The sequence below is a fragment of the Pteronotus mesoamericanus genome, unplaced genomic scaffold, assembly GCF_021234165.1.
Source record: "Pteronotus mesoamericanus isolate MK-2021 breed Mesoamerican mustached bat unplaced genomic scaffold, CSHL_Meso_final scaffold_85, whole genome shotgun sequence".
Lineage (NCBI taxonomy): Eukaryota > Metazoa > Chordata > Mammalia > Chiroptera > Mormoopidae > Pteronotus > Pteronotus mesoamericanus.
Window position 1 is genome coordinate 74,161,952 of NW_026555329.1, and position 120,016 is coordinate 74,281,967.

Below are 120,016 nucleotides of genomic sequence, written 5' to 3' on the forward strand. Positions count from 1 at the left end.
TGTTTCGTTCAGATTGTGGACTAAAAAGGACTTGTGTGGAAAGCAACCTCACAGGGTTACCTGGGGGATCCTGGTGGGGAGTCACGCCCTGGCCCCCAACTGCAGTAGCAGAAAGGTTGCTAAACCAGGCCTTCCATTGTTCTTGTGCATCTAAGTTAACACACCTTTGAATTACTGGAAGTAGTAATACCCCTGAAGGTGTAACCACCCTCGAGAGAGCACATAATATTGTTAACTCCTGTAATCCAATCCCGTGTTGCTTTCTCCCATCTTCACGTAATGTTCCTTTTGTTCGCTCCTTAATTTCACACGCATAAACTGCAAAACTCTTATTCTCCAGGGCATCTGAGATCCACGCTTCCCGGCAGCTGTTGTCAAGTTGCCTCAAATAAAACCTTGTGAAAATTCTCTCCAGATTTCAACGTTTTCTGTCGACAAGATGTATCCCCAGCCCCTAGAAGACTGTCTGGTGCACAGTCTGTGCCCAATAACATTTGAGCAATGAATGAAAAGAATTATCTGATGTTAAAAAATGTACTAGGCCTTGGCTGACCATCCGTACCAGCGGGAATAATGGCGTGTTGTATTATAGGGAAACAAACTAAACTAAGAATCATCTCTGTTTTAGGTGACTTCAAGAGAAGTTCAGCACAAGGGCCATCCTCACATTTCTTCACTCACAAACATGCGTGGACAGGAAGGGGCCACATATGAACCCCCGCCAGGCCCTGGGGAGGCCTGCGTGGCAGCCGTACAAACTCAGAGACCTCAGGCCACCACAGAGGACGGTCTGCAACGAAAACTTCCTAAGTAAAAGCAGTTCACGGCAGGCAGTCCTGCCCTAGGCCCCTGTTTTTCCCTAACAAAAGTCCGTCTTAACCGTCATTAAAGCTGTCTACCCTCTTTCTGCATCTAAGAAAACGTGCCTTTGGAATGTCAAGGGAACGTCCCTTTCTCCGGACCCCTCGGGGCACGACCACCTACAGCAGAGCGGAGACCACCAGTTCTCTCATTGTTATTATAATCATAGTAATTGTTGACTGTTAACTGCCTTATAGTCACCTGTGTAAAAGTAAGTGTCCCTCATTTTACTTCTTATCCAGTCCCAGAGGTCTCCCTGCTTTGCTTTCGCCCACCTCCCTAAGGCATCACCAATGGATTTCAGGTAAGCCTCCCCAGGCCCTCTCCTTTGATTGTCAGGTATAAGATAAGGTGCAAAACCGCCATTTTCCTGCGCATTTCTCCATCCTTTGAGATTTGGTTTCCCAGCAGTTGTACTCAGTTTGGTTCAAATAAACTAAAAAAAAAAATTCTCTACAGGTTTGTATGTTTCCTGCGTTGACGCTCTGAAAACCTTCCATTTTGTACAACTTGAATATCCTTCTAATTGCTAAATGGGATGCTGCCCTATTCATGAATTGGCTAGAGGCCTACCACATCTTCTTAACAAACAATGTACTTGTTTTTCAACAGGTATGACCATCCTGATGTCCCCAGACGGTGCCCAGTTGTCCCAGCACCATCTATGGAATAGCTTATCTCTTCTCTGGTTTGAGAGGCCATCCTTTGGGCACTTTACATTCTTTGACTTGAGTCTGTCGGTGAACATTCCATTTTCTTCTCTTTCCTTAAATCCTAGTAACCGTGCTATTATTGAAAGTATACAATATCTGTTAGGACTATATTACTTTTCTTTTTCAGGGATGTTCTCATTTATTTACTTTTACATAAGAACTTTAGAATGTGGTCATCTAACTTTTAAAATCCTGTTACTTCTATTTTTATCATGAAACATTTTTGGAAGGAACTCTACCCTCCAGCCCACCCCAGCTCTGGGTGGATAATTAATGTGTCAAGTAAATAAATGATGAGATAAACCAATGGACAGATGCAGGAATGACAATCACACAAAGGGCCTTACCCTCGCTCCCAGCTCCCCACCCACTCAAAAGGACAGGAACTGAGGTTTTAGGGAAAGCATTAGGAAAACACAGAGCAAGCCCAGTGCCTCAGCCTTTCCACCCCCAAAGCCTCTGTGCTGACCCAGAGCGTCCACTGCTTGAGGGCACTCTCCGCAGGAGGGGCAAAAATGTCAATGACGTTTCCAGCTGCCATTCCAGTCCTGCTGCCTGCATGAGCTGACAGCAACAGGTAAATCTTCAAAAGGACAGAAGGAGCCTGGGGCCACCTGGGCTGAGGAAAAAGATAAACTAGATTCTTAGAAAAGGACCGATAGTAATCCCATATGATACTGAGAAGTCATAGAAAAAAAGTTTATGTTTTAACTTTTACTTTGTTGATGTTTTTGTGGTTTAGAAGTTGCAAAAAAAATGTACCCTTGTTTATACCCTTCTGTGTCTGTTGGGCTACATGATAGAAGGCTGGCCTGCCCTATGCAGTGAGGTGTACGTGCCTGGGTGCGTGTAGTGTGGCTTGAGCGTGCGTGGTGAGGGTGTGTGTGTGTGTGTGTGTGTGTGTGTGTGTGTGTGTGGTGGTCATTGGAGCAAATGCTGCTCCAGCTCTTCTGCGTCCCAGGCCTCGGAGCGCGGAGCGGGCCGCCGCATCCCCACAGCAATTACCCACTTCAGTAGAGTTCTTGAGCGCTGACTGAGAAGTGGACGTTGGGAACAGATTAAGAACCCCCAGCCTTATTTGGTTAAAATACAGGTTTTGGTGGTGTTTGTCTTTTTAAGAAAAAGCCTTTTCCAGGGATAGTCTTATCGGGCTACAGTCTAGGGGGATGGTGGCATCAGTGAATACATTCATTTATTCATTTAGATACAGTTGGCAGGAAGGCCTTTCTAAAATGACATTTGAACAGAGACCTGAAGGAGTCCAAAGAATACGCCATGTGAAAACCTAGGGGAGCCCTGGCCTGGCTGGGTGGCTCGGCTGCCTGGAGTGTCATCTTGTCCTCTAAAAGGCTGGGGGTTTGATTCCCGGTCACCACATATACCTCGGTTGTGGGTTCAACCCCTGGTTGGGGTGCGTATGGGAGGCAACCGATCCATCGATGTTTCTCACGTTGATGTTTCCCTCTCTCTCCCAGATCAATGGAAACACCCTCAGGGAAGGGAGGAGTGTACAGGAGGCAGGAACAGCAGGTGGAGAAGCCCTTAGATGGGGCCCTGCGTGGGGTGAGCCAGGAACCACGGACTCCAGTGCGGCTGCCGCCCGGTGAGCGCGGCTGAGCAGGGCAGGGGCAGGCTGGCTCGGGAGCAGTGGGGAAAGATGCCACAGCACCGCTCCCAGCATGCTTTGGGGGTTTACTGCATCTGCCTGCCAGCCAGGCCAAACTTGTCAAACCCAGCGCGACACAGAGAACACCCTGGGTGGCTACTGGAAGGGGAGAGGCAAGGGGTGTTGTGAGTGATGTGGGGGGACACTATTAGACAGCACTTTCACTCTGGGACAATCACAAGTGCGGCCTGTCTAACCTGGTGCTTCTGCTCCTGGCTTCACGCCACTCAGGGGGCTGGAATCGGAAGGATGGCAGCAGCGCCTTCTAGACCTGATCGCTTTTAGAGGGGAGAAAAAACACTTTCCCTCTCCTTGCTTGGGTGGAGTAACCAAGGCCTGCGAATTAAATGACAAAAGACAGATTAACAGGAGAAAAAGTTTTACTTCATATGCATAAGAGGAGTAGGCAATAGAAGCAGCTGGCCTTTAAGAGGGTAAAGTTAAAGGTTGACAGACTTATCTTTGCAGGAAAAAGGGTGGGGGGCACGGGGGGGGGGAAATGGCTTCTATAGGAAAAACAAATAGGTTTCTTTAGGGGAAAAAATGGGTTTTCAGTGTTCATCTATATGTACAAGGGGTCTTCCCTGAGGGCCTCAATGGGACCCTCATTTTCCTGTTGTGGCTTTTAGTCTCATAACGGAAGCACTGAAAAGGCTTTTTTTCTGCATCTGTTGAATCTCAAAAGTTGCCAGCCTAAAATAGTCTTTTTGTCAATTCTGGGGTTCCAAGGGAGTTCCCACATTCTCTAACATATATCCCAAATCTTGGGCTTCCTCTCCAAAAAATAAAACTGCACGTGTTCCGTATTTTGCTGTGTATAATGCGCTCCTGTGTGTAATGCGCACCCACGTTTTTGGCCCAAACTTTCAGGAAAGAAAATCTTTCATTTTAATGTTTTAATTCAACTTCTTATTTATTAATATTTGGAAACAAAACCGATTCTCGTATTCCAAGGTATTATTTTGCATATGGACATCATTATTACTTTCTGGAGTTACACTTTTAATGCATAAGCATAAAGAAAAGAATTTAAAACCTATAGATATGGAATTAGTACTGCCCATGTATAATGCGCACCCTTATTTTTCCCTCAAAAATTTGGGCAAAAAGTGCACATTATACATGACAAATATGCTAATTGAGGATGAAACCAGTGCCCCTGGGTCAGGCTGGGCTGCGGGGGGTCGGGGGGAGCGGGGTAATACGTGCATTTATATGTCCTAATAAAGCTGTGGTTTGAGCTCCCAGAACTCACCACCGAGGGGCGCTGCCAAACCCTCTGCCCCTCAGCCGGCGCCTCCCCGCCCTCCCCGCCACCCCCACTGGCTCTCACAGCTCGAGCGCAGCTCCCTGATCGCTAGTTCGCGCACGGGAAGCACCAGCAAGGCCCGGAGTTCCCAGTGACTCCCCGGCCCACTGTCGCCCCGCCCCCCGGCCCCCCTCCGCCCCGCCCACCGGGGTGCGAGTCCTGGCCTTTTTGCTTCTGAAATCCATCTCACATCCGCCAGCCAAGATAGGGTCACTTCTACCTGGACTATCTCAGCGGCCTCATGACTGGCCTGGGGGCATCCACTCTGGCCCCTTCCTTTCTGTTCTTTGCGCTGTGGCCAGTTATCTCCTGAATCTGCTTATGTCATTCTCTTGCTTAATTAAGACTTTTTCATAGTCGTTGCTTTCTTATAGAAAATAAGTTCTTAACGTGTTCTACAGAGCCTTACGAAATTTGACCCCGTTCTGAACAGAACTGCGCCCCCCACTCCCCGCCAGTTCCCAATTCATATGTTAAAGCCCTAACCGCAGTACCTCCGAACGTGACTGCGCTTGGATACGAGCCTTTAACGAGGCAATTCAGAGTAAAAGAGGCCATTGGAGGTGGCCCCTAATCCAATATGACTGGCATCCTTAGAAGAAAAGATTAAGCCCTGACCAGATGGCTCAGTTAGCTGGAGCGTCGTCCCTACACCAAAAGGTTGTGGGTTTGATTTGCAGTCAGAGCACCTACCCGGACTGCAGGTTCAATGCCCTGTGGGGGCGGGTACCCGAGGCAACCAATCGATATTTTTCACATCGATGTTTTGAAACCGGAAAAGCCAGTGTTCATGCTGCCAGGCCCAATAAGCAGAGACAGGGATTGAATCTTTACGGGGGCTTTCTTCAGATGGCCGACGATCTGAGAAGACCGCAGGTTTGTACCCTAACAGAGCATCTTAAATCCCGTTTTCAACCGACCCTTTTTATGAGGGGAAGAAAAGTGTAGGTAAGGGTTGGCATTCAGGGAAAAAGTTAATCATGGAAAAGCTGCAGCCTCCTTTCATCTGTGCCCTGGGCTGTGGGCGTCTCATCCTGGAACACAGCAGATCAAACACCACCTTGGTTGCCTGAGGCCTCTTCAGGCACAAAGGTGGAACTGCTTGTGGTCTCCTAGAGTCAAGGTCGGTCTTGCCTTCTGTTCCTGAAACAACAGCTTTTTCCGTGCATTGATTACTAAGCCTATTAGCTATTACCTGAAACTAAAATTTTTCCAACATTTGGGCCCCTGTCAGTTTCTCTTTGTCTCTCTCTAAAAGCAATAAAAAAAAAATGTCCTCAGATGAGGGTTACAAAAAGGAGAGGCGGAGATTAGGAAACAGGCAGGCACAGAGGGAAGACCTGAAGACACAGGGAGAAGACAGCCGTCTACAAGCCAAGAAGGCAGGGCCTCTGGACAAACCAGCGCATAGGCTGCCAGCCGCCAGAACCGTGAGGCAATACCTGACTTTGTTTCAGCTACCTAGTCCGCTACACTTTGCTATGGCGCTATGGCAGCCCTCGCAAACTCAAGCTGGCCCCTACTTATGCCTCCAACTCCGTGTCTTGACAAAGTCCCCTTTTCTCAGTTTCTAGAACTTGCATTGTTCCCTCCCACCATGTGACTACCCCAAGCCATTCCCAACCTTCTCTCCTTTGTCCATTCCTGCTGCAGAAGCCAAACACAGCTGACCTTCCCAGCATCCCAAGCAGCAAAACATGGCCACGTGACCAGCTCTGGCTAATGAGCTGTGAGGGGAAGGCCCCAGAGAGGCTTGGGGAGAGGTAGCCTGGATTTCCTGGATAAGAGACAGACTGCTGCTTGGTGCCTCCTGCCTCTTGCCTCTGGAAACCACCCTGCTGTCTGGAGCCAGACTGATAAGAGTTTAAGCCTGAGAAGAAGTAACGTCCAGAAGAGGGAGGAGCAGAGAAGGCAAGAGGGCGGAAGGAGCCTGTTTTCTTCGTGACATTGTGAAGCAGTCCAACCAGCAGCCACCACCTGCATCCTTCTTGTTGTATGAAAAAAAAACAAGCAAAAAAACAGCCAATTGGTTTAAGCCACTGACAGTGGGATTTTCTGTTTCTTGGAGCCAAAAGCATTTTGACCAATATACAACTCAAGGCTTTGCACATGCTGTTCCCTCTTCCTGAAATGCTCTCCCGCCCCACCCCCCTCTCTTCAGATCTCAGCTCAAGCGTCACTTTCTTGGGGAAGCCTTCCCTAGGCTCCTGGCTAAGTCCAACCCCTTTGGATCCACTCTCACACTCCAGTTCCCTGTCCTTCGTGACACCTGTCATGACGACAGCATTGCGTTCTTTCGTATGCGATGACGTGACTGTCTTTCCTCCCCACCCGCCGTAAGCTCTTGAGAGCAGGGGCCATATTTATATTTGTTCACTGTTGTACCTCCAGTATCGATCGCACTCAATGGATGTAGAATGGGTGAATGTCAAAAAGGCCCAGTTCCGAGGCACGCATGCATTCAGGGTAGAACAGAACAGTGCCTGGCACATCACTGCAGTTCAGTAAACACAGGTCCAAGGAGTGAATGCAGGGGGCGGGGGGCAGTGCAAGATGGAAAGGAGCAGGATCTGCGCTCAAGGAGCTTAGCGCCTAAGGGAAGAAGCAGACCCCAAGCGGAGCATTCCACTGGGGAACATGCAGTGGCCCAGGCATCCGCTAGGTGCAATGGGAGCTCAGAGAGGCCTAAAGCCTGGACTGATTGGGGGGAGGGTAGCAGGGAAGGTGTAACAGGAGCTGAGTTTTAAGTGAGCTGGTCTAGTGGCTGTGCCGGCATCACAGATTGCGGAACACAGGTGTCTCACTGAGGGTCAGGCTGATGGAGGAGGGAAGGCGGTGGCAGCTCCATTCACTGTTGGAGCATGAAGTCCCAAGCAGCAGGGGGCAGGGGGCAGCCGTGGAGCGGGGAGGGAGCGGAAGGAAGGAGGGGTCCAACTAGTCCTGCAGGCCACGGGGAGCCCCTGGCAGGTCTGGGGCCGGTGGGGGACAGGCTCAGTAGGTCAGATCACATTCTAGCCGTGGAAGGAGGTTAGCTCTGCGTCCTGAAGCTGCCAGCGCTGCCATTGTTACTACCCTTCCCACGGGGGTGCTTCCAGGTCCCTGGCAGAGTGTCAACACAGAAGCTGCTCTGAAAAACAAATCAGCCCTGTTAACGAAGGTAAACAGGTCCTGACCGTTGACCAGGGACTTTGGCACCTTCCCTGCAGTTCCTCTCTTCCAAGCCAGATCATAATGCCAGGTGTCTTTCAAATCAAAAACAAAGATGATGATAATAATAATAAATACTAAATAAAAACAAAATAAAATGCAGAAGGACTCTCCTGTCCTCTGGTGTTCACAGCCTGTACCCTCAGGGCCTTTTCCTACTTTCTTTGTTTTCAACCCCAGATGCCTTCTCCAGTTTTTACTCTGAGGTCTTCTCAGCCCCCATAAGAGCTCTGTCTCCATCCGCACGGTTAGGTCCTGTCACCTGACCACAGATGACACCTTTTCTTTGGAGCTCTTACTCTAATAGGGGTGTCAGGGACAATAGTCTCGTGAGCCCAGGACTCCCCAAGAAAATGCCATTTGCCACCAGAACCTCCCCCAAACCCGTGACAGGTGGGAGGCTTTGAATAGAAAGCTAGTCAATTCCACCTGATTTTAATGGAATTAGGTCAGTGAGGGGGTTCTGGTTCCAACACTGCTTTTGAAATGTAAAAATACATGCTGTGACCCATATGCCGGGGACAGACAAATGGATAAACAAAATGTGGCGTCTACATGCAATGAACGAATATTATTCGGCCTTAAAACGGAACGAAATGCTGACACCCGCCCGGTCAGGGCGAAGCCTCGAGGATGCTGCGCTAAGTGGAAGAAGCCAGACGCAAAAGGACGCACGGCCTGATCCCACGTGGATGATCCAGACTGGCCAAGTCCGTCGAGAGAGAAGGTAGAATAGAGGTTGTTGGGGCTGAGGTAGAGGAGAACGAGGCCTGGTTTAATGGGCACAGAGGGTCCGTTGGGGACGGTGAGAAGCTCGGGAGGATGGTGGTGATGGTCGCACAAGTGTGAACGCACTTGAAGCTAACTGTACGCTCAGAAATGGTGAAGATGGGAAATTTTACGTTGCGTGTATTTTAACGCAGTCAGACACAGGGGATCTAGGAGCACTGGGAATGCAGACGGCACACGGTGGAGGCTCATGGTGAAGTGCCGGCTGCAGGGAGCCCTGTCCGGCCAGAGCTGCCCCTGCAGGGCCGGGTTGGGGGGGGCTGAGAGTCTGTCAGGAAGGCAGACCTCACCTCCGGGACAAGACCCAGCCCCCGGCAGGCATTCAGCTACCAAATAAGGAGGTGTATGAGCTATAAATAGCTGTTCAGGCGAGCTGGGACATGCCCTGACCTTAGGAGCCACGGGGACAGTTACTCACTCGTCTCCCCCGCCACCCGTCTGTCCTACCCAGGCTCCAGCTACCCCTCCCTCTCACATCTGCCCAATGGCACCAGCAGCTGAAGGCCCTGGGATTGGGCCCTGAGCAGGCTTCTAGGGCACACTCCCTAGGTCAGAGGAGACCTCTCCCTATTTTATGGATGGGGACAGAGGGCAGGAGGCGAGGAGGGGTGCCCTGGGTTCCACAGTGACGTGCAGCAGGGCTGGGCGAGGATGCGCTGTGCCTGCCTCTCCCCTACTCCACTGCCGCCTTGGTGCCAGCACCTCTGTGGGGACAGGCAAGAAGCCGGTGACTGAAATAAGTGTCTTCCCCTAGGGCTGGCTGGATACCATCAGCTTGCCAGTGAGATGCCAATCTGCTAGGCTCAGCACGGAGCACACAGAGGAGATGATGGCTTTGTCTCTTCTTTCTTAAAAAAGATTGCATTTGTTTACTTTTAGAGAGAGGGGAAGGGAGGGAGAAAGAGGAAGAGAAACAGCAACGTGTGATTTCCTCTCACATGTCCCTATCTGGGGACCTGGCCCACAACCCAGGCATGGGCCCTGACTGGGAATCAAACCAGCGAGCTTTTGTTTTACAGGCAGGTGCTCAGTCCACTGAGCCACACCAGCCAGGGCTCTCCTTTCTTTTCTTGGTGTGTGTGTGTGTATAAACAGAGAAACAGAAGAGCATGCAAAACCAGTGGGCACAGTCCAAATTGAAGGGGGTCAAGCTATGCCGCCCCCAAATCCCCAAAATATGCCAGTTAGGCATAAAGGTTATTTTGAGCTGAAGGCAGCTGAGAATGAGCAGGGGCCACGGCGAGGGCTCTCCGGCCCCTCCCCTCCCGCCTCTGAGAAGCGGGGCAGCCGGTGCCCCTGTGAAGGCGGGCCCTCCCTCCCACACCCCGCATGCGGCGGAGAGCAGCTCATCTGTGGAGGCGGAGTGGCTGCGTCCGGGTGAGTCTGCACAGCCTGCTCCTCCCAGCACAGCCCTCCCTCTCAGACGGCTCCCTCGTGCGTTTCCTACTCACTTCCCCACCACGCCGTTGCTCCTCGGTGCCCAAACCCCCTATGCTTTGTTCAAATCATATAGGAGCCCTTGTACTCTTCCCGACATTTTAAAAGTTGAGATATTATTTGCATACAATAATATGCACAGAGCTTAAGCGGTGCTCGGTGAATTTTGGCAATCCTATACACCCATGGGATCGCCATCCAAACCAAGATCGAGAAGAGCCCCATCACCCCCAGCACGTCCCTTCCTGCTCCCTTGGAGTCATTTCTCTCATTCCAATACCATAGTCGCTCTCTGACGTCTACTACTATACATCAGTTTTGTCCCTTTGCGGGGGCGGGGAGGGTGGATTTTTACATACAATGTATTGTGCGGTCTGGATTGTTTTGTGTCTGGCTGTTTCCACTCATTAGCGAGGTTCTCGGGAGATAGTATTCCATCGTGTGAAGAGGCCACGATTTGCTTCTCCATTCTTCCTGGATGAAGTTCTTATTTTCACTCTTTTCAAATGTACTTTGGCTTTGTAGTTTGTCCTTTTTATTTTTTAAAGAGTTTATTTATTTATTTTGAGAGAGAGGGGAAGGGAGGGAGAGGAACATTGATGTGTGGGAGAAACTCTGATTATTGTTCACTTGCCTCTCACTCATGCCTCAACCAGGAACTGAACCCACAACCCAGGTATGTACCCTGATCGGGAATCGAACCGGCAGCCGTTTGGTTTGCGGGATGACACCCAATCCACTGAGCCACACTGGTCAGTACACCCTTTTACTGTCTTGTTAGAGGACTCCTTCCCAACCTTGAAGTCAAAAGATGTTCTCCCATTTTTGTCTTCTAAAGTGTTGAACTTATTTACTTTTTACTTTTACTTTAAAAAAAAAATTGTATTAAGAGTTTATTTGTGCCAAACTGACAACATATGCTGGGGAGCAAGATCTCAAGCATTGAATTTAGCTTTTTACACTTTGATTTGTTTTAACAAGCAGTTAAATAGTGCTGGCCAAGTTCTGACCTCTTAAAAATATTAACTAATTTAAACCTCATAAAAGCTCCATTTATTACTTCAATTTTATAGATGAGGAAACCAAGGCAGAGGCGGTTAGGAGCTTGCTGAGAGTCCCACAGCCAGCAAGAGGGTCCAGACCTAGGCGGACGCAGGCCGACCAGCTGCCATATTTTGCTGGCTCTTTGGAACTGGTGGTTGGCCAAAAAGCCCATTACAGTTTTCTTCCATAAAATAAAAGACACATTTTTCATTTTCTCCAATAACTTTATTGATTTGGATATTTTGAGAATGTCGGTTACCTCCAGCTATTGGCTCCTAGTGGGTAGAGGCCAGGGGGCTGCTAAACATCTTCCAATGCGTAAAGCGGCCCCACAGCAGAGAATTATTTGGCCAAAATGTCAATAGAACTAAGAAACTTCTCAAACCACTCTTGACACCTTTGGTCAGTCACAGCACCTTCTCCACACCCTGCACAAATCTTTTTTTGACTTGCGTTTTTATCTTTCTTGAAATAAAGCATAATATGACAGAAATGTTGTGTATCTTCTTCCATCTTTAGTACTTAAATGACTGCACAAAAATTCACCACTTTTGAAGTTTTTTTATAAATGCATGCTGATATGACAGCTGTCGCAACACAACTGAACGAAGTTGTTTCGAATGAAGTTACAGACAACTGAGCACTCATAGAGCCATTGCACAGAAAAAACATAACGGACTTTTTGGCCGACCCAATAACCTGCATGACTGGGTCTGAGGCTGGGGACCCCGTTTCTTCCTTTTCCATATGGGAAACTCCGCTTCCCAGGTGACAGTGTGACTCAGGGACACTCCGAAGCAGCTTCAGAACAGATCACTGTTCTTTCAACATTAAAAACATAACCAAGCGCCCGAGCCTCCAGTCCTTGGCCCTGCAGGTCTTCAAGGCTGGTGGGAGCCTCTCCCCTGCCCCCCGTGGGTCCCGCTCTTCCCTTCCCGATAGGGCGCAGAAACACCCACAACGCCCTCCCCCAGCCACACGGGGGCCAGCGTGCGTTTGAACTGGGAAACGCGTGACCGAGTACTCGGGCTTGCTCATTCATCTTTCAGAGGAATGAGGCTGATTGCCGTGTTGGTCTTCGTAGAGGACACTGTCCGTGGTCGTGAGACTAGCAGGGGCTGAAGCACAGCCCTGTTCTCCGAGGCAGAGACCTCAGAGCCCGGAGGCAGGGACGGTTGAGTTCTGGGGGAGGGTCGGGGGCGGAGTCGGAGGGCAGGCCCGGAGCCCATAGAGTAAGAGCAGAGAGAGGGAAGGCCAGGCTGAAGCCAAGTCCTGTCCGGCCACACCGCACGGTCCTGAGCGTCCATTTGTCACTTCTAAACCTCAGAGGAAGTGCACTAAAGAATTCCTTCACAATGTTCTGGACTAACCCTGAAATGGTGAGAAAACACAGTTTTGGAGGAATGTATGTAACTGTCAGCTTAGTAGGAAGTGCTTTAAGGATTGATACATGTGGAGTGGAAGAAGTTGGCATTTATCCTATAGAAATACACGTGTGAATCACTTTGTAAATTACATAAATGTCTCGCCACTATGCTGAACACCTGAAACTAATATAAAATAATACTGAATATCAACTGTAATTGGGAAAAAAAAATCTCTATGAAAAGAGCTATATTTCAACAGTATTTAAAGGACCACTTTAGTTTTTAATACTTAATATAAAGTCATATTAAACTTAAAAAAAAAAAAAAGTAGCCCTGGCTGGTATGGCTCAGTGGATTGAGTGCAGACCTGCAAATTGAAAAGTCACCAGTTCAATTCCCAGTCAGGGCACAAGCCTGGGTTGTGGGCCAGGTCCCCAGTTGGGGGTGCGTGAGAGGCAACCAATCAATGTCTCTCTCGCACATTGATATTTATCTCCCTCTCATTCTCCCTTTCTTTCCTTCTCTCAATGTAAATAAATAAAATCTTTTAAAAAATATGTGTGTGAATGATATATGCCCAACGTTAACACCATTGCACTAAACTAGAAATGCACTGCAATGTTATTGCTGTGGGGGGGGTGGGGTGGTAACATACATAACATCAAGTGTGTCATTTAAACCATTTTTAAGGATGTGCGTTTGATGGCAATAAGTATATTCACGTAGATGTGCAAACAGCACTGAATTTTGTTTTTATTTTTTATTTTACTTCATCTTTTCCGTCTTTTTTTTAAGAGCAGTGTTTTGACATGGCCAGAAGTGCAGGGTGGTGAGGGGCTGGCTTGGCGCAGCGTGGCCCTTTCCACGCCGGACCCCCCGGGAGTGACTCTCCCCATCTCGTGATCGGGGCAGCTTTTGGCTTCGTTCTGCTCCCTCAGCCCCGTCTCCCCACAGAGCAGGGGCTCTGCTGGCCTCAAGGGGCCTTCCGTGGCCGGAACCGCGAGCGTGGGGCCGACAGACCCACGCTGCTGCCACGTGCACTGCCGCGCCTCACTCTGGGGGCCTCTAGTGGCCGCCCTGGCTTGGGCACAGGGCTGCTTTGCCCTCTCGGTTCCTGCCCAGAACTTACCAGCTCTTCCCAGAGACCGGACAGGCCAGGGCAGGGAGGGGAGGGAGCAGCTCTGCCAGGGAACAGCTGAACTCCGGGCGCTGGGGCTCTGGGCTCGGTCAGCTGGCCCGGCCCTGCCAGCTGGTCTCCTGGCCACCTGCCTGGGGGCCTGTCCCATCCTGCCGCCACCCAAAACTCCACTGGGAAGCCCTTTCACACCCGTCCAGGGACCTGGTGAGATGCTGAAGCTTGGGTTAGTGTGACTCTGGAGCCCTGCCAGAAAAACAGCTTGGTCCACATTCTGCCCCTGTGGGTAAGGCAATTAGTTGTATTGTAGAAGGACAACCTGTCGTGAGGCTTGGTGGCAGGATTTAACTGTGTGCTTTTAGAATCACAGCGGGGGTGGGGAGGAGTGGTGGCTGTCTGCAGAGGCAGCAAGGGGCAGGTGAGGAGCCCGGGGCTGATCAAAGGTGAGCCTGTTTGCTCCCTGGCCTGGGGCCAGGGAAGCTGGCGCCAGGCCTCAGTGATTGCAGCCAAAATGTTAGAGGTTGGCAGTGAGCCCCACCCAAGAGCGGGGTGAGGATGAGGTGTGGTCGCGGGACAAGCCACATGGAGTGAAGTTAATTGGCCTCGACAGGTGCCAGCAGTTAAATGGCCCATCTCATTTGCCTTTTGCTTTCCTTACCAACCTTCGGTCAGCTCGTCCCACCCCCCCAAGACTGGCTCTGAACTCTGGTCACACCAGCGCGCCCTGAAGTCTGAGCTGAGCCCGCCAGACCTGCCCTCCTCTGAGTTCACCCCTCTATCAATCTCTCCTCAGGACTTTTGGGGGCCTGACCTGTACTGCTTTGGGTTTGCTTTCAAACATATGCCAAGTAACTAGAGTAATGAGACCTTACAAACAAGCAAACAAAAAACAACTGAATTCACTAGGTTTGATCTACTTAAATGACAGCAGCCTTTTGGTGGCCCCTTGCAAGCTTAAACCCATTTCATTGATGTTTTCATTCTTCAACTCATGTGAGAAGTTCCTAGGTAATGGGAAGTCAGCACTTAGGTACAAAAATCTAGTATCTAAAACTTGGCCCTGACATTACTCTGTATTGATTCAACTGAAGGCGGAATTTGCATCTAAGAGAGAAAGGAGGTCAGCCTAGGACAGAGTCCTACAAATGTTTGGGGACAATTAGGGAACTTCCAGCCAACCCAGGATTCTAGTGCCAGAAAAGTCAGGGGAGATCCCAGGAACCGCCTTTCACACCAGCGTCCCAGGCCAGGCTGATCACCAGCAGGAACGCGGGGTCCTCTCTGGGAGGCGTGGCTGGAGGGCGGCGGGTAGAGCGAAGAAGGGCAGCGTCTGTCCTTGGGACGCTGTGGGCGGGAACGTGAAATTGTGCAGCCACTGGGAAAAACACTTGAATGGTCCCGCGGACTCTCAAATCTGGAAATTATCGCATGACCCAGCAGTTCCTCTCCTAAGCATAGACACAGGGGAGCGGAAAGCAGGCGCTCCAGGAAATGGGCACCTGGGACGACCTTCGTGCTTCGCCGGGAGTCGGAACACAGCGAGGGGCGCCTCCGCGCGCGGGCGCGTTCTCCGCGGGAGGCGTGCGCTCTCCCTGGAGCCGGAGGGCGCGGTCCTGGGACCGCGGCTGCCGCGAGGCCGTACGAGCGCTGATGGGCAGGACTCGGTCGGACGCCGTGGCGAGCAGCCGCGACCGCGCCCGGGGTTCACAACCCCAGCACCTCACCCTCCAGGACCTGCCCTGGACGGCGAGCGGGCATCGCCACGTGCTTTTCCCCTCTCTGACCCTCCCCAGCCGACGTGCCCACTTTGCACTTGTGGACGACTTGTTAGTTGACCTAAACATCCTCAGGGTGGGCGGGAGGGCTGTGGAGAAGGCGGCAGGTGAGGCCTCTGGGTCCCACGGCGATTGGCTTCCGGGCGGAGGCTCTGGTTACAGGGACGGCCCCTTGTGCAAGTCAGTCGCCTCTGGACTCTTGACCTGTCTTCTGTAGGATGTTTTGCTTCCCACAAGCATTAAAGAGAAACAGAGCCAAGGACTGAGGTACCTGTACAAAGGTGCTTTGCCCCGTGCTCTTTCTGAGGTTAAAAGCTGGGAATGCCCTGCGCACACTAGAGGATTGGTAAAGTAACTTTTAGTGTATCTATAAATAAAGTATTATACAACCATTAGAAATACTGATAAACCGTATATTTATTCACTTGGAGGTGTTAAGTAAACAATATAACATAAAATAAGTTAGAAAAGAAAGTATATTCCAAAATATTAAAAGTGATCATCTCTGGGCAGAATATTGGTATTGACAGAATTAACTAATCTGAGGAGTGGGTGAGGTGCAGGGTCCTGAGCCCCACACTCAGAGGCCCTCGCCCCGTCTGCCCCAAGCCCCAGGCTGGCCCTCACCCACCGCGTCACTCCTGCCGGTCTGGGGGCCCTTGGGCCCCTCCGTGAAGCTGACGGACACGATGCGTCCTGTCCCCGGGAAAGCACCTGGGTGCAGCAAACCTGGGTGCAGTCTGAAGAGATGGCCTGTGACTCCAGGCAAGAGCCCCCGATGGGGAACGAGAAGTCAGCCTCCTATTTTTTTCTTGTTCTTTTCTGTCCTCAGAAGACCCCTTGCTCCCGACTCCCTGAAGGCTGAGGACCTCAGCCAGGCAGCATGGGCTGGGCCACTGCCTGGTCAGAGAACATCCCTTTCGTGCGTCTCTGTCACGATGCGGTTGCCAGTGCCATTGAAAGGGGCACATAGCAGTGGGCAGGCCACAGCGGTGGCCCTGGGGCTTGTGCCACTCGCAGTCCCTTCTTGCCTCCCCACTGGGTCCCTGGCAGGACAAGCTGCCTGGATGGCCGCACAAGGCCAGGGAAGCTGTCCCCAAATTTTGATGCTCGTTTACACTGGTAACAAAAGTCCCTCCATTTACCCACATACCATTTCATTTCTGCTGATCAGGACCCCTACAGCAAGATGGGAATATTTCCCACAGGATGAGTGGGGTTAGGGGCAAAGGTGATACTTTATGGTCATAAACTTTGGGACCCTAAGAACATTTTATTAACAGACCTTACGATTTCCTCTTTTTGTGTGTGCCTCAAAAGTCGTGGATGGCTCGGGCAGTGGACAGTCAAGGCTTCCAAGAGAAAAGAGGACGCTCAGAAGTCAGGTCCGACGGGAGGAGTCGGTGTCGCGGCAGTGGCCTTCGCCACCAGGTGGCAGCACTGGCCACTGTGATCGCGCAGGGTGTCCAGGAAGCCCAAGAACTGGGAGAGCCCCATCTGGCTGCTCCACGGGAGGGCCGTCCTTTCCCCACAGGCTCTGCCCTGGAACCCGTGGGTCCAGGGCCTGTAGGGGTCTCCACAGCCCTCGGCCTAACACCCGCATCTGTCCCTGGTTCGGCCCAGGGGAGTGCTGCCCGGCAGGAGCCAGGGAAAGATGGCCTAGGGCAGGTAGAGCTTTCTTAGCCCTGGCATTTAAAAAAAGGAAAAAAAACCCAAACATTTTTCTTTTATTTAATATCTAATATTAAAAAAAAAATAAAAATCCGAAAAACAACAACCCAAACAATCCATCTGACTGTTGACGGCACGCCTGGTCTCAGTCCCCTATCCGGAGCTGCGCTGAAGGTGCGGCCCCACCAGGCCACTCGGAGGCCGGGGGGCGGGGGGCCCGGGGCCCGGGGCCCGGGGGGCAACCCAGCAGCGGCCGGAGTCCCAGCCTCGACCCAGCTCGCCTGGGACCACCGAGGACCCGGCGTTTCCGAAAGGCTGCCAGGACTGTTTTTAAAACGTGCGGTTGCTCTGGGAGGAAATTTTCCTTCGAGTCTGGGCTGAGGGTTATTTCTTGTGGAGAAACTTCATTTTATTGCCTAAAAAAAGAAAACGAGAACATTGCACCAGGCAGATGAAGGAGGCCGAGGGATTAAATCCTGCCCGTTTCCCCCCACTGCCATGTGCACAGCGGTGGCCCTGCGCCAGCCAGTGTCCCCCCAGGGAAAGGGCTCGTCCTCGGGCTCGGGGAGTTTCGCAAGGAAGGCCATCAGGGCTGCAGGCACTGCTTCTGAAATGGTGACACAGGCATCTCTGAACGTAACGTCCCAAGGAGCCAAGTGAGGAGCGAGCTCCTGGCGGCGTGGCGGGCAGGCGGTCCATCCCAGGTGACCATCTGCTCATCCGTGTGAGGGACAAGCAGGCGCCTCACAGGCCCTCACCGCCTCAGCTCCTCCTCACTGGGCTGCGCCCTCGGTCCGCTGGTTTCATTTCTCCTTTTCATCCTCCCCTTCCCGGCAAGGGCCCCGTCACCGTTACACGGCAGCCCTATCGTTCTCGGGCTTCCCCTCTGGGGGCCACTGGGAGGCCGGGCCAGCGCTCTGCTGCAGGTGCCCGCGCCCAAAGACGCAGGAGTGCGGAGCCGGCAGAGACGGGGCAGCAGCCCCGCCGGGCCCAGGGGGGCTGGAGGGGCCTCAGCCGCCTTTGAGGACACTCGCGGGTCAGGTCGGAACGGGAGGTTACACGCCCAGCCTGCTGCCCGGCACAGGCCGCGGCGCGCCGCCTTGTTTAGGTCCGGCTCTGGCACACGAACCAGCGGCCGGTCAGTGATGGGCGCCGAGACCCGCCGCCTTACCTAGTCCCTTCAGGAACTTGTTGACACCGCTGTGCTCTCCGCTGGGGAGTGTCTCCAGGTACTCCTGGGCTCGGACCTCAAACAGACCTGCGGGCGAGAGCAACCCCGGCCGTCAGGGGCCGTTCCCTCGGCCCTCCTGACCCGTCCGCTTCCCTTCTGCTCCGGGCGGGAGGACGCCTGCCTCTGAGGTGGGCTGCTCCAATAAACAGGCGCTGAGCCTAAGGCTGATACGGGTTTTTATGACCCTTATAATTGCCCAGCTTTGTGGAATAAACTTGTCTTTGGAAAACTGTAAAGCCAGCTCCTACATGAAATACTATTTTTATTCAACAAACACCTTTCGAGTGCCTGCGCTGTGCCAGGCACGCGGTTTGCAAGGTGAACCGGACGGTGCTGGCTCTTGGGAACTCCTGCACTTCGCCTTCTCCTCGTGTTCTCCCATAAGAGGGACCCCGGCCTGGGGGGCAGCTTCCCGGGAACCGCTGCCGCCTGTGGGCGGCGGAAGGCTGCCCCCCCCAACCCCCCTCTCCCACGGGGGTGTGCCCCTCAGGGCTCTGCCCTCCTCCGCTCTGATCTCCAAGGACAGAGGGTGCCGTCCATGCCAGATTAAGCTTTTATGTCTGGTCCCCTCTATCAAACAGCATTCTGTAAGCAGACATGGATGCGTACCCAGCAGGCCGTCTGTCTAGAAGGACCCTTTGATCGGATGCTGCATGGCTCATGTTCTGTGACCAATTTTCTTTTGTCTCTGCAGATGCCAGTCAACAGAAGTGCCTGAAGTGTGGCGGGCACCTCCTGCCGTCCCTGCCCAGCGGGGAAGGTGCCCCTCACCTTTGGCATCCTGCCGACGCAGCTCCCGCTCCTGGATGAAGCCGCGGAACATCTGGGTCTCCATGAACACCTCCAGGAAGCGGCGGAGGCTCTTGGAGGAGACGGCCTTGCGGAAGGCCTCGCGCTGCAGGGCTCTCTCCTCGCCCACCGTCAGGAACAGGGAGTAGTGGCCCACGACCTCCACGAAGAAGCGGACGAAGGCTTCGGACACCACCTCGTTGAAGGGGCTGGACTCGGGGCCTAAGCACAGGGGGCAGGGGCCCGGGCGGGGGGGCGGTTAGAGCCTCTGAGACAAGTGGATTGGCAATACAAGAACTCCTAGCTCCGTTGATGAAAAATTGTAATGATCCATAAAAAGGTTACCTGAACTTATTAAGTCATTTCTTTCCTCCCTTATTTAAACAGATATTTTAGGGCCAAAATGGGGAAGGCGGGAGAACTTCCCCACAGTTCACTGCTACAGTGGGATCCGGATGAATGGGGCGAGCGCCCAGTCTCTCCTTGCACATCCCTCCCGCCCACTGCCCCACGAAGCCCACTGCCCAGTGGGGCCACGGCCTTGGCCATCTGCTCCCTGACTAGCAATGAGGGGGAGACGCAGTCTGGGTGGCAGCTGAGCATTTACCGCGCTTGCAGTCAGGGGGCCCTTCATCCGGGTCACTGGCCAGCTCATTCCTTTGGTCCAGAACGTGTTCCAGGGCTACCTGAAGCTTCCGGGGCAGAATGGAATCCTCGTCGTCCATCTGTAAAGCAGAAAAAACAGGGAGGCCATGGCCCCCGTGCCTATGGAGACGGTGGCCACATCTCGTCCGGCAGGACACACTAGATACCCCACAGGGCAGTCCTGCACAGGTCTCAGGTTAGTGGAAGGAACATGACTTAAGAGCCAGAGGTCTCAGGTTTGAATCTCAATTCTTATTATAAACTGCATGAGCCTCCATTTTCCCTTTGTAAAACGAGTTCCCAATCAATATCTACCTCATTGTTAGGATTAAATGCAATATGCAAGACACTGAAGAAAGAAACTGAAGACATAAATAAGTGAAAAGATATCCTGTGTTCATGGGTAGAAAGAATTAATGTTGTTAAAATGTCCATACTACCCAAAGTGAGCTGGAGTCAATGCAACCCCTATCAAAAGTCCAATGGTGTTCTTCACAGAAATAGAAAAACAATCCTAAAATTCATGTGGAACTACAAGAGATCCCAAATAGACAAAGCAATCCTGAGAAAGAAGAACAAAGCTAGAGGCATCGCAAGTCTTGATTTCAAACTTAATTACAAAGGAAAGTCATCAAACACAGTATGGTACTGGCATGAAACCAGACACAAAAACCAGTGAAAACAGAATCAACAGTCCAGAAATCAATCCACACATATCTGGTCAACTAACAGTTCACAAGGGAGCCAAGGATACTCAATGACAAAATCACAATCTCTTTAATAAGTGGCCCTGGGGTAACTGGATATTCACATGTAAAGGAATGAACTTGGACCCCACCTTACACCACTCACAAAAATTAACTCAAAATGCATGAAGACTTAAATGTAAGACCAGAAACTATAAAACTACTAGAAGAAAACATAGGGAAAAAGCACTATGGCATTAGTCTTGGCAGCGACTTTTAAAAACTGAGTGAAGGACGTGAACAGACATTTTTCCAAAGAAGACATCTGAGTGGCCAAGAGGTACAGGAAAAGATGCTCAGCATCACTAATCATCAGGGAAATGCTAATCAACATCACAATGACATTATCACTTCACACCTGTTACAACAGCTACCATCAACAAGACTAGAGGTAACAAGTGTTGGTGGGAATGTAAATTGGTGTAGCTAGTAAGGAAACTATGCAGGTTCCTCAAAAAATTAAGGACAGAACTACCAGATGATCCAGCAATCCCACTCCTGGATGTCTACCCAAAGGAAATCGAATCGCTGCCTTGAAGAGAAATCTGCACTCCATGTTCACTGCAGCATTATTCCCAGCAGCCAAGACATAGAAACAACCTAAGTGTCCACCAACAGATGAGTGGATGAAGAAAGGGTCACACACAGAGACAGACTCATACGTGCACACACAGAGGAATATTATTTAGCCATAAAAAAGAAAATCCTACCTTTTGCGACAACATGGATGAAACTGGAGGGCATTATGCTAAGAGAAATAAATCAGACAGAGAAAGACAAATACTGTATGTTCTCACTTACATTTGGAATCTAAAAAACCAAACTCATTAGAAATAGAAGAGTGGAAGGGTGATTGCCAGAGGCCAGGACTGAGGGAGATGTTGGGCAAAGGGCACAAACTCCCAGCTCTGGGACAAGTAAGTTCCGGGGAATCTAACACACAGCGCGGTGACTGGGGTTAACAGTACTGCATTTCTCCTTGAAAGCTATTAGGAGGGTAGCTCTTAAGTGTTATCACCACACACACAAAAAAGGTAGTTATGTGAGGCAATGGCTGTTACCTAAACTTTTTGTGGTCATCACTGCACAACAGACACACGTATCAAACCATCATGTTGTATACCTTGAGCTTATGTGCATTGTATGCCAATAATAAATATCTCGATGAAGCTGGGGAACAACATTAAATGCTAGACAATTACTTCGTGAAAGTGCTTGGAACTTAGTGGCTACTCAAGAAATGTTTCCCACTGCCCCTACCCTGCGGGGGGCTCGTGCTGATCCGGGGCCTCTGGCCAGGGGATCGAAGTGGGCTTTCTGACCCGGGCCTCCGAGCAGGGGGGGATCCAGGAAGGGCCTGCCTGGGGGGGCCTCTGGAAAGTGAAAGTGAGCGGAACTAATAATAGAAAACGGCATTAACACGACAGAACTTTCCAGCAGTGTCAAGACTCCAGGTTTAAAAGCAATTCAATAGAAAGTCCCTAAAGCCTTTTGGTAACACTTCTTCACAAGATCCAATGGGAACCTGACCTCCATGGCAAATGATAACAAGAAAATAGTTGTGTATTACTTTCTCTAATAATGAAAGTAGTTTATAATCATTATGGAAAATACATGAAAGTTTGAAAACAATTTAACATCACTCATAATCTGTCTCCCTTTCCATCTTCCATAACCGGCATTAATGTTTTGGTGAGTTTTCATTTCCAACTTTTTAAAAAAACAAGGTCATCAAAAAATGTATATAGTTTTGCATCCTGATTTTCCCCCACTTAATATTTTATCATAAACTTTGTTCTCAAATGTTCTTTAAAAGCATACTGAAAAACACAAGAGTCTCTAGTTAGAACCTATACCAAGATTCTAATTGCCAGAAACCATTTGGTGACAGAACACGCAGGGGCCAATCCTTTGCCAAGCCGTCCTCTTTGGCCCCTGCCTGCCACCTTATCCTGGGTCCAGCCCTGGCCGGGGATCAGGCAGCCCCACCTGCCAGTGTGCAGCCCCAGGCCCACCAACGAGGCTTTCCAGAGCTGGAAGGCTAAGCCCCGAACACCAAAGAGGAAAAAACAGAGGAAGCAGCAGGTTGAAGCTGGCCTTCTCACTCACCTGTCTGAGAAACCTGTTGTTGACGAGATCAACCACAAGGACCTGCAAGACGAGGAACAGGGACTGTTACTGTCACCAGTTTCTGGGATGTGGCGATGGGCTCTTAGCCTTCTTGGCACCCAGAGAGGCGGTAGGGGTGGGGGTGAAGCGGGCCATTTGTGGTTTCCTGACATTGCCACTGTAGCCACAAGTGATGGAAAGGGGAGGTGGGGGCAAGGGCTTTCCTGCATCGCATGCTTCCAGTGCTGAAACCGCAGGCTGGGACACATATACCACGGGCTGGACGCCCTGCCCTGCTTCCCACGGGCTAAGGCAGGGCCTCTCAGACGGTGCATGCATTTCAGGGCACGTGTTTACCGGGGCGGGCGAAACAGACTAGTGGCCCCGACTTATCCTTCCTCCACTGGACTCTGCTTCTCTACATCCAGGGGTTCTCTCTCCTTCCTCCCAGATGCCCACGTGGCCTTGTCATTTCTCTTCATGGGAGAGGAGGGGAAAAAGGGAAGGATCCAACTGGAGAGCAGATCAAGCTGCAGGTGCTGGGCTTTCCTTAGCTAAGGCTTTCAGATACAGCACCTTACCCTCCCAGGGCCAGCACCAGGCGACCAAGTGCCTTTGCCTGCAGGACTCCAAGACAGAGACCCTCCCTCAGGCCTCAGCAGAGGGCACTGGCTGTGAGGGAGGAGGAGCAGAGGACCTGGATGGCCACCAGGTTTCCACAAATGTGGTTCTAACATATCCCAGGGCCCCTTCCTCCTTCCTTCTCAAACATGCTCTGGGATGGAACTGAGCCACATTAGCGACCACAGCGTATCCGAGCTTCTTGCAGCTCACAAACCCACACTCAAAGACCCGAGTCTCCTGGTTAATATTAACGAGATGTGAGGACCACCTGGGCAATGAGAGGAGCCACACCCGGGGACCTGGGGTGAATTCTGGGGCCATGTGTCCCCTGGGGGTGCAGAACTGGGTGGCATCATTAGTCCCAGTGGCGTCCTCTCTGCTAGACTTCTCAGCACACGGGACAGAGGCTCCTTGGAGGAAGCTGCCAGAGCTAAATAAACACAGAGATGCCAAGCAGGGCCTTCTCCACCGGGATGCAAACCCGAACACCTGGAACCTGATCATTAATCACATTTTGGTGGTCACCGTTTCACTGACATGAAAAAGGACCTAGATGCAGACTTGGGGGGCAGCTATCTTACAGGCAAAGCTGTGGGGTCCCCGACTCCCGTTTGTTGCACAGCCTTAGCCAGGACCTCCCCTCTGCACCCCCACCCACCCCCCAAGGGAGCAGGGCCTCCCGAGAGCTCACCTCTTCCAGGGGCAGCTCCCGGAGCAGCGGCAGCGAGCTGGTGAGCAGCCCGACGAGGAAGGGCGTCGGCGAGCACACGATGTCGACCATGGCGGGCGGCAGCACGGGGATGTAGGTGTGCTGCCAGGTGAAGGGGTAGGTGATGGCCACCATTGCGTGGCAGCATTTGGACAGCGTGCTGCAGCGAGGAGAGAAGGGCTGAGTCAGGGAGGGTCAGGAGGGAGATGTTCACCCACCACCCCAAACGCATGTTGGTGAGAAGAGGCGTCGTGCACGTATTGGGTGTCATGCAGCAGAGCCCTGACGTGGTTACTTCAGGCACACGTAGCCTCCAAGAGGCTTTGGGACGTGGCCAAAGGGACAAATCTAATGCCCTTGCTAATTTTTCCAAGCGTGCCTGCGTGCAGGACAGCCCCATTCTTGTACCGTGTGGACAAAATCGTTCACTGCCGCCCCTCTCCCTACACCCCTTCCAAACCACACCTGGAGCGACTAAGGCCTGTCTTCTCACGGGTGCTCACTGTCCCACTGAGATGAGCTATGTTTGGTGGTTTTTTTTTTTTAAAGATTTTATTTTTAGAGAGAGGGGAAGGGAGGGAGAAAAAGAGGGAGAGACACATCAATGGGTTCTTTCCCCCAATTGGGGACCTGGCCTGCAACCCAGGCGTGTGCTCTGACTGGGAACTGAACCAAGAGCCTTCCATTTTAGGGCTGAAGGTGTGTTACATTCTAACACGAGCCTGTCTCTGTTCTTGCAGCCAAGCTGCACACCTCGCTGCAGCCAGGGAAACCTGGGGACTCCCAGGGTTTTCACAGGGCAGCAGTCAGCTGCGAAGGACTCTGTTTTGTGAAAGCGAAACTCGTGTCCAGTTACCCCTGGCCCAAGATTCAAAATTTAAAGAAATATCAACATAAAGGAAATAACAGGAGCCCCTCTCTTTTTAAGAATGCAAATATATATATATATATATATATATATATATATATATATATATATATAAATTTTTCCTCCCCTGAGAATTTTCTTTCTCAATTACAAGGGAGTCTCTCTCAAAGAATAATGACCTTATTGTAGCATTTTGTTGCCAAGCACGGAGCCTTATTAATCACTCTCCACACCGCTTAGCAAGGACTCACCATTCTCTATTGGGTTCCTGCTGTGTTTACTCAGTGAATGGGAGGATTATTCGGGATTATCACTTGGAATGTCGCTTCTACTGGGCCAGACAGCGATGGACCAGACAGCAACGGCGGCGATGGCCACTGCGCCGGCTCAGCCGTGCTCTGCTCAGGGAAAACGGCCAGGGGGCTGAGCTCTGGGTCCGTGACCGCAGCTTTCCTGGGTCCCCATTAGGTCAGGCAGCTATACGCGCATTGTCTTAGAACTTTGCGGAGCCTGTAACAAAACCGCTCCATGCTGGCTTACTTGAGGAGAAAAGCAGTGATTAGAACATACTGCCTAGGAAGTGAAATAAACTGGACAGAGAAAGACAAACGTGCTGTGATTCCACTTACACGGAGGGACCTGGGTAGAGGCAGGGAGTAGACAAAAGGTTGCTGGGGGCAGGGGAAGGGCGAAGGGGGTTGATGGGTCCAGAGTTCCAGTTTGAGGTGAAGAAAAGGCTCTAGAAACGCACATTCCTGACAGTTGCAAACACTGTGAATGTGCTTAATGCCACTGAACTGTATGCTTAAAAATTATTCATATGGTAAGTTCTATATAATGTATAAAAAATATTTACTAAGCTGCCAAGTGAATTACTCTGAGTCTAGCACCCCCCAAACACCCTAAAACAGACACTAGCCCTCTGCTTCATCCCACTCACATGTGGGGGTCCCTGAACCTAAGAAGGGCAATGTGGACTGTTTATTTACCATTGTGAGTCTCCTAACTTCCCTGTCCCCTCTCTTCACAAATAACCACTCTCGTGATGTTCCCTGGGGTCAGGAAATACTGCATAGTAGCATAGCATCCAGATGTCTCCATGGTATTTAGTCCTTGTCTTTTCTTTCAAATGATCACCCCCAAGTGAGAAAGATGCTACCCCAATATCTCGTTCTTAATCACTGTAACACCTTCTTTATTAGCTGAGCAGAGAATGAGACAGAAAAATTTAGTTAGGACTTATATCAAGGAAAGCAACATTGATAACTCAGCCACCAGGTTGGGGTGAAGTGACTTCTGTCTTTCAAAGATCTTCAAGGCTGAAAAACATTTTCCCCTGCAGGCACCAGTAAGTCAAGAACAGTAATACTTTTAGTGAATTGCTTAGTGTTTGTGTTGAATTTCCTTGATGTATAGATAACTGCATGGTAGCATTTACTGTGTTTTCTGATCTTAGAACGTATCTGTGTCCACCTGTGGCCAGTGTACAAAACTCATCTGCTCATGGACTGTAGCTATGAGGCCCTGACTTAGAAAATGAGGAGGTTAAAATATAAACGAGAACAGTAGTGTCCTGGGCAGGCTTTTTCAGACTACAGTTTGCAGCCTGTTTTAGAGAGTCCTAAAATAACGTTAATGGGTTCCAATTAGCATTAAAAACAACAACAGAAATAATGGAATAAAAATAAGAGAGTTTCCTGCACTTCTTTCCATTGTATGCGACAACGTGTGTACCTGTGTTGCATGTGTTGGGTCTGCGTGTGAAATGCATCTGCCATTGTAGACTGCAGTAACAGGGTTTGAAGCCAATGATGTGGACCAGCGAACTGGGGGGGGTGGAGACAGGCGGGGAGCGAAGGTTGAGTTGGAATTTTGATGTTATTACATGTTTTACTGGGATGTTGGCTTTCATTTCCAAGGGACTAGAGGGTGTCCCTTAAAAGACCTTAAGAGAGAACTCCCTGAATGAAGAAGTACTTTGTATTAAACCACCTCTTTTTATAGCACGTATGTTATACGTTCCTAAATACTGCTTGGAGAAGGAAGTGGGTCATGTGACTGTCTAGGTGGCAGACACCCCCTGTGGTCCACAACACTAGCCTTCGCCACTCTCACTTTAGTCAATTCACTAAAAGAGAAGAAAAATGCAGCCCTCGTGGTTAAGAGTCTTTTTACGTCTCAGAGTTGCGGTTTAAGCACTTTTGATTCCAGGGAAGGCACAGAATCACAGAACGTTTGGCCTGGGAGCAGTCTTAAGAGACAGAGTTCACTTTCTTTGAATTCTATGGCTGAAGAACCTGAGGCTGACACAGGGACCAGTCCCCTGGGAATTCAGGTGGGGGTGGGAGGGAGAGGTATCCTGCAAGAGGGGAGCAGAGGAAAGACGCCAAGAAGGGAGCCAGACGAGGCACAGCCAGGGCCTTTGAGTTTTTCTCAGTCACCGCAATAGAAAAATAAATCTGTTTAACTTTTTCCCAGCTCATAGAAAAGGCCTCCTCCGTCCTGCTTTCTCGTGGCCTCATCCCTAAGAAGGAGAAAGTATAACTGGATGCTCCCTCCTCTCAGCTGCGAGAGCACACGGCGGCCCGGGAAGCCCTGTGCTGCCCTGCTGTGCCCTGTGCTGCCCTGCTGTGCCCTGTGCTGCCCTGCTGTGCCCTGTGCTGCCCTGCTGTGCCTGGAGGCCGGGCGGGGCGGCCCCGGCTCAGCGGCAGTGAGTGTCACCCGGCTGGGTGATGAAGCCACTTGGAACCAGTTTAAAAAAAAAAAAAAAAGGGTAAGCAATGCCAGTGACACAGGGTGGGCGAATGCATGTCACAGAAAGGAAGATAAAATTCATTCGGGTAACTGAAATGTAGTGAGCTAAAGAACAACTGTATTCAATTGTGACAGGGACAACTAATGACAGCTCAGCGGGATAATCTGCTGGCCAGGCAGGTGGCATTGCCACTGTTGACGACGTGTCCTAACAAGCGGTTTTGGTTTGTTTGTTTTTTAAGTGGCCTGACCTTGTGGCAGCAGATCCAAGTGACTGCACACGGGTCTCTCGCGAACACCTCGCAGCCAGCGCACTTGGAGCCCAGGGCGCCAGGAGCGTGACTGGCAGCCCACACGGCGGAGCGGCTCACTCTCCTGCTCTCCGGCCCACGTTACTATTTATTTAAAAAATGTCCTTGAAACACTAGAAGGAGAGGTTAAATTCTGCAAATAATCAGCTAGTGGCAGCCTTTCCCCTAAAATAAGTGATAGAGGAGAAAAGAGGGACTATTTTAAATGTAGCTGAAGTGTTTTTCTAAGTCCCTGCTGCAAATGCTAATGAAATGTTATTCCCTGACTTGTGAAAGCCAGGAGAGCCTTCCCTGGGGCGGGCGGAGGCCGCCGCTAGGACCGGTGGTCCCTTAGGGATGTGCAGGGAACCGTCTCTGGCTCTGGGATGTTCGGGGTGGCTCTCCAAGCATGCCTGCCGCACAGCCGCACTGAGCGTCTGCCGTTAAGAGGGGAGGCAGGGTTGTTGAGAGAAGGCTCAGGAAGAGGGCCCGGGCAGCTGGCTCGCATTACAGTGTGGGCTGGGGAAAGGGACACCAGAAAGGAAGCTGTGATCAATTTGTACAAAAGTGGGGGAGGGAGATGAGCTGCTCCAGTGGGAGTCTGGCTGGAACGCAGGGTCAAAAGCTGGGCACCAGGGAGAAGGATGGGGTCCCAGAATGCTTTGCTGCTCGGTGGGGGCTCCTGAGAGCTGCAGCATGAGTGCAGAGACGTCAGGGTGCACCTGCGAGTGCTACAGCTCTCCTGCAGAAGACGCTCTGGCGCGGGTGCGACCCAGTCCCCGCACCACATTCGTGGGGTTGCTGTGCTCCGGCCTTCCGGCCCACCTAGCAGCCGGCGGGAATGGAGCAGAGAGCCTCCTTGCGGCTGCCACCGCAAGAGCAAATGACGAGCTTCTGAGTGAGACAGATACCCCAGCAATTTCAAGGAGGCACCAATCAGTACCCCAAGCAAAATCACTCTCCTACCAGGAACAGGAGTGACAGGTAGTCTCTGGTCTGCCTGGTGCCTGGTAAGACCTGGTGGGAGGTGGGTGTCACCACGCAGTGGCAGCCATATTGCCATTACCGTACTTTCAAACCCTGAAGGAATGTGCCACTGGGTTTACAAAGAACATAGGCTGGGTCTCAAGAAAACCGTGTGATTTCAGGTAAAGCCCTTAACTTCTCCAGGTCTTGGGGTCCTTCTCTGTGAAATAAGGAAAGTGGGCTAGATCATTTCCAATACCTATCCAGCTCTAACATCTATAAACCATGAATCTGTGAGAGAGGCAGCCGGGAGCAGGAATAGCTGAAATTGGAAAGAACCAAGGCTTGTCCTCAGAAGGGACTTCCTGGGCTTATTAGCAAAGACGGGACCAAAGAGCCACAGAGCTGCCACAGCGACCCCCACAGGACTACAGTGCAAAGCCCGCACGGCCTCGGGGGCGCCTGGCTCAGAGGGGACGGACTCAGTGTCCAGGCCACAGCTGGAGCAGCAGACAGCAGTCGGTGGCTGTGCTGTTCTCCACATATTGCTCCAAGCGTTATCTTCCTGGTGTCCATAGCCAAGAACAGGTAGTTCACACTTAATAATTGGACTGATGCTATTATGTTATTAAAATCACTTTTGTTGTAGGACTTTGCTGAATTAAATACGCAGGGGTTGGTAAAAGGAGTTTGACAGTTGTTCATATGGAAAAAGGCATGCAGGTTATTACTGCGATAGCTTAATTAGCTGTGTTTCACGTTCTCACAACTGTAAACCTACGTCTGCCCGCCCCCCTGTCCCGTGTAGCTCTAAGACCCCGTCAGACTCTGAGGACCGCCGACGTGGTATTTCGGATGCCGGACCACCAAGATGGCAGCTAAGCACACTTTCAGGTCAGCCTTGGGCAAACTCGCCTGCCTGGAGGTGTGCTCACCACCCAACCTCTTTCTGAGGTGGCAAACATCACTGGGTGCAGCTGACTCTGGACAGGCTATATGGGATCCCATTTCAGCTTACAGAAATGTATTAAAAAGGAACCGAAAGGACAACGGTGCACAGCTACATACGCACTTATTTGTGTAGTTACTCATATATGAAAGCCAAGGTTCAAACTCCAGTATTTGTCAGGATCTGACAAAGACTTATCACTAGCCAGCAGTCTGCCATTCAGCTTCTAGTGTTACTGCACTATAAAAAGACAGAAAGTAAATTTCTTGATTACTAAAAACCTTGCCAGGGCTCTGGCTCTCTCTCTGGAGCACCACCCTTCCCTCCCTCCCCTCTTCTTCCTCCAGGCTGTTCCCTTTACCTTCAGGTCTCTCCTAAGCTCCAAGGGCCCCTCTCCTGCCTCCGTAACTCGTTTCCTGAGTCCACGCAGCCCAGCTGGCTCACTTCTACCACATGACTTTCTAAATAAACGTTCGCTTGCATTAAAAAAAAAAAAGAAAAAACAAAGCCTAACCAAAAAAACCTCTGTCCCATCTAAAACTTTTGTACAAATTTGTTATGTGCAGTTATGACTTTATTATTCAGCTTTGTCTATAGATTTAACCAGTGCTTTGGGAATGGAAATTAATAAACTAAAAAACAAAATGTTTATCATCAGGGAAAGGAAGAAAGGGATTTAGGGAAATGTTTATTTGGGTTGCTATGATGACAGAACAAGCCATCACAACAACATCCTTTCTTTCCCATTTGTCAGATTTTTGGCTTGACAGAGTTTAAGAAACAGTCAATGTCCATCCTAAAGATGAAACGGAGCAAAAATGTTAACGTAAATTTGACAGATTTTTGGCCCCACTTAAAACCCTTTTAAACTCCTGCAGTATTCACCACACTGCTGCTTCCTCTTACAGTGGGCACTCACTGACAAGGACGAGTAAATGAACTGTGTGGTGGGGGCGGGCGCTGGGGGCAGTGCCTGCAGGCCTCAAGCAGGCCAATGTCCACCCTGGGGCGGCACAGGGCCACTCCCGAGTGTGTGGCATGCCCTGCTCCCGGGCACTGCTCTGTGGTATTGTGAAGATCGGAGCTACGGACAGAAATCAGAGGAACGGGCGAGAAGAAGAGGCGCAGGAGAGAAGACAGGCTCTGGCCTTCCTGCTCTGGAACCTCATGCACACGATGCTTTTTGGCGGAGTTCGCAGTTAAAGCTGCAAGAGGCGGTGGAGAACGTGTCCCGACTTCTGAGCACAGTCTAGGCCGAGGCCCAGGAGGCAACATGTGCTTGAGAATCCTGGGAGAGAGGACCCACGACAATAAGGTGGAGGAGGGCACTGAGGTGTGCACTGTGTCCTCAGCATCCTCCAGCTCTGGGGCGCCCAAGACCAGACTCATGGCCCGGTAGGCAGCAGTGGCAGGGACATGCCTTCCAGACGACTTTTTTTTTTTAATCCTCACCGGAGGATATACTTATTGATTTCAGAGAGAGTAAAACGGAAGGAGAGAGGGAGAGAAACATCAATCAGTTGCTTCTCATATGTGCCCCAACTGGAGACCGAACCCCCAACACAATTAGGTGCCCTGACCGGGAATCGAGCCCACGAGCCCTCAGTTTACAGGACAATGCTCCAACGCACTGAGCCACACCAATCCGGCCCCAGATGGCCTCTAACGCATTCGATCAGCTGGGAGAAAAGCAAGCATCCGGAAGGTCTTTGGTCTGCCTTCCCTGCTGCTGGGAATCATGGAGCACCCACGCCAAGGGGCCTTGCAGGAGCTGTGTCGTCCACGTCCCCATTTCCCAGCTGGGCAGCTGAGGCGGCCAGCCCCTGGGGCACTCTAGGAAGCACAGGAAGTCCTAGGGGGTGAGTCCTGGGCCAGGCAGAAGGGTAGGGTGCTTAGCAGATTCTGGGCCAGGGTGTCTGGGAGGACAAGCACCAAGGAGCTTAGTCCTTGAAGGCCCAGAGCAAGGCCCAAGAAGCCAGGGAATTTCAGAGCTGGGAGAGACTTTGGGGTCATGAAGACCCACCCATCTCACCGGGGCCGCGGCTGGGAGTGTGAGGGAGGGGCCCTGGGGGGAGGAAGCACGGACGTCCTAGCTTCTTTAGGCTACAACTCTGGCCCAGCTGCCAAGCACTAAGGAAATCTTAATGGTGTGTTTTTTAAAAGACTTTCCTCATTCACACATTTTTGTGGGCGGACAGCCCTCCGCCCCCACCGCAGGTCCTCTTCTCCTCTGCCCTGGAGCCAGGCTGGCCAGTCCCTACCCCGGCTCTCCCACTAAGATTCCCTCGAGCAAAGCAACTCAGTCTCTGTGCTTCTTAGTTTCCTATAGTGGAGCCCGTCAGACAGAGTCGTGAGTGCCTGAGAGCACACGCGGAGCCCTCGTGAGCCGGCCCAGAGACCGCCTCCCAGTGGCCCGGGCCTGTGGCTGTGGCGCTGCCGGGTCATGGGGCTGCCCCTCAGGCCCCTCCAACTGTGTTTTTTCCTGCTCTGGACTCAGAGCTCCGCGGGCCTTTGATTGTTTATCTTTCCACCTCTTCAGGTCTGCTTAGAACTAGTGCCGAGTGGAAAGATCATTTATTGGGCGAGAGGGAACACTTTGAGCCATCTGTAACAGGACAAGCACAGGTTGCCTGTGGGGACAGTGAGACACTGGATCCCTAACAAGTCACAGCTACGAGGGGCCTGGGTGCAGACGAGCCCGTGCCTCTTAACTGAGGAGACCCAGGGCCGACAGCTCAGGATGCCGGGGGTCCCTCCCTACTCCAGGAAGGCGGCCCTGGGTGATGAGATGAACATGCATGTCTGAAAGCCTAAAGGGTCTAAAAATGTAACGAAGGTATTCCACCCCCGCATGCGCACACACGCAATAAAACGCTGCGGCCGTGGCCTTGCTCTGGACCCAACATAATCCGCATTCCTGCCGCTGCCTCCTCCCCTGCAGAAATCCCGTCAGTGGCCCGTCTGGCAGCTGCTGCATCAGGAAACACCCAGGGGGCAACACAGCCTGGCGCTCACCCTGGCCGGCCGCAGCTGGCGCTCTGTGCCCTCGTGTTCAAAACGACTCAATCTCTGAGCGGGGAAGCCGGGCACCATGAAGGTGGGGTGAGGGAACTCCAAGGTCCCTCCAATTAGACCCCAGGGTGACTGTCTCCTCCACAAAGCCGCCCCAGAGCCAGGGGCAGGGGCAGGGGCAGGAGCCAGTCACAGCGACACTATGAAGACAGGGTCCCTTCATTTTCTGCTGTCCCTCATTACAGCAGCTCTTGGGTGGGGCTGCCCCAGGGTGCAGCCTGTCAACCCAGAGATCTGCCCAGGCACAAGGTAGAGGTGGCCAAGTCCCTTCCCACCAGTCTTTGTCCTAAGCACTTCCAGGTGTCCTGGTGGCCAGATACCTCCCCTCCGCTGCCCCCGAGGGTGCGTTTGTCTTTGACCAGGCTCCCTCCCTTCCTGCTCCCCTTCTCCCTGGAGGAAGCCTGCTAGGATGGGGGCCTCGTGCTCCCAGGCTGGATGGCTTCTCTCCAGCCACGCTTATCATCTCCTCGGACATTTTCTCAGGCTGACCCCTCCAGAGCCTAACATCTTGTAACCCAGCAGCAAGCTCCTCAGGGGACCGTCTGCCCCCATCTGGGACCCTGGTGGCCACTAGGTTTACTCCCTGGCCTTCCCTTCTTGCCTAGGCCTTTCTGAAACTGTCCCTTTCCCCTCCCCCAAAGTCAAGCCTGAGAATGTCCAATTAGAAGACAGCAGGGCTGCCAGAGAACGCAGACGCAGACGGGACTAGGGACTAGGGCACTGATGAAATCCGATCCTGGTCACCGAAGGGTTATTGCTCACCCGTGGCTTCCAGGGCCCCCACCTTGAGAACTCTCTGGCCTGAGCTCCCCAGGGCCCGGGGCTTGGAGAGCTGCCCCGCGCCCAGCACCAGCTGCAGGCTCTGAGACAGGGCTGCTCCCTGAGCTGACAAGCGTGCCCGGGGAGTACAGTAACCGTGACACCGAAAGTGAAGAGCTAATGGGAACACATGGTGGGAGCGGGCTGGGAAGAGCCAAGTGGCTGCTGTCCAAAGGGAGCATCGTCAAGGTGACCAGATGGCTGGATGGCGGGGGCGGGGGCTGGATTCCATCTCCTACCACACCCCCTGACGAGCTCCACATTCATACACTTTGTCCTTTCCATTCCTTCCCTTTTCTTCTTCCTTCCTTTTGTTTTCCAGAGTTGATAGGCGTACTTCCTCTCTAAACCACAGTTCTTCCATTTGTGTGTTTTTGGCAGATGAGCTTCTCTCCAGATGGACTTCTCGGCTGCCCCATCTGCCTCTCCCGGTCGCTGGCCCCTCCCCAGCCGGGCCCCATGTCTCAGCCCTTCTGGGGCTGCTGCCGCCACTCACGCTTCTGTGTCCTCAGTCCAAAGGGCAGAGGCTCCGGTTCAGGATGATGAGCATGCCAGGGATTCTTTTCAGAAGTTTAGAACTAGCCCCGATCCCTATCTGCATCTCCTTTGCACCTTCCTTGATTTGGGATATGGCCCTGCAATCACTGAGTGTGCCATTTGCCATTGGGGGGGGGGCACCCTACTGGGCAGTGAGCATGTGAGGTGCTGTGACTGATTTCACCAGGGACGGCAGGGGTGCTTCAGGACACGCCTGCGCCCTTTAGCAAGGCCTTGCAGTCCGTCCATGAACCAGCCGTCACCTCTGCGGCTCCTCACTTCCTCCGACTCCACCTCCCTCTCTGCTCAGCTGCAGTGAACTGCTCAGCCTCCTGCATCCTCACCCTTGAAGGGACAGCTCCTGTTGCCTGGACTGTCCTAGCCTCTGGAGGAATGAGCCTGCTCTGGGAGTGAGTGCCCTCCTCGGTCCCCAGCACACACCGCCTCTCGAGACTCCCCACAGGGCACTGGGTGGTCTGTTCACTTCCCTGTCCCCACAATGTACTGAGAGCTCCTTGAGGGTCTTTCCCCCATTTCCAGAACATGGTAGGTGCCTAATACAAAGCAAAATAAATGAAAATACCAGATACCAAATACCAGACCAGGCTAAATACCAGGTTAAGTGTTGCACAGGCCTGCCTCGGTTTACGCCACATGTGTGCTTCAGATCCTGCCGGCTCAGCGGCCCACCGACTCCCTGTCGCCTCAGAGGAGCTGCCTCCGCAACCCTCAGCCATTGCCCGCCTCAAGACTTCAGACGGTCCAAGACTGCCTGCCAGACAAGCACTTTAGCAGCAGTAGCCGCGGAAGGTACCTGAGTTTGTCTGCGATGAAGATGACCCTCCTCTCCAAAAGCAGGGAGGCGAAAACACAGAGCAGGTGGCGGACGCTGAGAGAAGAAAAGAGACACTCGAAGTCCACGTGTTCCAGCCGGGAGTCCAGCGGGCGGCACAGCTCGATCACCTGCCGGGAACAGGAGCAGCCATGAAGGCCTGGCCTGCTCGGCCCAGCCTCTCACGCATCAGGCCGTCCTCAGCAGGGGCGGCCCACCGGCGGCAAAGGGAAGGGGAAAAGGAAAACAAAAGGGGCTGGGGAAAAGAAAGAACCCAGAACGCTAGCGGAGGGGCAGCTGGAAGAGAAGCACGTGCCTCACATGCAACTATGAGGCTGAGGACAGAGCAGACGGAGGTGGGGAGAGGTTGGCAGGAGCAGTGGCTCTTGGGCGCAGACCATCAGAGGCTCTCCTGGCAATGACATACCTGGACTCCTGACGGAGTCCTGTGACTGCTAACGATGTGCTACCCCTTAACACCCCACAGGTGAGTGTCTGTGTCAGAGGCAGTGTCACTTGCTGGAGTGGAATCACAGGCTCACACAGAGACCCGGCAGATCCGAGCGGCACTTCCCAGACTCATTTCCTCTAGAAGGCGTTTCTCAACGGACCAGCCCCACCCCAAGCCCTCCCCAGGTGGTGTCTTCCCGCCAGGAAGGTGAGTGTGTACATCTTCTCATTCTGCACCTGCCATGCGGGTCCTGCACTCGCGCCGGCTGCTACTCCCGCACACAGTTCTCCTCTGCAGGTGCCTACCCTGTCACTTGGCACAGGGCCTGCTCAGTGCTGTCCGCATGGCAGGCTCACTAGTGCTGACGCCCTCCGGCCAAGCCACCTGCACGTACAGGATGGCTCTGCAGCCGTAGGGAGACGGCTCCCCTCTGTGCTGGGACTTCGCTGTTCCAGAATGTCCCAGGCCCATCCTCATCCCTCCCCGTCTCCACAGGTGACTTGTTTTCCCAAGGCCTTTGGAACTAGAGCTCCAAGTCCGCATGGGATATGCCTTCTGAGGTCCACAGAGCCAAACTGGGGGAGTGGGAAGCAAACAAGCTTCTGCATCAAATGCGGGCCCAGCCCAGGACAGGGACCTGCTCCCAAGTCCAGGGTGAATAAAAAATGGTGCCTGAGCTCGCCTCCCCTGAAAACAATCTGCTTTACGTGACAAAGAGACAGAGCTGATGCAGTCCAAAAACGTGAATAGGTTCACGTACAATTCGTGAAAGCAGTGGGCTACAATGAAAAGCCAAGGATGCTCTGTGCAGGTCTGCAACCTGTGAGGCCAACATCATGCGAAGACTCACACGTGCAGCCATGGCGTCGTTCTGGGGTGCCTCTCGGGGCCCGAGTCCTGGGCGGGATGGACTGGACTTTGGGAGGGAATTATGACAGCTGCCAAGCAAGAGGGCGCCGCTCATGCCGGCCGTCCACCAGAAGCCAGCCCCTCCAGCCACCGGGCCTTGGCTGTCTGGGCCACTCTGCCCGAGGACAGGAAAGGAAGCTGACTGCTCACCTCTGTTCCTGTTCCTGGCAGGAAATTCTTGACAGCGATCGTTTTGCCCAGGGCTGGGAAAGGGGCTTCCATGACACTCCTCATGAGGGGCTGTACCAGTGCAGGAGAGATGCGTCGACGTTTCTCCACCTCGTCCAAGATCTGCAGGGGTCAGAACAGCGGCTCAGCCATCCTGAAGTCGGGGCACCAAGCTGTCACTCTGTTCCCGAGAAAGCGGGCCTGCCCGCAGACTGGAGGGGACGGGGAAGCCCTGCTGTCCTCCTCACCCTGTGATATGGCCCCAATTCCCTCCCCTCTGTGACCACTCCCTCTGCTGTGTGACATGGCAGCTCCTCCGACTAAAGGGGTGAAGTGTAATTCCTTGCCCCTCTTGACTTTGGGTTTGTCCATGGGAGTTACTGGTCATTCTCAGTGGGAGGAATATACAAATATGCTAAAAGCCACTGAATTGTATGTTTTAAATAGGTAAATTATATAATGAGTTCTTGTGCAATAAAACTGCTACCAAAAAATTCAAATGCAAGATACTCTACAATTTAGTTATAAATCAAAGAGTTTAAATAAAAATGCCATTTACGGGGAGTTGGAGGGAGGCAGAAGAGGGTAAAGGGGGGATAATGGTGATGGAAGGAGACTCAACTTGGGGTGTTGAACACGCAATATACAGATGATCTATTATAGAACTGCACACCTGAAACCTATATAATTTTATTAACCAATGTCACCCCAATAAATTCAACAAAAATTATAAATGTCACACTTCAATTATACCTTAATAAAAATGGAAAAAAAGAAAAAAATGCCACTTATAAAATCACACATTACCTACTGAACCCTTGAAAAATAGCTAGTCTGCATTGAGATGTGTTGTAAGTATAAAACACTCAGTGGATTTCAAAACACAATATTAAGAATATAAAATATCAATGACTTTTCATATTGATTACATATGTTGAAATGATAATAATTTGTATGTATTGAGTTAAATAAAATTATTAAAATTAAATACATAGTATGGCAGTTCCTTAAAAAATTTAACACAAAATTATCATATGATCTAGCAATTCCACTTCTGGATATAAACCCAAAAGAACCGAAAGCATCCCTGGTGTGGCTCAGCGGATTGAGAACTGGCCTGAGAACCAAAGGGTTGCTGGTTCAATTCCCAGTCAGGGCACATGGGTGGGCTGCAGGTCAGATCCCCAGTGGGGGGCAGGGCGCAAGAGGCAACCATACATTGATATTTCTCTCTCCCTCTCTCTCTCCCTTTCTCTGAAAATAAATAAATAAAATTTTTTAAAAAAAGAATTGAAAGCAGAGACTCAAACACACATTTGCACACTCATGTTCACAACAGCATAATTCATAATAGCTAAAAGGTGGAAACAACCCAATTGTCCATCAACTGATAAATGGGTAAACCAAATATGGTGTATGCACATTATGGAGTATTATTCAGACTTAAAAAGTTAAGAAATGTTCACCTGTGTTCCTACATGGACGAGCGGAGGACACGTGCTACGTGAAATAAGCCAGTCAGAAAAGGACAAATGCTGTGTGATCCCACTGACATGAAATGCAAGAGTGGCCAGATTCCTAGGGACAGAAGAGAGAGTGGTGGCTGCCAGGGGCTGTGGGCGCGGTGGGGGGGGATGGAGAGTGCCGAACAGGCACGGAGTCCCAGTTTGGGAAGACGCAGAAGTTCTGCAGGTGGATGGCGGTGACGGTTGCAGAACAATGTGAATGAACTTGATGTCAATCAACTGTACACTTTGAAATGGTTAGAGCTGTAAGTTTCATGTTATATATATTTTAGCACCATAGAAAGATGACAAAAACATTTAAAAGAATTTCATAGGGAGGAGAGGCAATTCAGGGAGAAAAGTATCTAAAAGGGCTGCGTAGTGGAACGATAATGAAAAAAGCGTTGAGGCGCAGAGGGCCGGAGGAACGAGCGTGCCAGCGCTGAGCCCAGGCCTCCGCAGGCCAGCCCTACGTGCTCCTGCTTGCCCTCTTGTGCCTCTGCCGTAGCCCTGAGAAGGGCACACCGGGGCCAGCCCGCTGTCTAAGGGCGATGGCAGACATGTGGCTCTGGCCCAGACCTGGACGTGCAGCCTAAAACAGAGACCAGCCAGCCTAGATCACTGCCCCCAGCCTACTCAGAGCACACGGGGGAGCCCCGTGGGGGTCAGCACAGCCAAACCCCAGCTGACCTGCACGTCTGTGAGAATAAATGACTCTTGCTTTCAGCCTCAGTGGTTTGCTACACGGCATTATTGTGGCAATATTTAATGGAACACCTTTCTTCAGAGATTCTGAGAGCAGTTCTTCCTATGCACGATCCCTTTCTTTGCCCTTTTAGTCGTCCTTGTCCCCCACCCGAAAATAGCCTCAGTTCTAGGAATCAGTTTGCCCAAGGTGTTTCTGGCTCTATCCTGAGTGTTTTCTGTGTGGTCTTTGGCAAGTCACAACAGTACACTCCTAAAATATCCCCGGCCACAAAACTGAGATGAAATCTCAGGACCGTGCATCACACATGCATGTTGGCACGTTTACTTGCTGCACATCCCCTGCACAGGACCCAGGAATGAGGCTCATGTGAATTCCAAGGCTGCCCCTGGACGCCGGGCTAACTCGCATGAGCTGGTTTACTTCCAGCTCTCCTGAGCGCTCTCACAACAACAAAGGCCGTGACCTACAGCTTTTTCTCCACCTCTAAACAAAGCCACGTGAAAGACTTGCATGAGCGGCAGTGCATACCTGTGCAAGAATCTATAAACAACCAACTTCAATGTAGAATGATTACCACTAGTGGAGTGGAGGTAAGACCACATCTCAGGTTACAGTGATACTACTAATTATTTCAAACAGACGGGCATCAAAGTACAAGTTGGAGCATGGCAAGGGGTCACACTGTATCAGTTGAGCTCAGACTTCCTCTGAGCTGGGGGTGGGGCGGAGGGTGTGCAGGAGGTGGCCTTTGGTTCCTGAATGCTTTCAGGAAGCGCTGCCTCACGTCCATGGGCAGTGGGCGCGGGGCTGCAAGGCTCCGAGGGAAAGCTCCAACCGAAACATGCTCGAGAAGGTTTTTCGTCAATTTATGCTTTAGATGTCCATGTCTAGTTAGTATAGGAAGCAAATGTTGGATTATATCTGATTTTTGAGATCAGCATTATAGAGCGTAATAATTATCTCCTATACTCCAATCCAAAATACTGGGGTGGATGGGCCAACTCAACGTGGCAATTCCTGTATCTTGATGTATTGGCTTGTTTTACCAAAAAGAGGACCAAATTATATTAAGATTTCAACAGACTTAGAGCACTATTACAATAATAAATTGCACACGTGCACAACACATATATACAGATACACATCCAGCCAGCCAGCCAGCCAGGCAGCCACCCACCCATCCATCCATCCATCAGTCCATCCGTCCGTCCGTCCAATGGTTTTTTTGTCCAGCAAAAGCTAGTATGACAAAGACGATGCTTAGAAGAAAAGTAAAACATCTGGAATACCCTGGAAGACCCTCTCCTCTCCCAACCTCAGCTACAGTTACTTTGACTCTCTCTCTCTTCCCAGTTTCCTTCATTGTCTGTTATTTCCTGTCCCGATGAAGAGAGAACAGAGGCAGCCATGACGGGGGAGGAGGAAGTGGGAAGGGACACAGTGAAGAATCAGATGATAAAAGCCCCAGAAGCTGGCGCATTTCCTGTGTCCTCCTGGGCCCTGCCTCCTTCTTTGGAGGCCCAAATCCTCACCTTTGAAAAGAGGCTGAAGCATCCCAGGCGGCTCACGATGCAGTAAACTTCAGGGAGACGCTTCCCTTTGCCACCCGGCTTTTGGGAGAGAAACACAGGAAATCCTGAGTGTTACCAGCCTCAGGGAAGGACAGAACCCGAACGTTTTTGAAAGCCTATTGTGTGTCAGATGTTTGCACATACCATCCCTTCTGACATCTTGGTAAGGTAAGGAGTAACCAATACCCTATTCTATAGGTGGGAAGCACTTCTGGTCACACAGTAGATATGTATTTTACCCTTATGAAGGAATCAGTCAAGGGTGTTGTGCACACCGTAGGTACTCTATATGACCTGGGGAACCCAAGCATAATTTGTTTATCCAAGTCGCTGTAGCCCCTTTTTAAGGAGTTACATTGAGACTGTATATTTATAATGATAATTCCAAAGTAGGGATCATTTCTGAAAGTCCTTTCTGGAAACTGACTTTTAATTTTCAAACCAAAAAAGAAAATCAGTACCAATACTTTAGCCCTGGCTTGTGTGGCTCAGTAGATTGTGCGCCAGCCTATGAACCAAAGGGTCACCAGTTCGATTCCCAGTCTGGACACATGCCTGGGTTGCTGGCCAGGTCCCCAACAGTGAGCACATAAGAGGCAACCATACACCAATGTTTCTTTCCCTCTCTTTCTTCCTCCCTTCCCTTCTGTCTAAAAATAAATAAAATCTTTTTTAAAAAATCAATACTTTATCAACAAAAATTATGATCCCACTTAACATTTTCAAGTATTACCTATACTTCTGATTCACTAATTCAACAAACATTTACTGAACAGCTACTATGGGCCATGCATTATTCTAGACTCTAAATTATATTAGCCTACTTCTAAGACTAAAATCATGCTTAGTGGAAAATGATTTGTCACTATTGAAGCTTTTCAAAAGAACAGGTCTCAAAAGACAAGTTTTCAAGCATTTTAGCAAGGTCAGTTCATTGGGATAGTTTCTGACTTTTAAAGATGACTGTTCTGAAGGAGACACTGCACTGAATTACTTGAGTCATGAAGAGTAAAACCGACATTTTCCTGCCCTTAGCCATCATGATGAACGTTCTCTCTAAGGTCTGTTTAGCATGTTTTATTAGGAAGGACATTTGGATAAAGAAGAGAAAGTCTTTGGTGGGGGAAAACACTGGAGGAAGTATTTTCTTTCAAAGGACAGAGACATTGTTCCCATCTGTCAGGGAGATTCAGGTGAACCCCCAACCTTCCTGCGGGGTCTCAACTACCCAGTCAACCTGCCACAGCGGTCCCTCCTCCCGTGGCACACAGTGACACCTTGGGAAGCCCGCGCTGGCTCTGCACGGCTGGCTGAGAAGCAAATGCACTAACCAGCAGTCTTCGGCAGTAACCAAACCTTCTGGCCCCGTCCTCTCCCGTTAAGACAAATGAGAATGTTTCACTGTGGTGGGGAAAACAGAAGTGCGTTACAAAGCAAAGCAAAACAAAGGCACATCGCAGTGAACAACTGGAACATCCTGATGGAGGCTGGCTGTCCCAAAGGCCGCTCCCTGTCCTGCCTGTCCATCTCTGTTCTGGGACTCTGGTTCCCTCTGGCTTTGGAGTTCACGTCAGCGATAGAGAGTTCTCAAGTGTTACTGTGTCCTGAGAGGAAACGAGGACTTTTTTTTTTTTTACACTGAGCTCTCACACAACTCTTTCACCTGAGTCCTCCCAGGACATAAAACACGGTCATTTATTAAGCATCGATTGTGGCTACCACCTTCAATGAGCTCGGGGTGAGGCTGCACCCGCTGACATAGGGTGCCAATCCGCGAGGGAGCGGCAGCTGAGTGGGACAGTTTGGTGCCCCTCCCAGAACTGCCCCGGGGCACGGCATCCCCAGGGGACTGTCTGTCCAGAGCCACCCCGGGGCTTGGACTGTCTTTAGAGACTGGTGGGCCAACTTTGAGGAACACAACATCCCTCAAACATTTAGGATATGCAACCTACTGAGTCTGGTCAATTGTTGAACATCTGATAATAAAAATACCGTATCTAACCACATGGGGTAAAGTAGAAATGTGAACTTATTGCAACTCAAGTTACAGCTGGATGGGCTACTGAAGAAATGTTTCAGAAGATCTGGACAAGAATGGGTGATGGGCAATGTTTCCCTAACTTTTCCTACACTACGAATTAGCTTACTGCCCTTTGCAAAGGCTTATGAAGTAAACAAAGGCTCCGAATGAGTGGGAGGCCTGGGGATCTGCATACTTAGCAAGGTTACTCCCACCTTCAGGAAACTTAAAAACCCTGTGAGGGAAACCTCCAGGCCTGGGCCCAGCAGGCTCCTTTGATGGCAGGCCTGACTGATGGGGTCTGCCAGCTCCAACCGCATCTCCAGTCCTCACCTTAGTCTTTGCGGGAGGGGAGGGGAGACGCCAGCATGTACCTGGTAAACTGCTCGACAGGAGTCCAGTCCTTGGCATCGGGGAAGCAGAACTGAGGGATGGCCTTCAGCTGGTCCTCAGCCTCTCTCATGAACTTGAAAGACCTTTCCAGCTGCCAGAAGAAGGGCGAGAGAAGGTTGGAGAATAAAGCCCAGCACGGGAGAGTGAGGGGGAGGCGGGGCAAGAGGACGTCTCCCACCTTCCCCCAGTTGTGACCTCCACCTTGATCCCCTCCCTTGAGGGGTTCCGGGCTCTTCCCCGCAGGGCAGTTCTAACTATGCCTTTGTGGGGGGAGCCAGAAGAAAAAAGGTGTGCTTTAGAGAAATGTTTTCTATGCATAACATTCCGGAATATAACTACTTTAATCCATAAGGAAAAACTGTCATAGCAACGCCTTCCAAACAGGAGGCTCATGAGCCTGCAAGGCCGAGCCTCAAATCAAGTCTTCACACCCTGGGCCCAGGCAGAGCTGCCCCTCCTGCAAAGCAGATGTACAACACTTTTTAGTGAATGCACCCAGTTACGTTATATCATACAGTGAAATTCACCTCATCAGAACTAGCAAACTGCACGTCATCCAGCCTGACACTGTTCTTTTAGAGATACAGGATTAAGCAGCCCAGAGATACTATCTATTCATGATCACACAACTAGTATGGAATCGGGCTAGGAATAAAATTGATCTTAATCTTTAATTTGTCAGTCTTTCTCTGATTTATCTGACAGCAGAGACTGCGTGAGTATCATCTTATTTAAAAACAGAACAAATAAAGTCTGACTTAGAGATTATATTTAAAGCCACCAGTTTGCTTATTTTGTGTATGAACAGGAAGCAGTGCTTTTAAAATGCACCCCATTCTGGGGTTCTGTTATATAACACTGTGCATGTAGTTGACAATATTGACATGTACACATGGAAATGTTGAAAGGGCAAATTGTGTTTAATTGCTACAATTTGCTTATAAATTGGTTACATTTATTTATTTTATCTTCACCTGATTTTTATATATATATATATTTATTATTATTATTATTATTATTATTTTTCATTGCTTTTAGAGAAAGAGGAAGGGAGAGAGAGAGACATCAATGCCGGGGGGCAGCATTGGCTGGCTGCCTCCCGCATGTACCCAGACCGGGGACCAGCGCCCAGACCGAGGATGTTACGTGTCTGGATCGCAGGTGGCACATGCCTGTAACCCGCACCAGGGATCTAACCTGGTTGGTTACGGGACAGCACTCCAACACACTGAGCCACACCAGCCAGGGCTAAATTGGTATTTTTAAAATGTTGGGAAGAATTGTTGGCTTTTTGTGTTTTTGCTATTGTGGATAGGTTTCTACTTGTTAAATTTCCTTTATAAACAGTTAAAAATAAATTATGCTAAAGTTACCTTCAGTAATTTGAAATATCAGGTGTTTGTCTGATCAGGTGAAGTGAGTGGAGTCGGAATTTCTGAAGTCAGGAAATTGTAATGAATAGCCTAAATTCTTTCTATAGTACTGCCATCAGTGTTTTACGTGGTTCCTCAGCTTGCCCTGACTTCCACTTTGAACTGGCCTGTAGACAGTCTCTGAAGCCTGCAGGCCAGCAGTCCTTCTGCCTGCTTCAGAGAAGCCACCAGGGGTCAGAGAGGGGTCTCTGCGCAGAGCATCCAAAGGAACAGAGTTCTGGGCTGATGGTTTTCACCTTCACACCCACCTCTAGCATGACTCCCTTTAGGCCAGAGCACGTGTAATTGCAGCTGCTGCTAGTATTAATGGTTGGGACAACTATCAATGAATGAAACAGTTTCTATATTACAGATTTAAAGCCAGTCATTAATTGTCCTTTATATTTTCATTTTCAGAACAGTCACTGTTTCTTTTTCTAATCATTGTTTCTTCCCTCCATGACCCAGAAGATTCCATCTGGTCCTGGAATAGTCTTTAAGTTGATAATTCACCAGCTCAGACTGTTGCCAAAGCAGTAATTTTTGACTACTCTTGGAAAATTTTGCAGAGAAGCAAAAACCAGCCAGTATTTCTTGGTAGAGAGGGGGCAATTAATCGCTACAGAGGTAAAGACCCCAAACTAGCCAATACCCTAGCTGGCTGGAAAATATCCCAGTCTCTACAAGCTGTCAAAAGGAGAACTGCATGATACGAAGCGTTTTATGGAACATGCTGACGATTCCTAGCATGCAGATATGAAGTGCACATGTTGACTACAGCGACTTCAGGAGTAGGGCATAAAACTCACGGAAGAGTTAGAAACGAGAAGGAGAAAGAGGGAAAAGTCCTTCTGAAAGAGCGAATGAGCAAAGGCCGAAGATATAAAAGAGCCTGGCATGCGGAAAGCATGTACGGAATGATCACCGCGACATCAAATGTCCATCTAAAGAAACATGGCAGCAAGACACATTGCCAGCAGGAGGGGGTGGTTAACTAGAGTAGGGCACACCCACATAATGGAGCATTACATAAGTCAAAAAATGATGATTTAGAATTTGTATTAAATGTTTATAAATGTGGAGAGGTTTATAAAACAGTACACAAAATATGATATAAAAACAGTACAATGTACAGGGTGGGGTGAAGTAGGTTTATAGTTGTGAATATATGAAACAGAGTTTACTCTTGTTTTATTATTTATTAATTATTGTATTATGTTCCACATGAAAACAGTAAACCTACTTTTGCCCCACCCTGTATTATCCCATTTTTGTGAGAAAATTATAGTATGAGAAAAGACCAGAAGAAAACACAGGAAATACCAAGCATTGATCTCTGTGGAATGGGATTATAGATAACTTTTCTTTATACATTTGCTGACTAGTTCCTTTTTCAACAGTGACTGTGCAGCTTTCTACTCAAAATAAGTTTTAATGTGGATGCCTAAGGATCTGAAGATTCCAGGTTGGAACCTAGCACTCAACAGTTACGGTGCTTAGTTAATCAACTAATTCACGAGTTAAAGCCTTTCTTCCTGGTCACTGAAAGTGCTGCCTCGCGCGTGACACTGAGCTCAGCCAAAGGGACCAAACAGGGCGACGAGATAGCCCTTTCGCTCGCTCTGTGTGGGTCTCGACTGCACTGCCAGTCGGTGTGGGCATAGCCGGCAGCCTCTCTCACCCAGCGGGCAGCTGCCACCCCACCTCTGGGCACGTCCACGGCACGGCGGCTCCCCCGGATCATCCCCAGAGGCAAGCTGGATGGAGGTGACCGCGTGCCAGTATGGAGGGCTGGCGCCACTGGTGCGCTTCATTTATGTGTCATTTCCATCCTGAGCTCCAAGGACAGGACTTTTTTGCGGTGCGGAACCACTCGGGGCAGGACAGAAGGCCAGCTGCCCAGGGAAGGAGGGGAGGGACAGCTGGGACCAAGGCCTCCGCAGACACCTGGGTGGTGACGGCCAAGGGAGGCCCTCAGGGCCCAGGATGCGTCTCCCCACCCCAGGTACTCTCTGAACCCCTCAGTCTGAGTCTGTGCGCTTGCTTTGTACCTTCCTGTCAAAGTGCAACTCCTTGAGGACAGAAAACACACTCTGCTCATCTCTGAAACCTCTCGGGCCAAGTGGAAAACAGGCTGAATGCAACAGGGTCCCAGTAATGTCTGGCTGAGCTGAGTTAGAATGTGGCGGGAACTCTTTGATCCTGTGGTCAAAGCCTAAGAGTAATTTACAGATGCTTGGCTGTGCCATTAGAGGTTGTATTCAGTGCCATTTCATTTTAGGTGCCACGGTTTAATACATGGTGAAGCCCAGCCCACACAGCCAGGAGCCCTGTTAGGAGAGAAGGGGATTCTGTGTGTACACGCACAGAGGCGCACAGTACACACGCAGAGGTTTAGCACGCACACAAAGGTGACACTCCTCAGGGAGAGCTGTGTGGCTTGATGGGAAAGAGGCCTCCAGAGCAGGTTGGGACATGTGACTGATAAGGAGACGGGGGTGAGGGGGGTGAGGAGGATGGTACAGTCACACAGGAATCCAGTATGTATTTTTGACCATGGTCCGCGTCTTTGAATCTCACCTCCCGGGACCTCCCAAATTCTCCGGCAGGAGTTTCCTCATTTGATATACCCTATTCATGACCCAATTTTGACATTCTAAGAACTATGTGATCCTCAGCTCCCGCAGCTCTCTGAATCCATGAGTCCCAGCAAGGTGTTAGCAAGAATGTCGCAGACAGGCCAGTGAGCCAGGACAAGCGAACAGGGAAATGGAGACAGAGAGCTGAACAACCTGGCTGAGCAGTCTGCAGCCAGATGCAGAAGGTCACTCCCCTAGTGATAACATGTAGGCCTCAGCTGTATTTCAGCCCCTGGCTCTGGAGAGCAGAAGAACAGGTGGGCGAGGACGTCTGGACCCGCTGCAGGGACTGACGACCACCTGCCCTGGCACTGACCGATACGCAGAGACCACGACCCTGAAAGACGGCACCTGGAAAGGTGATGAATGTTCTGCTGAAACCCTCCCCTAAGATTCCTGCCTGTGAGAGAGGAAAACTCTAGTTCAAGGACCCTTCCCTTTCCCCCCGCTCCTCCTTCGCTTCTTCCCCCACAGGCGCATGTCTCCTAAACTCTAAGCATCCCCATGAGACTTGCAGCCGGGAGCAACGGGCAGAGGCAGCTCGCCCCGGCTTGCCCCCGAACCTGTCCCCAAAGCCCCCATTTCTCTGACTTCCCAGTGAGTTAAGGCAGCTCAGCCTGGGCTCTCCTGTTCCTTCTTCTGTGCCAAGCCCTTCTGTTTCACTGTCCCCAGCTTTAATAAACACACCCTCATAGTCACCCCAACTGGTGAGAAGTTTTCCTGCAGGAAGCCGAGAACCCACACGCACACTGCTGGCTCCCCAGGCAGACCCTCTCAGGGCCAGCCCTGTCCTCTAGCAGGTGGCATGCCGCAGGGGCCCGGCCCGCCCTGTACCTTCAGAGGGAACTGCTGGGTGACTTCTGGCACGTAGGAGGCCCCGGCCTGCTTCTTGTGCAATGACACGACCACAAAGTACTCGAAGAGCTGCCTCTCCTGGTACTCGATAAGCTCCCGGTCAAGTGATGGGTATCTCGGAGCCTGCTTCAGGCGGGACTTCACGTTGACCAGGCGCTGGCTGTGAGCTGGAGAGCGAGAGCAAGGGGGGGAGGAGAGAGAGAGAGAGGGGGGGAGGGAGGGAGGGAGAAGAAAAAGAGAGAGAGAGAGAGAGAGAGAGAGAGAGGGAGTGAGCCTGAAAACGACCTGTTCTCCAATGTGCAACTTCACTGAGCTGCAACAGGCTATGTAACTCCCAGCTCAAAAGTACTTTTTGTGATCCCAAAGAAGTGTTCCCAAAAAACTGTTCCCACATTTAACAAATTAGTACAGACTTTCTTTGGGATCCTTGCCAAAATTCTGGGAGGAGCCACGTTCACCAGGCCGCCTGGCTGCCGGGGCGCAGCCACTTGGACTGTGGGGCCTCAGCTCCGCCCCGGATTTGCTGTCTGGACTTGGGGCAGGGCCTGGAGCAGTGCTTGCGCCCCCTCTGTCAGGTGTGGTAGGGACAGTGACTCCTCCCCTCACTCATTTTCCTCCTCCTGCTGATGTGGGGTATGGCAAAATCCAACCGCTAGAGCTTTTGGAGCCAGGAGCTTTGTGAACACCCCGTGTGACTCGACCGGCAGAGAGCTGACCAAGAGAAGCGCCGCCGCTGGCCTCCCCTTGGGCCACCACCCTGCGCAGCCGAAATGAGCCGCTTCGGTCTGGGGGCGGCCGGGAGCAGCTGGGCGTCAGGTGAACGAGGCGGGGCTGCTGGGCAGACGGCTCTGGTCGCCTTGCGCCGCAGGCCTGGCCTACAGCTTCCTTTGGCTTCCACCTGGGTCTGAGAAATTGCAGAAAACTCGCTGAAGCCTGACCTGAATCACCACAGTGTGATCCCCAGGGAGCAATTATGTCAATGACTTCACATGGCAGACGAAGAACTAGAGGCCCTGAGAGGCCATGTGAGTTCCTCCAGATCACGCGGCCGTTTTCACAGAAAGGGGGCCAAAGCCCCAGGCGTCTGGAGTCACAGGCCGGTGGCGGGGTACCTCACACAGGTGTGAACCACACCTGTGACATAATGGAAATATGTGGGAAGAGTGGGTCCCTGCAGGTGCAGCCACCCTGGACCTCTGGCGTGGAACAGGCCCATTCTTGTTGTGCTGAGGACTGACCCGCCCCTGAGCATCCTGGGCCCCGTCCCTTGGTCCCTTGAGACATTCACATTCACATTCACGCTTTGCAGTCAAGCTCTTGCAAGGACGTTCTGCCTCGTCCCTCCCATGAAGCAGTTAGGGCCCTGCTTATGGCTTCCCGGTCACCTGCATGCACCCTGCACAGCCACTCATCTTACCTTTCAGCTTCTCTTCGGTGTCACTGTCAGACTCACTGTTCTCATCTGTCACTAGAGAGGGCGGGGGAGAGAGGGAGCGAAGGAGGGAGGGAGAAAGGAAAGAAAAACAAATGTGAGTTTTTCTGATACAGGAACTTTTTATACGTGGTAGCACAAAGCCAAGATTTCTAGTTCAGAAGGGCTGTTTTATTTTTGTATATTTAAATGTAATGGAGAAACCATGTCTAACTAAATGTACTTCTAAATTAATTTGGCCCTAGCTCAGGTGGTGCCTATATCAAATTACACAGCACAAGGCGCCAGCCCCTTTCCCACACGCTGAGCTGAGCAAAGCGGACTGCTCCTGCGGTGCAGTCAGAGCCTGCTGCCCTGGGCTCGCTGGTGGGGGGACAGGCAGAGGGGAGCCGAGGGCTGCCACCAAGCGGCGCTCCTGCCTGTGCCACTGTCCCGGGGGCGCTGGAGACATTTACAAAACACCAGCTTGTTCTCCTTGGTGAGCCAACCTAAGGCAGCAGCACCCTGCTTCCAGGGAGAATGTTTCCGGGTCCCCGGGGAGAAGGGATGGTGTGGGGTGCTCCCACCTTTTCCTGAGTTGCTCTCCGTTGACTGGGACAGCCTCTTCACCCGCTTCTTCCCTCTCCGAGCCTCATAAATGGCATTGATTCGTGCCACCAGCTGCCAGACACCGAGAGAAGAAACGCCCGTGTTAGCGGCCTCCTCCCCACGCGCAACTGGGATCCCTTCGCCACCAGCACTGATGGAAGCATGGCGCACACACTGTGGTTACTCAGCCATGAGGGAATATTCTTCAGCCCAGAAAGGAAGAACATTCTGACTTACAGTCTAACACGAATAAACCTGGAGGACATTATGCTAAATGAAAGAAGCCAATCACAAAGAACAAATACTGTGCGGTCCCATTTGCATGAGTAGGAGCACAGGCAAGTCCATGAGGAGGGAGTGAGTTAGTGTTCAACGGGTTCACAAGTTTGGTTTGGGGAGAGGACAGGCTCTGGGGATGGATGCTGGTGACGGTTGCCCAACAGTGTGAACGTACTCAGTGCCACCAAACCGCACACTTAAAAAAGGTTTGAACGACAAGTTTTATGTTATGTACACAATTTAAAAACTGTAAGTACAATAAACAAACGAGTTGCTAGGTCAAATTCTTCTACGGAACAGAGGGAAATTTTAAACCCATTCAAAATCTCCCCCCTAAACAACCAAAAATCAGTGCCTAGGAGGAAGACTGTCAGGCTGTAGCGAACCTCCTTCCACTTACTCAAACCCAATGGCCTCAGAAGGCAGGCGCCGTGTGCGCGGGGGTCCTTGCTTGTGCCGGACCGGCACCTGCGCGGGAGGGAACAGCGCCCGGCCCACAGGAGAGACGCAGTAACTATTTGTGAACTGTGAATTTCTTACCAAATACAAAGCACCTATTACGTACAAGGGATTTTGCCAGGAGCTGTGAGGGAGGAAAAGGTATAGCAGACAGGCACCTGCTCTCAGAGTTCACAAGCTAACAGGGAAGACCGAGGCGCGTCCGCAACAATCACGTGAGACACCTCGGGGGTGCTCCGTGAGCAGTGTAGCCAAGTGCCTGAGAGAAGGCTGTCTCACTCTACATCAGGTCATGGAATGAAGGGAAGCCACATCTATGTCAGTCAATATATCTTTGCTCCTTTTTATTAGAAAAATGCCCTTTCCTGGCAGGTGTGGCTCAGTCGATTGAACGCCAGCCTGCAAACCAAAGGGTCGCCGGTTCAATTCCCAATCAGGGCACATGCCCGGGTTTTGGGTTCAGTCTCAGTGGGGGTGCTTACGGGAGGCAACCAGTTGATGCTTCTCTCTCACATGAGAGGGTGATGTTTTTCACCCTTTCTTTCTCCCTCCTTTCTCCCCTCTCTAAAAATAAATAAATAAAATCTTAGGGAAAGAAAAGAGCCAGGAGAGGTATATTTTTGATGACTGCTGCCTAAGAGCCCAGGCTCCGCGTGGCGCTGCCTCTGCAGCAGGCGCTGAGGTGCTCTGAGCCAGAGCAGGGCAGATGGAACGCTACTGCTTGAGGCCACGAAGAAGGAAGATGTGGCCTTTGAGGACTGGGCTTTGGAAACATCGTCTGGGATCAGAAGAGTAGCTAAGGCTGGGAGAAGGAAGGTGAAGTGGGAGGCTTCAGGGCCACCAGGCACCCCATCCTGCTGGCGTCACCGGGCCCTCTGGCGGCCTGCTCAGCCCCCTCTGCAGCCTTCCTCGGCAGGGAGGGGGAGGGCACAGCTGACCACGAAGCTTGTCGCAGGCCCTACCTTGGGTATCTTCCTCTTCTTCCTGCCATTCGGTGGGTCTCCAAGGTTAAAGAAAGTGTCATCGGGGCTGCTGGGGGTGGAGGGGGGGCTGATTTTGGAGGGGGACCCCATTCCATCCCTACTCAGCTTCCTAGTGTCCAGCAGTTTGAAGTTCCTCCTCTCTGAATTTTGCCGGAAAAAAGCAGGTTTGGACAGCAACTGCTGTGAGGGAAAGAAAAAAGAAGGATAAATGATTACAGAAGGGACTGGCTGGGGGTCGCTGGCGGTGCCGGTGATGGAGACCACGAGCCTGAGGAGGGGAGCTGGGCTAGGCTCCGGGGATGTGGACTTGGCTGTGCCCGTAAGTGCTCAGTAACACCGCCATCCAGTTGCGGAAAGTGAGTATGATAAAGGATGCCGGTGTAATCCACTCTCTTTTTTAGACACTCACTTGGCACAGTCACTTCACTGATGAGGCTTTCTGACAATCCAAGCCACACTGTGTACAAGGTGGTACAAGCCCTAGGTCTAGTTTTGACCTTGCCGCTGGCAAGCTAAGTGCCTCCTATATGAGGAATTTCAAGTCTCTGGCTTCAGGTGCTTTAAGGTCATAAGGCAAACAAAAAACTGGTAAAACACCCTGACTGGTGTAGCTCAGGGGGTTGGGAGTCATCTTGCAAACTGGTCTGACTCCTGGTCAGGGCACATGCCTGGACTGCAGGCCAGGCCCCCAGGTGGGGATGTGTAAGAGGCAACCAGTAGGATGTCTCTCTCCCTCTCTCTCTCCCTCCCTTTCCCTCTCTCTAAAAATAAATAAATAAGATTAAAAAAAAAACCAAACCAAACCCTGGTAAGACATGTTGTGTACTTCACAGAGCTCATTTTCCTAATGCATGCTACAAGTAAATGAGAAGACTAACAATTCAAAAGAAAACAGGCAAAGGATAAGCATGGCAAGTATAGAGAATACAATGATTCTTAGATGTATAGAAAGATCCTCAGTTTCACTTATAAGAGAAAAGAAAATTAAAATGCCATGGAAGAAACATTTTTCATTCAAAGATTAGCAAAGATAAAAAAATATGATAACTCATTGAACTGGTGAAAGCAAGGGAAGAGAGTTACTTTGACACTTTCACACACTGTTCGGGGGATGGGAAATTGGTACAACTCTATGGAGGGCAATCTAGCAGCATCAACGAAAATACTGAAGAACACACCCTTTCACCCAGCAATTCCCCCTCTAGCAATTTGCCCTACCAATATGCTCATACTTGTGCAGTTATATTGTACTGGGAAAGTTGTATACTGTGCCACGATCATGTGTAAACACAAAATAATGAAACAACCTTAATGTCTATCGATGGAGGCTGATCAAATAAATTACAGTACATCCATACAGTGGAATACGACTCAGGTGTAAAAAATCTTAACATACCACTACGGAAGGTTCTCTCATTATATATTGTTAAGCATAAAAAGCAAGGTGTAGAAGAGTCGGTTTAGTATGCTGGTATTTGTGTGTGTTTGTGAGTGTGTTTTAAGGAGCTATTCCATGGTATGTGCACAATTCCAGAAGGATGCAGAGAAACTGGCAGTGGTTGCTCTGCGGAAGATAAACAGGACCCAAGCGAGAGGGATGCTTTTCACTGTATACCTGATATACTCCTTTAACTTTGAACCATATGAATATATCAACTATTCATTAAAATAATATTAATAAAATAACTACTATATGTTTTCTAAAGGTATTTTCAAGACTCACATTTTCTACTATAAATATAGTTGCAAAGTCTTTTTTTAAAAATTAATGGATTAGATTATATGAGGCACCTAGTGGTGGACCTAATATACAACCAGCATTCGATATTAAGTTATTTTTCGTTCTTCCTCTTACAACATTGACTTATTTCTTACTTTAATGTGCAACCTGCATTTTTATTTAGTATACTGTTTATATTCTTTGCCTATTTATCTTTTGGGATACCAGTGTTTTTCTTACTAATTTGGATGCGCTTCCTATATAGATCAGATATTAAATATTTGTCAGTTTCGCTGCAAGTGTGTTTTTCCCATGTGGTTCATTTATATTTTTATTTTGGTTATGTGACATTTTTCGCATCACATTTTTATATATGCAGATCTGTTCATCATTTCCTTTGTAAATGATTTAATCTTTGCCTAGAAAATCTGTATATTTTTAGAGGTTTAATAAATACTTAATTCCATTTTTTCTGGATTCTCTTAAGTTTATTTTGAACGTAATTTATTCATTAATCCATCAGCAATTTATTTTATTGTATGTTAGTTTAAGTTGATTTTTCCCCAGGCTAACTTAACCCTATTTCATTTAATAAGTGAGCCTTTCTTTTTCTGTCATTTTATAAGCCCACATTTATCACATCTTAAAACTCTCACAGAATAGGCTTATTTCATTCCATTGATTTCTCCACTCTTGTTTAGCTCCAACTGGTGTGTAACAACAACTTTAGGCCCTTTCCCTTTTAAAGCCTGCCAGGAACAAAGGCCCCTCGCGGTCCTGAGTGGCCTGTCGCCGCCGCGTTTTACCGCGGGTCCCCAGGGAGCTCTAAAAGGCTCAGCGCTGCGAGTTCTGAGTGGAGCAGGAGGCTGCCTGGTTTGCTCAGCACGGGCATCTTAATAATTAAACCAGCACCAGAAGGAGAAATAATAATGAGCCTTCTTAAAGACCAAATTTCATCTGCAACGAAGTCCAAAGAAATGGCCTCAATTCTTTCACTGCATTGGAATCTCCTATCAAATTGTTGGCAAAAAGCAGGTATCTGTTTTCATTAAAGATTTAGATTGTGTAATGTTTGTTCAGAGAACATTTGACCTATGAAAATATCTGAGAACAGAGAAAACAGAAAGGAATCAAAACACTGCACGTTTTCTAAAGGGTGAAAGAGACCCAGGGGAGGCCGGGGGTGGGCTACACCTCTCAGTGGTCACACTGCTGGAGGAAGGGGCCCTGGTGGGTCTCGGGGCCCCCCCATAAGTCCCAAATGTCCAGGGAGCTTTCAGGAAGGGGCGGGGTTTCAGTAGCTACTTAACTGATAAAAAGAGGAGTTGGTGGGCTGTGGAGGGAGCATCAAAGTATGTAGCACCATCCAAGAACAGGCACAGAGGGGAGGAAGAGCAAACAGACCGGAGAGTCTTCATGCGGCGATACACCAATGAAGACACCCAGCTGTCTGTGGAAGGCCTTGCAAAGGGAGCCTGTAAATCTTGGACTTGCCAGAGGCCAGCGAGCTTTTTCTTCAAGGCCAGACAGTAAATGTTTTAGGCTCTGTGGGCCATACTGTCTCTCTCACAACTACTACAACTCTGCCATTTTAGTGCAAGAGCAGCCACAGACAATGTGTCAACCAACCAGTGTGGTTGTGTTTCAATAAAACTTGATTTACAAAACCAGGTGACCAGAAGTAGTTTGTCATACTTGAATCATAAACTAGAAGGGCATTCACTGGAGGACCCTAAGGGTGACTGTGGCCCAGAGAAGATTCCCGGTGTCGATCGGAGCGTCTCACACCAGCAAGCCCTGGTAACCATGTGCCCAGTCCCGCCGTCTGCGGAGCAGCCTCTACGCAGGGCCTGGCTCGGTGGCAGAGGCCCACAGAGTCTCCCTAAATTTACAGGCTGTGGATTCAGAATGGACCTAAAAGAGAGCTGTAGTGTCCAAAGGGCAAAGCAGACAGGGACTCTCTTTTGAAATCTCGAGTTATTTCAAGAGACCAAGCGCGCGGAGCCCTGGCCCAGGGGCATCTTGGTGGGGAGGGGGTGCTGGGCAGCGGGGACGCTGTCTGCCTCCCGGGGCAGCCGGCACTACAGTAGAATGACGGAGTATCCCTCAGGCAGTAAACATGTTTTTTTAAAAGAAATTAATGACATGGGGAAATAGTCATGATAACTATGTATAAAAGAGCAGCAAGCTATTTATACAATATAATCCCAACGCTTTTTTTAAAATTTACACACACACACACACACACACACACACACTCACACACACTCACACACAGTGTGAGACAGCCTGGAAGGAAATAAACTGAAGTGTTAACCGTGGTTATCTCTGGGTGTTGGGATTGCATGCAGCCTTTAAAAAGACCCATAAAACACACAGGCACACACACAACAACAATCTATTATAGAAAAATAAAATATAAGTAAGCATAAAGAAAAAAACTAAGGTCCTCTATTATTAATGAGTTTTGTGTTCTTAATTACACTTTTCAGTATTAAAAAAATGTTTACAATGAGAATGTATTTCTATTTTCTGAAAAAAAAAGGCTGTATTTAAAAGAACATATTGAAAAGCATTATTCTGTATTTAGCAAACATATATAGGACTTGTGTTGCAGGCACTAACCTAAGTGGTTTATGAGTGTTAATTTGATTAATCATCATAAGGCCCCAAAGAGGGGTATCCTATCATCGTCATTCTTATTTTACCAATGACAAAAGAGACACACAGCGATGAGGCCGCTCCGCTTAAGTCCCCCAGCTACCGGGAGGCCGGGGCAGGTTCTGGACGAGCAGTCAGGTTCTCGAGCCTGCACATTTGACCAGACGCTGCCTCTCTGTAGCTACAGCAGAGTGGCACAGGATCTGCTGGTGGGGGATGGTGTGGGGGGCATCCGGGCAACCAGAGAACGCTAGTGATACACCTTTCCCTTGGGGGTCATTACCTAAAAAAGAGTATCTCATATTGGCCAAGATCTCCCTTCCTATAAACATCAGTTCCTACGACGTTCACAGCATGTTGGAGGTGTGGGGTAGTCGGTCACACGGAACAGGAAAAGGACGTGTCCCTTCTCAGGGCCTTGCATTGTGTGTAAGTATTAGCATCTGTGCTTGGCTGCACGTCAGCTCTTTTCTAGGGCAAGTCTGTCCAAAGGACCCTTCCCTTTCTGCTGGGACCAACTAATTAGGTGAAAATCCCAATGTAATGTAATGTAATGACATTTCAATAAAATGATGAAATATCATTCAGGATCTTTCTGTGGCTGGTAGAGGGGTCACCCAAAAGGGACGGCTCCAGCAAGTTCTGAGGTCCCAGATGTCGCCCAGATGTGGCATGAATATTCAAGCAACTTCGTGGAGGAAGTGGAGAAGTGTGCAGCTGCCTCAGGACAAGGCACAAAGCAGACGCCCAGATGAGGGAGAGGAGAGGAAGGCACGTGGACAGAGCCCACAGAGGCCTGCAAGTCTCCGTGGCAACTGGACGTGTGCTCTGGGCGACTGGGTCATCCTCCGCGGGAGAGCTGCCTCTCAACCTCTAAGTTCTTGCTCACTCAACTGCCTACTTGTTTCATGATTTTGGGGGCAGAGGACCTAGGTTTTTCAGGCCTGGCAGGAAGGGGAAGGAAAGGGCCAAGCCTTTCTTTCCTGGCCTGAGGGAGCAGAACCCGTTCTGAGTGCAGAGCTGCTCCGCATGGGCGGTGTCCTTGTTCCTAAGAGGCCCTGCAGTTCACTCTGCATGGAGGCGAGGGCAGCACGGGGTGGGGTGTGAAGGAGGCAGGTTCGGGGTGACAGCCTTTTCTAAGGATTTCCTAGGTGTCGATGACACTTAGTTCAGCCAATGAAAACAAAGCACATTTCATGGCTGTCATTGATTATTCATGATGACACTCCTTCCACAGGAGGAGAAAATAGAGGTTAACCGCAAGCACTGCAGCGATGGCTTTGGGTCTGTAAGATCCACCCTTCAGGGCAGGCTCTACCTTCAACTCTCTTCAGTAAGACTGGTGGCCCAAAGATCCCCTTGGTGACCATCAAGCAAAAAGGCGTGCCTCACGCGCAGGCCCCGCTGCCAGCGGAGGGAGCTGCCCCCCCACGGGGCCTGGAGAGGAACGGCGCTGCTTTTCTGAGGTGGGACACGGGGCTTTGCGAGGGGACCACACGGACGCTCGCCGCCTGGACTTGGCCTTCCTTTGTAATTTCTTCAACATCTAAACATTGTGTAACTACCTCTCACGGGAGACACAAGGAAACAGCACACTTCCTGACCTTGAGGAATTTACAATGTAGTGGGGAAGGTGTTTTTAAGGTATGTTAGATGGCTTCAATCAGATTTCAAATCATGAAAGGAAGTGATGGCATAAGGCAGGATACACGGTTTGGTGTGAAATGCATGCTTTAGCCCACTGAGTCCTGCGGGCAAGCGGAGGGGAAGGAGCCCAGCGTCTGGGGTGGCCTGGAAGCTTCCTGAAGGAGGCACCACTGAGCAACCTTCAAGGGTGCGGAGAGGGGTTCAGGCCGGAGCCAAGGGCGGAGGGAGGGAGGACCCAACGCAGTGGCGGGCGAATTACCACCTGTGGGCCACACCTGGCCCGCTACCTGTTTTTGTACAGGCCAGGAGCTAAGAATGGTTTTGACATTTTTAAATGGCTAAAACATATATGTATTTCATGACACACGTAAGTTACGTAAAATTCAAATTTTATCTGTAAAGTATTACTGAAACACAGCTGCACTCGCTCATTTGCGTATTGCCTATGGCCTCTTTCTACTGCGATGGTCATGCTGAGTAGTCACAGCAGAGACTGTATGTTTATTACCTGGCTCTTTGGAGAAAAAGTTTACCAGTCCTGGACCTGTCATATCAGACGGGCAGGCAGCAGGCTCTCGTTGGAGGGGGGCTCTTATATGAGGAGCTGTGTGAAATGAGGTAGCAGTGGGTGCCTGGGGATCGATTACGGAGGAAATGTGATACTCTGGCAAGGAACATGAATTCAGTCTTATGGGCAACGGGTTAAAATTATCATGTCCATTAATCTAGTTATGTTCTCTATATATACGTAATTCTAAAGGTTCAAAAGGATATTCTGTAATAAATGTCCGCCTGCTCCCCTGACCTCCGGGCGCTCAGCACTCAGACAGCTCCACAGGGGCACCCCCTAGTCAGTCTCAGACACCCTTCTGGAGAGCTTCCTTTACAAGCTCAAACAAATGAGGTTACATAAATGTATGATCTTTCATTAAAAACCCCACAAATCGTGGCACACAATAAAAATACTATTCCTGAACCATGCTTTTCAGTTCTATATTTTAGAGTTTGCGTTATGACATTACTCTTCACGGTCCTATGCCTATACACGAGCTTATTTACCTAGTGGGAGAGGTTTCTAATGCAGAAACAGCTACAGTGACCCAGAGCTCCAGGCTGCTCAAGGCCATGGGGCTGGGGCCCCTTGTCCCACCACACTCCCTAGGGGGCTCTTACCTTGGTGGATGTGTCAGGGATGGAAGAGGTGGGAGAACCAGGAAAATTCAGGACACACTTCTTTCCCAGGCAGCGACCATGTAATTCAACATCCTCATAAGGGTTTTCCTTCATTGGTGGATCTGTGATCAAAGGCAACGGGTCAGAGACTGGGAAATAGAGGAAGTTTTCCTTATCGGATCTACTCAACATCCCGGCCTCTCCTTGTGTGGTGGTCTGATGTCTTGCTATCCATTCTTCTTTCCTCTTGGTAACAGACCCTGATTGTCACAGGGGTATCTCCCTGTCTCCCATCCTTTGAGGTGTGAGATTAATTCCGCGCGTTTCAGGACTTCAGCCAATCGGAGTTTCCCCGAGTCCCTGCCTCAGCGACCAGTGCCCGGAAGGGCTCATGCCTCAGGTCTAAGCCAATCACCACATGGCACTCCGGGGCTCTGCAGGTGAACAAAGGACCTGAACTGATCTAGTGGGACTGAGCCCCAGGGTTTTTGCTGGGACTGGTAGGGTACTGACTCTTCGTCCAGGGAGCCAGCTGTGGGAAACCTGCTGGGAATGGAGCTAACCTGAGAGATAAGAAACAAGGAAGAAAAAGCCAGTTCTGGTCTCAGTTCTTCATCTGGGTCTCCTGTTCCTTGCAAGGGAGAGCTTCCCTGGCAGGTGGACACACTGCTAAGGCCAGTCCAGATCTCACACTCACTTTGGATTTGGGAAGCCTACGGCTTTGGCAGGAACCCTCTCCACAGCTTGGACATGGCAGCTCACGGTCTGTGGTGCAGCGTGAGGGACGCAGCTAAGCATGTGCCTCTTTCCACGCTGGTGTCCCCTGCCTGTGGGGTTTTCCCGGGAGCGACTGTGTGCGTGTGCGCATGTGTGTGTCGGCCTTACATGGCCCTTCCACGTGGACACGTGTGGGCTTCTTCCTCTGACCAGCTCGGTTTTTTCCCCACCCCCCGCCCTACCCCCAACATGCAGAAGCTGGTCTGAGCTTACGCCCCACTGAAACTGTGATCTTCCCTGAAGATACTTCAACTCACCAAAGTTACTTTTTAAAATTTTTATTAAATTTATTGGGGTGACCTTGGTTAAAAAGATTTATAGGTTTCAAGAGTACGATTCTGTGATACATCAGCTGTATACTGCGTTCCCACCCACCAAAGTCAAATTGTCTTCTCTCACCATATTTATAAGTATATTTGACCCCTTTATCTTTACAACTTCCCCACCCCCCTCTTCCCTCTGATAACCACTCTACTGTTGTCCGTGTCTGAGTTTTTTGTTTTGTTTGTTCATTTATTGCTTTCAGTTTTACATCCCACATATGAGTAAAACCATATGACTCTTCTCTTTTCCTGTCTGACTTATTTTGCTTAGCATGATATTCTCAAGGCCTATCTGCGTTGTCACAAATGGCGGTTCAGTGTTTCATCTTTTCTTATGGCTGAGTTAACTCACCGCATTTAAATACATACAAACTCTGTGAATCTGAACCTGACTTTGGAACATGAGAGATTCTTCAGAGCTAGGCTACAGTTTCTTTTTCAATAGCAGACATTCAATTTAGTCTCAATTTTGACGACCTATTACTGCCAAACTCCTCCAGTTTCAGGAAGAGTATGGCAGCCTTTAGTTTTCTTTCATTCAGTGATCCCCACGATTTACTGCGCATCTGTTATAAGTCAGGGATTTTACATACCATTTTCTCTGGTCCTCAAACAACCCCACAAGGTTGCTACCACCGTCCTCAGTCTACCAATGAGAGAACTGAAGTTAAGGGATGTTAAGCCACCAGTTCAACGTCATAAAGCTAATAAGTTGCGGGGCCGAGACTGAACCATGGGTCCTGAGGCTCCATCCAGCTCTCCAGAGCAAACTAGGCCACCTCCCTGGCTGCTGATCATCACACCTTCCTCTCCTCCCGCCCCGTGTTCTCTCACCTGTTCTGCCGTGGGGCGCTCTTCCACTCACCTACCTGCTCTCTCATGCCGTGGAGTACATGGATGTCTTGGAGCGTGTGTGTGTTTCAAGCCCCCAGCCCCATTTCTTCTCTCCCATTTCGCAGAGACAGACTCACACCCATACATACACCCTTTGGCCTCTTACCTAGAATGTCTTCATAGACGTTTTCCTCTGATAAAGTGCGTGTGAGCCCCAGCTTGGTCTGTGCATACCAGTCGACCCTGCTGTTCTCCAAGGAAGATTGCAGTAGGTCTTCAAACTCATAGGACTTTCTGGGTTGTATCAAATGAGAGGGGGGAAAAACAAGAATCGAATCAAATTAGGCTAGTTCAGAGACTATATACCAAAAAACACTTTTTTTCCTTGCAAAAATTCCTATTACTGAAATCAACTCTGGTTTTTGTAAAAAGGTATAAAAACTCTCAAACATGAGATGTAGCTTTGACTTGAAAGAATGTTTATGCTGTTATGCCAAATAAGATAGCAAAGTATGTATATATAAAAGGCAGTCCCAACTTTTCAGATTTTATTTATTTACTTTTTTAGAGAGGGGAAGGGAGGAAGAAAGAGAGGAAGAGAAACATCAATGTGTGGTTGCCTCTCATACACCCCCAACCAGGGACCTGGCTTGCAACCCAGGCATGTGCCCTGGCTGAGAATTGAACTGACGACCCTTTAGTTCACAGGCCAGCACTCAATCCACTAAGCCACACCAGCCAGGGCAAGTCCCAACTTTGTAAGCAAACATATACAAAGAAAACAAAAAGAAGAAAGTAAAATACACTAGCTGCTATCTGGGTTTCATTCAGGACTGAGGGTTGGCTCCTGGCTTCCCTTCCCTTTTTCTTTTCTGGACTTCTCAAACGTCCCACACTGTTTAGAGAGCACACACATGAATAATTAGAGAGCAGCAGTGGTGGCCAGTTCCGAGCGGACCAGAGGCCGGGCCCCACTCCGCCAGTATGTGGTTATCATCAGAATGAAACCCAGCGGCCGTGAGACGCCCCACCCTGCCCCTCAGACATCTGTGCAAACTCGGCCGGGCCTCAGTCTGTGGCCTGGCTCACTCCATGGCTTTCTACGGCCCCCGCCCCACATCCACATGGGTGGTCCCTGTTCTGACGGTGTGGATCAGAGTCTCTCTCTCACAGACACATAGCCACTCACCTTGAGTTTCTATGGTTTTTGTAACTTTACTGAACATGTGGGAGGTCATGAGGTGGGTCCTATTGTGAAACATACAAACCATCAGCCACCTCAGGTTCACTCTGCCTCCCCCGCTTTTCTTCTCTCCTTCCTTCCTTATCCTTCTCCAAAGCAACCCGGAGCCTTCCCCCAGCTGGAACAGAACAGCCCTGCCCGCTCAGATTTGCCTAGGCAGACTTGTCCAGACTTTTTCTGCTGAATATGCTTGGGCCTTCCTTGAATGGGACTTAGGTGGACAAGCAATCCCCCCACACTAAACAGGACACACCCCCAGCTGACCTTGGTCCTGGCCCTTCACTCCCCCTCGGAGAGGGCCCAGAGGGCGGAGCCCGGCCAGGGCTCAGGAAGCGGCTCTCCTCTCGTTTTGGTCATGAGTCTAGCGCAGTCTTCTACACGAGCCAGGTGGTAAACTGCAGCTGACCACCCAGGAATTCAGGGCGTCTGTTTCTTCACCCGCACTTCCCATGTCTCCCTGGCCCTGGGGAAAGTGCCCCACTGGGTACAGAGCTGGGGTCCTTCACTCACAAGCCTTTTAACCTTGGCTGGACCACTTAGCCGGGGTGAAACTCAGTGTCCTGATTTGTAAAATAGTAACTATCTCTTAGGATTGTCCAAAGCATAGCAGGGAGAACGCTGGCCAACTCCTCAGTACCTAACGGGCACTCAACAAATGGTAGCTATTATAATTGATGCAGCGAACATTTTACATTGAACTTTCCTGTGTGGGAGGCACTGAGCTCAGGGTTTGATAAATAAGGAGCCACTGAAAGTGTCCCTGCCTCAGGAGCTTACATTCTAGAAAGGAAGAGACATTCGGCCGCTCGGGCCAAACAGAACTGTAAATGTGTGAGCTCAACGACGGGAAAGAACAGGCAAATGAGACCATCCAGGAGGCCTCCATTTGGGCTGGGGGCGCATCCGGGGAGGCCTCGGTGAGAAAGTCGCCCGGCCAGGCTGGGGCCTGAGGAGTAAAAGGAGCCTTCTGAGTAGAGGGAAGGGCATGTGTGACGGTCGTGTGGCTGCAGAGAACTTGGTGTGTCTGTGGACGCGCCAGCGTCCAGCCAGGCCTGCCTGCGGGGACGCGGGTGACGAACGCTGGGCAGAGAGAAGGCAGAGCCGGCCAGACGCCGTGCGCCTGCTCTGCAAACTTTGAGGGTTTCTTGCCATTTTAAAGCTCTTCCTCTTTACTAGTTTCTCCCTTTGCTTCTTTAAACATGCTCAGGTTTCCTCTATCTTGAAGAACTTTCATTTGAAGGAATGACCCTGGTAGTTCTGCTATTTCTCACCGTCCTGGCCAACATTTCCAGCCAAGGGCAGGGGCAGGGGTGGGGTGGAGGCTATTCTCACTGTCTAAGTGTTAGTTTACCATAGTTCACCAGTTTTCTCTCTCCCTCACCTTCTCAACCAGGCATCTCTAAGCATCCCGTTTCTGAAACTGTCTCCTAAAAGTTACTAGTGAGTTTCCAGTGAAACTTAACCACTTTCTTGGACCTTTTCTTACATGACACCACTTTTCTTTACATGGCGCCTCTCAGTTTCTACAGTGCAAGAGCGGCTGGTCCATGTGCAACCATAGCCCAGGGCTGGTGTGTCAACTGCTGCTCCTGGTCCTTGATAAGGGGAGTACAGAAATTGAGAGTGAGCATTTAGGAACTTTTTACACAACTGAAAGAACACATTTTTTTTAAAAAAAGATGAGGCTTGTACATACTGTTGTCTTTTTTCATTTCATTTCTCTGGTCTTTTATTACATTTCACACCAGTGCTGTTCGGCCAAGCACTGTGAACACATGTGCACAGGCCCTGAGAAGCCCGGGGCAAGGCTCCTCCCACCCCTCGCCACTTCCCCTCTCACCTAGCACTTCCTGGGCCATCGCGGGAAGCTCTCTCCCTCTTCCTCTTCCTCGTCCTGGGCTATGGGTGCTTCCCAAGGCTTTCCCTCTTTAGGCTCTAAACTGTAATTTCTCTACATCTGAATTTATCGCCCCTTATTGGCACCCCATCCTCACTCCTTTATGAACTTGAACTTGGCACTTAGGGCAGGAGCACAAAGAAGGGCCAAGCTGGAAGCTTCCGTGCTGGGTGTCTAGGGCCTTACGTCAGGCCATGAGGCTACAGCTGTCACCTATATCCTGGGTTCCTGACCTACTACTACCAGAAGCTCATGCCCATGAGGACAGGCTACCAATCCAGGGGCCCCTCCTTCCTCTCCTTGACACATCTGGCCAGGAAGAAGGACTGAGCTTCAAAGCTCTAGCAGATGGGGTCTGCTGGTGGAGGTGGGGGCGGTGGGGAGCAGGCCCAGGCTGCTTTGTCCAGGATGAGAAGGGCTCTGCTGTGAACCCGCCCCAGACAACTCCCGGTCCGGACTGCCGTTAGCGAGCCCAGGCCAGCCTTAGCCCAGCGGCTGGCTGGGGAGCGGCGAAGTGGCTGCACTGGGCCACGGCTCCAGGGTGAGCCCATCAGATGACGTCAGCTAGAGTGTTCCGTGCAGCCGCTGCCTAGAGTTGCTAGAAGAGATGCAAACTGTTCTGTGAGACCACAGACGCGTTCATTCAACAACAGTGACTGAGAACCAACTAAGGGCTCTACCTGGATTAGCACGATTGGACCTTGCAACAACCTTGTGAAGAATTACTATTATTGCACACATTTATGTGTGAGCAAACAGATGTGTAGAGGTTAGATAAATTGCTGAAGGTCAAGCTGGGAGAAAGTGGTGGACCAGGGAGTCTTCTTGGAGACTGGTGCTCTGAACAGCACAGGCACGGAGCAGAGCGTGCAAGCACTGCCTTTTCTCAAGGCCATGCATGAGAAAAGCTGCGGTCACAGTCTGCAAATTAGAAAGAGTTCAGTTTCCAGAGTCTGAAGTTATGAACTTGAACTAATTTTCCATACAAAATCATATTACACGTCCTGTGAATTAGCCAGCAGGCCCTCTAGTTCCCTCGTAATGTAAGTAAATTATGCAGCGAAGAGAAGCTATGAACCCTCATAGGAAAAAGAGGGGACAGGCTGGGTCCGTCCCTGGGAGCTGTGCCGTTTCCTCCATAATGTCGGAAGCCCTGCTCCTGACAGCAGAGGGACAGGCGGTGGCCACCGCCGACAGGGAAGGCCCTGAAGGTCTAGGATTCGAGCAGGACCCTGCCTGAGCTTGGCCATTTCTTTGATTTCAGAAAGCAGCTGCAGCTATTCCTTGCTTTGCTATGGAGACAGCTCTATAATTGCTTTTATTTTTAAAAAATCCCATTTGAGGCACCTATGAAGCAATATTTGCATAGGTCAAATTTTAAAATGAAAAATTTTTATGAAGTACCTATGAAATAACATCTGATAATTCAAATGTTTTAATAATAAATGCTGTGACAACAGATGTTTGCATGCTCTAGGCTCTCCAAGTCCCAGCAGGCGGCTCACTTACTTAGAACAGATGTAACACAACCTGGATTATCTGTTAGGGTTTGTTGGGATGGGATTAGCCTGTATCCAAATTGCTGCTGTCCACCATCCAGGGATCTCAAGCCAGGATTTGAATGCTTTTTATGATGCTTCCATAGTTCCAAGAACAAGATGTTAATATAAGAGTTTAGCTATACTTTCCTTTTAATTCCCAACACATAAAAGGTACCGACCCCCAGTCTAAATAGCATCAGAAAATGAATTTTTAAAAACTATAAACTTTCTTAAAAAACTTATTAGAGGATGGTTATTCACATTGCAAAAATCCTTATTTGCAAAAGAATTCATCACAAGATTTCTCCATATCTGTATTTAAATGTTGGTTTTCAGGTGACTAATTCCTACGTAGGAAGCCTGAAAGACAAAGAGAATTTTTCTGAAGATTTTATTTATTTATTTTTAGAGAGAGGGGAAGGGAAGGAGAAAGAGAGGGAGAGAAACATCAATGTGTGGTTGCCTCTCACGCACACCCCTCACTGGGGACCTGGCCTGCAACCCAGGCACGTGCCCTGACTGGGAATCGAACCGGCAACCCTTTGGTTTGCAGGCCAGCACTCAATCCACTGAGCCACACAAGCCAGGGCCAAAGAAAATTTTAAATCAACATGAAGCCACAGGATGTACAAAAAACAAGGGGAAAACAGAAATCTTTACATGCCCAGTTTCCTGAGCCAGTGGGAGAGTGTTTCAGTTACAAAGTTTGATTTATCATTGTTGTGTGTTGGTATTTGCAAGCAATGACTTCACACAGTTCCTCCTAAGCACTATTTCTGTAATCTGCAGAAATGCCTCCAAGGACAGAGGAGGGGTTGGCTCTGTTTCTGTGGCTCAGGTAGGTGATGAGGTTCCCCGAAGAAGAAAAATGTGATTAAACAAACCATCTAACCACTTAGCTAAGTCCTTTCTAGAAAAAATATTTTTAACTTGAAAAAAGAATTTAATGCCTTTATTTAGATATTAACTTTGAGAGAAAGGAAATTTTGAAAGGCTAATGATAACCACATCTAAACTGGCTTCACTCTTGTTCAAACATTTCCACATTCGTCCCACAAGCAGCCCACACGTGTCGTAAGCACCTTCTGAGGGTGGCAATGAGCTCACAGCTGGTGATGCAGCGGCGCCACTGCCTGCGAGGAGCCTGCAGCCTGGGGAAGGGGGTGCGACCTCCTCTCAGCCCGAGTCTGATGCCGGGGCCTCCAGTCATCCTGTGATTTGGGTGCTTCTTTGGGAAATGCTGGAGTGACCTGACTGCTCTACTGCAAGTTGCTGGCATGGGCTATAATTTATGTAATATCCAAATTTCAACAACCAATGCCAAATACTGTGATTTCAAGTAGTACTTTGTACCTTATTTGTGACTTTCCCATACTTTGGTAAATGAAATGCTAACATAAGAGCTCCTCCCACATCTCCATATGGATGACGCCCAGGAATCTCAAAATTAACAAATCCAGGATTGAACTCATACTTTTATTTTGCCCTCTGCACTCCACAACGGGGTCCGGAGCCTCCTCCAGCCAAGCCATTTTAGCAACAGCCATCACCATCCACCCAAGTGTTTATGCCTCAAATGTGGAAGTCTTGTCCATGCCCCTTCCTCCTACTGCCCACTTCTAACCAGCCGGTAAGAGTCCTGCCTGGAGTCCACCCTCTTCTCTCAGTCCCCACTGTGGTTACCCCACAGGGTAGCCCCAGGACCACCTTGCTCTTCTTTCTACCCCCGCAACTACCCCGCCTCGCCCCCGCACCACTGGCGGCCTTTCCAGTCTCCATGCTGCTGTGGGGACAAGCTCTTAAAAATGCAAATCAGATCATGTCTCTCCCTTTCTTAAAACTCTTCAAATGTTTCCTATTTCTTTTAGGTAATGGGCCCAAACCCCTGCCTGTCTACAGGGCTCTTCCGGCCGCTGGCTCCAGAGGACCTTGAGGGCCGCGCCCTTCCTGACAGGTTCACCAGCGGGCTGAACCAAGTCCTTGCTGCCCCACGACCTTCACCCGCTTGCTCACTCAGACGGAACCCCCGTCTCCCACTCTCCCCGTTCCCTGGGAACCTTAGGCCTCAGTCCGAGTGTCACTTCCCCTCTGAGCTGGCCCTGTATCTGTTACTGGCCAAACAACCCTCCTGAACATTCCCACAGTACTGGGGTTATATAATGAGTTGTGCACTTCTAACTATTACTAGTCTGTAAGTTCCACGAGGGTAGAGTCTCGGTCTACCTGGTTCATTGTTCTATTCCCGTGTCTAACACTACACTGGTTCACCTTACATATCTGTTGGTTAACTCTTCTTCCAGTGCGGCCCAGACACCAAAAGGCTGGACACGCCTGCTGTAGAAGCTGCATATACATGATAACTTTGGTAGCTTTTCCTTAAGTTTAACATACTGCCAACATCCCTCCTTATTTGTGCTAAGTTTTTGTACATTACTTGATGTCATTTAAAATTAGACCAAGCCACTGAGTTTAATTTTAATTTGTCCTCATTTTTAAAACTATTAAATAAAAATAAATAAAATCTTCCAAAGGTTCTCTGGAATGCTTCTACCAAAAAGCAATTTTTTTTATTATATTTCAAAGTGTTGGGAATAAAATACAGAATTTTTAATTGTAAAAAAAAATATATCTGTTGGTTAAATAAGTGGATGAGTATTTTTAAAAGCTGGTTTTAACAGCCACATTTACTGCCTTTAATTTATACCTACTTTGGCATAAACAACGCAACAGTATTCCTAGAGCTAATTTTTAGTCAATTGCTTTGAACACATTTCTTCCAGAATTATTTTCAGCTATGGGTAAAATAAGCTTAGACAGCCCGGGGACTAGCCACCACCTAAAACACCACAGTGCACTTGGCAAGAGAGCAGGCGTGCCATGCTCCGAGTCCCTCACCCACCTCCAACTGCCAGAGTCTCTTCTCAATGGCCCAGGTATTTCTCCCCACAGCCCCCTGCACCCTCTGCAAAGGGCATCATACCGCCAGCTGTTTGGAGCAGGAGTCAGGTGGGAGACTGCTGACGCCAGCTCTTGGCTTGCTCTGTTCTTGGGTATTTCCTTCATCAAGGATTATGACTACCCACACCCGCTTTCTGCTTTTCTCTATCCTGCATCCCAAACTGAAGTGTCTGAAGAAGAAAGACCTATACCTACCATTGTGTCTAAAATCCAACCATTTCTACCTTCTAATGAGAATTAAGACATGTCAACTGCTCTTCTAATGTGGAATATGTAACAATCACCCGGTTCACTCTCATCAGTTTTCCAATGCCACTACTACTGAAATAAACGAATTTATGAAGTCAAGCTTCTCAGACACTTTCAAAGTAATCTTTGGTCTCAATCTCAATCAAACAACTTGCCCCTCTGAAGCTTCCAAACATTCAGTTTTTAGACACAGTAGTGAGGGTTACCTCATGGATGTCATGTTGACTAAGACAGACTCTTAGTGACAGGGACAGACAGGGTTAGGGGGCTGGTAAGTGGACTTTAACCAGTACACCGATGATAGCTGAGGGCTGCTCCCCAGCCAGAGAGCAGTGGGGATCACTATCAGTCATACAGAGGATGAAAACGAAGGGATCAGCAACAGCACAGTTTAATTTGGCGGCCATAAAACAACTGAGGTCTCATGGCCTCAGAAAGTTCTGGAAGTCTTATGCTAAGCCCCAAGGAAAGGCTGGAGCTATATAATGCCAAAACAATCCGTCGAAATTTTGGTCAATGTAGTTATTTGGTTGCACAATGATCTAAGAACTCTGTCATATGATCAAACAAAACTAAAATTAAAAATCTGAATTTGAGTTAAAACCTTTGGGGTATATAGATACTGGTGAATTCAGAATGCTGCTTATACTTAAAAAATAATAACTTCTCTTGTTCAATGTCAGCCTTAAGGCATTCCTGCCAGCATTATGAAATATATGCCATAAAACCTACATAACCGAGTTAATGCTGCTGTAGGAACCTTATCTTTGGAATTTCCTGACATAAGGCTTTCTCATTTTCCATTTTAGGATCGAAGGCATCAGTCCTTGCATTTAATTTCCTGGGGCTTAGAGAAATGAAGAAAAAAGAGAGAAGAAGGGGAAGGAGAAGAGGGAAGGGGAGAGAGAAGAAGAAAAAGAAAAAAGACAAGGTAAAAATAAGAAGAGAAAAAGAAAAAACACATTTTCTCAGACTGAGTATCTGAATTCACTGGTTTGGCCCCTGCTGAGGCGGACTAATCGGCCTATGAAAATAAGCCGAATACGTTCTCGCGCACACAGCCCGGCCGTGTAATTCTAAACCTTCATAACCTCCAAGTCCTTAATCATTTCTTTCTCCAACCTTGGCCCAGCTTTCCTGCCTCAGAGAAGGCAGTAAGTCTGCCAAATTCAGAGTTGAGCCTTTTCTTTTCTTTTTTCCTCACTTTTTTTTTTTTAGAGATAGGACCACAATAAAGAGCCCACTTTATTTTTTAAGAGCACAAAATCGACATCTTGCCCTAATCACCCTCATTGTACTATTTTAAACAAAATGAAAAAATCCAAAGCCAAAATTCTTAAAACACAGCTGATGCAACCGTATTCAAACTGGCCAAGAAAAATTTCATCTTTGGATTGAAACGAAGTAACTTTAGTGGGTTTTAAAGAAAATGCTGGAAGACTAAAAAGAGCAGATGGTGCTACGAGAGAAAAGATAACGGGAATAACTGTCCGCCAGGCTGACCTGCCTCCCCAGCGGTGACCCAGATGAAAGGCTCTGGGCCCCTAGAATCAAGCCGCCAGGAGAGTGGGCCTCTTGGGAGGAACAGCTGGAGAGGGCACGGCAGAGCTGCTACTAGGAAGCACTGGGACAGGCAGGACGTCACCAGAGTGGCACTTGTTTGGGAAAGGATGTAGGGTTGGGGATGGACTCAGACTTTCTCAGAACATAAAGAAGGAATTCTCTACATTCTTCTATAGACCTCGCTGATACCAAAGTCTGATAAAGATAGTAAAATAAATACCAAGTACAGGCCAGTCCCATTTATGGAATAGGGAGACAAAAACCTTAAAATATTAGCAAATAGAATTAAGCAGTAATCTAAAAAAATAATAAACCAAGATCAAGTGGGATTTCATCCCAAAAATCTAAGGATGGGTCAATTATCAGGATATAAATTCACTATTAACAGGTCAAAGAAGAACCGTCTGATTGTATAAAGTTGCTGAAAAGTAATTTGACAAAATCTACCATTCAATCCTAACTTTTAAAACTCTTAGTTAAACAAAACCACCGATGTGGCTCAGCTGGTTGGGCATCGAACCACAAAGTGAAAGGCTGCAGTTCAATTCCTGGTAGGGGCGCAAGTCTGGGTTGCAGGTTCAGTTCCAGCTAGGGCATGTACGAGAGGCAACCGACAGATGTTTCTTCCACACATCGATATGCCTCTCCCTTTCTCCCTTCCTTTCCCTTTCTCTAAAACAAACAAACAAACAAACAAAACCTTAAAAAAAACTTAGTAAAAAAAGAAATATAAATGAACACGACCTGGATAACATAAAAACCTGTGTTCCATTTGACACATATACAAGAATGCTTGAGAGTGGAATGCAAACAACACCGCCACTGAGGCTAGGAGTGAGGCGAGCCTCCCCCGGCTATCACTTACTTCATGCTGCTCTGGAAGGGGCAGGCAGGGCGATTTGGTAAGAGAAAGAACTTGGAGGGGTAAATGAGAAAGAAAGTGGTAAAATGAGAATTCTTTGCAGGCAATATGATTATATACATATAAAGTCCAAGAGAATCAACTGACAAACTATTAGAAACAATAAGAAATTTCTATAAGGCGTTTTTCAAGAGAGTAATATACAAAATAAATAGTTTCCTTAAATCTGAAAACCATATAATGAGGAAAAAAGATTATATTAACAATGACAACAAAAAGATAAATTACTTAGGACTAAACTTAGCAAATACAAGAATCCCAATTAAAAACTAACATACAGACCTAGCTCGTATAGCTCAGTGGATTAAGCACTGGCCTGTGAACAAAATGGTCACTGGTTTGATTCCTGGTCAGGACACATACCTGGGTTGCAGGGCAGGTCCCCAGCTATAGGCCAGGTCCCCAGTTGGGAGCGTATGAGAGGCAATGACTGATGTTTCTCTCACACATTGGTGTTTCTCTCCCTCTCTTTCTCCCTCCCTTCCCCTCTCTCTAAAAATAAATAAATAAAATTTAACACGGAAACTAACATATAACTGTCAGATGGGTACTACACTTGTTGGGGTGATCACTTCACTGGTTATATAATTGTCTAATCCTTATGTTACATCCTGAAACTAATATATGTTAATTGCAATTTTTAATTTTTAAAAATACAAAAATAACATTTTGTGTCAGTGAAATTTGACAGTGATATGTAGAACATTTAGAAAAATACATGAAAGAAAAGTGGAGACATTTTTGAAAATGAGGAGTACGAAAATAAATAAGAGGTTTATAATTATTAAAAAGAAGACCATTTTTTTCATGACATGATAATACACACAGGATGCCCAAGAGAACCAACTGGCTGATTATTAGCAAACAGTAAGAAGTTTCTGTAAACTGTACTAGAGAGCAAAATATATTGTGAGGTTAAAACATTGGTATTGGAGAAGAAATAGATACCCTGATTAAGCAAAAGAGAGCCAGAAAAAAATAATAGCTAACATTTATTGAGCATTTACTATATCCTGGGCTTTGTTTTATGGTTTACCTATCTTCTTCACAACTTGTAAAGTGGTTATTATAATTACCACCATTTCACAGATAAGTAAAATGAGGCTGAGACAGGTTTTGCAGCTTGTTCCACGTCGCCCAGCTGGTAAGTAACAGAACTAGAAGCACTGTGGCTCCAGAGTCTTCTCTGATGCTACCTATGGCTCAGCATAGCATTATTTGTAAACTGGAAACAACCTAAGTGTCCATCAGTAGGGGAAGAGCTATGTAAAACATATTGCATCCACATATAGAATGCGACAGTTAGAGGAAGGTGGAGGGGAAAAAAAGGAGGGTGGTAACATTGAAAGATCTCAATGATATCGTAAGTAAAAAAGAATATATACTGCATGCTTTCACTTTTAAAAGATAAAATTTTTAGCCCTGACTGGTGTGGCTCAGTGGATTGAGTGCCAGCCTACGAACTGGAAGGTTGGTTTGATTCCCAGTCAAGGCACATGCCTGGGTTACAGGCCAGGTCCCCAGTTGGGGGCTTGTGAGATGTTTCTCTCCCTCCCTTCCCTTCTCTCTAAAAATAAATAAATAAAATCTTCACACGCACAAAAAGACATAATTTTATATACCGTAAATATATATAAAATTCTAGAATACACAAACTTTTTTTCATAGAAGGGAACATAAGAAATTACTGCTTTTTAAAAAAGATTTTATTTATTTATTTTTTGGACATGATAAGTCCAAACTATGAGTCCTGGCCAGGTGCAGCATCATCCTGATGTGCCAAGGCTGCAGGTTCAATCCCCAGTCAGGGCACATACTAGAATCAACCAATGAATGCATACACAAGTGGATCAACAAACTGATGTTTCTTCCCCTTCCCTTCCCACCTCCCTCTCCAAAATCAATAAATGGGGGCGGGAGGGGAGTCCAAACTATTAGCTAACCAAATGGAGACCTAGGCAGGAGATGACTATACAAGCCTGAAGCTAGGTGAAGGAGCAGGGGCTGGAGATAGCGTTAGGAGTCATAAGCATGTGACTGACATTTAAAGCCACAGGACTAGATGAGGTCATTTGGGGAGTTAGTACAGAAGGAGACAAGTTCCTGTTTGCATCCCAGGATGAGGTATGGATGCGGGGCGGCGGGGGTGGCAGGTATTCTGACATACAGAGAAGGAGCAGCCAGCGAAACAGGACTACCAGGAAAGAGGTGAGGGAGAAGCCAAGTGAACAGTGTTTGAAGCTGGAACGCCTCAGCTGCTCCTCAAATGCTGAAAGAGGCCGATCAAGAAAAGAACAGAGAACTGGCAATGGATGTAGCAAGACAGGAGCTGTTGGTGGCCTTTGTCAAGAGCAGTCTTGAGATAAGTGGCAAAAGCCCGACTGCAGTGGGTCAAGGAAAAAAACAGGAGGCGAAGAAGTGATGACAGTAGGGACACCTGATTTAAGTTTTGCTCTAAAGCTGGTTTCCACGTTAGTGGGTTTCAACCGATGAGCACATTACAGAAATGGACTAGACATTAGGTTGCAAAGCAGGAAAGAAACTTCCCAAAGCACAGATTTTATTTTTCAAGCATTCACATGCTTTATTATCTAATGTGTTGTTTTAATATTATAAAGTATTCACAGTATGTGCATCGGCGTATAAAGAGGGAAACTGAGGCTTTGAGAGGTAAGTCACTTGCTCAGGGTCCCGTGGACAGACTGTGATGGGGCCACGGGAGAATCAGGCAGTGCATCTCTACAGCCTGTACTGAGAAAAAGCAGGAAAGGAAGAGCCGGGGACGACTCACAGTCCCAAGCACTAGCAGGGACGGCAGGCGCCCAGTGAGCACCGGGTAGCAGCAATGAGGAGATTCCCAGTGTTGAAGCAGGTTTTCACTGAATGCTTGGTTACTATCGGAATCACAAGTACGTATCGCATTCGAAGGGTAATGTTTCAAAGCAGATACTCTTTTTTGTGAACAGAAAACAAACACAAAACACATGCATCGGTTACCACGTGTCCTAGCTTAGTTAATAAACTACCTTAAGTTATGAAGAGTCTCAACTAATAGAAGATCCATCCATTTGCTAAAATCAAACAATGAGACCGAGCAGGCAGCTGCGATGCGGCCTAGACTACTGACGCGGACAGCGGCCGTCACCTACCTGTGTTCGGCACTGGGCTTCGGTCTCCCATTCCACAGTCTTCTGTTCACAGAGGGAGGCGGCGGGGAGGAGGGCAGAGGCGGGGGAGGAAGGGTGGGCAGAGGCGGCAGGTTCCTTCCATCTTTCCTGAAGCCGATGCCTGGGTTCCCATCCTTGTCCCCTTCTCCATCATGTTCGAACGTTCTCCGGGGTTTGGGCAGGGGGTTGATGAAGGGTTTTTGAGGGAAGCCCCTGTACACACTCTCCAGGCTCTGGCCCCAGGGCTTTCCGCACGAGCTTCTCCTCCCCTCCGCAGCCTCAGGGGTGGGCTGCCTGGTTTCCAGGTCCACGTGGTGGGACCTGAAATCCGAGCCACTCCCACACCCACGGTTCCTGGTTAGGGAGGGCCCCTCCATGGCCTTGTCCGGCAGGCAGTGCGGGGAATAACAAGTCCCTGGTAACTGGGGGTCCAACCCCGCCAACCCATCCTTCAGCGCCTGCTCGAGCTTCTTGACCTGCTTCAGCACAGACAGGCTGGCATTCTGAAAGCGCTGTTTGCCGAGCCGCAGCTCCCGGCCTCTGCCCGTGCCTGGGGCCAGCTCCCGTGCTGGCTGGCTCAGGCCCGGCCTCTGCTCTGCATCCTGTCCCCCAACTTCCGCTACCCCTTCATTCCTCTCGTTCTCTTTGCTCTCTCCTTCCGGCCTTGTTCCGTTCTGAGCCGCTGTGACCCGAGTCCCCACACCGTCGCCACGTCCCCTCTCCATCACGCAGGACGGCCGGTAGTCCTCTTGCCCACCTGCTTTCCTGCCAGGTGCAGGAGCAGGCAACTCCTTTTTGCCTTCCCATTCTGATATCTTGTCCTTTATGCTGAGGGACTTGGGCCCAGCCCCACCTCGGGCAGGAGGGCAGGGGTCCTGGGCACCGCTGAGCTGCCTCCTGCTGGCCCTGCTGGCTTCTTTAGCACTGAGACCTGAAGCTCGGTCGCTGATGATCATATTTGAGTTGAACATGTTCTGCTGAAAACAGTCTATTCTTGACTTTAGCATCAGGTTATTGAGGCTTTCCAGAGGGCTTCGTCGGAGGCGTGAGTCCCGATCAGTCTCTAGGAAAGGAGTGGAGGGCCTAAAGGGCTGCCTTCGACGGTCCTCCCCAGCCTCTGGACCGTCCACCTTGACCCTGAACAAGAAAAATAAACACTGGGTAAGGGATTCTTATTTATCAGCTGCTGATAGAGATTCCTCAGAACTTAAGATATAAATGTTCTATGCTAGTTGCATATCATGATCATTGAGACTACCATTAAAAAAACCACATATTTTTCTTGGGGAGATATCATGGAGCTTTTGGATTTTGGAGTCCAGTAGACTTGGGTTTAAATCCTAATTCAACTACTGGCCAGCTATGTGACCTTGGGCAAGTTGCTTAACTTCTCTAAATCGCAGTTTTCTCATCTGTGAAGTAGGAATAATAATAATACATACCTAATTGGGTGACTATAAACACTGAATGAGCTAGCCCACATAAAGCATATAGTATGTTGTAAATATACAAGAAGTGGTGGTTACCATTATTAGCTTTTTTTCCTCCTGATAAAAATAGGAGAAAGGTCATGAGATAAAAGAGTATATAGTTTAAGTTTGCTCTACTTCTTTAATCGGTGGATAAACCTTCATAATGACTATTTAAAAATTAAAACAATGCCATGAGTTATAAAGTTGTGCTAATTCTGCGCTTGCTAAGTTGTCCTGATTTGAATCAGTCCAGACACATGATTGGCTGCACTGGAATTAACCGTCCTAATTCAGAATGTAGAGAGTGGTTTCTCCATGAGGACAGGCATTGTTTTGTTTTGAATTGAGCCTGTTTTGGCTACTGCTGTCTCCCCAACACTTAGAACAACACCCAGCGGAGAAGGCGGCCAATCAATCTTTGCGGCTGTGTCCCTAACACCTAGAACAACACCCAGCAGAGAAGGTGGCCAATCAATCTTTGTTGCATGTTGCATGGATGAGTGAATCAGCAGGTGGATCCAGATTCCACGGAGGGGCCTTCAACTGCACTGTACAATGCAGTGGCCACCAGCCCTACGTGACTACTGAAGCAGAAGTCAGATTAAACTAAAGCTTCGGTTCATCAGCCGCACCAGCCACGTGGTGAGAGCTCAGTAGCCACGTGTGGCTAACGGTTACTGCATGGACAGTGTAGAGCATTTCCACCGCTCCAGAAAGCTCTGGCCTGGAATGTGCATGCGGGGATACATGTCTCCAAATGTGATCTTAGGAGACCAGCTGGTGACATGAAGATGTGAAAGAAAAACAAAACATTTTTAAGCTAGTCTAATAAGAACGGGAGAATCAGTGTTTTGAAATGTAAAACTGTCTTCCACCGGCACAGATCATGACTGCACACAGTGGCCCTAGATGTGTCAAGATTAGCAAACATGCACGGGCCAACTTCATGGTGCACGTTTTCTGAATATGCACATCAGGCTGTAGAGGAATTCTGAAACCCCTGTAAGGTTCATACAAGGGATGAATAATTAGCAATTTCACGCCCCCTGTGACTATTTAGGCGTTCTATCCCAAAGACTAACTGTTGTTTATGTAAAGACTTCTCCCCACAGGGACATTAGCTCATAAGTTGTGTTGCTATTCCTGGTTGCTCAACATAAATTAAAAACTTGTGAAACTGCAAACACGTTTTCATATGTTAAATATGGCTACCAATGCAGAACTCCTTATTTAAATAAACAATTAGCACCCATAACAGAGTGCTTACAGAAAAGAAACACATTTTTTAATTGTCCTGTCACCACTAAGGACATTGGCATGAATTCAGATTTAGTCAGAATCAGAATCATTTTGTTGATATTTTACTGAGAATTCAACAGGCAGAAGTTAAGTCCTTGCTCTCACAGTGCTCGAGTGAGATGAAGAGACAGAACAGACAGAAAAACACAGTTCAGCCCCCAGACAGTGTGGCTCAGTGAGCTGGGCACCGTCCCACAAACTGAAAAGTCGCTGGCTCAATTTCCGGTCAGGGCACATGCCTGGGTTGTGGGTACAGTGCCCAGTTCGGGTGCACAGCAGAGACAACTGATTGAAGTTTCTGTCTCATATTGATGTTTCTCTCCCTCTCTCCCCTACTCTGTTTTCCTCCCCCTCGGAAGGAAGGAAGGAAGGAAGGAAGGAAACTCCATGGTTCAGGTTAGTGCATGCTCAGTGACAAGTGATGATATAATACATAATTAGTATCATATGTACTGTCAAACAATACTGACAGCAGATAAATACATGGTTTTAGAGTCAGAGGGACCTGGGTTTGAATCTTGGCTCCTTTCTTTCCATCTTAATGTAAGCACCCTATTTCCTTTGTCTAGACTGGAACTTTAGGAGTACAGAGGCCTAATTTATCTTGTTTGCTGTGCCCAGTCCATAACAGCTAGTCATTAAATATCTATTAAATGAATGAGTTAATATATGTAAAATGCCCAGAGCACATACATTATAAAGCTGGATATTAATAAATGGTAACTAGTGTTAGTTACTGATGAGAGCTATTGTCTAAGGTCCCAAACATCTGGCAGGACCTCGCACTCACGGAGGTCCCGTCTGCAAGCTGAAGAAGGGAGATGCCTTGCCAGCAGGCCACGCTAGACTGACAACGCTCAAGCGAGAGCAGCAGGGATGACGAAACTGAGGGCAGAGAGCCTTCTTCCCGCAGATGCCGCTCCCAAGAACCTCTCAAGTGCCTGTTTCCAGGGCTCTACGGCTCCAGGAGGGGCTCCAAAGCTGTGAACAGCTCAGTGGTCGCCAGCTCCTTTGCAGAATGTGAGAGGGAGTATCAGAGCAAACATCTGGAGAGAAAACAATCCTGCTAACATCAGACGAGTAAAGACGGCTATGTGGACAGATACAGCTGCAAAGATCGAGGGCTCACTGAGAACTGTAGCACCTGTGCGTTCTAGGGTTTAGAAAAATAAACCCTGGGCTGGAATGTGTAGATGTGGCCCTGGGATCATCCTCTCAACATACTGGGTGCTAGTCAGACCTTCCCTTGACCACTTTGGTCTCAGGTCCTTAAATGAGCGCAGCTCCTGGAGATGATGTGCAGGAGGCTCATCAGGACGACTCAGAAAAGAACACCTCCTCGGTTCGTGGCAGGGGGGTGAGGGAGCAGGGGAAGGCCGTGCAGAAGGAAGGAGACTGAGAATCTGGGCCAAGTTCTTCACTCTCAGGAAAAAAGTTCTTACTTGTCAGCCAATTTGTAGCTCAGGTTTTCAGTCTGGCTGTGGCTGCCCTTGGCCGGCCCACACACGGTCATCATGTCAGCACGGAGAGGAGGTCCCGGTCGCCTGGGGGAACAGGGATGCACACTCCGTGAGCCGCCACCCCAACTATTTACCCTGGATGGAGTCTATCCAGGAGTGGAGGGGGACCGGCAGGTGCCATGCAGAACCCCTGACCCAGGAACGGGGGGCAGGGACACAGAATCCTGGGGTCCACCCAGATTCAGACCCCACGCCAAACATCTTCTCCCAAGTGCATGTACATATAAAAAACACATAGGCTTAGAAGGCAAAACAAATACCAGTGCAACCTGACACTTCTTCCGCCTCTATAAGAACTTGTGATGAGCTAAGAACCCTCAAAGAAGGGAAGAGCTGCTGCTACTTTATTTGAAACAAGAAATAAACTGGCCACCAAAGTGTGAATACACTCACAGAAGTCGTCTACTCTTCTGTTAGCCCCAAGGGTGGGCAGGCGCAAGCCCACACTGCCCTTGGCTTGGGAGTCCTGCACAGAGAGCCTCTCCCAGCAGCTCCAAACCCAAGAGGAGGGACCGACTAGCCACTAGGTCGCCTGTCAAGTCTAAGGAAAACCAGGAGATGGTCCTGATAACCCAGGAATCCCACTGAGCGCCTCAAACCTGAAAGAGGACAGCAGCCATAAGGGTACCAGGGCAGCAGCAGCGGTTTTGTAACACTCCCTTGGGCACCTGACATCTAAACGCACTGGAGTAGCTGATGAAGGAGTATTATTTCAGCCCTGCTCGGTGTGGCTCAGTTGGCTGGGTGTCATCACGCAAAGAGAAAAGTCGCCAGTTTGATTCCCGGTCAGGGCACAAGCCTGGGTTACAGGTTGGGTTCCCAGTCAGGGTGTGTGCAGGAGGCAGCCGATCAATGTTTCTCTGTCACACTGATGTTTCTCTCCCTCTTTTTCTCCCCGCCCCCAAAATAAATAAAATCTTAAGAAAAAATTATTTCAATAGCAAGTCCCTACAGCAATCCGTGTCTCCCAACGTGAGAACAAATAGGCATTGCACAGGTGGGCGTGGCAAGGGAGAGGAGGCCCGTTGAAGAATGCCAAGCACGCAACGCATGGATGCTGCAGGACCCGTCCCTCCTGAGGGCGAGGAGGTTAACTGCTTGACTGGAAGTGCAAGGAATACTGAGGCCCTGGAGATTCACGTTTCTTTTCCACTGAACCTCCAGGGAATCCCTCTCCCATCTCTATCTCACGTTTCCAAGGTTCCTACCCCCACCGCCAAGATGGTTCATCTGCCAGGTGGCCGGGTGGCTGTCCAAGGTCCTGGCCTGGGCATCCCTTCCCCCCAAGAACTCTAAGAGTTGGGTTTCAAGACATGCATATTACCCTCGGGAACACAGAGGAAGGTCAGAGGGAGAAAGAGAAAAGGAGAAAGAGAATGGACATGGGCAACAAATTAAGAAGAGGGAGGTGTGCTTGCTTTGGCAGCACATTACTAAAAAGAGGGAGATTAGGGATCAGTGGGCTGAAAAAAATCAACAAAGGGAACAGACAGGCCCAGAAGCTGTGTGCATGGAAGGGGACGGAGCTCCGCCTCACTCATGGGCTCCGCAGTCTCCGTGCCCAGCGATGCCACGCCCTGCATTTGGGGTAGGTCAATGCTGAAAGCAAGCCCAGCTCTTTCAAGGAGCCGGGCCCCAGGGCTCTCCCGTCCCCTGATGGAGTAGAGCCCTGAAAGGCCTTTCAGGGACAGGAAGGAACTCACTGCCCCTGTCACAATGCTCCACACAGCTTCTGGAGCCTCTCCATCTGGCTGGGCTGGCAGACACTGCTCTTCTGTCCTGCATCTGGCAGATCGCCCACCGGAGGTCTAGGATAGCGGCCACTCCCCGCCGCCCGCCCAGCTGCCCCGCGTCTGCCCTGTGTCTCCAGGCAGACCAAGCCCGCTGTGATGCAGCCTTGTTCCGTGTGGGCACCACTCTCCCAGCCCATGCCCTTCTTTCAAGCCGGCGTCCTCTTCCACGGGCACGAATAGGTGCCAGGCCCTGTGCAGGATGCTCCGGGACGCAAGATGAGTAAGACACGGTGTCTGCCCTCAGGGATGGCACCCAGGACTGTGCCCGGGTCACAGTCAGTCCTGCCATCCAGCCTTCCCCCCACGGGAAGAGTGGCCCTATAATTCCCAGGAAGCCTTAACTTTTCCAAAAGGGACAAAGCTCACTGTGTCCAATGCACAGAGAACCACATACGCACTTTGAGGTTAAGGATCAAGAAACACTTAAGGGAACACTACATAGCCTGTGTGAACAGCTATCCGCTGTGCTGGACACCTAAAACTAATACAAAGCAGTGTCGAATGTAAACTGCAATCGAAAAATAAAATAATAAAAAATAGAAACGGTTAAACAACATGGTACTTAAGTAAATTCGTTTTCCATGGGGCAGTAATATTAAACCATGGTCTCTAGAGAAATAGCTGATACCGTATTCGGAGAAGCAGGTTCAAGGGGGACTCAGGAGCTGAAGCTGAGGGAGCACAGCAGCCCGTACACATGGAAATCAGCCCACCAACCTTTCTGAATTCACAGAGGAATGGAAAGTGCTTCTCCTGCAAAGCTTTGATCCTCCCTTTTTGTCTCTAATGTTAAAAGTCATTAATTAGCCCTGGCCAGTGCGGCTCAGTGGATTGAGCACCGGCCTGTGAACCAAAGGGTGGCTGGTTCGACCCCGGTGAGGGCACCTGCCAGTGCTGCAGCGGGTGGGGGGAGGGGGCGCGCAAGAGGCAGCCACACACTGATGTTTCGCTCCCTCTTTCTCCTTCCCTTCCCCCCTTTTAAAAATAAAGAAAATCTTTTGGAAAAAGGGTGAATGTCATGGTGTGTGAATTACATATCAGTAAAGCTGTTGTTATTTAAGACCATGCCTGGGGAGGAACCATCGCTAAGAGCGAGGAGCCCTGGCCCCACCGCAGACCACGCTTCCTTTCTTGCCACCGCCCCGTCGGTCAGCGACAGAAATACCCGCCTTGGAGAGGCAGTCTTTCGCTCCCCACTCCGGTGTATCTGTTTGCTCCCAGTTCAGAGCGTCCTCGCAGTGGGACTGGGACGGCAGGGCGGGGCGGGGGTTCCCAGCACACAGCGAGTTGCTCCTGCCCCTGGAGCCCAGATGCCCACGCCCCAGAGGCCACTTCACAGGGCTGTCCCCACACAGGCCGCAGTGTCAAGCCTCCTTCTCCGAGAGGGGCCTTCAGACCCAGAGTAGAGTCTGAGTAATTTTAAGACCCTGTCAGTATGAATACCCAGTTCTGGACAATAATATTTCCATTTAACAACCTGACCTACACCTGCCAGTCTGCCTGGCAAAGGAGGCCACTGGGAATTTGTGGTCGGGGCACCTTGAGAAGAGTGGACTCCCGAGGCTAGAAGCAGCTAAAGATTTTTCTATTGTTCTCACTACTTCTTAAACCCAGGAGGGATTTATTTCACCTCTGCAGAATATTCCTACATATAGAGATGTATTCGGCCACCCGAGTAGGATGGAAACACATTTTTCACTTGACGGTTTCTGCAAAGCATGCTTTTTGCCTCACCCACTTGCGAAGTGGAAATACTTCCATAATGTGGCCTTTGGGTTCACCGCTGTGTGGACGGTAAAGAGGAAAGTACCATTAGGTGGCTGTCCTGCACATGAACACCAAACCAAACCTCGGCAGGCGCTCGGCTGCGTCACTACCAGCGTCGCCTCTCTGGTAAAAGTTAGCGTGAGTTTGCCATAAATCATAAAAGTATGAAATTATCTAAGTTATAAATATGCTATTACTGTCAAAAGATGGCTTAGAAATCTGAATTCAAGGAAATGTATTTTATTTTTAAAAAATACTTTTTTTTGTTTTTTTGGGGGGTCACCCAACTATGAGAAGTTAGGTTCTAACTTCTTTTCATTTCCGATTTTTTTTTTTTATGCTCACCTGAGGACATTTTTTCATTAGTTTCAGAGAGAGAAACATCAGTGTGAAACAGAAACATCTATTGGTTGCCCGCCCCATATGCACCCAGACTGGCGAAGGAACCTGGAATCTGGGCATGTGCCCTGACCGGGAATTGAACCTGCAACCTTTTGGTTTATGGGATGATGCTCTAGCCGAGCCACACAGGCCAGGGCTCCGCTCTCTAATATTTTAACTTGCTCTCCCTTCTCTCTGTTCTTGGCTACGCCGGAAACCACTTCTTGTTTCTAATCGCTAAAAAAGTCAGTGTCAATGCTCCTACCATTGTTCTGATGAGGAAACTGAGGCTCAAGGGAGTTTAAGTTCCAACAGCTCGTGAGTGAGAGCCAGGGGTGAGTCTCTGCTTTGAATCCAGTTCCAGTCCCCCTCATACACCATCACTGTGGCCTCATATTACAGGATCTAATCTGGACTAGATCTATACTTTAGCTCTTTATTTTGAGAGTCCCTCTGGTTTAGCTTCTCAAGGCCAGCAATTGTTTTGTCCTCTTCTTACACGATGCTGAATTTCCTGAATGTCTGCTAACTGAGCGAGCTGGGAGGGAGAGTGTGGGTTTTTGTGGGTCTCTCTTCTTATGGTTCTGTGATTATACATTTCTTTACTTTGGGCATCTACCCTAAGAAATAATCCTAAACATGGAAAACTGTATATATTAAATGTTTATAGTTATATTACTTATAATATTTAAAAATTTAAAAAAATCAAATATCAAACAATATAATGGTAAACTATAATAGAGCTATTCAATGGCATATTACACAAAAAAATTACATTATGTTTAAGAAGACTACAGTTCTAACCCTGACTGCTGTGGCTCCGTTCATTGGGTGTTGTCCCACAAAGCGAAAGGTCACCGGTTCGATTCCCACTCAGGGCACAAGCCTGGGTTGTGGGCTTGATCCCTAGCAGGGTCGCATATGAGAGGCACTGTTTCTCTCTCAGATCAATGTTTCTCTCTCTCTTTCTCTCTCCCTTCCCTCTCTCTAAAAATAAGTAAAAATTTTTTAAAAACTTAAAAGAAAAGACTACAGTTCTACAGTGACAAGAAACAGACGAGCAGCCGCTGGGTGGGGTGTGGGTGGGCAGGAGGCTGCGGGCTGCCTGCTGCCGGGCCCGGGGCTGCTTTCTGGGGGGATGAAAATGTTCTAAAATCGATGGTGGTTGCACAGCTCTGTGACTACACTGTAAACCATTAAACTGCACACTTAAAATGAGTAAATTGTACTGAATACGAAAATATCTCAATAAAGCTGTTACTTTTAAAATGTGAATATAAAAGTCAATTAAAAACCCCGACTATTATTAAGTGAAAAAAAATGCTCATGTTGTAATGTCAGATGAAAGAAACAGGATCCAGAAGCTTGCATCCCATATGAGGGGAAAATAACATGTTTTTAAAAAAGGGAATGAGGAATCTATTCTTACTCAAAATTTCTTACACATAAGAAAATGACTGTGAGGAAACATAACAAAGGATGAACAGTAGTAGTCATTGGGTAAGAAACTTGGAATGATTTTTTTTTCCATTCTCTCTACTTACCTATATTTTCTTTTAAATATTTTTTAACAGAGGTTTTATTTATTTATTTTTAGACAAAGGGGAAGGAGAAAGAGAGGGAGAGAAACGTCAGTTGGTTGCCTCTCGCACACCCACAACTGAGGACCTGGCCCGCAACCTGGGCATGTGTGCCCTGATCGGGAATCGAACCAGTGACCTTCCAGTTCGCAGGCCGGCGCTCAACCCACTGAGCCGCACCAGCCAGGGCTCTTATCTATATTTTCAACAACAAAAAACTTGACTTCCGAATTTTGTACAATAAGCATGCATTATTATTACTATTATAACAACAGGAAAATGGGAAGCTGCGCTTATCTCCAAGTACCTAGGTCTGCCCTGTGGCGCCCCCAGAAGGCCCCAAACGTGTCTGGTAGTCACAAGGCAGTCATAGGGCTTTCGGCTCAGCTGACCCCATCACCCCACAATTTGTTTTGCTTTGTCACAGTATCTCCTGAAAGGAAGAGTAAGTGATACTTTTTTCTCATTATCTTCTTTCCCTTAGTAACCACCAAGACTTGGTCTGTGGTAACCACTTCCCAGTACAGATGTTTCAATGGGTCCGAAGAGAGGCTGTATTGAGACTCATGGCTAAATTCACATGTAATTCACTCTTCCAACTAATAGTTGTGTCTACTTCACACCAGGAACTGAGTGAAGCCTGGGAAAACGTAAAATAAACAGATTTATTTGCCCTCTGAGAGTTTTCATTCTTGTACAGGAAATACAATGCATATGACAATACTGTATTATAGACTTGAAAGTTGCTTAGAGAGTAGATCTTAAATATTCTCATCGCAAACAAAAATAGTTAAGTGTGTGAGGTAACAGACATGTTAACTAACCTTCCTGTAGTAATCATTCTGCAACATACACATCTATCATATCACGTTATACACCTTAAACTCACACAATGTCATGTATCAATTATATCTCAATAAAGCTGGGGGGGGGGATGCACACAAATGTCTCCAATACTCAACACAATGTGATAAGCAAAACAGGTGACGGCAAGAGCCTGTTGTGCCCTGGGCTTGCAGGAGGGACGGAATTTCCTTTGGGGTAGGGAGGCGAAAGGCATGGGCGCCTGCATAATCTCGAGATGACTAAATGCCTAAGGAAGCTGTGTGGACGTGAACAAAACCAACTCCATCTCTGTGTCCCGGATTTCATTTTTACGTTTCATGCTGTGACCTCCGACCGATCTCACTGTCTCTAGCGAGCTTATCAAAGCCTTCCAGTTGATGATTATCTGTGTTCCATAAAATGCAACCACAAGTATTTTCGTTAGTAATGGCTGGAATGGCAATAACAACCTATATAAATATCAAACTGGAGATAGCATCCATTATCAACAATCATCCATCACAAACCCATTACAGGTATGTCCTATGGAATTCCTGCATTCTTTGTCCCTTTGTCTTGTCAATCATTAGTATCTGAGTTACACAACTTAAAAATTACTGTAACAGGGGTCTATAAGCAGAAAATCATCTGTACAGTCTGTCCACTCTGACCCTACATCCCTATAAGTAAATTACCCTGTGATAAACTCCGCTAGATTCTATGGAGTTACTTGCATTGCCTTTTAGTCTGAAGATACCTTCTCCTTAGGGTGGCCATTACGCCTCTGCCCCAGCGTCCGATAATGAAGCACAAGCCACTGAATGAAAAGTGACACTGATTCTGTGAGAAGATTATGCCTAACTGATTTGCTAGATTTCTTTGGAGGAGTCAATCAACGTGTGAAGCACAGGAGAATCTATGAACACAACTTGGCTAGACTTTCTGAAAACTTTTACCGAAATGTTACCAGAAGTATAACGGCCTTAAATATGTTTTATTTTGAAATAATTACAAGCTTGCAGCAAGTGAACTCTTGTATACCTTTTATCCAAATTTACCAATTGTAACATGCTCTCTCAATTAAAGACTGTTTTTAAAAAGTTCTATTGGAGATTTTGGGAAAAGAAGTGCAATCCAGCCACCATTTAGAATCATGAGCACTGAAGAGGGCTTCAGTGCTCATGATTCTAAAAGAAAACAGAATCTTACAGAAACAGTTTACTGAAATAGGTAAGCACGCCCAGGTCTAAAAGACAACTCAGCCCTAACCCCAATCCCACCCCTGACCCACCCCTGGGTCTCCCGGGAGGTCAACGAACACTTTAAAACCAGATTGCCAAACATGTGAGAATACCTAGGAAAACAGTAACAAATTTAAAAATGGGGAAAAGGATGTGGGGGCAACTAGCCCTACCAGATACGACAAAACACTATAAAGCCTCTATAATTAAAACGGCCACAGGAATAGATACGTAGACCAGTGGAACAGAACAGAAAGTCTAGACATAGACCCCAATACACACCGAACTTTATATGTGACAAAAGGGACTTCTTAAATCACTAGGGTGAAGATGGACTTTTTAATAAATTATGCAGGGATAACTGAATAGCCCAAAGGCATTCAAGCAGGATCACACTGGAAACCTGACGTGCCAGCAGTCCAGGTGAGCCGAGGGCGGGCTGGGTCTTTCTCAGAGCCAGGAAACCAGCTGCAGGCAAGACTAGCTTCACCAACAGCTAAGAGGCAAAGGCGCGGTAGCCCTGAGGGGTTAACAGCAGCTCCTGAAGACCCTGAAGGTGCTCCGAAAGGGCTCCAACCGCCCCCTGAACCTGCTACGACTTGAATAGAGTTTCAAAAGTCTGATTCTTCTTCTATGGCAGCCCTGAAGCTTGGAGTATACTTGTAAAGCCCCCAATTTCTTTATTACACACACATTATAACATACACAGCCCCCACCCTTTCACCGATTTCTGATGTAATTACTGTTATCCTCATTTGAAGGAGAGGAAATCAAGGTTCAGAGACTTGCCCAGACCCAGCTCTTATCTTTCTACTCCGAATTTTATATTTTGACCATCAGACTTTGTTTTCTGCTCTCTCAGTACCTTCAACCAGAACCACGGTGGATCGACCCGGGTCACAGGCCTGATGCAAGAATCTGCTACTCAGGGATGCCAGGACCCCAGGGGCAGTGACCTCAGAGTCTGACCCCTAGGGGTCAGGCTCTTTGGAAGAGCCTGACTTTCTTCTAAGGGCAGCAAGCAGGAAATAGCTTTCATTCATAACCTTTGGGAAGGTCAGAGTAAAGAAATTAGCACTGCTGTGCTCTACGATCTACCAGGCATTGCATTAAACACTTTACAAACATAGTCACAGAAACAGTGTATCTCCCAAGGAAATGAAAATATATGTCCAGCTGAGGGGAGGGGGTGTATAGGGGACTAAATGGTGAATGGTAATGGAAAAATATATAATAAAGATTATATAAATAAGTACATCATTAAAAAAAAGAAGAAATATGTCCATATGTGTTCTTCTACACTAACATTCATTGCAGCATTATTCATAGGTTATTAAGAAGCAATCCCAGTGCCATCAGCTGACACAGAAAAACAAAGTGTGATATATCCATACAATGGAGTAATATTCAGCCATAAAAAGAATGAAGAACTGATACATGCTGCAACGCGGATGAACCTTGAAAACATTATGCTAAGTGAAGAGAAGCCAGTTCAAAAGTCCACATATTGTAGGAGTCCATTTATAAGCAGCGTGAAGTAGGGGGCTCTATAGCAACAGAAAGCAGATTAGTGGTTGCTCAGGACTTGAGGGCATGGGGGCGCTTCTAAGAAGTACCAGCTTCTCTGGTGTGATCAAAATATTTTCCAATTGACTGCAGGGAAGGTTGCACAACTTCGTGACTATACCAAAAACCATTAAACTGTACACTTTAAATGGAGGAAGTTTTATGGTATGTGAATTATATTTCAATAAAGCTGAGAAGGGGAGGAGTGGGAAGGAGAAATGAGAAAAAGGAGAGAGGGAGGGTCCATCAAAGCACCTAGCGCCACATACTGGATACATAATAGGAAGTCAATTTCATTGTATAGTTGAGGAAACTGAGGCACTTAGCTGATAATAGTAGCACTGCCATTTAAAAAGTGATGTGTCCAGCCCCAAAGCCCTTGCTTAGTACTCCTTTTCGTCTGTCACAAGGAACGTCTTTGTTAAAGTATCTCAGGAAAGCAGGATTCTTGTGAACACCGTAGTTGGGACAAACGAGCACAAAATGGTTAAAGAAACATAACACAGACAGTAAATACGGCGGGGGACTAGCAGAACTTGCCTACCTCGCAAGATGAACCCTACCCTTTTCTGCAAATTGCCTCTTCTCTCATCTACGGGATCAAAGGAGCATGGGCCGCCATGTTTGAACTATGATCCCGCCCCCAGCCACGAATGATTGGCTCTAAAGGAGACCTAACTCAGGTCGGGCCAATAAGATTCCGTCGTAGGGAGTCGTACTAGTCTGCATGGCCGGAACACGGAAGCCACGCTGGGAGGCAGCCATTTTCGGCCCCGTGCACTAAGAAACGGAGAATCTGGGCTGTGGGGAAGAAGGATGCCAGCGGAAAGGTGGCTTTCCACTCCCTGGTTCCAGGCCACCCTGGAGGTCCGGCTGCACCCCTGCCCAAGGTTCCGCAAGATACCTTCATAACCTTGTGTGCTTAAGCAACCAAAAGAATCCCCCCTAACAGTCGGTCACGTTCAATTTGTGTCTAACCACTGTCCCAAGCTGAAAAAGGAACGCTATGGTGTGTGTGAATTTTAAACATGAGTCTGCATCCACGTGGCTGAAGCTGCGCAAACGTCAGCTACCAAGGACACTAAAGCCCCTATTCGGTTTGCCTCCCGTCTGACCCAGGCGGTTGGGTGTGATCTGATCCCGTCCACTACTTTACTAAGGGTCAGAAGGGCCGCGGTCACCAAGGCCCTTTCCCTCCCCAAGGAGATGCTTCATGACACTGGAGCTGCTGGGAACATCTGAAGTCTCAGTAAGGCCAATGTCATGAGACCTAACCTTTCCAATGATCCGAACCAAGGATTATAAGCATTACTAGAGGAAGCTCTGCTGAACCCTTGGGTGAAGTTATATAAGACGTGGTTTGGGAAGGTGTGCCCTTTCCTTCCTTCCCAGTAAAACCCCACTAAAAACTGTGGTGTTACATTGGAATGGACCAAGGAGAGGTTACTGTGGGTAAAAACCAATCAAAGGCGTGTATGTCTTCCTTAGCTCTTACTTTGAACCTAGGACAGACAAGAAAGCAGAGCTCACAACTCTCCCACACACACACACTGACACGTGAATGAAAAGCATTTATGTGCCCTGCTGGTGCGACTCAGTGGATTGAGCACCGGCCTGGGAACCAAAGGGTCCCTGGTTCAATGCCCAGTCAGGGCACACGCCTGGGTTGCAGGCCCTGTCCCGAGCTGGGGACATGTGAGAGGCAGCCGACCCATCGATGTCTCTCTCACACGTCAATGTTCCCCTCTCTCTCTTCCTCCCTTCCTCTCTCTCTAAGAATAAATAAATTTAAAAAAAAAAAAAAAAAAAAAGCACTTACAAGAGGCTGCAGGGTCTGGACACCAGAAGGAAGCGCTGAGTTGACAGGATGAAAGGCAGAGAGGAATCCTTTTTCCCATCCCTCCATCTGTTTATGGAAGTCATTTCCCTTCAGGAAATGCTGAGCCCCTTCTCCCAGGACCCTGTTGGCACAGACGCCGGCACTGGCTGACCCGGCCGTCCACATCCTCCTCCTGGCCTCCGCACTCTCCCCTCATGACCCAGTCGGTCACTGGGAACCCAGCCTGCACATGACACTGCTTCTTAGAGGCCCCAGTCTAGTGAGGAAACTCGGAGGTTGGCGGGGGGAGATACATAATAAAGCTAGAAAAAGCCCTGGCACGGAGACGCTCCAAGATGTGAACAGAGAACGGTGACAGGGAAGCAGTCAGGGCTAGAAATGACCAACCACATCGTGGCCCCGGAACTTTGTGGCTCACCCTGCCTCCGTCACCTGGCTGGATGGTGGCAAAGCCAGCAGCAGGACTCAAGGTTCCTGTCACCCCATTTAGGACTCATTCATCTCCTCCACGCTCCCCTCCTCAGGCGACTCGTGTTTCCATGGAGAACGTGGGTCTACTAGTCACCACTCGGGATGCACGTGGTTCTTCTCTTTTTGGTCGGCCGAGGAGCCCCCCTCTCCAGAAACCAGAGAGATTTCTGGGGTTAGCGTTCTTTTTATGGTTGTTGTTGGGCTTTCTTTTTTTTTTTAAAGAGAAATAGTCTTTGTTATTAGGGTGTGGAGATGTTATTAGGATTTTCATAAAACAACAAAAACCAAGAACATTTGCCCCACAGCTTCTGGGTAATATTAGCCACTGGCTCCTACTGCATGCATTTCTGTCATGAAGAAATATAGTGTTCAGAGCTTCTCTGACGTATATCAGAAAGAAGAACAGTCTTAGTGGTAGCAGGTCAAAGGAAGCAAACTGCAGACTGCGGGTAAGACAGAGGATAAACACACACACACACACACACAGAGAAAATAAAAGAAACAGGGAGATAATGGTACTTAAACAGCCAGAGCCACAGAGAAGGCGAAACCCAGCAGAAAACCAATCAAGACACAGGCTGAGCGGGGGCCGTGCTAGGTCGCAGGCAGCTGCCTCTTCATCTGATGCAGCATCCTGGGGATGGACTTTTCTGCAGCTGGAATATATACAGTAAGTGAAGTGCATACTGCGGGCAAGAGAATGGCTGGAATGTCCTAACACTCGGGGCTTCCACGTATTGGAACTTCCCCGCCGCCACCTTTGGTTTGTATCCTTTTCCTCAGTTGTCATCCTACCCCTTCCTGTTATTATTTTCCCACCTCAAAATCTGGCTTCACCCCCAACTTCTTCATAGAACCTACCCTCCTCACCCCGAACTTAAGTTCTTCCCCCTCCTCTGAATTTCTACAGCAGTTATTAATGTATGCACACTTGATTATCTAACGAAATGTGCATGACCTTGTGTTACCTCTTCTGTGATTAGCTTTGTTATTTACACATGTTTTATTCAAGGTTTCACATATTTATGTTGGGCACCTCAAATTAAACTGCCATAATGCATGGCTAACATTTATTGAGCGCTTACTCTTCTCTAGGGAAGAGTCTACACAGATGGTTTCGTTGAATCCTCATACCAACCCTCCCATCTTCGCAGATACGGGAGCCCAGTCCTGCATGGATGAACTTTCCCAAGGCCACGTGGATGCTCAATGAACCTAGGTTGTCAGACTTAAGAACCCAGGGTCTGATGCCCAAACAAGGGCTTTGGGAACAGGGGACAGGCCTCCCCTCTTGGATACAGAGTAGCCACTCAGTAAATTGTTAAGATTGGATTTTATTCAAAGTACCCGCCCCGATTAACTTCCTCCTTCCTCTCACCATCCCCCGCACCCCTTGCCCACCATGCACACCCTGCAACCAAGGCTCCGCCTGGCCAAACCCTCTACTTCCGGAGGTGACCCTCCAGCTGCCATTTTGTCATTTGTTTCCCAAACTCTGAAGGCTTTGTTGATGTCCATTTTAACCGCCCAGGAGCTGCACCTGAAGGGAGCCACCTGAGGGCACAGGTTTGTTTGTTTCTCTCGCCTCATCTGCAGCTGCCCAAACCCCTCCTCAATTCCCCACCTCTTCTCTCCCTCTCTCCTTCCTGCCTTCCTCTTCCTTTCTTCCCCCTCAGCTCCTTTCCCACCCTCTTTTGCTGGCTTCTGTTCTCTTTCTTTCCATGAGCAGAGTTTCCAGCCTGGCTCCTGGCCAGCACATTTGGACAAAAGGCAGCAATCTTAGAGAGAGACGTCATCTCCCATCCCCTTTCCTGGCCGGCCGGCACCGTGGCTCCCTGAGCCCAGAGAGAGAGAAGGGGGCCGGGGCTGCTCAGCCCTGACCCCAGCGCTGAGAAAAGGCTTAGCAGATGGCATATTACGGGGGAGGGGGGCGCAGGGTGAAAGGCAAAGGGATCGGAAGCAGAGAGACCCAGGTTCCAATTCCGGCTCTGCCACTTGAGAGCTGGGGAACTGGGGCAACTTACTCTCTAAGCCTTGGTTCTCTCCTCTGCAAAACAGCGATAATAACAGCACCTTCCCTGAAAGCCAGCGGTGGAGTTAAATGAGACTGCACTGATAACGCATTCAGCCCAGTGCCTGTCCCATGAAAAGCACTCACCACGCGTCTTCTGCCCTTACACAGCAAACTTAACTCTGTCAAATGATACTGGGTTGAGCAACTGACACAGGACCTTATTTTACTAACAATAATAACAGCCCCCCTCCTCAGCGCATCTGCAGGGCTGCTTTACTCAGCCTGAAGGGCTTGCAAGTGTAATAAAGCTGTAAAATGCTCTCCGCCATATAACTGCTGTCACAATGTTATCTGTGAAAGTTGCTTTTGAAATTGGAGGGGGCGCAGGACCCCGTCCATTTGCACAGAAGCCAGCGGGCACTAACGCTCAGTTTCAAAGGCAGCCGTGAAAGTAAGGAAGAGCCCACCAGAAAGGCCTGCAGCACCCCGACCTCTGCTCCTCCCACCCCGTTTTCAGGCTCCAGCCGGGCTGAGGCCCCATTGCTGTTTGTTTACTATACATGCCTGGTGTTTTGTACTCAGAAGTTGCGCAATGCCGGGGAATGCGTTCCTTTTATTTAGCTCAATTCTGAGATACGGGAAATGGTCTTTCCCCTAAGATTTTAGCTAAGCTGGGCCATCAGGGGTGGATTTTCAATTACTCAGTAATGTAATCAACGAGCCGAATGCAGCACCCCATGTGAGGTGCCTTTGGGGAATATTTGGTCCCTGCCCTAGAGCTGGGGATACAAACTGGGGAGGAAAAGGGGGTTCTAGGAAAGGGACCTCTCAGCGGGGATCTGATCATAAATTCCTACCTGGGCAGGTCCTGGGGGGTAGTCATGCCCCAGGCAAGTCACTTATATGGTAAATGGTTTACCTTGCCTCAAGCAAGCCCTGCCCATTGTTTCTGTGCACCTAGTGAACCCACCTTTGAAACAAACACCCTCAGGAGAGCATAGAATCTTGTTATCTCTCCTGTAATCCAGTCCCCACCTTGCTTTCCCCACTTCTGTGTAAACTTCCTATGTTCCCTCCTTAATTTCAAATGCATAAAAGAAACTGCAAAACTGGTATTTTGCAGAAGCATTTAAGATCTTGCTTCCTAGCAACTGTTGTCAGTGTGGGCTCAAATGAACTCATGAAAATTCTCTACAGGTTGGATGGCCCTTCAATCAACCAACCAACCAAATGGCGATAAACGATTGCAATTGTTAAAGACAACGGGAGGAGATCAGCCCAGCAAGTGCCTGGCCCGTGTTTACCAAAAGTCACAACTCGAGAGACTGGTTTAAGGGTGAAATTGAACTGCGGTGGTGAATGGGGTGAAACCAAGGAGTTTCACCTGGAGGAGTTCAGAGGTGGGCCATGAAAGCCACAGCTGCCACCGATTCCTTCGAAGAAGTCGAGTACAGGGGCCTTAAAGGCTACATTGGGTTCCAACAACTGGGGAAAGAGCATGCGCATGCAAGGGGAGCTTGAAGAAAGCAAAGGCGCTCCCACCCCAGGACGAAGGCGGACCAGTGAGGCTGGAGCACAGGGATGTGTGTTGGGGGATGGGGTGAAACAGGTAGAATAACATGTCCCCAAAAGTTGCTGCATCGAGTCAAGCCCTATTAGAGCAAAGGGCTCCACTGAATTCAGTCCTGCCAGAACCATGGCAAGTTATCCGAAGGTAGTTCTGAGACAGCAGTTCAGATCTAAAGCCAAGCCACCGACCTGAGACCAACTCAATACCTGATTGGGAGAGTCCCTTCCAGCATCCCAGAATGCTCTGCTTTGCTGACATATACCTGGACCTCAGTGTTCCAAAGAAGGAAAAAGCCTGCTGACCTACGCCGTGACTCGTGGACCCCAGCAACTCCTGTGTCCCCGAGCAGTAATAAAACCCTGAGCCCCACGTGCAGGGCACAGAGCCGGAGGCCCTACCTCTGCAGAGCCTCAGCGAATCTGCCTTTGCTTTTACCAGTGTCCCTGGTCTAAATTCTTTCATGTCAGGAGACAAGAACCCAAACTCATCGGTGACAGGGGGACCGTGGCAAAGGAGAGGGCAAGGGTTGGAGGATATTCTGAAAGTTAAGGAAGAGGAGTTACGGTTTGCTCCCCTCAGAAAATAAAGAGGATGCATAATGAAGACATGCTTAGATCTGAGATCTTTAGCCATTAAGGCTAAAATGGTACATTCAAGAGGAAACATGCATAGCAGGCAATCACAGGCAGAGGGCTAAGGGTCTGGGGAAAGAACAACCCTGGGGATGTGAAGTTGGGAGGCAGCTGGAGAGCCGGAGACCGTGAACGCGCTGAGAGAGGCAGCAACACAGACTGGAGAACTGAGCCCTGGGGCACCGCTGCTGACGCACTGCCCTCGTTACTTAGCTCTTGACTCAGTTTCTTTATCTGGGCCTTCCCATGAGACAGTGAGGCCTGATGGCCGAACATGTTCATTGGGCTTCTTTTCATTCCATTACGGTCTAGCCCAGCTCCTGGTCTGCTGTGGGCGTGGCATGAATATTGTTCAATGAGAAGAGAAAGAGTTAGTGAAGATGTCGTTTTCCTGAAAGACAGGACAACCACAAGAGCAAGGTGTCTCAGAGGAGGCAGCCTCACTCAAAATACTTAACACAGGTGTGGTTGGGACACCAGCTATTCAGAATGGCCTTACTGTTAACCCTTTAATGCTGAATCTGGGGGGCAGGTCTAGGGGGTCCCAGGACTGTGGGACAGTCGAGGTTCAGGAAGCATTTCAGCATTTAGGGGAGTGGCACAGATGAGTCAGTGCACACCAGTTTACATCACCTCTGATCTGCTTGCTTTCGGGAGCTCAAGACCAACCAGAAGAGCAAACCAGCCCTTGGAGGCAGCAGCAATAACCTGGGAGAAGGTCTCAGCAAGATGGTTAGGGATGGGAGCCAGACTTTGGGGACATGGGAGGAGCCTGAGGCCCTGCCTCAGGGGCTGGCCCTTCCAGTCACTCGTCTCTCCACTCTGAAAGCGGCATTCCCTTCTCCTCCAGCCACCCGGCAGCCTGAGCCCGGGGAAGTGGGGTGCCTAGCAGCAGCCTCTCTGACCCTTTTCCCAGGCCCTCTCCTCCCTGTCCCGGGATCCTGGCCATCCCAGGTCGGGTGAAAGGAGAGCCTGGAGTAGCAGCTCTCTGGGCCCTGCCCCTACAAGCGCGGGACCCTCCGTCTCGCTGTCGGGGAGGCACCGGGCAGCTCCGTCCTCTCTGACAGTTTCCCACCCCGTCATATGCACCAGTGCAGCTGCAGGACAAACAGACTGCACTGGCCCTTTTTTTGATGTCCTGGGAGCTTGTGTGTGTCTGTTGACTGACACACACAGACAGTGAAATGGACCAGATGTAAAGGATGACAGTTGCCACAGATGCCAGGGAGTCATACTTGAGGTCGGATGACCGTGCACTTCGATCCGAATCTGAACCAATCTCACGGCTCAGAGTAGTAACTGGAGCCCGACAGCTGGAGACGCTGCCCGGCAGCAGCCTGAGCACCAGCCAGCGGCTGGGGGTTCCTGCGCCTTCCCCGCCGCCACCCTGACCAAGGCTGGGGCTGAGGGGCCGGTCCCACTGCAGCAGCAGGGGACGCAAGTTCTGTCTCAGGCTGCCCATCACTCCTGTCCAGTGACCAAATCAGAGCTCTACGGCTTCTCCCCCACCTAAATTTTCCCCAGACCACGTAAGGTCCAAGTGAATCCTTATTCGCTGCACGATCCCATACAAATGCCATCGGAAGAGGTTGAGCCTGTACTTCCCAGGGACATGAGAAACACAAATAAAATTACAGATGCGTCCTGTTTTAATGGTTTCAATTTGCTGGGAAAAGGCGGTCAGTTGTTATTTTTTCCATGGTGAGCTGTGGTGGCAGGGACAGTGGTACCCTTCTCCTCTGACTCACTCCGTGGGGACCAGGAGTTCACACGCAGCCCTGGGGATGCACCTGACCCACTTTCTTCCCCGCGCTCAGGCCTCTACGCTAGGGGTAGGAGTAAGTAAGGCCAGGGAGAGGGACCGAGGGGTGGTACAAAATCACATCTGCTGGTGCCAATGCACCTGGACCCCTTATTGTGTGTCCCAGTGGGTACATACGGCTGCCCTAGCTACAGCTGCAGTGGGTTGGCAGAGAACTGAGTGCTAAGTCACATTCAACTCTTGCTACAGCTTCCGTCCTGAGAAGTGAGGAAGCGTGAGGGAGAAAGAGGGAAGCGCTTTAGGTTGTCCCACTGGGTTGGCTCTTGTGGCCACACGTCCACCAGAGGTTTCAGCTACACCGTATGTGGAATTGTGGCGATGTGGGATCAAGGTTATGGGAACACAAAACCAACAGCAAGAGACAAAATTCGGCAATTTGTTGGGCTCAGCACTCAAGAAAGGTGCCAGGCAAGAAGAGAGAGATGCGTATAGCACGCCACGGCCTACAGTCGTGTTAGACCAGGCAGATCTGGCTGCAGAAGCCTCATCACTATACTTCTAGAGTTTCTCTTAAAAAAATGTTTCACACATGCACACAAAGCTTCACAAAAATGTGTCTGTAAGCAGCCTCCTTATCTGTGCTTGTTCAGATGGCTTTAGATCTTCATGTTGAAAGCTGAACTAGGCAGTTGATTTCATGGTGAGTATTAGGCTTCCTAATTTTAAATTCTCTGGGATCCTTGCTTTTGAAATCTGAGGTATTTGTCCCCTGCTCTAATGAACCCTGCAGGTGCCTGTTAAAGCAGCCGCTCTCAGCCTGGTTGTACCTTAAAATCACATGGGCCCTTTAAAAAATCCTGGTGTACAGGGCTCACTCGCAGAGATTTTGGTTTAATTGGTTGAGGGTAGGGCCCAGGCACTGTTGTTTCAGGGCACCGAAATGTGTATTCTGATGTGCACCCTGAGTTTAAATTGTTGAGAAATGTGCCCTGGCGGTTGTGACTCGATTGGGCATCGTCCAGCAAAACAAAAGGCTGCAGGTTCGATTCTAGGTCAGGGCACATGCCTGGGCTGTGGGTTTGGTCCCCGTGGGGTGCATGCAGGACAGAACCAATCTATGTTTCTCTCCCTCTCTATCTCCCTTCTTTCCCTTCTCTCTAAAAATAAAATCTTTTTTAAAAAGTTAAGAAACGCAAGGTGGGGGGGCAACAGTAGAATCTCATACCTAATTACTGTAAATTTAAGACATTTATAGTTGGCAAGAAGTGGTTTAAACTTTAGAGGGACCTTAGGACACACTGACGTAGGCTTTGCAGATCTGTCCCTTTGCAGAAACCACAGGGAAGGGGCCTGGCTGGGAGATTTGTGGCTGAGTCTGCAGAACCTGTCGGCTCTCAGCTGGAATTCCTTGTTCTTCTGCAACATTCTTGGTGTTGCAGCAAACAAGACTCCACCCTCCCTGGCCTTCCTCGGAGTGGATCTCCAGTCTCCTGAGTCTCACCCTTTCCTACCCCTTAACATCGGGTCTGGGGGCAGGAAGACCTGGACCACTCGGGGAAGTAGACTGGTGCATCTGCGCGGGAATCCTCAAAAGCTGCTCCCACTCTCCCTGCTTCCCTTTGGTCAGCATTTCCGGATGTTGTCCTTCCTAACACACTCTGCCCTGCATGGCCCCTTTTTCAGACCCGAGCCTCAGTCCACCCACCTACGAGCCGTACTATGGTGTGCCTGCTTTGCCCTGCATGGTTGGGAACGCTGGGTGCTTTGCTCTGACATTCCTCAAAGTAGGTGTCATCTCTTCCTGCATTTGAGGGACCATGGCTCCTCCATATCAGGTTCCTGGGGCCCTCGCTGCCCTCTGCCCCCTGCAAAAACGCAGTATGTCCTCAGGTCATAACGGGAAGATGGTATAGGGAGGCAGTCACATGGAATTTTACCTTCCCATCTTTTGTAACGTGGACAGGAACGTATTTCTCTACGTCGCTCTTTAGTGTTTACACAAAGATCTACAGGACACATCCCCAGTTGAGTTCAATTACAGGAAAATTTTTGTTCTGAAAATTAACTTGTATGCTTTCTGCTGTCCCAAATCCAAAACTATGCCATCCAGTGTATTTTTGTTTGTCTCTAAGCTGCCAGAAAATTTAGAGCCAAATTCACTGTCCAACTGGTTGTGGTCTGCTAAACTCAGGCCATTCAAAATATCGATTTCTTTTGCTTTGCTTTGCTTTCTCCTGAGCTTTCCCACACGCAGAGTTAGTCTTAAGCTATCTCATCCTGTGCCCGAGCCTGTCGCCAGATTCTACCTCTTTATCTTTTGGGACTGTCAGCCCATTCCACCTCACCACTGCCGCCATTCGGCCTGGGGGTCGCAGGGCCACGGCTTCATGGTGCACCGTATATGGGCTTTCTAGGGTGACAAGCTGATGCCATCTCTCCTGTTTCAGTGAGAACCTGCTTGTCTGCAGGAACACACTGCACCCACGAGCTCCTCCCACATTCGCCTGTCCCCCTCCCTCCCTCCCGCTTGGTGACTTTGCATATGCTGTTCCCTCAGCCAGAAACAACCTTCCCCACTTTGTTTTCCTGGGGAAGGACTTTTCAGGGCTCGGCCCCAGCCGCACGCACGGACTCCGGGGGGCCTCCCAGCTCTGCTGCCCTGGCACGCAGCGCTCACAGCCAGGCCCGGCCAGCATGGGTTTTAATGTTTTGTTTGACTGGCCAACTTGGATGGTGAGTTCCTGGAAAGAGGGGAGGTATTTATCACTATGTCCTTAACGCCTAGCACATAGGAACGCACATAGGAACGGTTAAGTCAGTGAATACAAGACATGCACAGGGTTCAAATCTGACACAAAAGGACCGGAGGCCAGTCTCTCCACAAGCCTCTTCACTACCCTTCCTCAACAACAGTCCCTGTTTGCCCTTGACTTCTGGCAGAATTCTGCTCCATCCTAAGCAGACCTTCTAAAGACTTCTTCACCACTCCTTTGGTGTGTTTGATATCTGATAATGCAAGCAGAAAGGATTTTGTTCTTTTCTTTTATGTATTAACCCCTGAGGGTGGAAGAGTTTAATGACAAAATTACTGGAGAGTGCCTAGTATCACCCTGTTGCATCCCTGAAGCACCTCTCAGCACCAGCTAGAGTTTGCCTGCTCCTTCTCCAGCACCAGCTGGTTAAAGCAGAGTTGCTGCACCGCCCTTGCCCCAATCTGCACCCCTGGAGGGTACTGCCCAGCTCCCCTACCCGCCCCTCAAAGGCAGGATCCCCTCCTACCACCCCCACCCGCCGCCCCCCGCTGAGGTCTGGCTGTTCGCAGTGGTTTGAATCAAGTTCTCCGTGACACTCCTAAACAGCATTACGTCCTGTGTGGAGACTTGCTGGGCACCATGGGCTTCCCAACTCCACCCTTAGGGGAGAAGTGGGAGAAAGATCATTCCGTCGTCTTCACCTTCCTGCTTTCCCAAGACTGCAAATTTTGACCACAGGGAGGAAGGGTTGGCCTCTCAGCCATTCTCGATTCTTTCTTTGCTCTTCTCTCTCTCACCACCACCCCGCCCCCCCGCCCCCCGGCCCTGGGACCCAGCACTGCGCAGGGAGGGGGCCCTCTCTGCCCAGTTTGTGCAGATTTCCGAGGCGCGCGGGACGACGGCTTCCCGGCTCGGCCCAAAAAGTCATCCCGAACCCCGTTAGGGCGTCTGGACAGGACTTTTGCTCACGTCCTGCAGGTCGGGCTCAAGCGCCTCGGTCCCCACGTCCGCACACGGGAAACCCAGGCTGCGGTCTGCAAACAGCCACTTCCCAACTCCGGGTTGGGGCAGCTCCAGCTGTCTCCTCCCTTCCCCCCGGCGCGTCCCCTCCACCGTCCTCCGGCCCGGTCCTACCTCCAGACGGGCTGCGGCTCCGCGGGCTCCGAGGCGCAGCTCGGGGGCGCCCGGGCGGGCGGGGGCTGCAGGCGGCGGGGGCCCGGGGCGCCATGGCCCGCAGCCCTCCGCGCTGGTGTCAGCCGGGCCTCTCCGGGAGAGCCGCGCTCCCTGCACTCGCGTCCCCAGCGCCCCGCCGCGGCTGTGGGCGAGCGGAAGGCGGGCTCGGCCCCCAGCCTCGTCCTCTCCCCGCCGGCGCGGCGGCTCTGCGCGGGCCGCGCGCCCGCCGTCCCCCGCCCGTCGCCCCCAGTCCGCCGCTCCAATGAGCTCATCCGCAGCTGGCGGGCGCCGGGCCCGTAGCCACGGCAACGCCTCTCCGAGGGCCGCGCGGACTCGGGCTGCTCCAGTAAACAGGACCTTCTGCCGGACTCTTCCCTTCGCCTTTCTGGGGGGTGGGGAGTGGGCGAATTAACCCTTTCTTTGCTGGAGACCACCGAACGGCATTCTCCGTCTCCACCAGCCCGGGGCTGAAACCTTGAGATGGGTGCACGGAGGTGGCGGCGACACTCCTGCCTTCAGTTCACTCCAGTCGTTTAACACGTTGATGGAGGTGCGGACACCCTAGGGAGTCAGCCACCACCTTGTCCCGTGCCACGGGCAATCTGGCTGAGGCACCGAAAACCGTAACACAGGCGATGGAAGCCCCCCAGGGCTCCCGAGTGGCGGGAGCAAGGGCTCTCAACTCCGGCGAGGAAGGAAGTCAGGCGAAGCTTCCCAGAGAGAAGACTTTATAGTGCCCACTGCCGCCACTGACGTGGGACAAGCAAGGGACACAGAGCGCATGATTTAGGACTGCCAACTAAGAAGTGCACGTGAAAATGCTGTGGGCATTTCGTGCTGCGGACGGCGGGGGCGGGGGCCGGGGCCGGGGCCACGGGCGGTTTCTGAGCAGAAGAGCTCGCGCTGCTGCCGCAAGGGGCACGGACCTCGCAGTGGTGATTTATGGGCGTGGAGGGAAGGCCGCAGGCCCATCTCTCTAACCAGGAGGAAAGTCATTCTTGTCTTTAGCTCGGGGCCCCTGGAAGGAGGGGCCTAAAGTCTACGAGGAGGGGGGAAGAGGCAGAAAGAGGTTTAGCCTACTAATCCACAAAAGGAGTGTGTAGGCGAGGGGGCGGGGAGGGGGAGAGAAAACAGGATTGCGAAACCCGGGGCAACTTAAGATACTGCCTAGGCAGTTCCAGCCTGTGGACTGGGCCTGACATTTAAGGGATGTGTTCAGATACCGAAGTCACAGGAAAAAGGCTCTGTCCCCTTAGCCAAGAGTTTTGCTCATTCTGTGTGACCTTCGAAGCTGTGCTAGGGCTTGTGAGAACTCCCTAAACGCCTTCATTGCCATACCCACTTCAGCTAAGCACAGCAAATTCTAGACTATCAATTTGCAAACGTCAAGCATTTTTTTTTAAAAACATAAGCATTTAAATAATTGTTTTGTTTGCTGAAGTATCGTTCAATGAGTTTTCATTTTCTTAAGAAAAACCAGAGACTTGGCTTCTTGAGGGTTAATTACTCCCAGGGTCCTGGGGTGTCTGGAGGCACAGTGAAGAAAGAGCAGACTGGAGAACAACTGGGCCGCGGGCCCAGGTGGCTGCCTCCCCCCACCCAATGCACAGAACAGGCTGATCCCCTTCGATTTTGTGGCTTCCAAATTGCCAGTCACATCTCAGGTGGGCAGGCCAGAGAGGAGGCTACGGAGGCCCTTAGTGGCAACTCCTAAGTGGCAGGCGGCTGTTCCTTCATCTCTGAGTTCTGGACACGGGCTTGTTTTAGAAAAACACTCCTGCCTCAGGTCAGACTCCGATGCTCGGATGTGCGATGCCGACGCCTGTGCCTTGCAAGTTCCTGTTCCTGCCTGCCTGTCCCAGGCCCCGACTCCACTGTTCCCTGGTGCTGCCTGTCCCCATCCCTGGGTCATCCCACGAGTATGTCACCGTGGCAGGGGACCCACGCGTGGCGCCTTTCCTCCTTTTCTGGTGTGACCCTGGCCCAGCTGGCTCTCTGGAGCTTTCCTGGCTGATGCTACCCTGGCCCCTCCCAAGCCCCAGTTCTCTAGCTTCCAGGGGAAGGGTAGCTCCCCAAGAGGGAGGCTATGCATGGGGGCCTCGAAGACCCTCTCAGTGGCCCCCTCTTCTCCCGGTGCCTGCTCCAGCAGGGCCTCCCCTTGCCCTCCCTGTCCGTCCTCAGGAAAGTGAGAGCCAGCGGGGAGGGAGCGCCTGGCCTCAAGTTAGGAAAGCTGGATGTGAGAGGAAGGGTAAAAGTTGATTGTTCTTGATCCCAAATCCTGCTTTTTCCACCCAGCACAGCCGCGGAGCTCTGCAGAGCATCTCTCACCAACTTCCCTCAGCGTCTTGCTGAGGAGCACGGGCTCAGGGTCAGAAGGTCAAACCTGCTCCAGAGCAGGTTGCTTCGCCTCTAACCCTCAGTGTCTTCATCTGTAAGGTGGAAACAACAATGGTTATGTCCCACCTCATTGTGTTATGGGGATTCAAGCAGAATAGATCAAGTAAAGGGTGTTGTCCCAGGCCTGGCCCATGGGGGGCGCTCTCGGTTAGCGTGTTTGGTACTCCTCCCAGTCTCTTTCGTTTCTTTCCAGAAGCACAGGATGCTCAGGGTTCAAGCGCGGGGAGCAGAAAGCTTTTTTCTCCCGCATGAGTTGAGCTGTCCTTGCTCCACTACCCGTTTTAGGTCCAGGGCCTCTGCTAGAGCCCGGGCAGCATTGCAGAGCCCTCTTCATCTTCGCTACAAGCCAAGTGAAGGGGGCTGAGGGCTAGCCTGGTTAGGACCGGGAGAGAGACGGAGAAGGAGTCTTTGAACATCCCCTCTCCAAAACTGTTTAATTCCACCTAAATTCCTTTTGAATGCTAAACATTTACTGGTCGTCTTTTTGGTTCCAGGCACTTTCCGTATGTCATGCCATGTAATACTCCGCACGTGTCTGAGCAATGAAATACTATCCCTACCATTTTATGGGTGGGAAACTCAAGTTCCGAGAGGTCACGTACCTTCTTTGAGGTCACATAGGTTCAGGCCGGTCTGGCTCAAGCCACGTTCTTTTGTTATACCAGGTTGCCTGGGAGCAATGGCTCTGCCCAGTGCCACCCACTTATTCGAGAGGAGATTTCTGGATCACCATTCAATCCTGGTCCTCAATATGCTGCCCCTTCTGGAAAGCGCGGGCAGTGCAGTCCCTCGCGCATGTCTGACCCTGCCCCTTCCTCCTCGCGATCATGTACCCCTGTTTGGGTCAATGTTATTCCTGCTCGGCCCCTTGACAGCAACCTGCTTCTGTCTCATGCCACTTGCATTGTTCAGATACAGCAGCTGATGGATGACAGCTTGGGTTATTTTATGACGAGGATTCCTTTATCTGGAAAGCTGCATGGGGAGAGGAAATTGTTTATCTATGCTCAGCCCCTTGACATTTGGATGAGGCAGAGCAAGAGGGAATTATTCTAGCAGGGAAAAGTCACCGCCGACATGCCCTTGCCGGGTACCCCCTCGTCCCTCTGACTGACTGGGGCTGAGCCTGCGGAGCCACCTGACAAGCAGCAGGGCTCCCCTGTCCTTCACGGGCATCCCTCTCCTCCCTCTCCTCTCATCCCACCGCTCGTCCCATCCTTGTCCATTCTCTCCTGCTCCAGAGGCTGAGTGTGAGTCTCCTCCCGACCCGCCACAACCCCTGGCCGGCTCCCGCCGAGGAAACAAAACCATGCCAAGCATCCCACACGAACCTCAAACCCAGCCTTGGTTTGCTCTTGGTCCCAATCAACTGTCATCCAGAAGGTGTGGGATGAAGGGGAGGGACAGGCTGAGGCCACCCAGGGGAAGGGGAGCAGGGCCCAGACTGGGGGCCCCAGGGCTCCTTCATCCCTGCCAGCTTTGGAGGACCTGTCTTTGTGGTCATTTTGTCTGGTTTTAGAACAGACAGTAAAGGACCAGGAGCGGCGCAGCTGCACACGGCATGGTGGGCCACAGCACAGCAGAGCCTGATGGGACTTCACCTGTGGGCCCGGCCACACCCCTCAGGCAGGAGGGGGACTGTTAGGCCACACTCACTAATTAGTACAGGAGCAGCACCTGCACCTGGGTGGGTAGTGCAGGAACGACCCACCTAGACAACCAGAAGGTGGGAACCAGGGGAGGAAAAATTCTCATGAGAAGTAACGGAGACAATTCAACTAAGAGACAAAAAGAGAAAGGGAGATGGTAGCAAGAAGCCCTACAACAGCCCCCTCTCTTAGTGTCTTTTCCCAGTATTGGTTCTCGTATTTTCTATGTATGTGGGTACCACAGGGCCAGAGTTCTTGTGGCCAGGGTACAACTAACTTTCTTTCTTCCTTCCTTTTCTTTTTCTTTCTTTCTTTCTTTCTTTCTTTCTTTCTTTCTTTCTTTCTTTCTTTCCTTTCTTTCTTTTTTTCTTTCTAAGGAAGAGAGTTTATTCACAGATTGGATTTCAGGTATAATTTTCTTAGAAGCTAATTGCAGGCCAGGTGTGCTATGCAGGAGCTGGGGGTGGGGTGTGGTCCATGAGTCTCAAACATTTTATTTGCCGGATAATCCCCTTGGCTTGTTGGAGGATGGGGAATCTAATCTGCCCCATAGGGACCCTAATGTGGGCAGAGGGGCCAGGAGCCTGCAGTTTCACAAGCACCTCAGGTGTTCTGGGTGCAGGTGGCTTAAGTCCCCACGGAGACACATGAGTGTAGAGCTTGTTCAAGGATGGAAAAGAGGAGGCTGCGGCAGGCATATGCAGGGGGCTGATCTTCTGTTATGAAGGAGCTGAGTGTGGGGGTGGGGGTGCTGAAAGAGTCTCAGCAGAGACTTGTCCTCAACAGGGAGCCCGGTGATTCTCACCGAAGGATAACTTTGCTCCCCAGGAGACATTTGACAACATTTGAAGACATTTTAAAGTCACAATTGGGAAACGGGGGTGTTCCTGGCATCCAGTGGGTAGAGGCCAGAGATGCTGCTAAACATCCTACAGTGCACAGGACAGCTTCCACTTCCACTCATCCACAATAAAGATTTATCCTTCCCCAAGTGTCAAAAATGCAGAGGTAGAGAATCCCAGAGCCAGCCGGGTCCCTACACCCACATCCTTCCCCAAGGTCTTGAACTAGTACTTGCCCTGCATGGCATCTGCTAGGTAGCAATGTTACATGGGAGATGCTAAAACCCCCGTTCATTTTTATCATTGACAAGATAGGCAAAGCCAGGTGGATATTTGCATCTTTCCCTGCCCACCCATTTCTTCACAGCCAGGTCTGGAAAACCAAGAGAAGTCGTTCCTTGCACTTCGCAAGTGCATGGTGCCACCTAGTGGTCCTAGAGTTAACAGCACCATCAGGAACAGTTGTAAGAACCAGAAACTATTCCAAACACGAGAAACTATTAATAATTAGCTGGTGTGAAAGTTATATGAAGAAAAAAAAAAAAAAGATTACTGAAATGAGAACAACCAAAGGTTATTTATTCATATCTTTCTATAGCAAGGTCGTCAGCCACCATCACTTGTTTTCGTCAGATGCTCGAGTACAAGTGAAGACCCAAATGCTGGTGGGAAAGGTTTATAGAGGGAAAAAAAGGAAAAGGCTTCAGGTGCACCCTAATTGCAGGTTGGTGGCACAGGGAGGCTGGAGGCTCCGGCATATTGTGTGGTCGGTTTGCAGAGGATATTTGGCGTTCAATGGTTGGGTCCTGAGTTGGAGGTGGGGGAGAAAATTGGAGAAGCGGGCCGTCGCTGCCAAGCCCTGACTGCTCCAGGCCCCCTGCGGCAGAGGCTGTGGCCAGAGTTCTGTTGTCATCCACCGCCTGGCCGGTGTCTGTATGTTCAGCCTCTTAATTCACTGATCATTCTCAATGCATTTTGCTGTTACCACTCCTGAAACAGACTGCGTAAAGTCCCTCATGTGGGAAGCAGCTTGACTGCCCATCAACATCTGTGGCTTTTAAAGGCTGCCCTTACAAATCTTGCTTTCGGGTTCATTTTGATATGTTTGTCCACGGTGCCTCAATATGTATGACATCATTCATCTGATGGACGTCCCCACGGGCCCCAGGAGTCGCTCAATGTCACCAACTTGGGTAACTACAGCTCTTTGAGGTGCTGCACCTTCGCCAGCACCGTTTTCATCGCTACGGTCGCCTGCACGACCACCTCCGCCACCTCCGCCACCTCCACCGCCACAAGGTCAGTGGTTCTCAAACTTTGTTCTAAGGACCAGGAGCAACACAGAAGCATGTGGGAAACTGTTACAAATGCAAATTCTCAGGCCCCAGTCCAAACTTAGAGGATCAGACACTGGTTACGGGACAGCTCAGGTCCAACCAAATGTCAGGTGGATGCTAAAGTTGGGAACCACTGCTTCAGGTGAATTTCTAGGGTGCCCTTAAGTCCAACCTTCCACAAGGAATCCTCCCGATTTGTGAAAATATGCCTGTCATACAAAGTAGGAAGAGAAACAAAACTTGTAGGTAACACAAGTAATGTTTCCTAATACTCATTGATGCACTGTGCTAAGCACATCCGTTTGTGGCGTTCTGCTTTTGTGAGCTTTGAGAGGCAAGTACTGTTCTTAACTTCACATGACAAGTGAGGAGCGGAGGCTCTCAGAGGTGAGGTAACTTGTCCCCAAGGTTATACAGGTAGTGCAGAGGAGAGTTGAAACCAGGCCTATTTAGCTGCAGAATTTTCCTCTTAACTACTGTTAAAGAGTTTAATTGCCAGAATCATAAATGTAAACCTAAAGGACTCGCACAGCTTTGGCCAGACACACGTCCCCAGTTAGCCTGAGGAGGAACAGAGGCCCAGGAAGACTCGCCTGAGGCCACATTGCCACCTTCTACTCAGCGGGCTAGCACCCAGGGCCTCTGGTCTTCAGTGAGCCCCTTGGTCAATCGGAGACACGTACAAGAATGTTCCACACACCTTTGGGACAGGGTGGGCAATAAATCAGTAGGAGGTTGGGAAGGGGATGATTAATGGCTGGTCACATTTGAAATCGTGGTGGTGGGGATGACTTCTGTCTTGGGAACAGCAAAGGGGTCTGCGGCACCTTGTGGGAATGGGAAATGGATTATTAGTTACCAACCCAGGAGAAGCCCAAAGCCACTCTCCACTGCTGTCTGTCAGTAGTCCAGGTCCCCACATTTTGGGGCACCCCTGAGGGCCGCAGAGTGGCAGTCACACTTCCAGCAAAGGGAACCCCCTGTGGGCATGGGCTGCGTCCCTGCTTTTCTCTCCCCAGGGCTCCTTCCACTTGGGGGTCCGTGGATCACCCCTGGGAAGGTTTGGGTGGAGGCCTCTCCCCACGTGCAGGTGAAGGCTGCATGCGTGGAGGTGGCTGAGGTCCCCCCCCCCCACCCTAGCAGCCTCCGAACCCCCTCGTGGCTGCCCTGCTACGCTGGCTTATTTCCAAACTCCCTTTCTCTCCCTTTTGCCCTCTGGAACCACCTGACCTTCCTTTGTTTCTTCCAGGTTAAACAAACCACCCCCCCTCCCCAAACAAAAACTCTCACTGCTGACTCCTTCCTTTTCAGGGTCTTTTTCTTTGTCTGCACACCCTCCCACCGAAAGGCCTCCCTTCCTACAGCCACATCCTGTTGGTTCTCCCCATTCTTCGTTTCGTTCACGGCTCCTGCCACACACTGAAACTGTACATCGTGTTCCCGTGTGGTCACCGCCATAAGTGGTCAGCGTGGAAGGGCAGGGTGGGTGTCTCCACTCCGCAACCCGGCAGGGTATCTAGCTCAATACCTAGTGCATTACCGAGCCCTGATAATATTACATTCGGATGAAGAAATACGGGACTCCATCAGTAGCAGCTGAATGAATGAACATGGCCTTTCAGGAGCCGGTCCCCAAGAGCGTTCCCCAAATCGAAGCAGCCTGGGACTCCCCCGCGCCCCCTTCCCACTCAACGGAAAACCCTACCGCTGTTCACAACCGTGTTGCAATTCATGGCCTACGTCAGGGTTTGCACGCTCTTTGTAAGGAAAGCTACAAAGATGCCAGTGGAAAGACAGACGCGCGCGGGGAAAGCGGCGAGCGTGGAGCGTGCGTCTGCGTTTTCCGTGAAGTCTATGCCTAGGACCCGGACCCTATGCTCAGGTGCGCCACCGCGGGCGTCCGTGTCGCGTCCGCTTTAAGGGGCAGTGCCAGCCTCCGGAGGGCGGGGCACTCCCGGAAGACGCGGCCCGCGGCCTCCGCGCCCGATCCCCGGCCCTCCGGATCCACTCCCAGCCCTCGGCGCCGGGTCCTCGGCCTCCTGCACCCCCTTGCCCTTGGTGCCCGATCTCAGGCTGTCTGCACCCAACTCCCAGCCCTCGCACCCCGACCCTACGCTCTCCCTCTCTCGCCCTTGCCGCCCCGGCCCCCCACGAGCCTCTGTGCCTAGACCTTCCGCAGCACCTTCAGCCCGACCCGACTCACCACGTCCACCCCTCCGCGCTCCGGCCCTCGGCAGCGCCCCGCCACACCCGCGATCGCGTGCCGGCCCTGGCACGCGCGGTGACCCTGCGGCCGCCCGGCTCTGTTTCCGCCCGCGCGGCCACCTCGCGCAGGTCGCGTCCTCGCCCTGGGCCTGGCTTCGCATCTGGTTCGGCCCCTCCGGTTTTCACAGTGGATTCAGTTCTGAAAAGCCCCCGTAGGCGCAGCCAGTCCCTGGCGAAGGCCCCCGGCAGCCTCAGGCTTTGGGCCAAGGCCGTACCCGGAGGGAGGGAGGGGAGCGTTGGAGTCCGGAGGGACGGATGGGCCGACCCCTCCTGCGGCGAGGCGGGGCAGGGTTGTGCGGCCTAAGGGGCAGTGCGGCCGGGCAGGGGCTGGACTGGGAGCCGGTCTGGACTTAGACTGCACATGAGTTGCCGCGGTCGGGCAGCGGCCCCACTTTTGAGCGGAACACTCAGCTGAGGCCCTGGGCTCATGCCAGCCTTGCGGAAAGCGTGGACATAGGTAGGTGCCCTTTGAGCGGAGGGCAGGCAGCCTCGGCTGTGGAACTCCGGGAGAGGATGGTGACCCCCTGGCGCTTCTCTGTCAGGGTCTGCTTGTCCTGCCTAAGGGGTTTTGAGCTCAGAAAGGAACTCAGTCTTTTAAGACCCTCTGGATGCCCTCGGAATTCCAGACTCTGTTGGCTTCTGCTTGGCACTTTGCCCAAACTCGTCTCAGTCCATGGGGACATTGGTGAGGGGCCCCCTGAGAACTTGCGTCCACAAAGAGCCAGCTGGAGTGACCTGGCGGGAAATGGGCCCCTCGAGAAAGCCTCTCCAGACGGGTGGCTGGGCTGCGTCCTCCTGCACCTCCGGCTCGGACTCCGCGCTGGGGTTCTCTTGGTGAAGTTCTTCCCCCTCCTTCTACTCTACCCTCTCACCTACCTGGCTCCCAGCATCTCCAGCCTCTGGCTGCACCTGCTTCTGAAAGCCACCGAGACCTCAGGCCCAACATACATCAAACTGGGCCAGTGGGCCAGCACCCGGCGAGATCTCTTCTCAGAGGCCTTCTGTGCCCAGTTCTCCAAGCTGCACGTCCGGGTGACCCCGCACGCTTGGGCTCACACTGAGCACATCCTGCAGCAGGCATTTGGGGAGGACTGGGGGAGGGTCCTCTGCTTTGAGAAGCAGGAACCTGTGGGTTCGGGCTGTGTGGCCCAAGTGTACAAAGCGCGTGCCAACCCTGTCTTCCTGGAGAACGGCAGCACCCGGAGACCGGCCACGGCCTCCAGGCTGCAGCCTTCCGCAGAAACTGGGGCAGCTGCGGGGCTGAGAGAGCTCTTTGGACACCGGGAGAAGGGGTGGTGGCCTCAAGGAAGTCTCGCTGACCAGTCATTTCTAGAAAGGCTGCTTCTCCCTAAAGCTGAGCTGGGTGGATCAGACGCAGTCATGTCTCAGGCGTTGGCACCTGCCCACCCACCTGAACCACATCACCTCATCCCTGTGGCAGTGAAAGTAAGTGCTTTGATGTATTCAGCGGGCCCTTCCCATCTCTAAAATCTCACTGGCCCCACAGAGCTATCCCAGATCAGGAGCTCCCCCCTTGCCAATCACCCCACGTTGCCTTCCATTGCCTTGTATTAGCCTGACCACGATCGGAGTGCCTGTGATGGGCAAGCTGTTTCATTTCTTGGCTTGAGGGAGCGGTGGTGCCAATAGTCTGATAAAGGGAAAGGAAGAGGGTTTGGAGTTGGCTGCCTCCGCGGGTGGAGGAAGCGCTGGCCAGCTGACTACGACTCTGGGGTCAGGATGAATCGGAGACAGACTAGGTTACACGCGCTGTGGTGAGCCCAAGATGGCAGCGTCTGTTTTTACAGAAGGGGCTTTCTGCTCACGTCAGGTCCAGTCACCGCTGCCGGGCTCCCTCATTTCTCGTTCCCACGCTTTCCCATCCCCATTCAGCACAACCCAGGGGGCCCAGCAGACACAAGGGGCAGGTCCTCCTGATGCTCTCTTACCGCCTGGGAAACCCGCCCCCCCTCACGTTTTCACCAAGCACCCCATGGTGACCTCTAGGTGCTCTTTGGGAGCCACTGATCTAAACTTAATGTATTTGGGAACAAAAGCCCACCTATTCTTCCCAGGAAAGCTAAGTGCAGCACAGAGGAGATGCTGACAGCACTTCCTCAGGGAAAGCACGTGGGCGTGAGGGCGGCAAGGGCACCCTGGGCGCTGGGACCACTTCCCCTTTGCTCTGATGAGGAGCCAGCTGACTCCTCCGTGGTGGGGGGACCCAGTCCTGGCTGAGTAGATGAATGTGCCTTCCTGCTCCCACCTCTGTCTCACTGTTCCTCTTTCTGGCAGGTGTTGCACCCTGGCCTTCTCTCTCAGGTGCGGATGGACCTGCTGCTGATGAAGATGGGCAGCCGAGTCCTTACACTTTTGCCAGGAATCAAGTGGCTTAGCTTGCCTGAGATAGTGGAGGAATTTGAGAAGCTCATGGTTCAACAGGTGAATTCTCTTTCCCTTAGTTATAAATAGCATCTAACAGAGTTCTTGCTGTTAGCAGCTTTTTAATAAATGCTGAATGAATGAGTACTTCCCGGTAAGTCATGGCTAGTATGGTAGGTTAGTCAGCGTAGATAACACTAGTTGATATAACAAAGAACACCCACATCTCAGTGGCTTAATGCAACAAAGTTATCGCTTATGTCAAAGTTCCATGCAGGTGAACTGAAGGAGAGAGAGGAAGCTCTACTCCACAGCTACTCGGGGGCCCAGTGTCCTCCCAAGTTTGGCACTGCCATCTTCAACATGCGCCATGAGGGTCAGTGTGGATTTGGGAGGAAAACCACGGAGGACCGTGGGAGAGATTCTGTGGCCAGGCACGGAAGAGATGAATATCACTTCGTCCTAGTCTACAGGTCAGCTTTAGTCACAGCAGTCCTGCAAGGGTGCCTGGGAGAAAAGTGAAATCATTCTGGTGGAACACACAGCCTTACCTCTAAGAGCCCAATCAAAGGCTGAACTCCGGGGTGATAAGAATGATCAGCAAAGTCCCACACTGTGCCTTTGTTTTGCTTGGCTTCCAGGGCTTTTGAGTAGACAAGGACCTCCTCCCTGTCCAGGACCTTGGGACGCCTGTTTAAGTAGCCAGACTTGGTGAACACACGTTGGGGGCCATTTCGGCTCCGAGCACGCCCCTGCCCTGGCTCCCTGCTGGTAGTGCAGAAATCGGCAGACTCTCAGAAGCAGTGTGCCAAGTCCTCATTTTGGACCTTAGATAGAACGTTTTAAGTCTAAGGGATGTGTTTTAATGTTTAGAAATCCTTGTTTTATGCTATAAAGCAGTGTAACTTTGGTAACAAAACAAAATTAAAACAGAGAAAGTAGCTTCTATTTCAATAACCATCTCTGCATTAATTATTCTCAGTTCTACTGCCCATCTGAGCTTCAGTTCCCCTTCTAGAAGTCTTGATAGGCACCCTGGGGTTCCATCAGATTGAACTCAAAGTTCCATATCTCACCTCATTTTGCCTACCAGCTGTATCCACATTCCCAAGCTTGAAAGCTTAGATTCCGGTGTCTGTGCGGGAGTCTGTTAGAAGCTGATGCACTAAGAACGAGTGAGCTTTTTCCGTCCATAGGAATATATTGTAGGCAGAGGGGGTTGACCTATAAATACTTGCAAATAGAGTTTGACCGGAGTTATAGTAGGTGTCTCTACAGGTTCAGTTGGGGCTCAGGAGAGCAAGTGGTCATTCTTTCCTGAGGGTCAAAACTCTTGGCTCAAGTTGGGTATTTGCAGCTGGACCATATGGGGGAAAACATTCAGAGGGAACAAGGAAGGCAAAGGAGGGGGTTAGGTCGGGTAGGCTGGGGTGTTCAGCACCATACAGACTGGCTGAAGCTAGAGTTTTGGGGGCTAGAGGAAGGGAGAGGCACAGAAGACAGGCCTGAAGCGAAAAGTGGGAGCCCAACCATGAGCTTCCCCTCGATGTCCTTCTCAAGAATTTAGACTTCATCCTGAAGCCAGTAGGGGGCAGCAGCAGATGGAGAGGGGCATCTCCCAGAGGGGGAAGGTGGGGGGCGGTGAGCGAGCCCAACTCAGATGCACCTGTTAGGGTTCAGGGGACTTCTTGGGAGCCCCCTGGGAGTGGCAGTGGGGTGGAAAGGGGGACTAGCTCTGAGAGTGGTTAGGCTAGGGCTGCAGAATTGATGGCACTGAGCACGGATGGGTGTGGAGGGTGAGAAGAGGAGTCATCTGCAGTGGTTCTTTGGTGACTGGGTGCATGAGGGTGTGTGTAAAAGTAAACTCTGTTGAGACACTGAGTTCAAGGGTCTCTGGACTTCCACAGGGCGATGTGTAGATGCCCAGGAATATAAGCGCGGAGACTGGCAGAGGACTGGACTGGAGGTCCGGGCTCTGTCATCAGGAGGTGTCAGCTGAGGGCATGCGGGGCTGGAGAGGGAGAGCAAAAGCCAGGGAAAGTCAGGAGCTGAGAGGCATCAGCGTTCGTGGGGCGCCAGAGGGGGAGTGGCCAGGAGACCAGACCCAGACAGGGCGGCTGGAAGGCAGGGGTAGAAGCCCAGAGGGTAAGGAGAAGGGCGGTTCAGGAAGAATGAGGTCGTGGAGCTAATTAGGATAAAAATGGGACTGGACCCTTGAGCCTGGCAGACAAGAGGCTTGGTGAGTTGCGGGGAGCAGCATCAGGGCAGGGGAGGCAGAGTGGGTGGGAGTGAGCCTCGCTGGAGGGAAAGGGCCGGAGGCGGGGCTCGTGAGGGCAGTGCCTGGAGAAGCCACAAAACTGAACCCCTGGGAGAAGGGGGGTGTCCATTGGCTGCTGTGAGGAGGGTAGCAGAAAAGGGAGAGCGGAGCAGCAGGGAAGCCCAGGACTTTTTGGGAGGCCTTGAGTCACAGAACAGCTCCTCCCGGGTCCTGGGGAGCTGTGCGACAGGAGCAGGAGAAGGCAGGGGACTTGCTAGGTCTTTGGCAGTTCAGATGTGGCAGTCCCTGTGCCCCGACCACCCCCTCACCTCTCCTCTCCATTTTCCTGCAGATCGACCTGCGCTATGAAGCTCGGAACCTGGAGCACTTCCAGTGCAACTTCCTGAACGTGAAGTCTGTCAGATTCCCCACCCCTCTGCATCCCTTTGTCACCAGGGAGGTTTTGGTGGAAACGTATGAAGTAAGAGTCGGAACTTACCCGGCCGTGCCTCTCATTCACAGCGGGGCTGTCTCTGCCTCACGGGAAGGCCTTAGTCTGAAAAGACAAGAGCCCAGAGAGTGCGCGATGATGTGTGGGGGCAGTTGGGACGTGCTGCGAGGGAGGGCAGTCGCACCGAGGTGCCCGAGAGCCTGGATGCAGCCTCAGGCTTTGCGGACTTGAAAATCCGCTCTGTCACTTTATTTGCTGGGAGACTTTCGTTTCCTCATGCAAAACGCCCTCAGCTGGAGTTTGCACAGGGAAAGTGCTCAACAGCAGTTTGTATCAGGTCCCTGGCCTTAGCTGTCACCTGGTCCAGCCTCATTTGCGAAGATGGTACTATAAGATCCGGGGAGGCGATGCCACCTCCCAAAGTTACTAGCGGTGTGAACTTGCGCAAGTTACTTAAACTCTGTGGGCATTAGTTCTTTTTTTTTGTTAATTAGGGATAACGAGATCGCAGTGGGCTGCTCTGACAATTAGATAATTAACCTATATGAAATGCTTATGTATTAGCACCCCTTTCTCCTCTCCCCACCATTTTCCCCCCTTTTTCTTGCTCAAGGCCACAGAACTCTTTCATGTCTCTACTGGCTGATTTTGACCAGAAACTAGCTCTCTGGGAAGTGTCGTGGAAGGGAAATGTAAATAGGTTAAAATCAACCTGTAGGTGACAGATTCATAGGGGTTCTAAGGAAGGAAAAGCCCTTTGGGTCCCTGGGGAGGGAGCGCCCACGTGTCCTGTGGGGATGAGGAGCAGGGCTGTGCAGGGTAAAGCTGTTCCCTCCCGATCTTCCTGCAGGAGAGCGTGCCAGTGTCCAGCTACCAGCAGGCAGGGATTCCCGTCGACTTGAAGAGGAAGATTGCTCGGCTGGGGATCAACATGCTTCTGAAGATGGTGAGCTCACGGGCTGGGCGAGGGCACTCAGGCCCAGCATGTGGCTGAGCTGCATGTGAGGAAACGGTGGGGACACGGCTCAGCCTCCCTGGGTGGCAGGCAAGCCAAGTGTAGCATCTACTCTAGAAATAGCTGGGCCTACGGAGACGCCGTTCATTCTACAGCTCTCTGTTAAGCCCTTTCTCAGTGGCTTGGCTCTGTCACCTCGCAAGGTGCTGTAGGAAGGGCCCTCCCAAGTTGCCTACAAACAGCCTGAGAAAATATCTTATGTTACGTGCTACTTTGCTCATTTGTTCAGCAAGTGTTTCTTGAGCATTTGCTGTGTGCCGGGAAGTGCTGACTTTACAGGAGCAAGCAAAATAGACACGATTACAATGCGTACAGAACTACCATTTAGTGGGGAGGCCAGTCGTGAGTAAGGCAATCATGTGTAGGGTAAGTACAGGTACCAAAGGGTCATTTAAGCGGCGCCTGTCCCAAACCAGAGATGTATTCAGGAAGTGGCTCCATCTCAGCTGGAATGTGAAGGAAGTTCGGGTGTCACCCATGAGAGGATGGCCTGGCAATGATTAAATGAACTGACACTCAGAAAAGGACATAGCGATCCCTAAACAGTGTCAGTTATTGGTGTCATTAGTAGTAACGGTAGCAACCCAGCACTGTTAGCAGCTCACATGCAGGGGCAAAGCATCGGCTGGGGTCTGAGGTCTTCCTGGTGGCTGGCACAGAAGAGAGTGGTTGAGGGCTGGATGGCAGGCTCTAGGCTGGATAAGCAGGATGAGTGCCCGGGTCTGGAGGGTGCGGAACCGGGGCAAGGAGGCACCAGGCGTGTGGTCTGAGAGCAAGAGGAAAGAACAGGTGTGACTGCGATGGAGCCGTGGGGGCCGAGGTGAGCAGGAGGCGGTGTGGTGCGAGCTGACAGAGTGGAGGCTGTACGCACTCCTGCAAGAGACGGGCTCAGCGCAGCCCTGACTCCACCCCCAGCCCCGCGGGCTCCTGGGGAGGTGAGGTTCTCCTGGAGAGCCAGGTTTCCACTGTCCGTGCAAGTGGCAGCTCCGTGGGCGGAGGACTTTGTCCCCAGTGACAGGGCTCCACCGGACACTGTGGGCGCGGGGAGGGCGCAGCAGGGAGGCCAGGGGAGCTCCCCGGTAGCAGCACCCGGGGTGGGGGGAGACCATAGGGGGCTTCTAGCTCCGGGATCAAGGATGGAGACATGAGCCCCGAGGGGATGAGCTGACAGGAGGGTGCCAGGAGGTTTGGGATCAGGGTCGGGTACAAGGCCTGGCCTCCCCAGTTCCCAGGATTTTCACCGGGGTAGCAGCCTCTACGTCCAACAAAGCCACGGTCAGGACGGGGAGGGGCTCTGGCCTGCGTCCGGGGGGAGCCTCCCCAGAGGCAGCTGCTCTGCACCTCTGCACCGGGCCTCCCCTCTTCCCCTCACAGAAAGATTGCTGGTGGCTCCTCCGACCACCCAGATGACCTTTCACGGGAGGCAGGTTCTGTCCCACACACTCACGCCTGACTCCCTGTCTGTCACAGTCCCTGGGGCTTGCTTTCCTGCTTTGCAGGGTCAAAGCCATTTCTCCCTGCCTACCCAGTTCTGGGTGCCAGGAGGTGGCTGTCAATTGCTCTGTTGGACGTCACTGTGTGCAGGCATCGCGGTAACGGAGGGGAAGTCTGATTTAGGAAATATTTGAAAGGAAGTTCCATGAAGCTTAAGAGCAGGGAGGTTGGGCGGGGGAAATATTTAAACAATGAGTAGATATTATTTTAATTTGAATATTAACTGCTCCAGTCCCAGAGTAAAAATAAGTCTTTTGAAATGCAGTATGGTCTTTGATTTTTTAACGTTTCCTATAATCTTTTCTAATGCTCTTGATTCTGAAAATAACTTTTCTCTTGAAAACCCATCTGGCCCATCCCTGTACCAATTCTGAACCGATGACATCGAACAATGGGGCTTTGTCACAGGCGCAGTTTTCTGCTGCTCATTGCGGGGAACGTGCTGTCCCCCTGGAGCCTGTCCCGTGTGTGGCCCGGTGGTGACAGGGTGGTGAGGACTGGCTCAGCCTGGAGGGGTGCTGCTCTCTTTCCAGATATTCGTGGACAACTTCGTCCATGCAGACCTTCACCCTGGGAACATCCTGGTCCAGGGTGCTGACGGTCTTTCCCAGAGCCCAGAGGCACAGCTGCAGCAGATGGATGTCTGCGACACGCTGGTGGTGTCCGTGATGCCTGCACGGTGCCCGCTACGCCTGGTGCTCCTGGACGCTGGCATCGTGGCCGAGCTGCAGGCTGCGGATCTCAGGAACTTCCGGGCAGTTTTCATGGCTGTGGTGATGGGGCAGGTGAGACCCACTGGGCCCCTGGGAGTTGGGCCCAAGTCATTTAGGCTCTTGAGAACTTCAGGGCCCCTCAGCCTTTGTCGTTCTGGTAAATGCCCATTTGCCAAGGGTGCTCCTGGCAGAAACGTCACGGGTCTTTAGTCAGAGTGCGCTGGCGCCTGTGACTGAGGCCAGTTCCAAGCAGCTCATGGTTTGAGATGGGAAGAAATGCCTCCTTCCCAAATGCCACCATTTAGTCTGAGTGGTAGTTTCTCTCCCTCCTTCAGCAGGCATACAGGCGGGCACTGGGAAGGCTAGCTCCTGCTTAGGGGGCTCCTGAGGGGGCGGACGGAGGCTTGGGTCTGAGCTGGTTTAAAGTGTCCCCTGCACTGCAGTGGCAGGTAGGGTGGGACGTGTTCCCCTGGACAGGTTTGGGTGGGAGAAGAAGGTCACAGCCCGAGGAGGGACAGCTCAGCTCCTGGGGCGGTGCTGTGGGAAGCAAAGGGCATTAGCAGTAACCAGGGCAGACGGGTGTTTGGGAGACCATGGAGGCTTTGGTCAGAGGGTGTCCTGGGTGGAAGAAAGCGAGGAGGCTGCGCACAGAGGTTGGCCAGCTGTGGAGGGAATTCTGCTGGGACGGGAAGGGAGCCCAGGAGGGCAGTGTGGCTGGTCCAGCCTGGTGGCAGGTCCTGGTGGCTCTGAGGCCAGGCTGGTTGGTCAGCAGTGGCCAAAGTCAGGACAGTAGAAGAGTTAGGTGGGAACAACTAGGAGATGATGAAGACTGGGCAGAGCGCCTAGTTTTGTGCCCTCCTGACCCTACCAAGTTTCTCTTCTTTTGCATCTTCCAGGGTCAAAGAGTGGCTGAGCTCATCCTGCACCACGCTCGGGCCAATGAGTGCAGGGATGTGGAGCGATTCAAGGCTGAGATGGCCACACTGGTGACCCAGGCCAGGAAGGACTCTATCACCCTGGAAAGGGTGAGCAGACCACTCAATGGGCAGGGACCTGCTATTGCCCTCGGACAGAACAAACCCCAGGTTGCAGGAAGACCTTTTAATGCGGGGAAGTGTAGAGAGGGTTTGAGTTTTAAGGCAGATAAAGAACAAACCTCTCCTCTGCCCACACCTCCCAGGTGGGTGGAGGTCCACTGAAATCTTTGGCTCTCAGTGAGTGGTCCTTGGCCAGGTTCTCCAGGGTGGCTGCTTGGGTGCTATTTATAAGTGCCTCACCCCTCCCTGTCTGGGGTGTGGCTGTTCTGCGGCTTCTTCTGTTTTGCAGCTCAGCCAAGCTTGTCTCTGAGTGGCCCAAGGACATACCTCCTGCTCACCTCCTTTATTTAGGTCTGAGCCAGAGCCCAATTTGTATTTTACACTCAGTTCTGGGAAACCTGTCTGTTTTCTCCCCAAGTTCATGGTCCATACTAGCAGGATCAAGTCAGAGCAAGCAGTGGCCACCGGCGGGGAGGAGCCGCATCTGGCACCCCTGCACCGCCGATGCCCCTTATTTCCTAGGTGCCGCGGGTAGACACAAGGGTGGCCGGGCTTCCAGGCCGCTTCCGGGAAGGAGTCTTTGAACTCAGGCTCCTCATCCTCAGGATGGGAGTTGGGTTCATGCATGTGCAGTCCTTCTGGGGTTTGTCAGACAGTCCCTTTCCACTCACTGGGGCAGGGGGAGGGGCGGGGGGAGGGGCGAAGTTTGGGGGGTGGGGGCCAGATAGGGCCTGGAAGGGAGAGGGGCAGTGCTGGGGGCTCTGTGCCCTCAGTCTACAGTCCGCTTTATTTTATTCTTTTTTCCAGCTTCAAGTCTCCAGCCTTCTCTCCAGTGTCTTTAAGTTGCTGATGACTCACAAGGTGCGGCCCCAGGCCGAGCTGAGCCCCTAAGCTCCAGCTGGGCAGGAGGGAGGTCTCTGGGGAGCTGGGTGGGTGGCCATGGGGTGGTGAGGAGTACTTCTCTACGTGAGATCGCGGTTTTGAGAACACTCTCCATACCAGTCCATTAGTGTGAAGAGTGCTGTTTCTGGGTACTCCCAGGGTATAGCACACTGTGGCCACACTGTTGGTCTGCGTCTCTGTCAGACTATGCCATCTAAGTATCTATGATACTGAGCAGTGGAAAAATGGCTTTACACATGTGAAAACAGCCTAACTAAAGCTTTCATGCCTTTTCCCGCCTCCGTTCACATTAGCGATGCTTGATATTAAGCTCAGCCATCCTTAGACAGTTCTTTCCTGTGTGGTGCAAAGACCTGGGGTTGGTGGTGGCCCAAGGGGAGGTGCCTCTTGTCCTGTTGTGTTCAGAGGCCCTGGCATGGCTGTCCTGGCCTCTGCCTCCTGTCCCCGTCCCTTGGTTCTTCCCCTTGGCCCTTGTTTGTTTCTTTGTGATGGAATATGGCCTTGGGCTGTTCTTAAAGTAAAGCTGCCGGCCAAGGGTATAAGGAGTTGAGGGAGGGAAAGGGAAGGTTCTTGTCTGAAGATGGCCTTTCCCATTGTTTCTCTTAAGGTTCTGAATCCAATAATGAAATCCCGCATGGAAAAGGCAGCCATTTGCCCAGGATCAAAACACAGGATTAAGAGTCAGAAAGTTGGCTGGCCAGAAGAATGACCCTTATTTAGATTTATAATTTCTGATATATCTCTGAGATACTAATTTTATTATTTTTAAGTCATACATATATATGCTGTGTATGAACACATACCACCCCCCACCCCTGCCACGCAAAGAAGCACCTACCACATTCCCCAGATTTTCCCTTAGCAACATCAGTAGATGGGAGGTTGGGTGCGCAGATGAGATGGTGTGGAAAATGATGGGGTAGGGAAAAGAATGTTAAGTGGACAGGAAAAGTCACGCGGGCGGGTACAGGAGGCTGAGAGTGGACAGCCACATGCTTATCCAGAACTCACTCTCTATATCGATGGGCTTTGGGAAGAACCGCTTATTTTCTGTTTCAGGTAAAGCTTGAGAGCAACTTCGCCTCCATTGTGTTTGCCATCATGGTGCTAGAGGGGCTTGGCCGCTCGCTGGACCCCAAACTGGACATCCTGGAGGCAGCAAAGCCCTTCCTGCTGAAAGGACGAGCGTCTTCCCCCTGACTGGCGGGCACCAGGCCTCCGCCGCAGAGTGGAAGGCCGCTCCCAACAGCCTCTCCTGGGGCAGCTTGAACGCTTACGAAGTGTGGGACGTGTGGAGGGCAGACTGGCTTTTCACTCTGATTTGGCTTCAGCAGCTCTGGGTTATGTGGGGAAGTAAAGGGAGGGAAGGGTCCTATCCATTCAGCTGCAGGAGCTGGGCCTGGTGGAAGACCCTGTTTCAGGGAGAAGGTTCTGTTCAGGAGGGTGAATAAACTTAGTTACTTTGTTTTCTTCTTTCTTTCTCTTCTCTTCCTCACCCTCTGTACTCCCTCATCAGGTGGGTCCCCCTGGACTCTGAAAATTAGGTTAGAAAAATGTCACAGAATCCTGTGGACCCATGACTTCCAATTTTTAAATGTACCCTTATTGGTAAAAAGGTGAATATATTTTTGTACACATACATATGATTTATTT

At 50.4% G+C, this 120,016-nt stretch overlaps 2 protein-coding genes across 3 annotated transcripts; one reads left to right on the forward strand and one right to left on the reverse strand.

Annotated features, from left to right (window-relative positions):
- Positions 1 to 17,265: 17,265 nt before the first annotated feature.
- Positions 17,266 to 99,893, reverse strand: DENND2A (DENN domain containing 2A). Of its 2 annotated transcripts, XM_054563880.1 has the most exons (20): positions 99,583 to 99,893; positions 78,176 to 78,277; positions 73,945 to 75,099; positions 60,589 to 60,716; positions 58,489 to 58,610; positions 51,267 to 51,467; positions 49,545 to 49,638; positions 48,964 to 49,014; positions 47,526 to 47,713; positions 42,622 to 42,731; positions 41,559 to 41,628; positions 40,189 to 40,266; positions 36,425 to 36,565; positions 34,897 to 35,045; positions 23,810 to 23,987; positions 22,495 to 22,536; positions 19,602 to 19,719; positions 18,977 to 19,216; positions 18,146 to 18,232; positions 17,266 to 17,390 (listed from the first exon to the last, which is right to left on the reverse strand). In XM_054563880.1, the coding sequence occupies exons 1-20, from the start codon at positions 99,891 to 99,893 to the stop codon at positions 17,359 to 17,361; spliced, it is 3,597 nt and encodes a 1,198-aa protein (XP_054419855.1). In that variant the 3' UTR covers positions 17,266 to 17,358. The 2 variants fall into 2 exon arrangements, with proteins under 2 accessions (XP_054419855.1, XP_054419854.1); XM_054563879.1 differs by lacking the exon at positions 99,583 to 99,893 and having other exon boundaries at positions 51,267 to 51,464; positions 78,176 to 78,272.
- Positions 99,894 to 108,179: 8,286 nt separating this feature from the next.
- On the forward strand, positions 108,180 to 119,803 carry ADCK2 (aarF domain containing kinase 2). Its single transcript, XM_054563992.1, has 8 exons — positions 108,180 to 109,557; positions 110,407 to 110,553; positions 113,103 to 113,231; positions 114,052 to 114,147; positions 116,244 to 116,495; positions 117,320 to 117,448; positions 118,268 to 118,321; positions 119,423 to 119,803. The coding sequence occupies exons 1-8, from the start codon at positions 108,625 to 108,627 to the stop codon at positions 119,561 to 119,563; spliced, it is 1,881 nt and encodes a 626-aa protein (XP_054419967.1). The 5' UTR covers positions 108,180 to 108,624; the 3' UTR covers positions 119,564 to 119,803.
- Positions 119,804 to 120,016: the final 213 nt, after the last annotated feature.

Coding starts and splice junctions, on each gene's coding strand:
- DENND2A (XM_054563880.1), bottom strand. CDS start 99,893: ATGAGCTCATTGGAGCGGCGGACTGGGGGCGACGGGCGGGGGACGGCG. Junction 58,611..60,588: donor CGTCTATGAAGACATTCTAG/GTAAGAGGCCAA, acceptor CTTTGATCACAG/ATCCACCAATGAAGGAAAAC. Junction 40,267..41,558: donor GTTACTGCCGAAGACTGCTG/GTTAGTGCATTT, acceptor CTCTCCCAAAAG/CCGGGTGGCAAAGGGAAGCG.
- ADCK2 (XM_054563992.1), top strand. CDS start 108,625: ATGGTGACCCCCTGGCGCTTCTCTGTCAGGGTCTGCTTGTCCTGCCTA. Junction 114,148..116,243: donor TCAACATGCTTCTGAAGATG/GTGAGCTCACGG, acceptor CTCTCTTTCCAG/ATATTCGTGGACAACTTCGT. Junction 116,496..117,319: donor TGGCTGTGGTGATGGGGCAG/GTGAGACCCACT, acceptor TGCATCTTCCAG/GGTCAAAGAGTGGCTGAGCT.